General features: G+C 39.6%; 1 long non-coding RNA gene across 1 annotated transcript in view; it reads right to left on the bottom strand.

Annotated features, from left to right (window-relative positions):
* Positions 1-2,777, bottom strand: part of LOC131578953 (uncharacterized) — a 21,894-nt gene extending 19,117 nt beyond the window's left edge. The window contains exon 1 of the long non-coding RNA XR_009277611.1: positions 2,649-2,777. This is a non-coding gene — a long non-coding RNA (uncharacterized LOC131578953). The remainder of the gene's footprint in view (positions 1-2,648) is intronic.
* Between the last annotated feature and the right edge of the window lie 141,402 nt (positions 2,778-144,179).

Here is a 144,179-nt window from a genome sequence, read left to right on the forward strand (position 1 = left end):
ACAGTTGTTCTGATATTTATTGGTACCAGCTTGCTTTACACACCTCTTTGGCAGAATTAAATGGTGCTCAGTGGAATGACAGTATGTCACCCCAGATCTGCAAAAGGCAGTGTAAGGTCAGCAAAGAGAAGACTTCACCTTCCAATAGTCAGTTTCTATGCATAAATTGGCACTTGATGCTCATCAAAGAACAAGAAATATTGGATATGCTCTAAATGTCCATTGTATTCTTGAGCCAGCTACCTGATGGAAGCCATCACTTATATGTAAATGAACTGTCAATGACTTGTCTCTGTTGGCAGTCGCTGGACTGTGAAGGGTATGTCTTAATAAGAACCAAAGCTCTTCACAGACTTTGATTTACTGGAAATAAAATAGAAAAGTCCTCTGAGACTACAAAGGACACTTGTTTCAGATAAAATGTCTAGACAGTAGCAATATATTTGGGGCTTTTATTGTAGTGAAACTGCAAATTAGAATGGAGTGCTGAGAAAGTTCCTGTGACCCAGCTGAGTTCAAAAACATTGTTTCAGACTGATCTTTGAAACATTTACACTCAAATTAAGTTCATGAGCATTCAAAAAGTGAAAGAAAAGATGTCCAAGGTCAACGTTCAGGTTTGCTAGAACTCTAGGGCTGCCCAGACTTTACATTTTCTCTGACAAGGAGGAATTTGCAATGCAGCTCTGATCTAAATCAGCTAAAGAAAACACAAATCATGCATTGTGTTTGATTGCATTAGATAACAGCCTGCTTTACAGTCCATTCCTGTGTGATGGCTTTTTTTCTTTGCTTAGTAAAAATAAAAAAAAAACAAAAGAGAGGTTAATTATGTGAAATGTCACATTTTGGGAAGGAAAAAAGGAAAATGAAGCAGGATTAGGCTCAGACAAGTCTATCTCTTGCTTTAAGGAAAGCAAATCATACAGCATTTCTGGTATAGATTTTTAAATTTCAGAACACCCAGCCTATCCAAAAAATATTATTTTTCCTCAAACTAATATTTTAATGTTATCTTCACTGTCAGTTTTTGTAACATCCAGAATGTTTTTGAAGCTTTACAGATTTAAAAACAAAAATGATTGCAGTAAACCTTATGCTTTTTATTGAGGTCTGTGTAACCTGCCTGTAATTCGTATTTCTGCCCAAGAGAATTTGCATGCCCAATATAAATATTATACATGAGAGCTTGGGCACTTAAATTAGAGCCTTGGTTGCCTGCATAGCTAACGGAGAACCCAGAAGGCAACTCAGTGAAGCATCAATTTCAAGCACCAGAGTGTTCTGAATCATTTTGCGTGTGATTTATCACAGCTTTCCAGGAATCATCCTGTGCTCCTTGTGATCACTTCCTTATCCATCTGGACAGAGATCAAATGGAGACACATGGTGGTGCACCCTACCAGCATTTCTTCCCAAATGCCTTCTTTGGTATTGGAAACTCTGGCTTTGGAAGAACATTAGTCATTCATTTTCAGAGAATTCATGTATCCATGGTCATGTTTTCACATATCTGAGACAACAGCTCTGGGAGGTGGGAACTGATGTGACACCTTGCATCACGTAATTAAAAAGAAAAATGTTGTTAGCATTTTTTTTCACAGCAGGGGTTTATGGTGCTTGGTGGAGAGCAACCTGCCTGTGACAAGGGTCTCAGAACAGAGATTTTTGTGGTGGTCTCAGACTCTGGGTGCCAGTTCTGAAGTGGAAAGTCAAGGTGGGAAGTGGACAGAAGACTTATTAATTCTGGCTGACTTCAATCAGGTAATCCATTTGCCATTGTCATCCAAATATAAAAGCAGAAACAGTTTAAGAGGATCACACTGAATGTGCAAGCAATCTGAAATTTTATCTCTGAGATGTATGAAAAGCCCCTTCCCATTGAATAGGCTACTAACCCTGGAAGCTGAACAGTAGCAATTCAGGGTCCTTTTGAGTGCATGGAAATCTAGATTCAGCTCAAGGCTTGTGTACCTAGGCAGTCTATTAAATGATCGTGGTCTCTGGTTTTAGTTCCACTGTAAAATTAATGTAAAGCCCTAAGGTTAAATGATACACATTGTCAACATGATGACTGCATTAGCTGTAGCTGTTCCAAAAATAAAATTTATTTGATAGTAACTGAATTTCTACATAGTCCAACAGATGAGTCATTAGATAATGTCCACAGAGATCAACTGTATTTATACTTTCAGAAGATTAATATTCACTGTTTTCTAAATCTAAGGGTATGCATAACACCAGACTGAATTAAATCTAAGAAATGTAAATGGATAATCAGAATGTCTTTTGGGGCTTCCTGCTGATTTAATATTTGATACTCTGATCGTAACCACAGTGTACCATGTTTTTTTTTATCCTGTCATATGGCTGGTAAATACCATTACAAATACAAAATTAACAGACTCAATCTCATACAAGTATAATTTGATGCAGGTCATAATATAATGTTTACAGACTCCTCAAGAAGGCTTTGTACCCCATCTATCCCTTCATGCAGTCCTTCAAATATTTGACAAGTCACTGCTGTCAGAGAGTACAAAGGAGAAAAAAACCCCACATGTGGTATAAGAAAATCATGGTTAAAAAGCACAAAGATATCAGATTTAGATCATCAGGTTTAACCAAGGAAAGGACAATATTCCTACCTGTATCCTTGTTATTTTGAAGTATGGGAATCAAACATTACCTGTCGTCATGGAAATAATGAAAAAGGCTGTTTTCTCCATTTCCCTGACATTATAAGCAGTACAGTGTCATAGTAGTTTCACTGCCTGAGGTATTATCCAGAACATCTATTTTGCATTCAAGTTAGTGCTATATTTAGAACCTATTTTTATTCTGCCTAAAGTAAACAGTACACTAGACCTTAATGTACCCTCTAACTCCAGACATGGGCACAGAGGATGTAGGCTAAAAATAGTTATTACTCTAGAAGCAATAATTTGTTTGAAAGCCGTCACCTGAATTCCCAAACAGTAGTGAATGATTAGGGCTCTCTTGTCTTCTCTGCTGGAGAGAAACCTCCTCAGCAGAACCTCTTCTGCAGTCAGCAAATTTAAAATTTGTGCAAAAATAGTAGTAGAGAAACTTAGAAGAATTTCAGCATGCCATTTACTCCTGCAGGAGGACAAGGCACTCTTTGTGAATCCCTCCCAGCAATAGTCACTTCTCAACACTTTATATTCTCCATTGGGAAAAAGGTAATTATCAGAAGGAGTAGCAGTGAGGAAGAAAAATAAAATTGTTTATTATTGGACCAATTGGACCCAGAGAAAAGAAGGAAAAATTGTTTTTTGCTTGTCTGAAATTGATTTTTAGTCAGTCTGGATGTGTTTTTTGTTTAGCAGAGAACTTCAGTGAAGAGTATGTTGTTTTATGACTGAGGCCAATAGAAAGTCATTGGCATAATAAAACTGCAGATTTTACAATTTCAACGCAGCTGCTCTGTGACTTTTAAGCAACTGTGAAATCACATTGTTTAAACTGTGTTTGTAGGGACTGATGCCTGGATCCATCTTTTTTCCTCCTATTTTTTTCTGGAGAAGTCAACAGAATCAACAACTGGTGTCGCAGTCAGTCTAACCATTTTTGTGAGTGCTCGCAGAACTCCGTCCAGAAACAACCACCTGGTCACTCCGTGCTCCACTCACGTATAAAAAAGAGCATGATATTACCAGTATCATCAATTAACATACTAATATTCTTTCACTCATGAAAATATGGTCATTTAATGACAAACACACTTGTTTGGAGACACACCAATTATATGCAGACCGGCATTTCAATTATTTTTACAACTGCTTTCTGACTTCCTAGGCTACAGCAATTGGTAATACTTTTACACTGCATTGTATCAAGAGTATATAAGAAGCATTTATAAGAAGCAAATTTTGCTTCTAATGGACCAAGTTCATTGCAGTGAGAGGTGAATTCAGGACCTATGCCTTCCCACCCTGAGCCTGTGATCCCATAAGCATCCACAAATGTGAGAATTTATGCAAGTAATATCAAAGCAGTTTTGTGGGCTTGCCAGAATGGTGACAAGGAATAGCTTGTCTACAGTCAGGGTCACTATTGAGTTACAGGGTAGGAGCTAATTATTGTGGTGATTGACCCTTAAGATTGAGGCAGCCAGTAGGTCAAGAGCCCTGAAGAAAAAATGATAATCCAATTCAGACATTTCTGTGTATTTTGTTTGGCTTTTGAGCTTAGCTGAGAGCCTCAGAAAAGGAGTCCAGTAGCGACTGCCCTGAAAGAAAGATGGGATATAGAAGAAGAACTGGAGAGACAAGAAAAATTGGTCAGAGCATTTGAATTGGACAACTGTGGAGGCCCAGGGGCCCATTGCCAAAATGCCTCAACCCTGGAGGGGCAGAGGCAAAAGGGAAGAAATGCCCCTCTAGAATAGAGTAGGAAAAGGCCTCCCTCCCACTGGCCTTTTGCAGCCATGTGTTGGTGCCTTTTGGGTTCTAGTGTTCTGACAGTGTGAGGGGACTGTCACCCTTGTTCAGCCCCAGTTTACCATTCATGTCCCCTTCCTAGAATGTTCCTCCTCCTCTTAAACCCCATTTGCTCTGTTTGCTGCATTGCTCCACCCCTGTTATCCCATTCTCCCAGTCTTTAGCCACTCCCCTGCAGCATTTTCCCCTGTCCCTGTTGGACCTCAACCCTCAGACCCACCCCTTTTCCCCCTCATTTAATCCTGCGGCCCGAGTCTGATTCTTGGTTCTTGTCCTTGAATCTATTTGAGGCTGGGTTCCATAAAGCAGTTGTTGGATTGCCAAACGAGAACCCATCCCTTTGTCTTAAATCATCAGCATTTTCTACTGTGTGTGCTTCAGGCTGAGAGAATGCTGGTCGCCCTCTGGGGTCTTGTTGCGGTGCATGCCATAACCAACAGCCAGTTTTTTAGATATTAGAAAGATATATTGTGATATATTTTACTTCAGAGGAACCCAAGAAAAAAAGCTACATACACATTTACTGGTACTTTCTGGGATAAAAACCATGTGGGAATAACTGTGCATCAAAGGACCAGTAATCCAGATTACACCCACCCTAAAGCTGACACAGCCAGAAGGTTATTACACAACTCATCAGCCTCTTGTGCAGGGGCTGTACATGGTAGCCTGATTTCTAATTCTCAGAAAGGAGATGTAACTCCCAAGGCATTATTCCTTTGCCACACAGGGTATTCCAGGGTGTGCCTGGGAAAACTGATAAAAAAAAGGCATGGTTTTGGACTGAGTCATGTACCCACAGACATTCCTGTGGATGTGGGACAGCTTTTGGAGCTGCAGAACCATCCTTGTATTTTATTAATAATAACTCTGTCTCTGGTGGTCATCGGTAGCAGTTAGTTATTCCTGTATTTGAACTTGAATGATGACTCCTGTACAGAGAAGAGGGAGGCTGGGGAGCTGGAACTAATAATCAAGTTCCCTTTCAGCCCAAGTCATTCTCTGATTCCATGAAGCTGTAACCATTTTCTCTGCATACAGTGCTCCTGCATGACTGAAGAGAGACATCATTTACCCTGCAGTGCATAAAGAGTGGGCTAGTGCATGAAACGTACTGGTTAGATAAAACTTTCACTCAAGTCTGATATCTTTTCTTCATATGCAAACAAAAATAACAACTCAGGGATTCAGTTTCTATTTTGTTTATCCACAGCACAAAGAAAACAAAAATGCATCTGTTGCTCGTCTTTCTCACTCATTTCTTGCCATCTCAATCTTGAGACGAACGGCTTATGCTTGTCCCTTGAACAATAACACTGCTCAAATACATAGACTGGGATCTCCTTCTGACAAGTTTTAATTATGGGATGAGTCAAGCTGGCATTTACCTAGAGAGTTCACACATACAAAGACTCTAGTGTCAGACTCTGTCTATGCTGCATTCTAAAACCAGTAGGCTGAATTTCACAAATGTACTGAAGAAAAGGTGTGGCATTTGCTGAGAGCCTGGAAATTCAAGCACCATAAAACCTTCCCAGCAAGGCATGTAACAAGAGGTTATCAGGTTCCCTTGCAAGGAAGGGAAGAGAAGGCTTCATCCAACTGGCACGTCAGGAGCAATCCCTTGGGTTCATGCATAACAGTTGGAGAGAAGAGAGGAGGTGGAAGGGAATGAAGAACCGAGTACATTTCACAAACTGGAAGGAGTAGAGAGCCATGCTGTTTCTCAAAAAGAGAGTCTGAAGTGGACAGAGATCTCCCTGGAGATCTCAACAGAATTCAGGTACCAGATTATGAGCATGGCTCTAAAACCGGGTCGATGGCTAAGCTTGAGCACATTTTAGGTATGTGGGTGTCAATTCTATCATAGCCATAGGATGAGCAAAGGACTGGCTGAATGAATATGGTATTGAATGCCTACTCTTGAGGGCAGAATTCATCTCTGTTTGTTAATGGAAGAGTTTGCATGCTACAAAAATATGAAAACCAAAATTATTCCTTAAATCCTGTATCTCTATTCTTTAGAGGCTGCCACCATGCTACAATATAGACATCAAACAGCAAAACCCCTGGTCAGCCCCAGAGCTGGGGTCAAAATAAACCTACAGAAGGGTACAGGTCTACCTACAGTATATCTGAAACTTGAGAAGAGGGGACAAGGGACATGTTGGCTTTGTGGTCTTGATGAAAAGAACCATATATCTGACTTTGCAGCCTCAAATGTCTTACATCCACAATAAGGTGCTTGACCTTATGATTATTTGTAAGCCTAAAATTTTGGTTCAGTGGGATAAATAATCCTCCAATGTAGAATTCACCCATTTACTGCTGATCTAGGGCACAAGCAATTGAGTTTATACCTTCTGCTCACATCTAACATACTGGCTGCAAATATAACCCAAATTAACCACACTTAAATTGTACTTGCAAAGGCAACAAAATTTATTCTGGGCTTGACTTGACGTCATGAAATGTAATAGATTTTTTGCAATGCCTTGATATTATGTAACTGACACACAGTAAAGCACACGCAAAAAAAGCAAATATCAAGCTCATGGTGCTCTGCAATATGACATTCATACCCAGCCTGACTTCAGCATGGTGTGCTAGGATGGGGCTGCAGAGCAGGAATTATTCCTGGGAGGGTAAGAAGCACCTTTAAAACCCCTCACTGAAATGAGAATGGATTCGTATTTCTTTCCTCCTGTTCAGCAGAAACAGAAAGAAATCAGTAAGTAAGAAGTTCTGAGACTGCAAGGTTATAAAAAGTAAGAGCTGTAACTTTCCAGTAGAAGTGAGGATCTGGTAACATTTATGTACTTTGAGTTTGCAGGACATGACATAACACGATATGCATATTGCTTGCTGCAAAGCAAAGAGAAGGTGGTGATTTATTATTGGGAATTAGGCTACTTTTGTTTCCTCCTGACTTCTCCATTTGCTTTATTCTTTTTGAAAAACTTGGTGCAAGAATTCAGAAATCAGGAGAAGAGCACTGGTGTAATCATGAAATATACATTTCAGAAAACAATAAAAGAAAATGTATTTTAAAAATCAGGGGAATACTTGATAACTTACATATTTATAATTGAAAGCTGTTCAGGAAAGAATTACATTTTGTTCAGTCAAAATTGTTCTAATCCCAAGACAAAAATCTTCCTGGATTTCAGGAACTAATAAATCCATCAACCAAAGGATAAAAACACCTGGAATTGCCAATAGGATATAAATTATATACTGAAAATAAATATTTGTTAAGTGGAGAAAGGTAAAACTGGTATTGCAATCCGAAGTATCTTTTTTTTTTCTGTTTCTTTTTTGTTTCTTATTTTAAACTAAAGCCTCTTTAAGAGGCCCAGTGGCCTCCTTTACCATGGATTTCTGAGCTTTAATTGGTTTGTGTAATATCTTAACAATCCTTTAATGAAATTTTGATGGATCCAAAAAAAAAAAATTATCCCCACAGCTTGGCTGAACTTTAATCCATGAACTAAAACCAATCTGATTTTGCAGCAGAAGTATCTGAAAGTGGATACAGTGCAGTTTTTTCATTGACATCACATTTGCTGCTGGAGCTTATCCAGCCTCACTGGAGGTTTACATGCAAACCTGACTCACTGTGGGTCTCCCATTCACATCTGATCTGCTTCCAGATCTGATGTCAATGGAAGCACTGTATACTCCATGCTGATGCTATTCAGCTTGGCCTCCCTCCAGAAACTTAATATCTTTCTTCAGTTGCATCAGTGCCTCTGAGCAAAAAGAGAATGACATCCGTATGTTTTAAGATTAAAGCCGAGTCAACATTTCCAGTGAAAAAATGTAGGCTCTTGTAGACCTACAGTAATACAGTGATGGGGTAAATTTCTTGAAATAAGAGTTTCAGTCTCAAAGGTGCTGAGGGCATTGTGTGTGTTATATTTTCTTGAAAGCAGAAAGATACATCAAGACTGCCATGGTTTTCTCTTGGCAGCTAAATTTTGAACCATATAATTTACTGTATATTTTTAAATCAAAGAGGATGATTTGACAAGAAATATGCCAATAAATTCTCATTTAAAGAAGGTGAAAGAGGAGCTAACTCAGAAAGCTGAGGAAGAGAACTCAGCCTATTTCTACATGTGAGGAGGGCTCAAAGATGCTTTCTGAGGAGAAATCCATATTATTGCAGCTGCATTATGCAAGAATGCAAACAGATCCCAAACAATTCGAGTCACTTGCATGCACAGTGAGACCAGCCTGGCATTTTAAAGTAATTTTTTTAAGGATTCTTCAAACTAGCTTTATTTTTCCAAAAGCATAATGTCCTCCAAATATATTTTGTAATACATTGTGATGGAGATGAAAGGCTAAAAAGAATTCAGTACAGTAACTCTAAGGATGTATTTTTAAAGAAAACAAAACTATTTAGCATTTTTTCAGTACCAGTGAACTAGGAAATTGTCCTTGCCAGCTACCTTTATTTGTTAAAAGGCAATCTCTGAATCTGTTTTCTCTGTATTAGCAGGTAAAGTGAACTAAATTCTTAGATTTCTATGAGGTTGATGACACCAGCTCTTGTTTGCTATGGAAACTCAGCAGACAGGTCTAAGCACCACCAAGCTAGATAAGCATGACCCTGACTTTAGCTCATCCATGTCTCCTGACCAAAAATCTGATCATGGTTGTTTGACCTGCTTGTTAGTTTCCCCGAGTCTTTACTCACAAAACCACCTCCAAAGGGCATTTGAGGGCATTTGTATCATACCAAACTGCTTTGGAATGAATAATACAGAACAAAACACGCAGCATTCTGTGAGGGTGATCACTTTAGAAATAGCTAGGGCAATTCAGGGCAGGTACCCATATGTTTATTCACCTATGTTCCTGGTGAAAAAAATGGGTTGAGGAACTGAGGGAGATGAAGAGTGTGCTGGTAATTTCTTCTTTTTGGTGGGCAGGGGAAGAGCCATGGTGTGCTGAGCTGAGAAAACAGCAATGCCATGATGTGCCCCTGCCTTCTGGTCTGTCTTCAGGCATGTTCAAGTGCATTTAGCAGATATTTTTCATAGCTTTCTGAAGCATTTTTTTTTCACTGCTGTGTAGAACTAAAGCCACACATGAGAGATTTTTTTTTTTTTAATGAAATCTAAACATAAAACGAAAATTTCACAAATCTGTTGGTCTGGCTGGTTCCCAGTCATGTGTATCTGAATTACATTACCACAATATTCCAGACATTAAATTAAAGACAGTAGGAACAAGTATAGTTGACATCTGTGCAAAATTTAAAACTAAGGAACTTCCAGTGGTTTCTTTAATCCCAGTCAAATTATGGCTTTTACCACATTCTATCTTCCATGATGCCAATTTTTTTTTTTCTTCTCTCTCTCTCAAATAGACTCACAAGATCACAACCATGCAGCTGCAAGGCGTCCTATGCTGTTCCTGTGTGGGCTGGCCATGCCAGCAGTCGCACCAGGGAGAGGAAGCTGGCACATCCCTGAGGGGCTGCTGCCCTGGCTTCCTTGCATTTTGGTGCCAACAGGAACATGCAGCACCTGGAAGAGGTGATCTCTGCTGAGCTGGAAATAGCTTTCATACCTTGTTTATTCTTATATTGGAAAGAAATTAGTAAGAGTTAAACTCCTTGTTGGGAGGAGTGTCCAGCACTGCAGCATGGCATCCAGGGAGACTGTGAAGTCCTTGGGGATTTTCAAGTCTTGCCTTGGCATAGGTTTGGCTGACCTGAGCTAGAGTCACAGGAGCTTGGATACAGGTGAGCACAGGAGCTCACCTTCAAGATTCCCCTCCAGTAAATGTTTTTAATACCCACTGGTCCATCCCTGGGGAAATGAGCAAAGACCATTGATAGCAGGACAGCACTAATTGCTTAACTGTAGCTATGACTTCTGACAATCCCCCCACGGTGAGGTGGGGAGGAGGGGGGGTTATGTTTCCACCTCTTTTTAGCCTCAAAGATGGTAGTGGCTTATAATAAACATGTCTAGGAGCAGTCAAAAATGTGGTTAAAGTGAATGAGTAACCTTTTGTTCAGGGTAACTAAACTCCCCAATGAGTGGTGGTAGTGGAGAAAGCCACAACTGAAGGCAAAGGCTGCTGTGGTCTGATCATCCAGGAGCTAAATCACATGAAGGCACATGAGGGGAGAGAGAGAGAGAGAGAAACATTTCTTTTTTTTTGGCTGGGGCTGGCAACTTCTGCCCTAAATCAGTGGTGCAGGCAGAGGCTGCCTGCTCTGGTGCTGCAGGCTCCCCTCTGCTGCTGCCCTCAGTGCCACCACTGTCCCTAGGGCTCCTCTCTGCAGCGTGTCCATGACACACTGGTACACATGGGAGCCAAGCAGGATGTCTGGCGATCCCCTGTATCCCCTTGTTTTCCTCCGTGTTTGTTCAGCTGTGAGTATATTTGGAAACTCATTGGTGGCGAATGGGCTGCTTTGATTTTGCAGAAGGAAGAATGTGGTGAAGACACTGTGTTTTCCACATTATCTGATTGATACCAGTCTTCTTTCCTCTTAATTGAAACAATCCGCTATGGCTTTGAGATTGCCCTAACCACACAGGCCAGAAAAAAAAAAAAGGAATAATTTTCTATTTTGTCATTGTATGTCTAAACATGAACAATATTTTCTATGAAGCTGGTCAGGCAAAAGTAAATAAAATATTGCGTATTGCCTTAAAAGAAACAATTCCCCTACCTTTGATACTTCCATCAAGAATTATTTTGGTGTGGAAAAACTGTAATTTTGCATGGTCTTTTTCCAAGAGGGAGAGGAATAAAATAACTTGAGCAAACATTGATGTTTTCTACCAGAATGAAAGGAATATTTTTCATAGAAACACAGGATCTTCTCATGCTTCTGGGTAGTTTTGTTTCTTCTGCATTTATTATCCCTCAGAGGTGAAAATTGCAATTTGAACTCAGCTTCTCAGGTTGCGATGTAGGGTGTTTGGATATGGTTCATGGACAGGGAGGTGACACTCATGGAGGCCAAGCAGACAATGAGGACACTGGCATGTTGAAGTGCCAGCCTTGATTCTTCCCCACCTTCCCAAACCACACATTTGTAAGTGAAACTGGGATTCAGAGCAATACTGGTGCTCTGGCAACAATCACATGTGCTTTGCATCTTGTTTATTGGGAAGAATGTGTCCACCAATCTTCCTGCTCTCAGCTTAGGAAGGAAACCACAAGACATCCCCACTCCTGGACTGCCAGCAAAAGTTGGGAATTAAAGATAAAATAAAGGCTCCACCATGTCTATTATTTGCTTGTTAGGGGCTGACAGCCCACCCTTGACACCACAAGGTAGAAATGTAAATTAGGACCATCCCCTGAAACATTTTCACATTGTGATCCAGACCTTAACTTCTGTGTCCACACAGACCAAGTGAGTTTTAACAGAGTGTGTAGGAAATGTCCTGTGAGTAAATCTGTGCATATTGCTCTTTCCAAGGGATCACAGTGGATTTAACGATATATGATGGCTTATTTCCTTGTTCTTTTCCATTTGTTTGATATTCAGTTATGATTTTTAAACAGCTACAAGAAACAAGATTCAAATAAATAGTCCAACTGTTCTTTAACATCAACCAGATATCTGATATCTTCTTGGCAATCTGGGATCCAGAAATCAATGAATAAATTGTCGTCATTCAGTGAATAAAATAGTCATCTGAATAAGCACAACACAGATGTGCCCTTTCACTTCAGTAACATGTACTGTAGGCAGAATACCTTAAACATGATGCAATTTTTACGTTTCATAATTCATGCTTTTTTTGTGAAACAGCATGTGTTTCCAGTTGTAATTGTTTGAAGGTACTGCTACAAATGATGGCTATTATTGTCTGTTGATGTTGGCTAGTCTTCCTAGAAACCTTTTTTCTCCCTGCTAGTAGAAGAGATCACTTTAACACAAATTAGCTCAATAAAAATATTTATTAAAACAACAGTCAACAATCTGCTCCTCCTAGCATGCATCCTGTACGGTATTAGAGTGAAAGCACATATTATCATGTTGCTAAAAAGAAAAGTACTGAAATAAAAAGATTTAAAAAAGAATAACAGTAGACAATCTGCTCAATCAGGCAGCCTAATTACTTAGGTGTGTAATTATAGAAATGACACAATGTTTATGCAAGTGTCTTCAGAATAACAATAAAGTGCAATGTGTTTTCTACCAAGGAAGCTTTACTTGAATAAATATGTGATTAGCCCAGCAGGGCTACTCACATGACAACAGAAGGGTAAACAGGGAGAGGCATTCCCTCATGCACAGTCAAAAGGGCATAAAGGCAAGGCTATGGAATATGGGGTTTTATCCATGTCTGAAAGGTTAGGGCTTGGCCTCATTATTCTTTAGCTGTGTTTCAGGCATTTGTGCAGAAGAGGTGGGCAGAGTAAACAGCTTAAAACTGTGACACTCAAGGCCCTCCACTGTGTCAGATAATGAGAAGCTGAAAAGGTGGGAGGATGCCTGTTTGCATTTGCATTGAACATTGCATTGAACATGTGTGTCTTGATTTGTCACTGTCTCTGTTCCACTTTTTTTATCTCATTTGCTCCTGGTCCAAGAAAGAATCCTAACCTCTGTGTCTTACTTCTAGATACCTCTGCTAATCACTCAAGCTACAGAGCAAATTCATCCTCTTTGCATTGAATTCTGACTCTTTACAGCCCTCTTTCATCTCTAATCTTCCCACTGCGACAGGAAAATGTGCCCTGCAGCAGTGCCTTATGATGTCAGAATGAGAGGCTTCTGGCTGGTTGAGCAAAAGAGTATTTAAAAGGCAAATTTAAATGTACAGGTTCTTACCACATAGTCATCACTGACCTCAAAAATGAAGGGAAAGGCCTCTCTGTAACTTGACCTGCAGTTTGCCCTCTGCAGCCTCTAAAATACTACAGAGTAGAAAATACTGCTGATTTGAGGGATGGCCTTCTGCATCACTTCTGTGCAAGGGTTCATGGTGGCAGGGTGGCTGTCCCTGGGGTGTTGGGTCCTCACTGTTTGCAACCAGTCTGTTTTCTGTGGCATTTCAGCAGATATGAAGCTGGCAAACTGCTTTAATCTGATAGTCAGTTTGTCATGGTATTTGGGACACGTTAGTAGCTGGATCTCAGTCCAGTTATTTCCCTAAAGTGCAATGGCCATGACTCTACTCACTGGCAGACATTACCTCACACCCTTATCTAGAGGTGGCCCAGGGTGACCTCCTGGCAGTGATGGTAAAAATGAATCAGGTTGCCTCAAGAGCGTAAAAAGATTTTGGCCACTTTTTCCACAGGTGGAAGTGGAAGATGGGATCTAGGGTCAGCAATCTGGGGTGAAATCTCTGAAGACTTGGGTTCAATGCTTCTTCTGTAATGGTATGATAAGACAAAAATGCAGCAACTGCTGCTGTAGCTTATGTGGCCTGTGAGTCCCTTCCAGGTACTTCTCAGGCCTGTCCCACACTGTTCTGCAAATCACAACTCTTCTGACATTTTCCAGGCAGGATTTTGGTTTTCCTTTTTCAAAACATTATTTATATTATTATATGGTAGGAGATATGCAGGAAAAATTTTGGCTCTGGCTTAAAGAATTTCCTGGTTGTGATAGGGTCCTTAACCCTTAAGGAGACTGAAATTACTCCCACTTTTTGCAGCATTCCTCATGATTCCCTAAACTTTCCAAAGGGGATCCTGGAAACATCAGCTCTGCATTTGCTTTAAGTTATGCAAGGAATTTAACACACAAGTAATCCAGACTTGAACACAGATGCCAAAAATTACTAGAAATATTTAGGAAATCCATGTGGATTTGGGTCACTAGGCCCCTTGGTATGAACAGCCAAATGCTCTGTGCCCCCTGCTCACTGAGCCTAGGAGGGAAAGGGGGCCAGAAACAGCTACAGACCAGAGAAGAGCTAAAATACAACACCTGTAAGCGCAAATCCATGTTCTGAAGGATGACCTCAGAGGTAAGGCTGAGCACTTCAATAGCTAGTAATGAATCAAAGCACTCCTGCACAAGGACAGGACTAGATGTGCAAAAGTTAACAGGATCCAGCAGATCAGCTGCTCATTTGGCACTCAAAGACATTCCCTCTACCAGAAAAGGTGTCCCAAAACACCAGAATATACACCACACTTTTGGATCCTTGGGGTCATGATGGTGCATGTCACATCTTGATTGTTCAATCCCTGGGGCACTTGCAGTGGAGCTGTGCTTTTTTTCCTAAATCAGGTTTGACACAGGGTGCCAGTCCCCAAGCTTTGACCAAAGTCTGAAGTTTTTCAAACTCAGCTGTGTTTGCATTCAGGAGTTGGAGAAGAGCATTAGACAGTCTGCATGAGAGTGTTAATCACATGGGGGTAACCCTTGCAGTGTTGGAACATCCAGCCACTGCCAGTGCTTAGGTCATCTCTGAGCCTCTGAATCCTTGACCTGCATCCAACAAAGCCGTGAGTCCTCCCACAATGGGAAAGTTAAATCACTTTTGGGGCACTTAAGGAGACTGTGTAAAAATATTGGAGGTCTGTCAGCACTTGCATGACTTAGCCTAAATCCTCTCAGCAGAGCAAATGTTCACAGTCTGAGGGGAAATCTTGCCTGTAGCTGTGCGCAAACCAACTAACTCAGTCTGAAAGGACCAAATTAACCTTGGATAAGAGCTTTTTGTGCATGGATGGTTAGTGGATTAAAAGAGATGTCTAAGCCTAAGCTAAGCAAGGGGAAGGAGAAGCCCTGGCCATGCACTTGTTCAGCCCGGCTCTGCTTCTCTCACGGGGAATTTCTTGTCTGCAAGAAGGACACCAAGGTGCTGGAGTGTGTCCAGGAGCTGTTGAAGGGTCTGGAGCACAAGTCTGATGAGAGGTAGCTGAGGGAGCTGGGGGTGTTCAGTTTGGAGAAAAGGAGGCTCAGGGAAGACCTTATCACTCTCTACAACTCCCTGAAAGGAGGCTGTAGCCATGTCAGGGTCAGTCTCTTCTCCCAGGTACCAAATGATTGGATGAGAAGACATGACCCCAAGTTGCGGTGAGGAAGATATAGATTGGATATCAGGAAAGATGTTTCTGTTGGAAGGGTTGTCAAACACTGGAACAGACTGCTCAGTAATGTACTAGAGTCATAAAGCCTGGAAGTGTTTAAAAGACATGTAGATGTGGCACCTGGGGACATGATTCTGTTGTGGATTTGGCAGTGCTGGGTTAACAGCTTGACTTGATGATCTGAGGAGTCATCTCTAACCCAAGTGATTCTATGATTCTTCTATTCCTTAGTGCTGTGTGACTGCAACCAGCCTGTGTTTCTCAGCCTCCACTTCTTGCACTCCTTCCAGGGCTACCAGCAAAGCTCAACAGGAAAACTGGGCCCACAGTTTAAAATTAATTTACTGAGAGCTGGTAACTTCTTCTGGGTTTTTTTTTCAGACCCACCCACTCACACTTGACTGGAGAAGAAGGGATCTGCCACTCCCCAGCACATGACCACCTTAGCTGCAGCCCACCAGGCAATCACCAGCAGGGGTCAAGTTAAGGGTCCATTTTGGACATCAGCATCTTCTTTCCGTGAGCAGAGATATGTTCCAACTATACCCCATTCACTGTGGGGAGAATAAAAGATGACTTACGGCAGCTGGTGGCATTTGCAGGACATAGAGGGACTGCTGCATATTGGCTCCATGCTGACACAGGATTAGTGATTGTCTGGCAGATTGGGATAAGGCTATTCCTTGTCAAGATGCTTCCAGGTTACTGAGAATATAAAATCAAAGGCTGTCTGGAAGTCCTGCTCAGCACTGCTGGGGTCTTGGAAAAAGACATGCACAGAAAAAAAAAGAACAGCCAGCATGAATATTCAGAGCAGGAATTACAGTCAGGACAGCTAAACCAGTAGGTCTTTAAGATTCAAAATAAGCTTGAAGCTGCCTTAAACCTTAAACCTTCAGAACTCCTTTTGTGTACCTATAGAAAAGAGTGGCTGACTTGCTGTTGTACCGTGCACTCTCCTGTGGTGCCAGAATGGTCTTCTAGCAGTCAAAGTCATACAGGAACAGTCTCAGATGTCTTTCAAGCTGAAATTTGGGTCCAGCCTGCTGTGTAATGAGCAAAGATCAGGGAATCACAAAGGTGCCTGTGACCATTTTTTGATTCTCTGAATTTGACTGGAGACTAAATGGATTAGACCAGAATCTCCAGTCTGCCCTCATTATTACACTATAAATATTTTGCTGTGACTTGGCAGATGCCAAGTTTGACATAATATTCACTCTTGCATATTTAGGCTTTAAGTTAGCCTTATAAGCAAATCTGTTATTTGTCCTACTAAGGAGGTGAAGTAATGTAAAGACATTTACAGAAATTACATTTTGATATATATCAAGCAGCAAAATGGAATTAATATAAAAATACATATATTTATGTTCTTTAACCAGCAGCAGGAGTTAATAATAACTGAAGTTTGGAGTTAATTATAACTGAAGCTTGGCCTATTCATTTTTATGTTTAGGACAAACCCTCTGAGGTTTCTGTGACCAGGGTTTTATAGCCAGAGACAAGAAATTTCATCACTCCTGGAAACATACATATTCCTGTCATTTAGAGACAGAAAATAGTCATTTTGGTGGAACATGCACAGATATACCTAAAAGGAAGGTTTAGTTTAGTCATGGAAGATCTCTCTCCTAACTCCTATATGTTACAGACAGTAGCTATCACTGGGAAAACTTAAATATTCAGGAAGAGAGAGAAAATATTAAATAAAAGGTTATAATGCTTCCATTCTCAAACCTGTCCAGATGCACAACTACCACCAAGCAGAACCACCAAATGGGAGGCCTAATTCCTAAGAGATGCAATTTCATTAGCTTGTCTTGAAGCTGACTTGGAAACAGTTTCCCCCCACTACAGAATTTAAGATTCTCCTTCCCATTCCTTTCACTGGAATGGAACCCAAAATTTACAAAGACTTTTTGTGGAGCATGAAGGTCATTCCTGGCAAGTAGGTCTGTGGAAGATCTCAGTGAAGTGGCTGTGCTGTCCTTTTCTGCTTCTCAGGTGGGAGAGGCTTCTGTGTTTGCGCTCCATTTTCCCTTTGGCAAACAGTAAACACTGGACAAGAGGGATTTTACAGGTTAAAGTTCAGTGGAAAATAACTCTTGCAAAGCATTTTGATTCTGATGGAAAAGCATTTTCTTTTGCTACAGAAAAGGAAAACACGACCCCCACCCTGTAATAGCTCTGTTTTGTATGCAAGCAAACACAATTCCCCCAACAATAGCTCTCTTTTGCATGCAAGCATAGACACATTTCCCTTTGTTTTTTTGTTGGTTTTTTTTTGGCTTTTTTTGTGGAGTACTTTGAATAGAAAAGTGGTGTTTAATGCTAAGTATTAGTGCAGATCCCTCACAAATGTTTGTCACTGGAAAGCTTGCACAGGAGGGAGGGACATAGGTGGGTGGGCAAGTAGGTGGGTAGACAAACAGCTACCTAAAGGCAAGGACAGAAGAGGTCACTGTGAAAAACTTTTGTTTGAACTGCCCTGACCATTATTTCCTGGGGATGTAGCCAGAAGACCTTGTGTCCAGGTAGCTGTAGTCTAACAAGGTTTGATGACAGAGAAGCAAACAAAACATCATTCATAAAACATGTCCACAGTACCTGCACTACATCAAGTGGGTCAGCTGGCAGTGTAGAGAGAGCCGGCTGACAAGACCCAGAAAGTCAGAGCAGCTGCGCACTAACCCCTGTTGCTATTTATTATTTATTCAATTCATTCATTTTGAGATGGGACATGCAGAACAACACAAATTTGCCTTGCCTTCTAGAGTCTCCTTGAGCAGACCAAGTGGATGCCTGTCAGTGGGCTTGCCTCACAGGAGAGCAGTTACCATCATCAAAAAGGGGGGTGTCAGGATGGATTTACAGCATTTTCTAAACTGAGAGCTGTCTGAAACGTGGGCTCACATGAGAGAACACAAAGCCCTGGGTCCTACAGAGCAGGAAGCCTGTTGGAATGGTCCTGATCTCGCTTGCCTACAGCCATCCCTGAGGGCATGTACCCTGAAGCCAGCCTTGTTATCTGGAATGCTGCCAGGAGGCAAACTTAAACACCCATCAGGAAAACCTGCATCTGCAGCATGGCTTTCTCTGCTTATTCATTGGCTGTGGTGAGATTGCTCACTCAATAAAGGCAGTTTCTGGTCATGCTGGAGAGAAATAACAAGGGAAGGGGAAGGGGAAGGGGAAGGGGAAGGGGAAGGAGAAGGGGAAGGGGAAGGGGAAGGGAAGGAAATAGGAAAGGAAATAGGAAAGGAGATAGGATAAGATAGGTAAGGCAAGGCAAGGCAAGGCAAGGAAACTGACACTAATCTTTGTAGGAAATCCTGATTTTATTTTTTTTCTGTTTGTCCTGCAAGTGGCATCATAATAGCCTTCTCTGGAGAAGAAGGACATAGCTGCAGTTAGCTTGGGAATAAATGTGCTCCAGAGATACAACAGCCTAGGCTCTGCACTAACCACAGCAACATGACTCCTGTTTTGGAGCTGTTTCACATCTGTCCAAAGAGAGGCACAGGCATCTGGAGTTCACATCTGAGTGGAAAACAGCATGTACACATACCCATATGTATGCTGGAGAACCTTTGAAGCAGAGACAAAGCCTCTGAGAAATAAAAGGGAACACATCTCATGCTAGCATCAGCTAGAAGAGTTTGATGCAATCTTTACCTAGCAATGAGGCTGAGGATTTAGGTCTGTCACATTGCTCAGGAATGGGAGATTGATGCTGGAAGATGAATATAAGTGGTTCATGCAGCGTAATTTTTTTATTTTTTTTTTTAATTGTGTTGGTCAAACGGCTTGTGTAAAGGAGGGAATAAGTGTTCTTTCCCTGAATTGGCCCTCACTGTGCATGGCTATTTCTCAAGATAGTCTTGAGCTAGATTCACAGGTCTTAGATGGAGTAAATTTTAATCTGTTCAACACTTTTTTCCAAATTATCTTAGATATCAATGCTAGACTAGCCCCTGCATGGCTGAGGGACAGTGACACATGGAGCCAGAGAAAGCTTCCTGAGAGTTTGTATCCTAACCAGCCGTGCAAGTTATGTCTTTACAACTGCAAATTGTGACAAAATCCAACACAGCTGGGTATTGATGACACAGTGGCAATTTCTCTACAAGCTGAGTGACCTAACAGTCACACTTCAGCCTCAGCCAGAAGTTCTTTGAAGTTTGTTGCCTGAGATTTAGTTTCTTCTCTTTGTGCTTAAGTCTACATGTCTCTGTTTTTGTAGATGAACATTGAAGCAGAACCCATACACTTTGAAGGAGATCCTGCAAGTATTTCAGCCATGGATTACTACCACACTGTCACTGGGCTTCATTTTTTGTGTAGCTTCAGCTCTGTTGTTATCCCTTATGAAATAAGTGGTGTTACAGAGCAATGTCTTTTCATTTTTGACTGCTCCTAAGTAAAGTCTGGTTTTACTTCTCAGCATAATGCAGACCCTACACCTAGTTTGCTTATGATTTATATTCTGTTGAAAGTTATGAGCCTTCATGAAGTCTACTGGCTAATAATTAATTAAGCTCATATTAAGTCATTAATCTATTGTTCTGCATGATCTTTTCAGAAGACATTTAAGATTTCTGATGCAATGTTTATTCTCAGCCCTTTTGATGCAAGTCTTGTCTATAAATGCATGTCTTTATTTTCCATTTGCATTGCTTACAAATGGTTATCTGTACAAGCCTAATGGTTTACAGTAACGCTTCAAAAATAGGTACTTGAGGTGAACCCATTTATGATAATTTTTTATAAAAGTCTAGCATTTCACCCAAGCACCTTATGAACAGAAAGCCAAGTGCTCTAAATGCATCAGCGTTATGATAGCCTAAACCCATTTGCTGTGGTATTGAGGACTGACACACAAATGACCCTGGGCCTCAGTATACGGAAATTACTTGTAATTACTCTATATTTTCCAACCCTCAACATGTTCATCTCACAACTCTTTGGTAGACACTCCTTTGAGCTGGCTCTAACATTGTCAGGGGAAATTCTGAGATCTCTGCTGGAGCTCTCCAATTTGCAGCTGCGTAAGTGACCCATTTTTGTTTAGGGCAATGTGTCTTTGGTTATTAAACCATCATTCTTTATAAGCCTCTTGCAGGGGTATAAATGGATGTATTTTTTTACTCTATGTGACATTTTTAAATGGACAGGGACTCTTTGCCCACTGTTTTTTTAATGTCCATTTCATGAACAATGAAGGTATTTGGCCTGGAATTTCAATTTGATTTGAAATCAGAATTTCTCTCAAGCTTTAGATTTCCAAGTTCAAGTTTTGTTTAAGTCTAGCTGATATAAAAACAGAAACATCTTTAATCATTACCAAAGTGTTGGATGTAATTTAATAGTGAGAAAGGTTGTTTGGTTTCCTCATAATTTCATTATTACATACAAACTGCATACCAAATTCACTACCTTTCATCTAAAGTAAATTACATTGAAAACCTGTAGGAAAGAAGATCTTGAAACAATATCCTACCACAATTTCTGTGGCTCCATCCAATCTTGGTGCTGTCTCTCATTGCTATACCTTTAAAGTAACAACGTTGTGAAGTAAAATAACACCAAACTTCTAGGTCTCTCTGATAGGCAGGAGTCCTCTGAATTTATGCTGCATATTCCATTAAAGTTCATTTTTTTGTGTGTCTGTTTATTAACACTAGTGAGTCAATATAGCTGTGGAAATGGGAATATTTCTCTATTTCATTCATCAGGAAATAACGCTTTTACTCTTTGAGTGCCAAGACCTTTAAGAATGGAGAGAATGCAAATCAGAAGTGAAAAGGATTTGATTCTTACTTGCCAAGGGGAGGTTCCCATCTTTTCTCACTGAAGTGTATTAGGATTTTTGCTATTGACTGGCCTGAGAAAAGGGCCAGACCTAAATTCGAGGGAGGGGAGAACATTCAGCTCTTTTGTGCTATTAGCTAAAATAAAAATGCTTCAGCTAACTAAGCTTGTGACCATTTGAAGAAGCAGCTTAGCAAGAAATATTCTCAGTTTTGCACAGGTGTAAACCCCTAGAAATTAGGGTGCCTTGTCCACCACAGTGGCAAATCTACATAGGTTAAGGAGGGGCTTCTTGTGCCCCATGGAAGCCAAATCTAAACTCATCGAGGCAACTTGACAATTTACATCTTGCTAAGAGAAGAATATTCAAACCTTTCAGGTTATCAAGATTGTGCCTGTTGCTGCCAACCTGGGGAGTGTCCTGGCAAAGAACCAAACAAACATAACCCCACCTTCCTCTTTTGCCACCAATCAATGTGAACAACCTGCTCTTGGGTACAAAGATTACATTCTGGTCTGACCACTTCAATAATGTGTTTTCCAGCAGTTTCTCTAATCAATCAGTCTGAATAGTCACATATTTATGCTGAAGCATTTCTTTTGTTACCTTCAAGACAGAACTGGGGACTTGAATGCCAGCTCAGGATGAGGTGGGCTGTGTGATAGAACAATATTCCAGATTTTTACAAGTGCTGAATATGAATGGCTACGTTCCAGCTCAGGCAAGGTAATTGCAATATTTATTTTCAATGTGCAGTTTGTAACTTTCCCCTTCAAGTCAATCTAGCCCCTCAGTCCCTTTGCTTTTTGCCTTTTCAGTGGGTAGCAGATGTAATGTGAAGGTTGTGTTTAACACGAGAATTTTGCTGTACAGGAGCACTGGGCTGAGTGTATGAAACAAAAACATGAAGTATCACTAATGAATTAGGTTATGAACAATGGAAATTAAGACATATTTCAAGGAGATTTAAAAAAAAAAATAGAAACCCTTTAAGGAAATTGCAAAGCTTATACCATACCTATACCATCCAACTCAGTGTGATATAAGGGCTCACAGAGGAAGCTACTAGCTAAACAAGCATGCACAGAGTTCCTTATTCTGACTAGTCCCAAAAAACCTCCTCAGGACTGTCTGTAGTTGTCTTCTTGAAGTTAAGAGTCCTGCCTAGCAATGTCCTAGTGTGGTGATTCACAAGTTGGGGTTAGAGCAGTCATGTTCTTCACTGATAACCAGACATCCAGTGGACATCTCCTGTGATTCTCATACTTTACATTTCAGAGCATCTGCTGGTCAGGAGGCACTGAAATGTTTGCCTCTGTACAAGCATAGCCCAAATGTACATTTATATCAGCCTGCCACTTTTAAAAGACTGTGTCTCTTCAAATTGCATATAAGTTTTTAAGACCTTAAAGTTCTAGTTGACACAGTAAGTAAACACATCAGGTGTGTCATGCAATGTAACCTGCAACTCAGCTGCTGGAAGGGGATATAAAGCTGCATGAAATCTGTATTTATCACTGCAGGAAGATTTGTGGAGTCACTGCTTTCATCTCATGGTAGTTGTTGCATTGACTTTTTAAAGAGCAGATAGTTTTCTCTGGCTTTGGTCAGAGTTTGGTCTAGTTTCTGAGAAAAAATATTAAAATTCAATGTAGTTCTGCCAGTTGGACCAGCTAAGGATGCTTCCTTCTATTTGCTCTTTCAGCTCCTGAAGGATGTTGATTCAAATTCCATTGGGATTTCGCCTTTATCTTTGCAGTCAAAAATATGTCCCTGTATTTTCTTCCACTTTTCCTGGAGCAACATAAGAGCTGTGTGCTAATGTGTGCTGCAAAAATGTGTTTCCAAAAAAGTAGATTGCAGCTATCTATTTGAATAACCTGGATTTATTTCAGTTACAGCTCCAACATCTTTAATTGTATTTTCCAGTAACGTTCTTAGGATCTTGTTTGCAAAGACATAAGCTGGTATGGCAAACTGCCTTGTAAAATCTGAAGTTTCTTGCGTATTCTTGCAAACAGCAATCCCAAGAGCTAAAAAGGTTTGAAGTGACAGCTGTGGGGCAAGAGCAGTATTGTCTCAAATCACACAGCAAGAGCAGGGAATTGTCACAGTGATCTATTAAACATGTAAGGAATCATATCTGTTTAAATCTGCTGTAAACCAGAGGCAGCTGGAACAGAGAGACACTGAATGCAATAGAGGTGTGTGAAACACCTTGTCTCCCAGTGGTTGCTGAGCACCACATGGTACCAAAACCAAAACCAGCCTAAGTAGAATGGGGATCCTCAGGATCTCTCTCAGAGGCAGAACCCTCCAGAAACATGGAAGGCAACAGAAGGAAATTCAGGAGGCACTTTTCCCTGCATTTGTGAGGAGGCAGTGCCAGTAGGAATGAAGAAATTCTGAAGGTAGCCTTGTTCCTGACAGCAGCTGGTTCTCCATAGCTTGTTGCAGTCAATAATTTCCTGTTGAGCAGAGCAGAGGCTGACTGTGAAGTTTTCGCGTAGAAATGTGAGGAACCCTGAATTCCATGTAAAAATGAAAACATATGTGTAGGATTGGCTCAGAGTAAGCAGTCATGCAATTTTGAGGACTGTTTTACAGCAGAATGGGCCCTAATGAGCCCTAGTGAGCTGGGAAGAAAATTAAGAGAAACTACTGGAAAACCCAGAGTGAAGCTGAATAAAACTCTTATAAAGTGCTGGTTATTGCACATTAGTGAGGAAGGAGGACACTTGGCACAGTCTCCAGAGTGAACTCCAAAATTTTTTGATACAGAGTTGGTTTGGTATATGAAGATGTCACCAGAACCTAAACTCCTCCAGATAAAAAGGTGTGCGGAGCTCTGCCTTGGATCAAAACGAGAGCATGTAAGCATGTGTGCATACACTGCACAGCCAATACTTAAAAAGATGGTGTCCAAAAAAACCCCAAAATCAAAAAAGGCAGTGGGTTGCAACATGTCTTTAATTGATTGTGGGCATTCTCAGAGTGTGGCCAGCACAGGAAAGAATGACAATTATGCTTCTAGCTCAGCTGAACTCCACATAGCAGCAATGAATATGAAGACTGTCAACCTGAAAATAAATATGACAGCTATTATTTCAATTTCAACACTGACATAAAAACCACTGTTCCCAGAAACTATAATAAAAGAGCTTCAAGAAAAACCTCAAAATAGAAGATAAATTGATGAAGAGAGCTATTTACACATCAGCCAGAGAAGCATTTTTCTGTAGCAGTGCTGTGTGCACAATCCTGCTGCACTTGGAGACTGCCACACCAGAAGGATGTTTGTGGTACAATACGACGCTGTCACAACAAATGACTTACTGCTTCTTGATGTTAGCTTTCATGTACCAGAGGAGACAAACAAGTTCAGGTGTCAGCAGCATCACAGACTAACTGGACATTGTTGTTAAGGTAGGGTTGCAGACAGGCTTGGATGCTCCTGGAATCCCATGTTATGTGAATCCTTCTCACTTGTCATTCACAGGGAGCTCTAGGGAGTACCTCCATGGCATCAGTCTGTTCAGAGATCTGTGTTCTGCACTGCCTGGGCAGTGTTTAGTGCACAGGGGAGAGTGGAAACTAAGCAGTCTTTGCCAAGGTCCTTGCTGCCGAGTGGTGATTGAACAGCACAAGGATTAACAGTTTCTATTCTTCTACAGTTCTCCAATCAGTGTTCTGCTGTAGCCAGGGTTTTAGAAACCAGATCTCTCATGCAATTGAAGCAGAGCAGTGACTAAAGTTCCTCTTGCTGAGCTGGACTATAAAGCTAACTGGAAGAAGTCTGTTTTTCACATTAGTTTTTTTTCCAAAATTAAATGCTCCAGTGAAAATACATTGGAAATTGCATGTCTTTATCAACACCTGGTAGAAGACCAGCTTTCTTTTTTCAGTTATAAGTTTTTGTTTTCCACTATTTTGAGAAAGATAAAAGTTCTTTTTGGCTATGAAAGAAATTGCAAGAGAAATCATTAGCAGATATTTTCACCCAGCTCAAATGCCATTCTTCAAGAAACTCTACCTCTTTTCAGCTTTCATCTGATGGCACTGTTAAACTAGTTAATTTTTAAAAGTTTGTAGCTGTGGTCATTTGTGATAGGAATTGTTCAGAGGCATTGTATCTGTTGAGCACATCCATTTCTTCTATTAATTAGGATCAACGTACAAGTTGCATCCAGGTTTTGAATTGGTCTCCAGCAGGCTCTGAACTTTTTGAAATTGTTTACAACAACAGAAGTTCTTTGGCTTGTTCTTCCTACCTTACTTCCTTACTGGCAGTGGTGGGTTTGAAGGAAGCAGGCAGCTGAGTGGATGTTTAGTAAAAATTATGTTGAATGTAATGGAACTGATAAATTCGCTTTCGTTCTACAGAAATTTTAACTCTTCAGCAAAGCCCAGTTGATATAATGCTCTGGATGGCATAAAGGGATTTAAGAAATTGCTGGAGAGAACACGTGTGCACAGTGTAGCTTACTGTTACATCCAGTACAACCTCTCTGTTCAGAGCCACTAAACAAACAGACAAATAAATAAGAAATACCATCAATAACTTCCAGGCCTTAATTTAACATCACTATCACATCCATAAGGCATGCTGAGGTCATTGGGCTATATGCTACCTGAAGTTTATAAAACATGTATTTTGTCAGCCACTGGCTCCTGCATGGTTTGCAGATCAGCGTGAAGATGTTTTGATGAGTAAAACACAAATGACCTGTGTTGCACCTGTCTGACACAGCTTCCCTCAGGTAGCAATAAACTGATTGCAACTACACAATGAAGGGGCTGAAGTCCCATCATTGTAACAGGGCAGAGGTAGCTGTCAAATTGCTCACACTTGAAAAACCAGGTTTTTTTAAAGTCTTTTCTTCCCTTGTTTGATAATAGCCTCATTTCTTTAGTTTTCCTTGTGAAGTCCCACCTGATTTTTCTACTGAGACAAAAAGAGTGGAAGAAGTGTGAATAATATCAGTTCTTGTATATTGCTGCCAATTTTCTCTGCATAAAACATAGGTCATACATGACTCTAAAAGGCATAGATTTGGGCATAATAATTAAGTGACACAACTGAATACTAGGATAGGGTATTTAATCACATAGGAATAGTTGCATACCTCATTGACTATGAAAATGCTCCCTGTGTGCTTTTTTGGGGTGTGCCACACATTGCCAAGCATATATTATCCTGCAAATATTGATGGTGAATAATTTCAGATCAGAAGTTGCCTTCTTTTCAGAACATGATGGTTACCTTTCTGCCTTATTGGATTTGCACTTTTCTCAGTCTTTGCTTGCTAGATTGGGAACTTCTTGAACAAATACAGTTCACTTTGTTCATCTTGGTGTACCCTCAAAGAATACATTAATTGCCCAATGAGCCCAATGGACAATTAATGGTTTCTGTGGGTTTTACATCAAACTGGTTACATATGAAGCTTCTAAATGGAGCATAGCACGAAGTTTAAAGAATACAGGGAGAGGAGGGGTGTTCTGATTCATATATCCAGCTTTTTTCACTGACTGGAGTCAGGACCCTGAAGCCCAGGCCTAGCAGAGGGCTAAAGAGTGTGACCCCCCAACACTGACAGCCTGAGGGCCTGTCTACAGTGTGCCAATAGAATGAATGAAAGAGTGAAACCTCGGGACTTGGATTTGAGGGAGGTATGATGGCAAGAGCAGGATGCTCAGAGGAGCTGCCTGAGGTACCTTGGGCACATTTAAGTGAAAACTCCAGTATGGACATTCACAGCATTGGGGAACAGCTGAGTAAGAGTGTTTAGGACCCTGATTTTCAGTCATTCTTGAAATGAATGGAGTCATACCTTAGTCTTGGTTACTCACTTTTGCCATCTGTTGAAGTAGAATAATAACTCCTTTATATATAGAATTATATATATATATATATATATATATATATATATATGTATGTATGAATTGTATGAAGTGACCTATGGAGCTTCAACTTGTATTAATTAATTCAAAGAAGGCAAAATATATACAAAACAGATGTTATTTCTGATGTAAAATTAATAGTGGTTGTTTAATTACAAACCAAGTAATTACAAATATGCTGCCTTTCTCTTTATCAGCCCAGTAATTCAATTGGCATGTACCTAATTCTTCTTTCTCCTTTATCAAGAACTTCTTGGTCATCACAAACAGAAAGTTTGACTATTTTTTTCTCCATTAGGTTCCATTAACATATACCATATGTATGTTTCTACATGAATTTCCATACATAAGTTATATATGTAGAGGTACATCATGCTAAGAGCAAAGAATGCAGTAAAGAATAAACAGAATAGAAAACAACAACAACAATAACAAAACCAACACCCAGCAAACTCCATTCATTCAAAGATGAATAAGTAATTTATTGTTTTTGAGTACTGAATGTCACAAAATTCTGGAATCATAGAACATCTCCATTGTTTATGGTCGAATAACTTTTCTTTTTTATCTTATTAACTGGAATAATGCAGATTGATGCTACAGAAATTTGCATATGGAAATACCTTCAGTCAAAAGTAATAGTTTAGTACAAACAGCACTAGTGAATTCATAACATTATCCTGGTGCATATTTAGACCCAGTATCTTTTCAGTTGTATAGAGAACATTACTTTTCCTTTGGTGAAAGAAGAAAATATGTGCAAATACATATATGAAAAAAAGATAAGAAAAGGAAAAATATGCAAGCTAAATGCAAAAATCCCTGCTTGGCCTTTAGTCTACTAAAATAATGTTATTTTAATATATGTTAAACAAAAAAATCCCAAACCACATTATCTTATATTTTCCTATTTCCCTAATGAGACTTGGCTTGTCCTCATCTGCTTTTCATTCTGAGCTTGAAAGCCAGAAAAACTTATCTTCAAAATCAGAATTATTTATTTTATGAGATAAATGTTGTCTTTGTGTACCGATGGAAAAACGGGCTTCCAATACACAAGGTGTGATAAATGGAACTACTGCTAAATTCTTTTCTTGGCTGCCGTCCCACCAAGTGAGTCATATTTAGTCAAGATTTTGCCTTTATTACACACTTGGGGTCAGTGTCCCAGAGATTTAGTGGTTACTAATGGTTACTCGGACAGAGAAGTGAAGGAAAAGATAAGTCAGAAAAAAGCATACGCATAAAGTATATTATTCCATGTCCTGCTGCAAGACTGCAAAGTGAAAGCTGAAGAATCTTCTTCTCATTCCCTCCCTGCCCCCCAATATCTTTTGGGGGCTGAAAAATGCCCTTTTAATGGTCTCAAAAAAGGAGAGTGATGGTAACTCCCTTTTTGAGTAATCCTAAAAAGCCCTGTGACAGTAACCCAGGAAAAAAGGCAAAGAGCTAATTTAGATCCAGCATCTGTGAAATAACAGGTTGGGGACAATATACTCTAAGTGCTCCCCTCCTCAGTGCCCCAACTGTATAATCCATGCTGTAAACAAAAGCAATGAAGGATGCAGCCAAAGAAAAGATAGATTCTAGATACAGCTAAATTCAATAATTAGTCTAATCATATAATATTAATTTTTCTGTATTTCATGTAATTGTCTCTTCCAAATGTCTGCTCATGTATCTGTCTGGGATTCAGATCATGTTGTCGTTTCATGCCACTACCATTTGATCTAATAGCCCAAAAGTTTTATTAATGCTTAAAGGACGAAGTGAATTGGCCGCTTAAACACATGCCTCCATTTCAGCAGCTCCACCAGATGACCATTTCACCCAAATGACTGTGACAGGAATTAGAGCTACTGCAGCTCCCTCATTCATCATTGCTCATTGACCTTTAAACTGCAGCCAAACTGTATTGAGCTGTGGTTAAGGTGTCCAGGGGGATTGTGAGTTGCAAGAGGAGAGAATGGAGTAGAGAGCAAGAAGGGAGAAGAGAGGGTTATTCTCTTTTTGGGTGACATTGACCCCCTTTGAAATCAATCACAAAAATACCACGACACCAAAGGTGTGTGGACCAGATTGTCACTGCGCAATTAAATGCTGCGTCTTGCCATTTGAAAAGAGTATATATTTCTCTATTTAGAACACTAAAATGAATGATCTCTGTTAATGAAAGAAAGTTATGTGGGCGTAAAATAGACTTTGGGACTGGAATCCTGTTGCCAGTTTAGCTCTCTGCTACACAGTTTTGTGGCTAATCTGGGCACACAGAAAGGGTTTCCAGCTGCTCTGTGCTTTCCCTGTGGAGGGATTTTATTGAGTGCTTGTGTATATATGTGTGGCAGCACCTCTTTCCAGCACTGCATGCTACAGTCAGGGAGGCTTATTGGTGGGTCTGGTTTGTTTTTTGATGGGTTTTTGTTTGGTTTATTTGAGGGTTTTGTTTGTGTATTTGGTTTTTTTTCTTCGTATCCCAGAGGAAACAGCTGGGGAAAAGATTTTGGTGTAGACCTGCAGGCTTCTAATGCCAGTTTTTTGGAGCTGTTTGTTATGTTTGAGTTAATTTGTCCCATGCTTAGAAAATGTGGACTCCTAAAGAATGTAGATGTGCATGAGAAACATTAAAAATAAACAAATATTTCAGCAATACCACCCAAACTGTCTTCATGTTGTTGGATAAAATAAATCAGTGTGGGTATTTTCAGTGTGATGAACCAACACTTGGGAACATATTCCTATAAGGAATCCCTTCAGCATAATCTAAGACCCACTTTGTTACTTGAAGTCAATGAAAATACATTTGCAAGTAAGAATTTCTCACACACATATGGTCTTCAGTGAGGGAACTCATACCAGCAGCCCACAGATGAGATAAAACCTCAGACAATTGTTTTAAAGGTTAAGTTTGTATCTACAAGGAAAAAGATGGAAACTTATTTATGTCTAACAATGTTAGCCTAAAAGTCCAGTTTTTAATAAGTAAAAGTTCCTGAAAGCAATTATGTAAAATCTCCATCTGTAGTATGGTTTTAATTTACTAAATACTTCTTCCCAGTTGCTCTGTTTGAGCTCAGGGCTTCAAAATTTTGCAAGAAGCAGTCATTTTTCACATGATTAACACACAAAAGGAGCAGACAGGCAAAATGGCATCCTCTGTTCCTTCAGTATTTTTAAATAATTAGTCCATTTGATTTTAATGTAAAATACATTTTTCAATTTCATTGTAAGAACATGATACATTTATGGAAAAAGCACTTAAGTACAGCTTTTTCTCAAAATCAAGCCACCTATTTCTTCCCCTTTTTCCCATTCCTTATTAGTGTATTTCTGTACCCTACACCAAAGGACAAGAATCAATCACCTGTTTCATGCTGAAAGCTACATTTTACTATATTAACCCATTTTTTTGCATCACTTACAGGGGCAAACCCTGGGTTGGAGTGAGATGATCTCCAGAGAGGTTAATAATCTGGCCTCTAAGTAGAGAGCTGCAGATCCAGTCTTGCTTTTTCAAGGCCATATAACTGAAGTTGTTTATGATAGAAATATAATTCATAGATTGCCTTTCAATTTGCTGATAATTCTACCACTACAACTGTTGCTGTCATTGTCACTGCTTTGTGTACACTGATTTTCTAAATTGTCATTTTACTTTTTTCTTTCCTTCTGTTTTTTTTTCATTCCCCCCAATTTGATTTCACTTCTTGCTATATCCCAATGGCGGGCTTCAGTTAATCATGGATAAATTTTAAACTTCTCAAATAGTTCCTGTGAATTTTGTGGCCAAAAATCCATATTTCTTAGCAGCAGAGTCTGGTTTATTTCCATGAAGTATAGGTTTTTTTTGTACACACATTGGTTCATTTGCAAACATTGGTACCATCTAACTAAAGATATTCCTAAGAGACCAAAGCTGTGTTTTTTCGTACATCATTATCATGGTTTCACTCACAGGGAGGAGCAGGATTTCATCACCCCAGATCCAGTGTCACTCTAAAATCCATGCCTGCAGTTTCAGTGAAGAGACAGAAGTATGCTGCCTGCACTGATTCTCAGTGTTTACACTGAGCATAATTGTGATTTTGAATATTGACATGAGATTCAGTGTGCAGCCTGTGGAAGAAGCTGGGAGACCAAGTCACCCAAAATCCAAGCCAGCACGTGGTGCCTAGAGAGAACGAACTCCAGGGCTGCAGCACAAGACATAGGTATGCAAGAGGATGTATTTCCTTAGCAAATGGGCTAGGTAAACATCTGTAGCCTGTCAGCTGGATAGGAGGGAGTAAAGAGCAATCTTTAAAGTTTATCCTTAGTGCAAACAGATTAAGTGCAGCTTGCTTTTATTTCTGTCATCTATATCTATGTAATCCGTACCATTGCAATTGGGCTTCTGGTTTGGATTTTGTAAATCTAAGTAATCTGCTTTGAACTTTCACCTAACTTCAGTGAAGAATTATTTCAAGGTCATCATCTAGCACCAAAATATTCTGTGGTTGTCCTTGTAGCCAGAGGTCTGAACCACCCCAACACACACCTGGCAGTTTCCTCCTTTTCTCTAAAAAATTTAGAAAATACTAAAAGGCAAGAGGAGACACACCTGCATAGGATGAAGTAGTCTGTGTTGAGAGTTAACAATATGAATATAAGAAGAAAAAAGATCTTTCTGCAACCAGAAAAACTCTGGCCTGTGGCAGTTAATGTGGCAGTTAATCTGCCTCGTTCTGCAGAGTCCTGGCAGAGTTGGGAGGCACCATCCAGAGCACATCAATAACACCTCAACACTTACTATTGATCAGAGATCAAATCACCAGCTGAGGAAGGAAAGTTTGCATACCTGCTGTTATCAGCTCAGACTGGAAATGAGTAAATATGGAGAAACAGTAAAATTATTTTTCCTTGTCTTGATTGCATTTTATAAACAAAAAGCCTTAGAAACAAAACCAGCTTAGAAAATCCTTTGTCATTATTTCCTTCCTGTTTCCCTTCCAGCCCAGCTAGTGCATTTGCAGGCAGGTGAGCTCTTTGGAATAATTCTCCCATGAAGGAAAGTATGGGTGCTATGAAATATTACTGCAGTCCAGTTATCCCTGAAATGCTGGTCTGCCTGACTAACATGGAGCTGAAATTCAGTTATTCCCTTTGACATGGAATCAGTTGGGAATTTACCAGATGAACTTCCTTGAAAAATAGCTACCACCCACTCAATCCATCACTTCAGGGAAGCTGGACTGCCTCACACTTTTTCTTTCCTATGCTTTTATCTTTTGTTCTGACTCTCAGAAAGATCAAGGGGTAAAACCCAAACCAATATTCAAAGGTATGTGATTTAGAGAACCAAACAAGTAACAGAGATGTTTTAAAATTGAATATTATACAGTAATCATGTACTCCAGAGTTTCCTCCTTTTTAATATAGAAAAATCAGATAGAACTGTTCATTAATATTTTAATTGGCATAAATGTTGAGTTCCCAACTATCCACATGGTAATTTACACTTCTACTGTAGCTGGTGGGAGGTGGTTTGTTTTTCTTTGTGCAAATACAAGGATCTCACTTCCTGAGACAGGAAAGCTGCAGACAACAGTTGCACTGCATGGGTGAAAGGCACAAAAGGAAAAAGAAAATATATATGGAATATTTTTTCTAAAATCTAGATGAAAAAGATATGTTAGTCTAATATCTCTCATGTCAGGCAGATTAAATTAGCTAATAAGCATTTTCACTGAACCACAGAATGGCTGACTTTAGAAGACATCTTTGGGATCATCTGGTCTCAACCCCCTGCACAAATGAATTAATAACTCTTAGCCTTGGCTAAGCAGACATTGGTGGAAATTTTAAAATAATTAATATATAAAAAGGAATTTTTCTGTTCAGAACCTAGCCTGAGAAGAGGGAGGGGATTCTCAGCAGATATGCAACATCTTGGTAAATTAGATAACCTATAGATTTCTCAATCTATACATGTTGTACTTTCCCACAAACTCTGGGGATATCCATGAGAGCCACCATCCCAGTGTCTTCTGCCACAAGGCACTGGAACTGCTGTGGATGAAGCATGGCTGGAAGAGAGAGGATGAAGGAAAGTCTGGTCCAGCATAAGACTTTTCCTTTTGGCCCTTGGCACAGGGGGGAGTGGGACACCCTTGGTAAAGTTCAGTGAGTGGGCAGGGCCCTGGGTCTGGAGACAGGGAAAGCCCAGACTTACAGCTAGTGTGAGCCTGGAGAGGAGATACTGGAGAAGAGGGAAGGCTGATGAAATTGTTCACCTTCCAAAGCCCAGGGCTGACCAGTCCCATGGAGTTGTTCTCATACACTTCCCAAACCAGGTGCCATCCCGTGCAATTCCCAGACCAGGTTCCCTGGTCCCTTGTGCCTGGTGTTTCAGCACCAACAGTCTTTCCCTGTGCTCTCCTCAAGAATTGTGAGGATTGCTTTTCAAAGCATGTGAGTTTTGTCACTGCATGGTTTTGCTGTTGTTTTTTGGGGTTTTTTTTCTTAAGGGAATAAAGGACATAGTAGCATGGGGTTTGCCTGGATGTCTGTCTCTTGTCTCATTCTTTTTTTTTTCTTTCTTTTGAGCCCAGTGGCAGATTTCAACCAAATGTGACAGAGGGTTAAAACTCTCCCAGATAATTAACAAATGCCATGAAAATAGAAAAATGGGTAGAGGATACAGATGCTGTAAATGCCCTTACTGTGGGAAAAGCTGCTGAGTGGTATCCCACATCATCAGGCACTAGAACAGCCATATGGGAAAAGGGCCCCTGTAAATGCCCCAAACACAGAGTTTGTTTCAGCTGGGTTTGTGTTTCATGCATGCCAGAGCCAACCACTTGTAAGACAAAGTTCCAAAGAAAGCAGGATTAATTCCTTCTGTGCACAGCTAGCTATTGGTTTTCAGATTGGAGCCCCCTCAAAATGTTCCTTGGACTCAAATGTTGACATTTTAAAGAGTGCTGTTATCTACCTGTAAGCAGGTATGATGAGGTGATTTAAGCAGGAAAAATTCCAGTGGCATTATTCTTCTCACAACCACTACCTACAGCAAGATCTGTACTTCAAACACAGAAAAATGGGCACAGCTACAACAGTACCAACCAAACTGTACCTGAAAGGAGAACTGGATGCAAAGCTGCATATGTTCAGCGTGCAGGACTCAAGAACTGAGAGTGGAGTCCAGCTGAGGAATTAGGAGAATCAGCTCATACCACGGCACACTGATGCCCTATCCATTATGGAGTGCAACAGTTCCCTCAGATGAAGGCAGGGGGAAATGGCTGAAGGTAGCACAATCAAGAGCTCTGAATATTTTAATTCCACCCCTTGGTTAAATATTCAGCTCTCATGGCATCCTGGAATGTAAATGAAAATTACACAGGGAAAAATAAGGCAGGAGAGTCCTTCTGTGACCAAACATTCCAGCTGTTCATGGATGCCTCTGAGGCACAGCTGGGGCCCAGTGTTAAATGGTTCTGGTCAGTTTTAGGAATACAGTAACTTCCAGCATCAGACAGATAATCTGATAATTTAGAAGATGCCAGGAAGATAATTTGAAAACCCCTTCCTGGGGTTCTAAAGTTTATCACCCTTGCTCCTAGATTTCTGCTATGCTGAAAACTTAGTATGGGTTTTGTGGGATTTTAGCCAGAGTCCAGAGGAGTGGAGGTTAGAAAATAGACTCCTCTTGGCTCTGTAGCCCATAATCTGGGCTAGTGGTTTAGATCTGTGGCTCAGCCCAAAGTTCAAGGGAGTGAGTAGAGTCAAACTTCCTTCTCTAGCCCAGGTGTCTTTGAAGAAACATTTTAAAATAAAAGCCTTTTCTGGATGGCCTGTGCAGAATTTATTACTAAGCAGAGACTCGGTTGTTTTCTTAGTATCAACCATGTCTTCAATATTCTGGGCTATTTCCAATACTTCTGTTAAAGGAAGAAAGAGAAAGCCTTCTCCTTTAAGTGTTTGTTTTAGCTCAGCTGGTTGTGCACTCTGAGTGGGTGATTTCAGGTTACCTGCTCTCTGTGCCATGACACGACTACATGCAAATCACTGTAGTATTTTAGCACATGTTCAGTACCAACAAGCCAGCATAAGCAAGTGGAGAAAACAGAAGCTTAATCATTACTCCATGTTCCTGGTGTATAAAGAGAGATACTGTCCACCCACACAGTCTGTGATCGATGCCAAATCTTTTGCAAACTTAGGGCTTTCGTTCAGTTTCTCTGATTTATGCTTGTGCATCCTTCCTGGCTCCTGCTGTTTTGGTGATGTAATGAACTCACTGACCAGGAGCTATTCTGACACAATGCACAAAAAGGAGGGGCTGGGGATGAAAGGCTGAGTTATAACTGATGAGGAGGAAGGTCCTGTCATCAGGAGAGACTGAGAACAAAATTTCTTTGTACCTTTCTGGGCTTCCTAAGGAACCATGGTGGCTTAGGCTTGGCAGGATGTCACCAGGCTGTACACAGCCACACAGAAATGTCCACCTAGGACTTATTTACCTCTCTTCCCCTGACCTGCTCATTATTGCCAATGTTTTAAGAGCTTCTGCATCTCTTTCCTCTCTCTGTGAGTGCTTCATAATCCCCTGAGCAGAAAATGGTTCTCTTTTGAATGAGACCTGAAATATGGCCATGGTGACATCACTTCACTAAAAAGGTGCCAGGATGAGATGCTCAGGAGATTCAAGAACACTTCTCTACTGTCCTTGTTAAAAATAGATCACTTAAAATATTGTGTTGGGTTGTAATCACGAACAGACATGCCTCAGCCATGTGCAGACAGTGGAGAAGTCACAGATTAAAATAATTCACCCACTTCAGACACATTGATTAAGAAAATGCTTTTCACTTTACAAAAAAAAGGAAAAAATAAAGAAACACAAAACACTGGGTCAGGGGGATGGACCTCAACACCAAAATCAGGAACCTTGCATCAAAGTTAACTCATGTCATAGAACATAGGCAGGCACTATTCATTTCAAAGGAAAAATCACCTAGTAATATGAATAAAGGAGTGTTGGAAAGGAAGTCTATTTAAAAGAGTGGTAATGAGTGAGTGCATCCAAAGTAGCTGAAATGCTATGCTTGCCCCTCTCTTTGGAAATTCTTATAGTCCTGGTTACATTGTAAATTAGAACATCATCGATTCCCCAAAAAAACTCAAAAAAAGTTAAGAGCTTGTGTTTCCACAAGAAATTTTTATACAAGTCATAAGCTCATTCACTCATTTTTAGCTGCTACAGCCATAGAATCTGTATTATTTACAGTAGATAGTATTGAAAAAAAGCAGTTATTAGTAAGACTTTGTCTCATTTTCTCTATGAAAAAAAGTGATGACAGGCTTTTTACACTGGAAATTATGATTAGGAGAGAAAATGATGAATTAAACCAGCCTTTCTGAAGTTTGATATCTAATGTGTTAGAGGACTAAGGATCCTCATCTACTTGCTTGTGACTATACAATGGATATAAAGATTACGAGCAAGGGCAAAAGAGGGGCATTCTTAATCTGAAATAGATATCATTTGCAGCTTGTCTGCCTTCTGTGGGCTTGAGTGTTCATGCAGACATCTACAGGTTTGCTTGAACTTAGAAATCTCACTGAGCTTTTATATGAGAGTAACAGAGCTGACTCATAAGTAAATGGGGTCAGCCATGCAGGACTTTTTATTTCATTTTCTTTCTCCTTTCTTGCTCTCTAATTTCTTATTGGTGAGTATATTTTGTTCCTCTGTGGCTCCTGCTAATCAGGGTAATTTTTCTCCTTGCACACTGTGGCCCCTTACCAATATTAGAGTAAATTCTGCCACTGTCACTGAAGACAGGTTTAGACATTTATATGTAAGTATATTATTGATCTAGAAAGATAAAACAAGCAAAGAAACATAAAATCTCACAATAGTAATACATATAGTTACAATAATAATAAACATAGTTTAAAATCCTAAATTGAGAAAAAAAAAATCTGCTAAAATGCTGGTTAGGAAATATGCATCATTAATTCATATATGCTGAGAGAGATTATGAGGTCACATATGAATCAAAAGGCTTTGAGATTACAAGGTTGGGCTGATGATAAAGCAACAACCCCATTTACTATTAATTGGTTTTAATGAGTACCCAGAGAGCCTGCTTTACTGCAGAATCTGATCCTCCTATGCAGTGCAACATCTTTTATATGGAAACTAAGGGAGATATACATTGCAACAGGATCAGGAAAGCTGTAACTCTACCTATTTCTTAGTATTTTATGGAAGAAGACACGAAGGACTGTACATTACACAAGATTGTAAGAATTGTTTTGATTAAATAAATATTAAAATGTAAATTTCTTGTCAATATTGTTGTTAAATGTTAACGTTGTTAAAAGCATCCTTTTAAATATTCCAGCATTGTTGTAGTAAATCAACTCCAGTTTGCAGGATCCTTGACACAGATTTTCTTTAACATGTATTAATACTATGTATTTTGCCTTTCATGGTCTGTTATGAATAAAGTAGTTTTGTCTCTCCCCCCAGCTACATACACAAGTCCCATCCTTGATCATTTTACAACAACCCTAAACAATGCCAAAACCTCTTCTGGCCCATGGTCAGGCAAGAGCTGGAAAAATAAAAGTAGGAAAATATCTCAGAGTGACATTTCCTTCAGCTGCACTGGGCAAGACCACGCAGAGAGAGGGCTGGGGAGGTGGTGGCCACTGCAAAAAAACTCTGGGTTGCTTTGGGACTGTGACTTCAGGATTAAATAAAAAAAAAAAAGGGATGGCAAATATTTTACTCAGAAATGTTCAGCTGGGATTGGCCATGAAGGTTTAGTTGTTCCTTTTACCCACTGGTTTATTTCCATGAGTGGAAAAATTTTTTTAACCTTGTGTGGTCGTTGTTGTGCTGATGATTGGGTGCAAAACATAAGCGCTTCCATCAGCCTGATCTGGGAGGGCTTTGTGCCAAGCTGTGCTCAGGGTGGGCAGCCATGCAGGGGGCAACCAAGAAGAAAATCAAGCCCCTGATGATTCTCTTTTTTAAAAAAGGGAAAAACCAGATTCTGTCAATTGAGCAGTGCCCCAATCTGGGGAAGTGCTTTTTCCTGACAGCAGAAGTCAACAGGGCAATCAAAAGGTTATTTAGATGCTGTCCTCTGAAGTCTGAGATGCAATTGCCTTTTATAACTAAAAAAGTGTTGGAATTTATAACTAGAAAATACTTTGTTACTGTGGGTTCTTCTGGACTGGGCTTGGTTGAATTTTGCAGTTTCTTTGTTTAGAAGAAGGATTGATAATGTCTGGGTAACAGTTTGGATGGTGGGTGCCTCACACAGTGTTTAGGATTGGGGGCCATGCTGTTTAGGATAGACTTTAAGGCCAGAAACAGGCCAAGGTTTAGCCCAGTTATGTAATATAGAAGAGCTACTAAGGGAAGTTTGTCTTGCACTGCCCAGGCTACTAAACCTTGGTTTTTCAGCAGGCAAGTGATCTCCAGGGATGATTTAGAAGCACTAGAGAAAAGAGAGTACTTCAACATTACTGCCTGCTTCACATTTTGTTTGTCTGTGAAGGCGCCCATCAGTGCTCAGAAGACAGACTATAAATAGGGGGAGGAAAAACCGGGAAATGCTCAAAACAGACTACAAGCAAAAAGAGGAAGAAAGTATTATGAAGATAACATTTACTTCAGCTTTCCTGCATCAAGGAAAGGGATCTAATAAAGACTGCAAATGTGTGCTGCAGTCTGAACCCAAGCAATCATTATGGGCTGATACATGAATTGGCTGCTCACGAAAGATGAACTTGTTAAGTATCCAACATGCTCCCAGAAATAGACTCCGAAATACATCTTTTGCTGATACAATTTTTCCCCTAGCTTGAAAAGACAGAGCAGACTTAAACGTAGAGGACTAGTTAATAAAATATACTTGAAATATTGAAATGAAACAGGAGGGTCTTGGGCTGAACTGTTTAACACTTGAAGTACAAAACATAAGTTTATTCACGATGAAGATTCTTTTCTCTTCCTGCTCCATGGAGAGGGAGTGCTGATTGTTCAGTCTTGTTCTTGGTCTTGTTCTTTTACCAGGATGAGACTGATGGTGAATTTATGCTAATCTTTAAGTACCATTAAGGTGAAATTTGCAATATATAAGAGCAGAGAGGTCAGTTCAGAGCCTACTTAAACCTCTAAGTTGTGTGACCAAGGAGCCAATGAAACAACTGTAGGTGACAGTCCTGCCACGTGAAATTTCTGGAGAGGGAGGCAGGCAAGGAGGACACTGATCTGCTCACCCAAAGTGTTGAGTGGATGTGAAAGATGAAAGCCCTAGCCAGAGAAATGCCTTTCTGCTTTTTTTGGCTGAGCTTCTAACAGTGAGCCGTGAAGTTGTCATTCAGCCCCTGTCAGCTGTAATATGTGAGCCACGTGCAAGGCAGCTCCACACAGCCGAAAGGAGGGCTGCTCGATTGAGGAGTCAGATTTGTAGCCTGCCATCAGGGTGGCCAAACACATGCATTGCTGAGGTGTGAATTATGAAAGATAGTTTCCAAATGTCCAACGGGCAATAAACATTAATATAAACTAGACATGGGCCCGTGCCAAATAGCCCCAACTCACAGGGTGTTTGGATTGCAAACATTTGATCAGGATCCAAACTTTGCAGCTGGCCTTATCTCTGCAGTGGCCAAGCCAAACCCTCAGGGTTTGTGGCCACCTGGCACATTCTGTGGTCCAAGGATGCAGTATCTGATTACCTGCTCCTTTGCCACCTCCAGCTAACAGTCCTTTTTGTCAGCCCTCCCCTGTGCCTCCAGCCTTGCTCTGGTATTCTTTCTCTGCCTTCATGGTTTGTCTTTCTCCTTCTCAGACTGGAATTTCTCCAAATTAGAGGTACACTTTACATCTGTTGTGAGCGACTCTAGGTAGAATTATGCAATATTGTGGAAAATCAGCAAGGAAGCATGGGGTCTGAGCATGAACGTTGCACCTTCCATGCAAGGGTGACAGAGGGGACTGGACAGCTGTACGGGTGGAAGAGAGGTAGGCAAGAAATACATTCAATAAACATCCACAGTTCCACTCACAAGAACTTCTGATGCTCTAAAAGACATAGCAGGGCTGGTTAGCAGTCGGTGCCTGTAGAACACAAGCCAGAACCTCCAGCCATCCCTGGGCTCAAACACCAGACTCTGTAACCATTTGTGTTTTTTCCTTTCCACCTCAAATCGCACTAAGATTCATATAGGGATTGCCAGTCATATTGCATGTGCTTATATTCCCTGGGATGTAATCCATAGGCAATCAACTGGACTGGCTGAGACACACACTTGATCCTCTTGTTTCACCTCCAGCAGCAATAAACATGAAAGCAGTTGTGTGATCACCCTGCTCTCTGTGAGCTGTCCTTTCCCCCAGGGCCTTGGTGAGGGACAAAATAATACACCAAACCTTGCCCAAAACCTTTAAGCCTGCCCAGCATTGTGATACTACAGTTTCAGGGTGTTTCCTGTCTTCTGTAAAAGAAATACTCAGGAATTATGTAAATTTCCAAGAATGCTGACTATCACTGAATTCTAAGAGGTTAATTGGCATATTAATTGCCTGTAATTAATAGATGCATATACAGACAAGAGAAGTGGAGATTTTATAGCTATGAAATTTGTCCATTAGCTACACTTCATACTCATCAAATCCAGTGTTACTGAAGCAGTAAGACTATTGATCTACATATGGATTCTGCTTGGGTACTTATGATGTCTATTTAATACCTGCCTCTTAAAACGGAACAAGGGGATGCTGAGCTTGCACCTGGAGCTTTCTCAATTTTCTCACTTAGTGGCTGAAAAAACACACAAAATTTTATTTTTATTTCATCCCCTGTTATAATTGTCTCTGGTTTCAGCAGAACAGGTTTCCTGAGTCTAAATTTCTGGCTATAGTAATTACATTGTTGACTCATGGTTGCATGAGGAAAAACTTTGTACATTTCACACTGATAAAATATCTCCAGGGATATTATCTGAATTTCTAGAAAATAAAAGGTTAATAATGCTGCCTGAAAGAGTCAAGTGTTATTTTCAATTTCCAGCTTTTTGAGAAATAGCTCTGTTTACTGATATTTAAACCTAGTGCTGTATCAAGTCTTCCAGGCTTTGTATCTCGTCAGTGTAGATATTTTCCCTCTTTTTTTCTGTTCTCATTGAGATGAGAACATACCAGGCCAGATTTTCTATACAGACCTACTGGATCAGATGTCTTTCTTTAGAAATCATTTCTTTTCAAAAATAATCTGGATCTAAGACATCCCTGCCAGGGATAGTCATGAAAGTAGACCCAGCTCTGCTCTGTCAAAGCCCTGCAAGCATCAAGGGCCTGCCAAGATCATCAAAACACAGTTCCTTAAAGTGTGGGTGTAGGTATGAAAATTGCTCCGTTAATACCACCCAGTTTTATGCCTCTACTCACGTGGGAGTGCAGAATATGTCTGACAATGTCTTCAGCTGTTCAGGAATGAGCACTAACCCGCTTGTGTTTTCTGCTTGGTTATGGGATTGGAGTGGGTGGGAAGGATTCTGTTTCTTTTTCAGCTCACATCTCACAAATCTGCCAATATGTTGTCATCATCTTCTCCACTCAGACTGCTGCAGGAACCCCAGTTTCATTGCCTGTTCTCATTGCTGTTTTTTGGGGGCTTGGGGGCTTTTTTTAGTGTGTGGTGAGTTGTTTGTTTGTTTGTTTATTTGTTTTTTGGTTTCGGTTGGGTTGGGTTTTTTTGATTGTTAAATTAATTTTTTTTTTTTTTTTTTTTTTTTTCATTTTGTGCAAGATCCAGAGGTGATGGGCTTCACAAGGTCTGTCCTGGCACAAATGATCCTTGATGGACTCGCTGAGACTATGGGCAACCCAGAATTTGTATGAGGGGCAGCAATAAGGCAAATTACACCGCAAATCTATGACAATGCAGCTTCAGCCAGAGACAGCTCCAGGTTTTGCAGAACAACCTACTGAGACTCCAGGAAAGGTTGGAAGGTCAAACTGTGAGCTATCTCACTTTCATGCACTTGTGAAGGCTGTGAAATTCTTTGTAGACATTTTAACAAATAATGCTTCAGAAATATATTTTCCCCTAACATCCTACTCCTTTTTAATTCACGAGTGTAAAAGCCAACAACTCAGCATGCATGTTTTAAGTTAACTAAAAGAAGATAGTAAGAATGCATGTTTCACCCTTCCAAAGTGGTCATTATTAAAAAGTGAGGTTAAAAATAATGTTAACATGATCATCTAAAAAAATTAACTCTTCATTTTTCTGCATCTTTTAGGACATTCTGGAATATGCTAAATGAGGGATCTCTGTGAGCCCTTCTGTCATGCTCCTTCCTTTCACTTTTAACCCACACCCAGCCTCTACATCACAGAAAAGGAAAGTTTTTTCTACCTCTGGCTATAACTGAAGGAGAGGACCCTCAATGCTCTATCAGCTCCATTTTAGGATGAAGTCAAGGTGCATATTTTCCCCTCATTTTTCATTTTTGCCTCTGAGAAAATCAGGCACCCAGATGTAATGGCTGCAGAGATCTTGCAGGATCCACTTCTCTGCTGCTCTAGTTTCCCTCTTTAGTGAATCCCAGAGAATCAGCAGGAAATTTGAATTTCTATGCTGGTGCTCTATCTTTAAAAAGCAAATGTTACTGAATATTTAAGACTATTTTTTTCTATCAAATTGGTAATGGATTCAGAACTATCTTTGTAAAAAAATGCAGGAGATTACATCCTGAAATGCATAATTGCAATTGTGTCTATCTTCACCTCCTCCTGTTAGTGTCCTGCATGGACTGTGGAATTCATGTCATGGTGCTGCCACAGGGAGCCTCCTGCTGAACAGCCTTCCTCTAGGAGAATGCTCAGCATCACCTTAGACAACCTTCAGTTGTCTAAGATAGGCATCAAGACCCACAATTCTGCCCATTTAGGCACTTCTACAAGCATTTTGCAAGCCTAAATATCTCTCAGTATCTTATTTTCAAAAGCTGGATCTTAAATATCTGGAGAGTTTGAAGTAATGAGTTCCCCAGCCTGAACTATCAATGTATGATACAGATCAGTTTAACAGCAGAATTGTGTTTTCTGGGTTCACCACACAGAGTTATCCTCTGTGATGGACTGATACTTGCTGGCCCTGAAGGCAAGTAGAGATGCAGCAGTAGTTTAATGGTGATTTCCTGGACTTTGATTTGGAAGGGACCCCCAAGGATGAACAGTATGGACACAGGTCTGACATAGGTCAGGACAATAGAGCATCTGCATTAGTAATGGACTTACTAGCATAGTTATTAGCACCATGTCAGCAATAATCTTACCATCAAAATCATTATGATATTTTTTATTAATATAGCAATGAACAAAAGTAGCAATGATAATTCTTAATGTTAACACAGTTATGAGATCTTTGTATATACTGTGAGGAGATGTGCTCTGGTTTGCATAGATACATTCTTAGACTTTCTCAGTCCTCTCCTGCCTTTCCCCTGGTCCCCACACCTTGTAGCTGCTGTCTTTCCCATGTTTAATCTTTCCTATCTCTTGTCCCAAACATCACTCTTCTCCTTGAATATTCTCCTGTTCAGGGATATGTGAGTCTCCAATCCCATAGGATTTTTTCCCAGCACGCCATGGCTGTTGGAGTTGTGTAAACATAGCTGGGTTCACAGCACATATGGAACCTGACCTGCGCCCCCAGAACTGGGGTAGGAATCACAGAGTCACAGAATCACAGAATATGCTCAGCTGGAAGGGTCCCACAAGGATCATTCTTTTTCTAAGCCCACCTAAGGTGCTGAAAAGCCACAATGAGGCCTCCCTGAGGGAGCCTTCTCTTCTGCAGCTGAACAACCCCAGCTCTCTCAGCCTGTCTTTGTAGAAAAGGTGCTTCAGCCCTCTGATCATCTTTGTGGCCATGATCAGCCTTTGGACCTCCACTAACAAGTCCATGATCTACCAAGATCAAACAATCCTCTTCATCTCTTTCTCTACAAACCTCATGTGCAGAGTAAGATTAAAATAGAACAGAATAATGCAGAATAGTACTACTGGACATAATTAAAAGATGAATATACAAACCAGAACTTCATAGCAATTAATATTAAGAGCATAATTCTTCCTATGGAATAATTTTTCTTATGAAATCTATTCATTCTCATAAAGTGAAAAATAAAGTTCAATGTGGTGACTGCCTTGGCTGTAACAATTTTTTTTCATGCTGTACTGTGCACAAGCTGGACTTTGAAACCACTAATAGGATTTGCATTGGCTTCAAAGTATAATACTGCAGCTCATGTGGGAGGGACAAGGTTCCTTCTGTTTTAGTATTTGCTTTTCCTGTTCTGGGATAGACTGCTGCATATCAGTTGTGAGAGAGAAGTATGGCACCTACAGGCTGAGGCACATCCCTTCTCTTTTAACTCTTAGATCAACGGTGAGAAGTCTGTACCTGCAGAAGGACTGGGTACTGAGCCTGGAGCTTCTGAGACAGATGCAGGGAAAACTAAGCCTTTTTCCCATTTGTTGAAATGCAGTTCAAAACTGTAAGCACAAACTGCATCTTCAAAACAAAATAAGCCATCCCTTGAAAATCTGACTTCCTGCTTTACAAGGGTCACACTGCTGTGGCTATTTTGTTTTTGACCACTTCCTCATCACATTCAGGCCAGATCTAACAGAGAGCCATGGTCAGAAGAGAAAAAGAATAATGAATTCTAAAACTGATTGATAACCCTGTCATTCATTAGCAGCATCTTTCCATTTCCCAGGTGTTTAAAGATTAAGGGAGCCTGTCAAGCCTGGCTATTGTGTGGGTAATCCCCAAAAAGGAAAAGTGGAAAACTTCACCTTTCCCTGTGAAAATTCTGCAGAGGATGCTGCCACAACTGTGACTGAGTCCTACCATCGATGAAAAGGACAGGGAGGAAATGAGATATGCAACAGCAGTGCCTGGCTCCAGCAACTGTGGAAACTTGCCATGTGTTCTGTGTGTCGTTTTTATAGGTCTGATCATGACATATGATAGATGCCAGAAAATAGGCTCTTATCATCATTCCACAGACAGTCGCTCTTTTAGTATGTGCCCTGGGCGTGATCCTGACAGTTTCACTGGCACAGATACAGAAGAAAGTATTTGCTCTTCTCTGTAACCTATTTACAGGGATTTCTTCTGAACTCCCAGAATTTCCCCTGGAGTAGGACAACCCCATGCTGTTCTCAGTTAGCGTTATGAATAACATTTTCCAATAAAAAAATGTGTCTGTGTTCAGCCTGAAAGATTTCTGTCACAAAACATTTGCCAACTGCAGACCAGAATTTAGTTTGAAAATTTTAATTTTGGGGCAGCCTGCTCCTAAACTAGTGACTTTAGGAGCCCAAGGTCATCAGCTCAGCATGTGCTAGCTCTCTCCTGCTTGACACGGGGAGCAGAAATGCCCAGGAAGCCCTGGCTAGAAAGTAGGCCACAAACCTTGGAGTTTCAGGCAGCTGTTCAACAGAACTGACTTTCTTTGCATCAACGAAAATGAGGAAAATGGCTTTTTATTTTTGAGTTAATGTAGGCTCCGGAGAAGATATTTAATCTTGGAAGTGTCGTATGTCTTAGGCTTGGGGGAAAAAAAATCTCAGAATTTCTACTTCATAGGAAATTGTGAAATCTTTTAGATTCTGGTTCAATTTTGATTAAAGTGAAATTTTGAGAAGATTTTTTTTCGCACACACTGAAAAAGCTACTTTACCACAAGTTCTATTTCTGCTTCAAGCTAGGGATAATTAGGCAAAAAGGTGGCCAAATAAAAAGAATAGCCTTCCTACTAATCACACAATGGTGAAACTTGAGGAAAGCTCTCAGCACCATTGATGTTATTGTAACTAGGATTTCAAAGCAGGAGAGGAAATAAAGTCATTGCCTTGTCAAAGAGATGTAAGACTTACATGAGCTGTATATTTGCCCTCTGGACAGTAGGAAAGCAGTGGAAAAAAGAATGGAAAAAAATAGGAGCTCCTGAAAACACATAATGGAAAAGTAAGGCAAATAGGTAGAACTTCAAAATAGTTTCGGTTAAGAATTTAAATTTCTATTTTCCCTATCCAGTCTTGAAATAGCAGAATAAATTTTGCAGAAGTGCTTGGGAACATATTGCAGGAATCTTCACTGAAGATTGGGAGCTAAAGGGCTTTTGGCACATTAGAAATCGTAGCACCTGGTCCAGGAGTTCCTTTCTGGGCAGTCTTAGATAATCAGGATCTTCATCTACTCCCTGTGCAAAAAAACAGACTTATCTAGCCAAGAAAAAGGAAATAAGTTCCCCACTTCCAGTGGACTGGCAGAACCTAAATATATGTATGCCTTTGGGCTCACACACTACAGTTAGCTAAAATCTATTTGGCTGCACAAAGTGGTCAATGACATCATTGCAAGCCAAAAGAAAACAAAGAATTTGTTTTAAGGTTTTCGTTCTAAATAAAATGAACCTGATCATCAGGGGCTTTTAAAGATATGGAAATAGAACCCAATGGAAGGGATGAAGACCCAATACTCTATGCAAAGCTAATTAAAATAAAAGTTTTCATGGGAATATGAGACCTTGAATATTTTTTTGTGCGTTCTATTTTAACAGAACAGTGGCTTTCTTTTTTCCACTTTGTGGAATATGGACCAACGGATCGGTTGCACAAGATGTTTGTTGCTCCCATTTTTCCATTTCCTTCGGCTTGCAAAAAATTCCTCTGAAAACCAGATTTGCAGAGCACTGAGTCGGGCTCGGTGTGGCCTGGCTGGTCAACGGGCTGCAGCAGCTGGCCCGTGGTCACGAACGCCTCCCCTTGAAACTGGTGTCTTGAATTACTGAATAAATTCATCACTTTCTAAAGATAGAGGTGACAGAGCGACAACCCTCGGGCTGGGCAGACAAATTACTCTGTTATATAAGAAACTTGGCCTTCTGGGCAATGTCAAAATTTGCCTGCAAAATATTTGGCCAAAGATCAACACTAAACTGGAGCTGTGATAGCTTCACTTTGTCTGACTTCCCCATGTCTTTCCCAAGTATGTGGCAGTATAATCTGGTCAAGAGCCACATTTTATTTGCATTTCAGATTTTATAATTGTTTACATTTTACCTTTACTTTCCCTGTGAGAAGTAGGCTGAGATAATTTTTAAAAGAGGAAGGAGAAAGGTACAAAAAGGTGTAGCCTGAGGTGATTGCTCTAAATCAGGCTCCTTGTGTGAATGTTGATCTTTCCTGGTGCAAAACAGAGAAGCATTTTGTTCGCCTGTCTTGCTCAGACCTGCAGCAGGTGGGATGAGCATTAGCTGTGGCTGCACACTTTCCCTGGAGGTGTGACCAGGCCACCAGGCCTTGGAGATGCAAGTACAAATAGCTGAACTTCAACCAAAGAGGGAGATTTTTATAAAGAGATCAACGTGGACCTCGCTGCTGAGAGCTCTCTACTGCTTCACACTTGTACATGAGACGCAGAACAATAATCCATTTAGCACTTAGCCCAAAGTCTTCATCAGTTTAAAAAAATGGTGATTTGCTCCAAACACTTTATGCATCACATTACTACAGATGACAAATTCCAGTGGAAAATAGAGGAGAAGAATTAGTAAAATGGCTAAGAAAATTACTCATTTTTTATTTCCCTTTGTAAATCTGATGGCATTTTGCAAGTAGACCCATCTTTGCTTGTAGATTTTTTTAGCTCTAGTCTCAGATCTACCTATTTTGACATATGACCAGAGAAAAACATTTTGTAAAATAAAATTATTTTTTTTTTGTCCTCCAAGATGGCCTGGGGCACTTATGACATAATCAACTGTTATTTAAAGCTCACTTTTTGGAAGTGTGTTAGAGTAGTGATCCTGTATCTTTATAACATAGAACAGAAAAATATTTATTAACAACAACCCTCTTATGCTTCATTACAGGATCATGAAAAATTATCTTCCTCCATTATGCTCTTAATAATGAACAACAGGTACATTCATTTTCAAACTGCAGCATAAAACCACAGAGAAATCCAACTGCCTCAAGCATAGAAGGCACAAAGCTCTTCAAAATCATAAAGTAAAATCCACCTTCAAACAAAACCCCAGCGCAATGACCTTGGTCTGACTCCAGCTTTCATTCTGAATATGATGGGAACCAAATCCTGGTCTAACAAAGAATGAACTTGTTACCTTGCAAATGGCCAGCAGAAGGCTTTTCCCTCTCTGCTGTCTTACTGAAACTTCGAGTGTGAAAGGAGGGCAGCCTTTGTGAATCAGCCCTATGCCTGATGTACAGAGGTGAATGCTATCCTGAAGGAAGGGACAGAAAAAAATAGGTGTTTCAGGCTGAGCCTTGCTAGACCTAAATAGTCATTTTAAATTTTCAGAAGTCAGAGTGCAACTGATTAAATCTGCAGCTGTCTAGGTGAAAGCAAGTGATTGGTGGATCTCAGAAGATTTGGGACTGGATTCACCCATATGGTTTCAGTCACTCTGACAATAGAAAACAGCTGTAAAACTGTTTTCCTGGCCAGAAAATTTGGGTTTATGGTTGCTTTGCGTCTCCAAGCATCTGATGAATACAGTTCTTTGTCTCAAAAAGCATCTGAAAACCCAGATGCTTATCTGCATTTCTCAGCTAAATAAATTGTAATAATAATTTTGTGGTGATAGCCCTTTGTGAGCTTTTTCGGTAATTTTTGATATTGAGTAATTGGTCAGAGAATATTTGAATACAAATTCTGTCTGTGCCAAGAGGAGGTATTATCTCTTACAGACTCCATCTATTAAAAGGAAGGCTCTGCTCTGGGAAACTCACAGCCTAGGTATAAAACTGCAGAAGGACAATTAACAATCAGTCTAGACAGACAGAACAAGTCAATCAGGGAGGGAATAAAGCTTAAAAAGGAAGAGTGACTGAGCACTCACACTCAGCTCATTTTCCTGCCTTAGTAGGTCTGCAGGAGGTTGTTTTTTATCTGTTTCTTTGGTGCACTCAATGGAAGCACTGGGGCTCATAGATTTTATGAGACAAGTATTTTGAGAAGAGACTGAAGAACGGTGGAGGCAGACTAGATTAGGTTGGGAAGGAAATTTCAGACAGGCGGGGCTCTGTTGAAGAAGGCATCAGAGGCTGGTGGAACAGATGTGTGCAGCTGGAGCCAAATAAATGAGGCAAAGGTGAAAAGATAGGAATAGAGCTCATTCAGGAGACTTTCCACACTTCTACTTCCACTCCCACTTCAAGCCTGAAATGAATGGAAATAGAGCGTGGAGGTGCTGATGCAGGAAGGATCGCAATGGCAAAAACTAACTCAAAATTCTCAAGCTTCAGAAAAGACATATTTACTGTTCTGAGTTGAGAGCTTAGACTAGAAATATCCATTTCCTTGTGCTGGGGGTTAGCAACATTTTCAAATTTTTTCTATAGATTGCTTTGTAAGAAGTCTGCTGTGTTTTCATGAGACCACTTGCACACTTGTATCCTTTGAATGCAGACTCTGGAGACCAAGACTGAGAGAGGTGCTTTATTGTTTGCTGTCTTTCTCAGTCCCTCTTTTTCTTCTCTTCACACATATATATTTTCTTTTTCCACACCCCCCTCCCCTATCTCTGAAGGCAATATTTCCAAATGTGCACTTTCTCAGTCTTGTCTGAATGCTCTTTAGAGTAAAGGTCAAAAATACAATTCTTGTCATTGTGTAGATACCAAAGAAAATGATAAAAATGGAACAGTATCTGTTCTGCGGACTACATTAAAAATAACCAAAAGCAACAGCTTTAGGACTGATTTAAGAAGTCATGCAAATGTGTAAAATCTAACAGCCTTAGGACACAGTTTAACACTTAGAGACATGCTGCATGCTTTTAAAAAGTTCCTTTAAAAGTTGGCAGGAGATAAATCACCTTTTCCAATTATTTTGAAATTATGCAAGCTCGGCACACTACAAGTTTTGATCAGAAGTACTTATTGAATTGCATATTCTCCAAAATCACCTCTCAAGGTCACACTCCCATCTAGATCATAACAGTGATCAGTCCACTGTGGTCTGAGGGCTCTCTGCACTTCCACTGGCAGCACTGGGAGTTAGACAAGACAAAAAACTCCAATCACTTTGGGGCTAGTAAGACTTTGCACCCGTTTTAATAACTTTACATCATTGAAACGGCAATGAAATGACAAAAGAGGCAAGATCAGTGTTTGAAGGCATTCAGGTATGGCTATTTCTCTATTCCTCATAACCATAGGAACATGTTAAAATTTTATCAAGTTAATTAAAGCACTACCTATTAAACAGAATTCAAAAGGTTAAAATAAAATAAAATCACACAGTCACAAGAAAATCCCCTGTGATAAATATCAATCACAGATTATTCTTCAGCTTTTCCTATTGATGCTATAAGCAGTGCTGTGCTCTTTGCCAGTATGGGATACACATCTATTGACCACGGGAGTGAAAAATCTCCACCCAGCCATTAAGTTTAAGCAATTCAAGAGACAATGACATGCTAACAGTGAAGGAAAAACTTTGGTGTTCTCTCAGAAATAAGCATATGCCTACATATAAAGTAATGTATTCTCTACTGCTGTGTGAAAATCAACATTCTCTGACTGATAGGGGCACTTCTGAAAGGGTTATTCAGTGCTTAAGAGAGTACTTGTCACTTGCATAATTTTAATAGAGTTAGCAGACAGTCTGATAGGATTACTTCTTATGATAATCCATCTTCTCTGTAGTACTGGGAATTTTTGGTGAAAAATGCAGCTACTGGCTGAAAAATATTTTTCTTTAGCTTCATTTTTAAAAGTCATTGTGTCATTGAACATTATTATTATTAGATATGGACACTTGCAAAAACCCCAGAGCCAAATTGGGAGAAATTTGAGACCACAGAGCTTTCCATTTTGAAACTACCTCTCATAATTTATATTTATTATTTACTTTTTATTGTTGAATCTGGATACATGCAAGGAGAAGTATAAAGAATAAAAATGCCCTGAATAGTTTATAAAATAGAGATGACATTGGAAGTACATATTAGAGGACAGACAAGGAGAAAGCCAGTTAACTTTACACTAAAGAAAGGTTAGGGTGAAAGGCTAGAGGATAATGGGAACAATTCTACCTGGCAGCACAAGTAAAACATTTGACCAAGCTGAGTACCCTGGAAGACTCCTGCCTTCCCAGGAGTCTTAGAAGCAAGGTCTAAAGAAGGCAATTGGCAGGGAAAAGGGAGAAACAGCCTTGATAGTTTTCTAGGGTCTGTCTGAAGCCTAATTTCTAAGACTCTGTAAAACCAGATGGTGGGAAATGCCTTTTTGACTAACCATGGAAAAAGACCACCACAGTACAAAATTAGAACCAGTCCAACTTCTTCTACAGCACATCTTCTGCTACTGATTTACTATCTGGACCTAAAGTAGAAAGGGGAGAGCAAGGACCCATCTCTGCCTGCTCTTTTTCATCTGCTCTTTTGGCACGTGGGAGTTTCTGTGAGCAGTAGAGTAGCCTTCAGTGCCATGTGATGCACAACTGAGGCAGGGCAGGGAAGGACAAAAGTGACCCTCATGCTGGCCAGCAATGGCTGGCACTCTGCTCAGTCATTCAGTGGAATGGAATGTAACAACTGGTACAGAAGAAGGCATCTTAGATGACCATGGATATGTAAGAAAAGGAATTAACTGAACTCCTGTGGTATCAAAGAGAAGGTAACAGAGTTTGCTGGTACCTAGAAGTAAAGTTTCCATGGTTACCTTCCTATGGAATAGGGAATACAGAATACTCTTCCTCCAGGTCTAGAACCACTGCCAAGCTGGGCGGTATAAATGAGTAGTTTCTTTTAGGATTTCTCCATTGCTGGTTTATTGGGCAGTCCTTGTCCAGATGTCCTTTGAGGTTTAGATCCAGTCTTCCCTCCCAGATCAGATCATTGAGATCTTTAAGAGAATTCATTTAGTTTGGACTGAAGAATTAATATCAGCCTGGAGTCTCAGAGATTATCTGAGTTGGAGACAGTGCATACTACCAAAGAAAGGGATCTTTTAAAGCCATCTCAGCATATGAACATATTTCTGAAGTATCTTATTGGATTTACTAGAAATATTTTCACACATATCTGAAATTTGTGATTTAGAAATTCTGGCCTAGTTGAACGTTATTACAAAAAGCTACATTAATTTGTAACTGATTTCTACATTACCTTGCTCTATGTATGCACAAAAATGAGACCTTTTCCTAGCCCTGGGGAATAACATTTGTGTAAGAAATTGTAAGAAAACAGGTTTGAAAATGTATAAGCAGTATACGAACTCCAGGGAATAGAAACAATCTCAATTTTTGTAGTACTGTTTTTTAAATTTGTAGCCAGAAAAAAGTAGAAAATGTCCCTCATTATACAGACAGGATATGCCTTACACTTATTAGGTATTCTTTAGTATGATCTTTTCTGTAGAGGCATTCAAAATGTGCCAAGAGAAAACAAACGTAAACTGGATGTTGAAGACATAGACAGGTGAGGTTTGTTGAAAGTGTACTGAAAAATGAAGAGAGCAAGGACACTGAAGGACTGCAGTTTTTATTATCTTGCTTGGACTAATGCACACTTCAGTTGTATGTGGTGCATAGCATATAAATGAGATTTATTTGCAACACAGAACAAAATATAAGCAAAGCAAGATGACTCTCCCAAGAGAGGAAACATTGGGCTGGATTATCTGTACAGCATCCTCACTGCAGGGCACCTAAAGGAAGGAATCTCTACAATTAGAAATCAACTTTGGTGAACCAAAACACCTTCAGTGTTGAAAATCCCCAAGAGATCTGCTGGAAATCTGGGTAGTTTTAAGATCTATATAGCACTTGGGAATTTTTACACAGGGCTTTTCTCTGGATGCTGAGGAGTGTAGCACCCTGGATTCCTAGGAGATTCCAAGGAGAAATCATGCTGGCAGATCCAGGAAGGTAAAGCATACTCAGCAGCGAGCGCATCCCAGGGACCATCATAATCAGGGAAAGCTCCCTCCAGTCTTATTCTCAACGTGGCTTTACTCATAAGCCCCTGGACAAGGTGTTGTGAAACTTTTCCAAAGTTTTGCAGCACCTTGTCCAGGTGGGAAAAATTTTGCAGTGGGGAAAATTTTGAAAAGAACCAAAACAGGGAATAGGACATGGCTGGTTTGGAAAGTTCATGCAAATATCACAGAAAATGCGAACAATGCTTATGGTTTGTGTCTCTTTATAGCTCTCTTGTGTCTGAATGCTTATGGACCTCCAGCATGCAGTTCTATGGACTGTGCAAAGGGAAATGGGAGCCTGCAATGAGAGTGAAGTGGTTGCAGAAACTCACACCGACACTCTCCCTAAGAGCATCAGCTATGTGGCACCATGGCCCTGTAGAAAGGAGGAGAGCTTCTGAGTGACACATTTGTGGAAGGAAGGGCAGTTGTTTCTGATAAGTTGGTGCTTCAAATTGGGAAGAAGTTATGCGGTTTAAATGCGGCAATACTGATTTTCTGTTTTATCCATATGTGTCTCAGTCACAGAAAGGGCCTGTGGGTGAGGGTCAGCATGTTCATCCCCTCTGTTTACCAGTTAACAGAACTTCATTTATTTGCAATTCTGTTTTCAATTAATTTCGGAAAGAATGCCAAACATATGCGGTTTTTGGTAGGTTCGAGTTCTTGATGAGTTTGGTTCACGATGCAGTATTTGTGTCACCTTGTTAGAGCACAACCTTCTCCAGGGCTTGACTCTTCATTCTGTAGCCCATGGTGTGAAAGAAGAGTCTGCAAGGTTAACTCACAGATCCTTAGACATGCTATTTTTTTTCTTCAGCTACTTTTGAAACTTCATTTTACATCTCGGTGACTTGGTTTTTAAATGCATTCTTTCTCCAGTAGTTGTGTGTTATTGAAAATGTAACAACAAACATCATTGAACAAAATCAACAGGTTATTAAACCTTTGAAGAAGAACTTTATCTTTGATCCCATAAATTTTAAAATGCTATATTACTTGAATTTGATTTTCTTTTAACTTAATCTGATATTGCAAAGATCCATATTTAATCATAATTAAATATTTATTTAAGATATCTAGCTGTTTCTTATTTTACTAGCTATTAGGTTGTAGATAGCAGCAACTGAACATTTATTTTCTAGTTTACAGTATTTAGAACATGAGTAATTATTCCAACATACATGCATAAAACAATAAAGTAATATATGAACAGCCTTTCCTGTGGCTAAGTTTTTGTCTGGTAAATATATCCTCATGCTAAGGATTTGATGGAATACATAAGGCACAGAACATGGTATGTGTTACTTGCTCTTGGGTGGCCTGCAGCTCAAAGACCCTTGCCATTTAGTGAAGATACAATACAGTATTCTTCCATGACTATTTACATTCCCTATTTTTCACAGCAACTTCAAATACATACATTAGGCATTTCTTCCCTCTTGTCTTTTTTGATCTCCTTGGAGACAAATTTTACTATGGTGTCAAAATATAATACAGTTCACTCATTCATTAGGCACAGATCTTATTGATGGAAGTGTTATTTATTGTAGAGTGAAAGACAGCATGTTCCTGAAGAATGGTCATGGAAGAAAAGAAAAAAAAACAAACATGAAAAGCAAGCTTCAAAATAACAAATCATTGGCTCTTTTATCTCACCAGTGCTTTTGTACAGCTGGGGAAATTATTAAGATACTGTAGAAGAGAAAATCTGAGAAATCCTGCAAAATTCAATGTCATTGTTTTAGGGCTTTCTGAGGAAACAAGTTCTGCAGTCCCTTTGAAGCTCAATTATAATTCTGCAGGAAGAGGAATGGAAAAAGAGTTTCAATCCTCACTGGAAATGAAAGTTACAGGAGGACTGGATGTAGAGTGAAAATAATGAGGCCTTTTTGTCCCTGATCTAGCCTGGGAAGATGCTGTATACAATTTTAAATGAGTACTTATTTTAACCATATTTAAGATAAAGTCCTTCCCACATTTTCATTTGTGAAACCCATCTAGAATTTCATGGAGGGAAAAATCCCTAGATGTTCAAAACCAAAATATAATAATCAAAGGAACTGTAACACTTCTTGCACTGGTACCTACGTGCTTTTCCTTTAAAGAGGCTTTAAAGGTCTCAGAGCACTGCAGACATAAACCAGGCTTCATGATGATGATGCAAAGATTTGTCTTGATAAGGTTGACTGTGTTGGGTTGGTGAGGATGAAGAGCATGTTTTGACTTTTGTGCTGTCAGAAGGTACTCTGTCCCCATACAGGAATGATGGAAATCCAACTGGGGGCCATAAAACTGTTTTGACCCTAACACAAGCAGACACTCCATTTTTAAAAAAAGTTTATTTTCAGGTTTTATTAGTGAGGATCCTCAGAAGTTTGGTTTTGCAGGAGCTTTGCTGAGATATTTACCTTTTTTTAAATTTCAAAACAAAAAGAAAGCATTTTTTAAAAAAATCTTTCAGGTACTGGAAAATCTGAGATTTTAGAAGAGGTAATTATTGAACCAGGTTTTCTGAACTTCTTCTGTAAATGCCATTGCATATGTTAAAATTTGAATACACAAGTACCCAATATGTGATTGGCAAACTCATGACCTTGATTATATATTTGTTTGCAGATATTTAAAAATTAGTTACAGAAATTTAAAAAACCTGTTCATCTGAAATTAAACCGATATTTTCTGGCACTATTTTACAATTGTAAATAAACCAAACATTCAACCATTTCAACCTTCACCCACAAGCTTAGGCACACAGAAACTTGAACAGAAACACTGACAATAAAACAGATAAAGCAGCTTTCTGCTCATTATTCTTCAGTGAGACCAGCTATTTTAGACAGGTTAAACAGATTTAGTTATTCAGGGAAATAATTAATATTTATTTATATACTTAAGATGCGATTACTGAAAATTGGCCAATATGGATACTAGTGTATTTAATACCACCCAGTGATGAACTGCAAATTTTCATAGTAAAAATTGAAGAGATCTGGTAAAAATACTTATAAACAGTATACACAATTCCCAAACTATCCTGGGAATAGCAACACTAATAATATTCTTCTTTTTGTATACGTATCCAAAATAGTTACCTTATGGTGTTTTACTTCAAAGAGGGCTCCTGCATATCTAAAATTGGACAAAAATTTGTGTCAGAGCTGGGTCAAGGTTTAGGGACAGAGTGGTCAGTAAAAAATCGGGATTCAACAGAGCTCAAAGATGGTTCCATATCAAGCAGAAAATTACTCTGATTGCACATTGAGACTGCATTAAAAAGGTGTGTAGTGGAGCAGGTAAGGATAGAGGAGGAAAAAAAGGAGGATAAAGTCTAAAAGAGAGGAAACCATCAGCACAATTTACATGAAGGCAGCTCGTGTACAACACAAAGTGGACAAAAACGCTAATCTCCAAGGTCAGGAAGTAGAGTGAAAAGGACGAGGTATTAGCACAGACACAAAAATAGGCTTAAACATCAAATACAGGGTAATTTTGAACTTCAAAAAGAGGAATGCAACTAATGGACCTCTACAAAGGTAATCATTAAAGATGAGTCTGCTCAGTTTTTATACCTACAAGAGGTAATGCAACTTGGAGACAGAGTAGAGCCAGAGTGAGAGACCAGAGTTATCAAGTGAAAATTAACTTAGGCTGGAAATTGTGGTTTAGAGCAGAGCTGAGACTATTAGTGACAGAAATGAAATACATGCATCCAGCAGATGTGCAATAGAAAACACTAATAAAGAGAAGGATCTCAATGAAGTAATCTAGAATAGAAATTTTGTTTATTAGATTCTAAAGTGAAATAACTGAGAAAATTACCATAAATATAAGTTAGAATAATATTTGCTAGAAGACAAATATTACTGAATATTCAAGCAAATCTTTGAATGCATGTTAGAAATATATTTATGTAAATATATCTGCACAAGTAAAGCACTCCAACTATAAAGGTAATATCAGCCAGCCCAAAATTTAAGAGAGTTAAGCAGCTTTCATTTCCTTGTTAACATGACAGTTTGTATGTGGTACTGAATACATTCAAGAGAGATGTAAGGGGAAAAAAAGAAAATGTTGTAACTTTTTCTTGTACAAACACATTAGGCTACCATTAGAATATATGAACTAGTCAAATAGATAACCTCATAGGATTTTTTTTTGTTGTTTTTTTAGTTATTCCTCATCAATAGTTTCTTGTTCTATATTTTATGAAACAGTTATACACCCAAAATCTTTCACAAATTTTCAAAAACTGAAAATGAAATTATACTATCCATGCTTTTACCTTTTAGATAACTTACAAAACCAGCTTATTCTTATGCTGAAATTAAAACATCTTAAGCAATTAATCCAATGTGTGTTATTAATCTGAATTTATACACACAAACTTAACATATATAATTCACATTACATAATTCCTGCATGAGATAATATAAATTTTCTTATCCTGGAAGCTTCTAAATCATGATGAAATTTTCTGTGCTGGAAACTGCTCTTGGCTAAAATTTTTTCTTTTCAAATTCATAAGCTGAAAATTGTTTCACTCTTTGACCTGTGAGCCAAGTTCCCCAAAGCTTGATGAAAATTCAAATAGCTGAGTTATAAATATCTCTGAAACTAGGTTTATAATGGAAACACAACCAGATCCTTCACTAGAGCAGTGCTCATGGGGGCTGTTAGGGCAGTTTACAGAGCAATGAGTGCCAAGCTATAAGTTAATGAGGAGAAGCAATTGACTAATAAAGCACCCCTAAACAAGAAGAGAACACTTGAAAATGCAGGAGCTGAAAATTCCTATTGGGCTTTCCATTGGCTGTGTCTCTGTGTGCAGCTTCTTCATTTCTCATTCTGCTTCAGGAAACCATTGCCTTGGCTTCCTATATTTTCTTGTGCTGAATTCACTAACCACACTTTCGAAAGGCTGAGGAAGGGGCGTGTGTGAAACCTAAAGATAGAAGCCAGTTGTCAAAAAACAATTTACTATTCTCATCAGTCTCATCCTTCCCTCTTTTCTCCCTGTTACATGACTGGGAATGCACCATAGGATGACAGCAAGATAAAATTAGAAATGGCTCCATTTGACTTTGGTGCCTTTTCACATCAATTTACTCCTGTGAGCTTTATAGTTACGTTTAAACCCAGCAGAGAGTACTGGTGTCTATGGCAGACAATCAGGGCTTGAGAAAAGAGTGCATAAAGACATGGTTTCATTAATATTAGGATATAGGGGCAAAGTGGACAAGGAAGACAAGTGCCATTATTCCAGTCATACAAATGTACCGCTAAGTAAATTTAATGCATGCTATGACTGTCATTATACAGTCAGCACTCACTGTGGGAGAGATAACAGAAATACTCTTCTCAGTTGAGAGATGATTGGTGACAGCTCAGAGTGATCAGGTTTTTCTCTTCCAGCCAGAAGTGATTGCACTCCATTTTGGAAAAGATATTTAAAAGACTGAGCGAAACTCACTAGTAAATAGTGGTGCTGAAGGTGGATGTGTGCACCTTTGAACTCACCTTGATTATTTTACCCTGGGACATACATGATGCAGGAAGTGCTAAATGCTTTCCATGTCTTGAGACATATGCATGAAGAGCAGATTATCCTCCTAAATGATTTTTTTTTCCATTCTTGCTGGCTATGTGCATGCTCTTCACTGAGATGCATACATATACTTCTTAGAGAGAGTAATAAAGAGATAATTTGGACAAGATGCATGCTTCATAAAAAGATACATAAAGCTTTCATGTGTCTGGCTTAAATTAGTGAGTGGTTTCAGAATGTGACATAATTCATTGTGTACAACTTCAATCCCTCCCAAATACTCTTATTTGAGATGTAACAGGATAATGAAGCTTCTTAAAAGTAGACCTCCTTTTGGGATCCTCTGTCCCACGCTTTCTGCCTGTCACCATTGCTTGTGGGACTGCTGCCAATTTGGTACTGTCTCCACATTACCTTCTCTGGCAGTGGACTGTGATAGAGGACAGGTGAAGGTAAATGGAGGATGTCTATATTGTTCCACAGTTTTGCTCTACAAGAAAGGCACGAGTCTTCAGAGTGCAGGAACTGAAATCCTCTTTGACAAAATGGGATTGTGCTGGAATTTCTTTCTCCAGTCTAAGCCAAAACATTGTTTTTTATGGCCTCCTTTCCTGTAAGCAGGGAACAAAAAGTGAAAATAGAGAAACGAAGCAACATATATTTCTCAGTTGATTGATGAGATCCCACATTGCCCTGGAGGACTTTTGCAGATGGAAGTTATCCCATGACTGCAAGATCTCCTTGTCTCAGCACTGTTAGCTGGGATGCTCATGCAGCAGCAGACAGGATACCTTGCACGCCTGCTGCCAGCTGGGAGCTGGGTTTGTCACGTCTCCAGTGGCAAAGATGGTGACACGCTACTGATACCTAAAGTGCTGTGTTGGATCCAGCAGGCAGAACTCCTTGAGATAAGGAGTTTGACTGAATTCCAGCATCGCTTTTACACTGCTGTGTCTGTCTGAAGTCTGAAAGACCAAGATGCAAGAGCCTTAGATGTTATTACAGATTCTTTTGATTTTTAATCCTACAATTACTTGTATAATGGTGAGGAGAGAGAAGAATGATCCTTCAGCACGTGTGCTAAGCTGTTCAGACTGTGTGTTCATAGGCTTGCTCTCTGTATTTCATATGCGGCATAATTGCAGTGGAGGAAAAAAAAAAAGAAAATTGCACATTCAAACTAAATTAAATTCAGAACCTCTAATATGGTCACAGAAGGCATGTACACATTTAAATAGGGCTGCTGCTCTGGAAACCAAGTAGTTCTGAACTACATCTACATGGTGGCTCTTGACTCCATGCAGCTCCATTAGGCAACATTTTAAAAATAAAGCCATTTAATGATGAATGTTCATAAATGAAAAATGCATATTCCCCATAAAATGCTTATCAAACAGCAGTGCCCATCTATTTTTAGCACACACACACACAAAAAATCACATTAATCCATATTGTTATGAAAGTCCTGATCTGCCCTTGAGAGTCCTTCCTAGGATTTTAAATAATGAGTCTTATAAGGCAGCCTTCTTTTTAAAATAAGTTTCTAATTTTTTAATAGGTAGAGGGACAACAAATGAGAATATTTTAGGTTTGTGTTGCTTTTATAACAGCAAAGAATTTCTTCACCTGGAGCTGTGTGACTTACTGTTAGGAGTTCTTAATTCCCTTAAGGAAATTTAAATGTTGGATTGACATAGATGTGCCTATTATAGAGCCAAAATTTCTACAGTGACAGACCAGGCAGAAGGATTCTCAGTAAGGGACCACTGTTATTAAATACACTGTCACAGAAAATTAGGCCAAAAGCAGATCACACTTAAAGAGACTGCACAGTAAGGCACACCCTTTTAAATTAGACTGTCCTCCTGCACTCCACAGAGTTTGTTCTGTGCTGGAGTTTAATTTAATTCAACACCACTCTTGCTGTAGTCAACCTTTTGGCTTCCACCATCTTTTCTCCCATGTTTTGCATCTTATGGAGACTATTTTTAAAGTTAATTAGCTCATCCAAAATAAAGTAGAAAAAGATGCAAATCCAAAACCATCATTTTAAAGCACTATCATGTGAAATAAACTGCACATTGTTAGTCAGTTTTCTTCTTTAGTTACTCCTTTTCTAAGGAAAAATAAATTATTCACTCGAAAATTATTTGGATTCTTTATGTACATAAGTCCCTTGAAATTTTTCCCCCCCTCTTAATATGAAGTAGCAAATATGGAAATGAAATATTAGATAACGAGAAAGTAGGCAACTGGAGGGTTGTGAAAACACAAATCCTAAGGGAAATGATTTTACAAAGAACAAATCTTGACTAACAAACAAGTACCTACTGTCAGAATTTCACCTGGCCACAACCCTGTAAGCTGCTTGCTCCACAGGAATATCCTTTGTGCTCATTAAATATAAAGGAAATACTCCAGACAAGGAAGTCTGATTACTTAAGGAACACCTTAAGAAAAGCTGTGAATACCATGATACATGATTTGTTTAATAGTACCTAGCAAAACATTAGGACAATATAGAATATGGTGGATTATTATCCATTCAGCACTCCAGTAGCACTTACACACCTCAGCCAACGTTGCTGATCTCTGTGCCAGGAACTGCACAGACAACCCAAACCACCTGTCTTTTGTACCCAGAGATTTATAATACCAACTAACAAAATAGGGCTATATAAAGAGAGAAAAATTTCAATGAGGTCCTAACTAACAGCAGCTCAAAAGGAAAGCAGAGTATCCCAAACCTCAGCAAAAGGATAATTTGCTAATTATTCCATCATTAGAATTCTGATTTTATATATCTGCCTTTCCAATGGATATAATGCAAAGAAAACCTTGCTGTAAAGCAGACTTCCTGCCACTTTCATGGCAAACACAAAAGCAGCAGACTTAGGCCAGGCCTCCCACATCTAAGCAGAAGAAAAATTTTCTAGGAAAGTTTTCATGGTCAAGAGGAACAACAAAGAAAACTCTTTCAGAATACCAAAATGAGCCCTTATTTTCAGTTTCAGAATCATGAAGTTTCCTCCTGTAACCAGCCTAAGTTGACAGCATCTGACAACATTCTTAGGAAAGCTGGACAAGAGTGATCTAGTTGGAACTACTGTGAAATGAAAGCAACTTTTTGAAAAGTTTAGACAATAAGGAGTTTACTGTGGTTTTTCAGGTATCAAGTCAAGCTCTATGCAGACCTGTCCAACATCTGATACTGAAAATGTTCTCATTTATATCTTGTGTAGTAAAACACATTATTAAACTTTCAGACAGCACAAAGGGAGTAAATACTCCAGTGCATAGGATTAGAAATTAAATTATTTATCAAATTATTTAAATTATCTGAAATAGGTAAGAAATATTTTAATGGAGATGAATTGTAAGTATTACACTTAAATAAGCATAATTAACTGCATTCAAATATGGTGTTGAAGCACTGGGGCATCTCTCTATCTGTGCAACTTTTGTGCCCAAGACTTACTACAATTTTTCTGTATTTTGAATACCTCAAGTGCTGCTGGGCTGCTTTAGATCAACTTTTCTTTCTTAACTTGGGTTTATTTTTGGAAGGCTGAAAAATATCCAGGGAATATGGTTCACTTGCATTCCCAGGCAGGCTGTTCATATACATTTATTGATCAGTTTAAAAAACCACAAATACAAGAAGAACAAAACACTTCTGTATCTTGTCAACTGCACCTGGCACTCACAGAGAAAAGTCCAGATGTGCTTGGAAATATCTAGCCAAGTGACAACCTTTTGCATTTTATTAAGCAGCAAAAATACAAGTTTCTCCAAATGCTTAAGACTTTTCATTGATTTTTCCGGCAAATACCTGTTCTACTATTCTTGTTTCAAAGCATCAAATGTTTCACCCATTCTGCCCCACCAGCTTAGTTAGTTATGGAATTAAAGGATGGTGACTGCATCCCAACAATGTCAGCTGAATTATATTTACTCCCACGAGTTGCAAAGTTAAAATAGCCTACTAGAAAAGGAAATGAGCACTGGACTCTGACTGCAAGCTGCAACACGAGCACTTAGCATAAGACAGCACTTGACGAGTCCCCTATGCAAGAAGACCACTCAGGACAAGCAGTTTCAGAATTTTAAAGCTCACTGGGTAAATATTCTTCTTATTCAGTGCCTGCTAACACAGAGATAATTGCCAGTAGCTGGAATGAGCTGAGGAGTTACAGTAGATAATTCAATGTGCTATACAAATATATGTGTTCTTCTATTATTCATACCATGACATTTGTTGGTTGTCTCAAGAGTACCAAGTGAGGCTCCTATGGTTCATGAATTACTTGAATTATGCATGGTTATGGGTAAGCATTCACCATGTACAAACTGGTTTTGAATCATGCATTTCCAGGGGGCAATATTTCTCATGGTAACTAGCAAACTTTTTAGGTCTTTCAGAGCCTGCTGTGTGTTAGTAATTCCTGCTTGTGGCAGCGATCCTGGCATGCGTGATCTGGTAAAGGTGGAAGATAATGAATGTCTACATGCTGATAGATGGGAATCAGCATTTGTATTTATTCACATTCAAAAGGCTATCTCCCTCACTTGGAATTTAAATGATGACATCAAACTGCTAAACAGCGATCTGCTTTCCAATCGTCACTATAAATAGCGGTCCACAAGAGGGAGGTGGCAGTAGATCATATTTTTTACATTTGGAACTGTACAGTTGTTTCCCAGCTAACAATTCCGCCTTGGGAAGGTAACTTATATTCTTAGCTTTAGGCTTTTGTTTCTAGGTACCTCTTTACTATGTTTTCAGTTCATTTTTCTCAACAATACTGCCCGTCTTTCAGGAAAATGTATGTGAAAACCCATCAATATACTACTGGCTGCATAAATACATGAGAATGGCTCTACCAAAGGATATGCTTTTTCTAAAAACACTAAGACAGGCCTTTTCTTTCCCTTAGTAAGAACCCCATTTTTGTCCCCGAATCCATCTTTATAAAAGTAAAAGCTGAAAGGAAACTCAATTGTTCCACAGTCTGTTCCTGTGCAGGGAATATTTCACGTCACTGAACTACCCAATATTAAGTTTTTAATAAGAGTGTTCATAAAATCATGACACAGACAGACTGTTCAAACCTTGGTGCATTAAACAGAGATCCTTTTTCTTCCTGGCTTGGGCAGCAGAACAGCCCCACCAGGAGCCTCTACAAGTCTGAGAATGGAACAGGCTGCTCCTGGGGCTGCCAGGCTTCCATAGAGGAGCCAGCCATTGGCAGGGATCCCCTCTGGCCCCTCTGCTAAGGCTTTATATGCCCTGTGGTAAGACTAAATATTCATGTCCAGTAGAAACAAATAGAGCCAGAAATCTTCTTTGTCCTGGAGAAGTAGAGGTCTGTATAATCACATAATTTCATATGTAAAAATTTACACACAGGATATTTACTCTGTGTTTTCTGTGCTGGATAATACAAACACCCTAACACTGTGAACTGATTAACCACCCATGTCCCCAGTATTCAAAAGCTTTATCTAAAACTCACTGACTTGAAGACATTTTGTGAACTAAGTACATGGCATTCTCTGCCCTCCTCCCAAAACTTACTTGAAGTAAACATGCTATCAGAGAAGCTGGCAATGAGTAAAATACATCATGTCTTCCTCCCTTTTACCCTGTGAAGAGAGAATTGCTTATTACATTTTGTTTTGTAGTTTTTTTGTCCAAGTGCACCCTAAAATTTCGAAACATTTCTGCCTTCAGCTTTGGAAAACTTGCTGAATAAATCATCTTTGCTAAAGTTCCACTTTAATTTGTCCTGTTCTCAGTTTCTCTTGTTATCACCACACCAAACAGCATCTCCTGTGTTCATGTGCCCACTTAAGTCCTTGCTTACCCAACTCTTGATGTGTGCAATGAGAGGACAGGAGGGAAGAAGACACTGTTAGTTTTTTATCATGTTGGCTCTTAGAACACACAAGTGCTTCAAAAATACTTTGTTAATTTTTCTCTGGCAAGACATGTAAAGCACATAATGATAAAGGAACATACCATGACTTGTTGGCAATAGGTGCATAGAATTCCTCTATTTGATAGTCACTGTGATAAGAGGAAAACTGGTCTCTCTTGTAAGACTCTAGTCTGAGTAAAAGCACATAACTATTAAGGCCACCTCAGGAAAAAAAGTAGAAACTCAGCTTTCTGCATGTTAGATTTGCAGGTTCTCAATTTTATGACCATCATTAACTTTGGAAGCATTTTGAACAGCCTGCATTTGTATTTCTAATTCTTAGTTTCAATAATTGCACAGTCTTCACTCTACCCTTTGCATTTTTTTCATTGGTTATATATATCTGGAAAGAACACCAAGTATCTCAGAGCCAATATATTTGTACACTGAAGCTGTGTATCCTAATTTTATTTAAATTCTTAAAATTTCACTAGTTTAATGACATTAGAAGAAGCTGTTTGTCCATTACAAGGCATTTCAAGGAGCTATTTTATTAAAAATTTCTTTTCATTTATATTCCTTCCTCCTAAATTTTTATGGGTCTCATGTATTTAGTTTGAAAAAGTATCTCTGGAACAGAAATGTTCAGCAATAAATAATACAAGTAATAATAATACAAGTAATTGTGTATTACAAGTTGCTTCTGCTGGTTGGTTACTAAGAAATTTTTCTCATTGTTATTTTTTATTTATGACTTCAGGACTGTATCTCATTTTATCTTTTTTTTCTAGTTTTTATGACTTTTTAATAACAGGGAAAGAAGTCAGTATCTGCACTACTTCCAAGTGTATCAGAGGCTATTTTCAAATTCAAAAGCTGAGCAAACTTAGTTCTAAAATGTATTTCAAATTATAGAAAAAATTGTAGATATTAGACATGGATATATTCATAGCAAGACTTAAAAAAAACCCAAGGCTTTAGAAGAAGTGAAAATCCAACATCTCTACTTCTTGAAGGACTTAGCTTTCACTTCTACCTGCAAGTTGGAAAGACTTTGCGTATGAAAATATGGAAGATGCCTTCCAAAGGTAAAATTTAAATGCTTCTCTATTACTGTTAGCAGCAAATCACATTAATTCTTTTATTATTCATTGTGATAATGATATTAGTCAAGGTGCTCCCTGGATACTCCTGTAGTTGTAATACGTAATTCTGTGGAAACTCCATTCCAATTTAGCAAGAATTAATGTCCACTTATTGCAAAGTGTTACAGGAAGAATATATTTGTGGACTTTACATAGGATCATATTCTTGCCCTGTGGAAGAGGCAGAGCAGATAAAGTAGGAGCTGGAATAGAATTCAGGTGCAATGAGTAAATGCTGTTGTTTGTAGAGAGCTCTTAATCTCACTGTGTAAGAGCTCAAGGCACTCAGAGCTGTTATATTTTCAATGGCTTAATCAAGAAAATGTTGGGAGACTGGCACTGCAGTTGGGATTAATGGAATCCCTCAATGTCCTCATTAATAAATCAGTGTAACAAGAGTAATAATAACACTTCACATATGTATTGCATTGTCCCTTTTTTGAAGGATCTCCAAGCCTGTTGTGAGCATTCATGAGCTGAGCATCGCTGTCCATCTGTGTGGAGTGTCTCCCTTCCTGCTGCAGAAAATGCCTTCTCCTGGGAGACCCTGGGGAGGGGCTCCTACAGGTGCACACCTGGCTACAGGCAGATGTGTGTGTGTGTTCCTGTTGCCTGTAGCTCCACTGGCCACGTGGTGGGCTTTACTTTTTTTTGTTCAGAACCCTTGAGACATTTTATTCAGTCATTTCCTAAGGTCTTTGTGCTGTGAATCAGGCCTCTTCTCTACCCTTCCATTTATATTTTCAAAAATTGACAACAGCATTTGTCTACACCTTGTAAGTTAATGCTCCTCCAAGTTTTCAGTGGCACCTTTATCCTGATACTTATTTTATTTTTTTAACTGTATTATGGACACATTTATGCTGATTAAACCTTGCTTTGCTTCACAGTTTGCTGGAGAAATCATACAAATAGGGTCCTGGAACTCCCATTTTAGAAAAAGGCTACTTACTTTTGTTTGACTTTCAGTGACCTGAACAGTTCCCTGACCTCTGAACTGTCTCATCAGAGCAGCCAGTTAGACAGTTTTCCACAGTTTCTTCAGCTGTTCTGAGGCAATAGCAATTTCTTCTCCTGCATAAAACCTAAATCATACATAGGTCTAGGATCTTACTTTATCCGGTGGATACTGGCCACTCAGTTTTTCAAATACACTTCAGTTTCTCAACTACTACTGTTACTTTTAAATTCCCTCTTCATTTGTTAGGAGTCCAGCTTACTTCTGCTTTATTAATTTTTGTCTAAAATCTGGAAGGTGTTGAGCTGTTCCCGTTTCCACTCGCTTGGGCAAAGAGAATGACTGGGCACTTCTTTTCAGCAGAAGGCTTTGCATGGCCAGGGAACTGCAGATCTGGTGGGAGCTAATTAATCTTTTTCTCTCTGCACACTGTGCATGGTCCTTTGCTTGTTGCTGAAAAGGTTGCTGGAAATGAATAGTAAGAAGAGGATTTAAAGAGTTTCCTTTTTCTCCCCGAAGCTGTAGAATTTTGCCTTGCATTGGGTGGTGAGGACTAGAGTTATGCCTAAGCGCTTATTTAGAAGGAAGAAAGTCCAACTAAGCTTACTATTGAAGGGTGTGGGTTTTCTTCTCAGCTGCTGTGGACAAAGAATGTTATGAAAACCACCCTGATGTGCTACAATCATCCCAGCAATGTCACAACTATCCTTACTTCCTTTGCTAATATGAACCCATTCTGATACTTTTCTACCCCCAACTTACCTTTTGGGCTGTTTTGATTCTTTATTCTTGCTTGATACCTTCTATCTTTCAGACTAGCACTCAAATGCATGTTCCTGCCCCCTAAACTCACACAAACACGTGTTTTACTATGAATTATCTTTGCCTCTGAGTTCTACTCTTCACAATTCAGTAAACACAGATGTACCTCACAAAGAAGATGGGAAAGGGTGGGAAGCTGGAAGGAGCATCTCCAAGCTTTGCTCCCAGGTGAAATACATGTCCTCACTTAATCATGCTCTGGATAGTTCTTTGAGATCATTGCTTAAAGGAGCTGTGCAAGTACAGGACGCAGTTAATTATATTGCATTTGTAATCAGGCCATAAAAGAGAAACCCTTGAACCACAGCTATATCATTCCAAGCACTGCAGTCTGTGGATGTCTTCCTTTGAATTTTGCTCCATGCCAACAAGCAGTAATAAGTTCTTATTGTATCCAAAACTCCTGCAGTCTTTTTCAGCCTGCACTGGCCATCAGCCCATCAACCACTTCATAAACCAACATGTATTTCTCTCTGGATTTATTTCTTCCTTCTTTTTCATCCCAATGTGCAAGCAATTAGGTATTAAATCCTTAATAAGCCAATCTAGACCAGCCCACATGACTATTTTTCTCCTAATCAATTTATTCAGCTCACATTGAGGGTTTTATCATATTTACAATATCACAGCAATTTCTGTAGGAGTAATACAAGGTAAGGAGTAATTTTAGAGAAAGAAAATACAGTTGTAGGTTTTTGCTGGTTTTGTTGAGCTGAAGTGTGTGGGGGTTCATTTCACCATTTGGGAGGAGGAATTTTAAGTTTCAGTCAGCAGAGTTCAGTTCCAGCATGGGGAGAACAGAAATGCATAATTAAACAAGCTGCAAAAAAATTTGGAAAATGTAATCAGACTCCTGCAAGCTGTCTTTTTCCAGAAGCCTTTTCTTCTGTTTTCTCATCTCCTCTAAGCCTTGGAGATGGACTTCACCTTGCACTGTTATCACATCAAAGTTAATTTATTATCACAAGGGGAAAAAAACACAAGTCTCAGGGGTTCAGGTCAGAAAGGTACCTGTGCAGCGTGGATATTTATGCAAAGTGACTCTTAAATAACTTCAATACTACTTCTTGAAGTCTCCACAGGGTATGCACACTATTGGGTCTCCACATTTCCTGGGCCCTGTGTCCCTTGTTGTACGTGATGGTGAATACCTTTGGACCCAGGTAATCATCCAGCTCTACTTGAGATTTGACTTTAAAGCAAACTGATAACTTCCTTGGCCTGCAGAGAAAAACAATGGCAGTGCTTTCTCTAATTAACAATTAGTTAATTTTTGCTGTTTTTAGGATTTATTGATATAACTGTAGTTTTAAAAGGGCCAGCTAAATTTTCTGATTTAATCTCTCCCCTAATTCCCAACCCCACCCTCGTCCCTCATATTTCTATTTCTGCTCCATAAGTAATATGACTCAGATTTGAGCACATTGTACATAATATTACCCCAAAAAACAACTCTCATATTCTAATCCTGCCACAAAAGTAATTTCTGTACAGAGAAACTGTACACGCATCTTGTACAGAAACAACAAGGGGATGGTAGAGTCAAATAGCACACAGTACACTTTAAACCACGTTTTGTTTTTAAATTGCAGGGTATGAAAGCATTAATTTGAGATTGGCTCAAGAGGAAAACACAAGTTCCTAAGACTTCTACATTAAGAAGCTTGATTTCTGCTCTAGCTGCCACATGCAACCTGCAACACATGCTTTGTTTCATTCCCAAAGGGAAAATTCTCCTCTTAAAGATTCAAGAGCAAAATGCTTTCCTTCCAGGCACTTTCCCTCCAATTCAAGCCTCCTTTCTCCAGTTGTACACACTACTAATTCAGGTTCCAGAAAGACAGGCTGCACTAATGGCAGTGTTAATGCATTCACACACCTGGAAGTTTTCAGTTCTTTTACCAATTTCAGATTTTTTTAACTTTTCATCTGATTATTGAACTTTTTGGGAAGGTAGAATGAGTAAATTCCAGCAAACAGCACAGAGTAAAGCTCCTTTTTCAGTTTGGAAGGGTTGAAATCATGTACAAATACAGTCATTACAGACTAAGCCCAATCTTGCAAATGCAAAAATGTCTGAATTTGCTTTTTTCAGGGTGAAACCTATAAAACTGCATGACCTGTCATTACAAAGTTCATTATAATGTTGGTTCCCCTTTTAGGAACACAGCTCCCTCAAACTGAGGAGTTTGTCCAGAATCCTCCTGAGGTGGATGTTGCCCTTGCTCTTCTTCTGAGGGACAAAGGCAGAAGTCCCAGAAGAGCATGCCATGAGAAATGCCATCTCATTTTGCATTTTAGCAGCTATTTGAGTTGAATCAACAGAGCTTGTCAATGTTGTCACTCATAAGACACGTTCTCCTCTTAATGAGTGCTGTAGCATCTTAGCAGATTTCTAAGCTCTATTTTTGATGATGTCAGGTTCAAAGGGAGGTCTAAGCTGCATGAAGACAGAGATGTCTATAAATGGCATCTATTTCTCTGTGGCTGCATATACCTTCCCATATAAATGTCAAATAAATCTTCTTACGATAAAGTTTTTGCAACTTTTTTCCACATTCTATACATCTTGAAATTGCATGTTTATCTAACACTGAGAGCCATAGAATGGTAGAAAAAAAAATAAAGGAAAAAAAAAAAAGGGAGCATGAAACTAAGGAGTAGAAGTTTCTGAATGGCTGGAAACAAATTGGTCAAAAGAGGGAAGCAAGCTCTCAGTAGGGTTAAAGTGAGGGAGAAAGAAAGGAGGGTTGGAGAGGACACCAATTCTGGTAAACCAAGGTTTGGTTTTTTTTGCTGAGGAGGTTCTGTTCTTCACTTTAAGCTAAGTCCAGCTTGTCTTTAATGACCGAATTATTCTTAGCAGTTGCAGCACTCCAGCCCAGCCCTGAGTCTGTGTTGACTGCAGTTTGCTGCTCACTCTCTGGGCTTGTTTTCTCCAGCCCCAGGCTTTACATTTTGTTGCTGTGCTGATGAGCCCTTTGACCTTTCTGCACTCATCACAGATGCTCAGGCAGCAGATGATCTGCACTAAAGAGCGCTGAGAGGTGTAGGGAGCAGCAATAGAATGTGCTGGGGACTCCCCACAAGGTGCTGGGTGAATGGAGCCCTGCAGGGTGCAGGTATTCACCAGAGTGGGGCTGAGTCACCAACAGGGGCTTCTGAAATCCATAGTTTTAACCTGAAAAGCAGAGTATACAGAAAGGAAATTATAAATCTTAATGAATGGCTGCTTTGTGTATGGATTACACATTGGTAGCAATATGCCACTGTTTATAGCACATCATTAGCCTGCAAGAGCTGTAGTGTTTGAACTTTTTGTGTTTGTTTCAAAGGTGTCACAGCACAACATTTTAGTCTTTCTGCTGCAGTAACCACTGGTTGTTACAAATCCCTTCATGAATGCATTATGGAAAACTGGGGCAGAGTTCTTCACTAGCTAGCCAAGTGCATGCCTGCTGGGGCTTTGTACTAGAAAACAGTGAATAATGTTTTTAAAGCCAAAGTACAGTAGAAACCCATTTTACACACATAAGCATGTTGCACAAGACTAATATTCATTGAAGTTCCCTGCTGCGATGCGAAATTCATGTCAGCTTGCAGTGCTGAACTTATTTTTCAGGTGTTCCTTTAATGGGTTCATCATATCATTTTACCTGTTAGTGTCCTCATAATAACTTACCTCTGTAAATCTATTATTTAATTGAGTATTCATGTAAAAAGGTCTCACTGTACTTTTCTCTATGATCTGGTGCACAGAAAGTGCCTCTAAGGAGAGCCAGCACATATTTAATTCTGCTCTGCTTTACTTATTGGGATTACTGCAGGCAGAAAATCTCCCTCTTTGACATCCTCTGACACCCTACATGGATGTTAGTTGCACCATCTTTAGCAGCACACCACTCACGTGGGGACCACTCTGAAGGGATTAAGATATTTGTTTTTTTAGCACAGCAAAACCAGGGAGACCTGATGAATTTGAAGGGGTATCCCTGGAGCTGAGAGCCAATGCATCTATCAAGTCCTGACACTTCCATGGAGACACAATGGATAAGCTTGTGCCTATACCTTTTGCTTCATTAAGGAGACAGGAGGTATTAATGACAGCAGTTATGTATTCTCAGTTAATTTAGTGCATGACAATCTAAGAGACCATAAGTAATTATATTTTCTGAGGAGTTTGTTAATTTTACTCGGTACTTAAGGATGTAAGGTACCCTGTAGAAAACTGATCAAGTGATAAGCAATAAAACGCCTTGTTGTTAAATAGCAGTTCAGTGAAAACCCTTCAAAAAAACAGTTGACATAGTTATTTGTTTGGGTATTTGGGAACAAGGAGGAAAAAAACATGTAGGCAGCTGAAAGACAGAAAAAAGCAAGGAATTTGGTGTTTTGTGGTTTTTAGATTCTTGGGCCAATCTAAAATTTAGTTGAGTGAGGATGCCTTGCTAACAACACTTAACAGAGGATGTTGTTGCTCTTCCTTTTCACCACTCATGTGGTTTTTCTCCTGCTGTCCAGCTAAGAAAAGAAAGTGAATGGCAACATATTTGGTTTTAAGAGAAAGGAACTTATAAATGAGAGCTCAGGCATTGTCTTGTGGAAAAGTAAAGGCAGCAAAGCAAAGGGAATTTAAAAGTAGGAGGAAGAAAGAAGAGTAAGGGAAAAAGATTCATATTTAACAAAGGAAAGGGGAGCAAAATTAAGAAGTTTGGAAACAAGTAACCTCAGAACAGCCTAGCTATCAATATTTAAACAACTAACAAAATTATTTTCACATTTCATGTGTGAATCTTACAAACAGTTACCCATTTTTATTACATATAACTGTTCTCTCCCTTTCATAGGAGACAATGACTGAAAACCCTGAGGACCGATGCAGATTTCACATTTTAAGCGAATTCTTGGCACTAAATAAACAAGCTAAATGTCTTAGGTTGCAATGTAAGATGTAACCAAAAGTATGTATTCTACTACTCCACAGCTGGGGTAGTGTTCTTTATCTCTTCCACAACCCTTCCTCCCTCCAAGGGGATATCTTCTGTTAGAGGGCCATTGAGTCTCACTGCATGACTGATAAAATTACATCATCCCATTGTGAGATGCTCCACCCAGGGGGAGGAGCCAAGCATTCCTACCTGGATATAATCTGAGGCTTGGAACACCACAAACAGCCTTTCTCCAATGGATTTCCAGATGGAGACTGGGCCTATCTACACCACTGGACCTTCAGAGGAAAACTACACCCTTCTACAGGATCTTTGCTTCAACAGAACCACATCTGTCACTCTAGAAGGACTTCAGCCATCATTTAATCAGACTGCTACCAACACCCTGATCAACAGGGTGTCAGGATGTATTCTGACTCTGTCAGTAGTTTTTTTATAGCATTTTTATTTCAATTTTCCTAGTTAAGAACTGTTATTCCTATTCCCATATGGACAGAGATCCCCTTGACTTCAAGATTATAATAATTCGGTGTGTGTGGGGGGGGAATTGTTTACATTTTCCCATTTCAAGGGGGGCTCCTGCCTTCCTTAGCAGACACCTGTCTTTCAAATCAAGACACTAGGTGATTAAAAGAATGAGTGTAGACAAGTAACTACAGTTGGGGCTACAGACAAAAAAAAAGAGGATTTAAGAATCATCCCATTATCTTTGAAATTATAACACGGAATTTAGCTCTCTCTCCCCCCCCCCCTTTTTTTTTAACCACATCTCCATACCTACAGTGATAAGAAAAATGAACAGCAAGAAACGCAAAAATAAATCTGTGCTCCCCAGCTAGAATGGGCAGCTAGCATCAGTAACATATAGTAGAAATTATTTTCTTTGTTGTAAGTTTTATAACCAGTGAAGCATTCCTGTGTCAGATTCTAGAGCTCCATTCCACTCCATTAGCTGCAGAAAGGACAAGAAGCCACTCCAATTTTGAGATTGGAGCAGGTATTTTAAAGAGGATGATAGCCTAAGTCAGCTGGACTTGCTTATCCAGGAGATCTCTCTGGAACCTATCCATCCTTTTGGGTGTCCTAAACATTTATCTGTGTTTTGAATCAAACTGAAACCGTCCCACCTCACTGAAGTCACCATCATATTAAAATAATACAGCAAAAAATGTTATGCTTTTATTTCTTTAGAGAAAATTGCCTGAATATAAAAAGTTATATTGTTATTGGTAATTAGGTCTGGAGCTACAAATTGCATTTCAACAACAATATATACCTAGTTAGTGAATAATACCCAGTAAGCAATTTAGCATAATCAAACCTCCAGACAAAACACCACCACATCTTCCCAAGAATAACGTGGAAAATCATTATCTATCATCTAGACAACACTTTGCTACTTTGGAATTTCTATTTCGGCTGCTGGAGCTTCCTCCTGGTGGCCAGAATTTACTGTTGGCTGGTCTACTGGGGGTTATTTTTTTAAAGAAGGAAGTTATAAACAAGAAGATGAAATGTATGTACACTACTCAGAAACAGTACTTTAAATTTGCTGTGAACAGGTTTAGTTGTGCTTGTTAATTTGGTTTCTATAAAAAAATATTTTAATATTTTGTTTTGTTTCTGTTTTTTTTCCCCCTTAGGAAAATACAACTTTTCATATTTCCCTAATGAAGTCTGAATCAGTTAGAATCATCTTTTAAGCCAAACCACTGAGTTTGCAAAAATCTCATTACCTTCTCCATGCAGGTCTCATGGATATATGAATGTCATATTTTACATTTAAAGACGTGGAACTTTGCTTCTGCCACTACAATAACTGCTTTACAGTTTTGATGATTGCAGGAAATGAGGAGGAACTGCAAACAAAGAACAACCAACAAACAATTTGGGAAAGGGGGAAGAGGAGAGATTTAGAAATAGAGACGTTGTTTGGCTGACAGGCTAGGGCTACATAGAAAATTTGGGGTTTAGATGAAAAATCTGGACCCCAGAAGAAGGTGCAACACAGCCCTTGAGACATTTCAGTTTTGAATGAATTGGAAAGCTGCATAAGTTCATTCAGGGGCACACAGTACAATTCTCCACTGTTTAAAATCAATGTTATCAAAGTGCAGTAAGATACTTTAGTAGAAAAGCAGAGGCAAATGTCAATAACTTTTGCAAACCCCCACATTTTTGCTACTGACCATAAGTAGATATGCAGCACTCTCTTCCATCCCTCTAGCTATAGGCTGATTTGGGTCAGGATTGCAGGGAAAACTGGTTGCTGATTAACCCATTTGACCCATCACCTAAGAGGCTTGTGATATAAAATATGACTTGAGCTTTTCAAACAAATAACTGTAATTTCCACTTAATTTATTTCTGACCTTGCACTGCAATTGTTCAATGTTAATTTATCTCGGGACAGAAGAACAGCAGTTGCATGTAAACTGAAGGATGCTGTAAAAAGTTATGTGCATAGGAGAAGGACTGCAGTTATTAAGTTAGCTTGCATTTGCACAGTAGACAGATGAATAATGTTGCCTTTTTCTACAGTATAATTATCAAAATCAACTAAATTCACAAGGAATACTTGGAGAAATACAGGGAAGTTGTTGCTGCACAAAGTATAAAAATTCTTATTTGAAAACAATTCTATTTCTCTGGGTTTAGGACTGTTTTTTAGTATTTATTACAAGACCTGGGAACGTGCTTGGAATTTTACAGAGCAATGAGCAGTAACAGGTCTTGGCCCCGAGCAGAATAGAACCCAGGAGAATGAAGAAAACAATAATGCATGGGAGGCCAAATTTTCTTCTTTGCCCAAATTCACAAGAACAAGGTAGTTTAAATTCTATCCTTGATATCCAGCCCCTGATTTTGGGGAAAAAGCTTTATGTCGACTATTCATCATCATCAGAATTATCTTCCTGATCTGAATATGTCCCTATAATGCTGATTTTGAGGTATATTAATTTCAACTTCTATCACTGTTTTTGCTTCGCAGGTCATAACAGTCTATATTGCAGTGTTACATAGGAAAGATTTGTTTTTTGCTGTTGAACCCAAACTATTGTAAATTGCAGAGAACTACCATTTTCTTAATTAAGGTATAGATGAATTTTGGCTTCTGCAGAATAAATAGGAGAAGAAAGAGGAGAAGATGGACTGTGACTGTCTTGAGTTTCTGTTCCTCCAAGTGCAGAAGAGTAATCAGTGCTATTTAAGAAGAATGTTATTTACCTATTGAACAAGGTGTTAGTCACTCCTCTACACTGGGAGCCATCCTGACCTATGTCACATCTTAGGTCACACTACAGGAGCATCTTTTTTTAAAAACATTTCTTTAATGTCAGAACTTCGGAAAAAATAGGAAGCTTCACTGCAAAAAAGGTGAAAAAATGCTGAATTCAACTACATCAATCATGGTCCCGACTTGAACAAAACATTTTAAATTAACTGATAAAGGATTCGGTGATGTCCTTGAAATCAGCTGTCGGTCACAAGCCCATAATCTCTTTGCAGTAGGATTGAATTTGGGGAATGGAAATTACAGGTGTAGTTCAGAACTGACCTTGATGCTCAGGCACTGCCAATATCCCAGTTTTAGATTTACTGCCACGATGCCAGCCCTCGTAGTGTGTGTACTGGTGAGGAGAAGGGCTGTGTGCAAGGCCCCTCATTTGGCCTTTCCCTTCCAGCTCCTCTCAGAGAATTAGCTGCACAAAAGCTTCCCACACCTTTTATTACCACTGCAAGTGGTGGCAGAATATAACAAGAGCTCTTCCAATTTGCTTCCTATGCATAACGAGGAGGCCAGGGTCAATTTTACCCACACTGGCCAATAACATAGAGTTTAACTGCAGCCTCTCTGCCTGCATATTGGATCTGATTCTCTGATCCTGAGCTCATAACTTCACAGTTAAAGTACCTTGGTTTGGGGTTAGAAGGTTCCTGACACTGTATTAAGTATGAATTGTCCCAGTAATGACAGCAAGGGAAGGCAGGAACATCCAAGTGAGTTGAAGAGGAAACATGAGCTTGTGAAAGCTATTAATTCCACCTGCATTGGCAGCAGTCTGCCTGAAAGAAGCTTTCCATAAGTAGTCCATAAACATGACAGTGGTTGAACACTTGGCATTTGCAGCTCCCTCTACATTTATATTCAAGGAGATAAGTATAGGAGGTTTGTGTTTGTTGTAAGGGAACTGCTTCAAGGAAATTAAAGTCTGAGGGTGAAGCAAACTTGGAGAATGTAGATAGCATCTCATTGGAAATGTTGTTTTCTGTAGAATAAGAAATTCCAACAAAACCCAGCATAAATACAGTTCAGATGTTCAGAGCACAAATCCTGAGAAAAAAAAAGGGATTGGAGAGCAAAGCTGGGTTGCAGTGTCTCATAACTTCTGCAACTTTCTGAAGAATCAGCTCATCTGTCTCCTCAAGTATTTAAAAAATGCATCCTGCTTACAATGATGTATAGAGCAGAAATAAAAGGTCTCCACAGATTTTTTTTTTTTTTTAGCACGGAGAAATATATAAGGTGCTAAATATTTCAGAGCAAGTCAGGAAGATCAATGAATGGATTTATAACAAACATCCATCTAGGAAATCATTCATCAGTGATACATGGGGATGTAATTGCCACTAAGTAGGACAGCTAGCTCAAAACCAGGACATGCAGTGGACAAAATTAAGTCACAGAATACCAGTCGTGGATGTAGAAGAGAAATGAAAGTTGCCAAGAGATGGCAAATGGATGTGATCACAGCATTTACCTGGACAAGATATATGAGCAAAGTACAAGGCAGAGAAAAATGGCAGTGGCTCTCCTACTCCATCAGTTGCCTTGTATCAGCAGCTGCTCTCATTAATATGTTGCTATCTATGTTATCCATAATCAAAGTTTTATATTTCCAGTTGATTTGCAATATTAGTCAGAGCTTCTGTGTAAAAAAGAAATGTGCTCTCATTAGCACCATTGAGAATATGTTGTGGCAGAGCTTTGCAAAGAGAATTGCTGCTGGGCTTCTAGTGTAGCTGCTATTGCTGCAGCATAGCAGTGAACTAATGAATTAATTCCTGTTTTGAAATATTCTCCGTGGGATCACTCATAAAACACAGGCCTTGTTTGCACAAGGAACAGAAATAGGTAACAGTCATCTGCTCTGCCTCTCTACATACTTCACAAAACTACACATACACCGTTCTCTCTGTGCTGTTTTCTCTAGGTGAATAATCATACTCAACTGGTCTAAGCCCATGTATGATTATTTAGAAATTTACAGAGAAAAAGAGAGAAAGAAGTGGCAACCTGATCGAATGACAACTGGGCTTCAGTGGCTCAGAAAGTGTCTGTTTTTTACAGTTATGTCAGCTGATCAAATCAGGTGTGTTACCTCTGTGGACAAAGCTTGGCTGCCTTGTCTAGCTGTGAGGGGTAAAGAAAGAAATCAAGAGCTCTCATTTGGACACTATTAATTACATGTGTACATGCATATATTATGTGTTGTATCCCATCCTCAGAGCTGCAATCTGTCTGGTCCCAGTTGTGCTGGCTGGGAAAGTAGTCCAGATCTAGATGCAGCCACCAAAGCACAAATCCCATGGTCCCTTTAACATGCTCAAGTTACAAGTGCAGGAGGCATCCACATAACTGGAATCCTTTGTTTGTTCCCTTCAAAGAGATAAAAATAATGCAACCTGTAGTTAAGGAATGCCTGAGTGAATGCAAGTGTAAAAGAGAGTTTGATGAAGCAATTCTATGAATGTGTTCTCCTGAGCCAATGCTGCTGTTCAGGGCTTAGAGGTAATGACTGAGTACAAGTGAACAGGTAGGAAACATGACTGTGAGTAGAGTCTGGAGGTAAACATGCTTGACTTCCCACCTGAACGAGATGTGAGATGACTGAGTGACTGATTCAGTATGGTTGAGCATGAATAAAAGAGCATACTGATTTAATATGACTGCAAGGATAAAAGATCATGTGTGTGAATGATTATCTCACTGACTGTACAAGCAGAAGATGAGGTGAAACGACAGGAGCAAATGAAGGAAAATGGGAACATCTGAAATTCAGAAAACACTGACAAAATGAGTAGCAGATGGTCCATTGCTGATAATCAATGGAAAATCCATTTTGACAACTGAATTATATGTAGGATGGAAGTGTAGAGCTGAGTGCACGAATTTTAAAAGCTCTGTTTATCCCCAAGATCCAATAAGTTAAATTGGAACATGAGGAGTAATTGTAAAGAGTTTTCTTACTATTAACTTATATTTGAGAGGACTTTCTTGAATAGATACTCTCCTGACTTCTCTAAAATGGCTTTATAAACACTCATACTGGACATAGGCAAAGGGCCAGGTCTTCCAGACGCCTTTGCAGAATGTCTGGTTAGTATAACAGGAACACTTTTTGTAAGGGAGTGGGGGTAGGACACTTCTTTCTGCTAGGGATCTACTGGATTTATAAGCTTATTGACTCATTAATATATATTTTGTTTCAATTTATCTAGGTAATGTGGCCTTATAATTTTTGCTCTTTTTTGGACAGTCTCTTGTATGTGGGTGAAGGATATTAAATACAGTTACAAAATACCACTTCATGCACTTTCATCAACAATATTTTTGTACTCTGTTGCATGAAAAGAATTCCAGCACAAGACACAACAGTGGCAAATAAAATCCTCTAACAGAGCTGCTTACCTGAGTAAAGTGCAAAGTATTGTTCACAAGATGAGTTGTCTACCCAACAGATTTAACAAGACCAGAATAGCTGAAGTACCACAACTCTCAGCATGCACTTTCTCTGAATAAAAGTGCATTTGTACTCTGTGTGTGAATGTAATGACATAATTACATTAAGACTGATCTATCCTCCCTCCATAGGTTTTACAGCATTATAATTTCAACAAAATAAGTGCACAAACATGTGTGCATGTGTGTGTCTGTCTTTCCACCTCACCACAAAAACAGAATTATTAAGAAGAAAACTGAGATATTCCTACTCTTTGCATTTGTAGGACTCTTAAACAGACTTGTCTGCAAATTCTTTAACCTGCAAGGTGGTAGGAATTAGGTACTTTTCTTCCAAACCTTCTAATAGTTATTTTAATCTAGTTTTGTCCTGCAGCAGCAGATTTCAACATTGTGCAAAATATAAACTGCTTCAGGGTATTAAAATATGCTATGCAACCTTCTCATGTCTGAAAAACCAAAGACCAAAAATCCACTTTTCTTATTGGGATTATATTTAAATACCATTAGCATGTTCAGAAGTCAAAGAAATATAGATATTCATATGTATACAGGAAACCATCTACTTCTTTTCCAATGCCAGCTGAAAGGGGGATGGGAGTAAGCTACAAACATAGTTTTCTTTGCATTTCAGACAGTTGCTTTGCTGAAGACCTAAATGGATAGAAGAAAATCCTGCCTGACATAAGACAATGGCATGTTCTCAAAATGAAAAATAGCAAGAGCAGTGGAAGTTACGTACACAAAACCTTCTGATCCTGTCATAAATTGATAATAATGCCATTTTGGGTGGGAAGGTTATCCTTATCTCTGGGGTATAAACACTGTCTTTCTACTGATGAAGTGATTATGAAATTTGAAAAGATAAGCAATCATAAATTTAAAATTATAATACTGTTTGTGATATTAGACAAGAGGCAGCTACTCTCTGAGTAGCTTTGTGGACCTGTTACAAATGTTAGAAGGAGCAACAAGGAAAAAGGCACAGGAATACATTCACTTTATATTGCTTTTTCCCCTTTTGCTAACTTTCACATAATGCAGCAGCATAAACTAATAATACAAAAAGATCTAATCCTCTCATCTTCAGACTGTAGGAAAAATGGAAATACATATTTCCAGTGTATTTTTGCAACATCATAAATGTTCCTGTGGTGTGGCCCCTCCCTTTGTCAGAGAAGGCATCTATAGACAGTGATGCCAGGCCAAGGATTTAAATCTGCACACTTTGTTACAGGTCTGTTTGCTCCTGCGAGCTGCAGATCTTCATTAAAGCAACATTTAGGTTGCACAAGTTTCCCCTGTATTTGAGTCTAGAAGAAGACACAACTTTTGGGGGTCATACAGCAGCATAATGCATATTCTTGGCTCTGTCCCTTTTTCTTTTCAAGTCAAGAGCACTTTATTTGTATTTTAATTACTGTCCCTTTTCACAAAATTACAGAAAGAGCATTTTCTCACCTCCGTGCAAGGAGCATTTTCCAAAAAAATGTGAACCAGGCTTTTGTTTCTGACCAAGCCTCTGAGAAACCTGGGCACAGTCCTGAACCACTGCATATGTAATTTCATGAGGAGCTTGAAAGGAGCTGGACTGCAAAGCTCTGAGTTAAACTTATGTTGTGTCCATCCTAAAGGCTGAGCAACCTGCAAGTAAAGCTCTCACTGGTTGCTGCAAACAGAGTTTCCTGGTCCCAGTGAGACCCATGGAATTGCCCTCCAGTCCAGGAGGAACAATCATTCACCACCGCAGCAGCTTCTGGCTTACCTCGGTGTCCTCAGGCCAGCCTGATTTTGTGCTCAGCGTCCTGGGCTTTCCTTGCCACCTCTTCCTGAGCCCAGACACTGGGGGGCAGCCTCCAAAGTTTCCTTTCTGAAGTTGTATAAAGCATTGTGTTTTAGCCATAGTGCTTTACCTCCCTTCTGAGAAACCCATCTCTGCTCTACTACAACCCCAAAAAGTCTAATGGTACCTTAACTGTCATCTACTTTAAAAAGTTTGCAGAGGCCCCTAAGAGCTACTCATAAAAAGAATCTAGGAAGTCACTTAGACACATACTTTAAAGTAAAGCATATCAGTTGATTTATCTTCACTAAAAGATGAATTTATGTGTATTTAAAGTGATTTATCTTCATGTCACTAAAAGTAATTTTTAAATTTATTCTGCAGTAGGGGGCAGGTAGAGGTATTCCTTCTCCACTCTTACCACTTCTATCCCTTCAGTGAGCACATTGCATTTGCAGCAATTCCAGACTAATCTCATGCTGGTGGGGACACAGAGATGAATTGCAGTGGGGTGAGAGGTGAGAGGGGTAAAAAAGAATAAAAATGTTTTCATTCATAATTATGTCATTGGTCCAAGTTTGAAAACTTACATCAACTCCATTATCAACAAGGACTGCTTTAGGAATAGAAATTATTTCGTTGTCATATTTGTGGGTCAGTAAAGGAGACAGAAATACAGTAGCAATAAAATGCAAGGGGCCTTGTGATTTCATGATTAGGTTTCATATTATTGCAGCAAGTTGCCGTTTAATGGCCAGATTTTCCTTCTATTTAAGTCAATGGGTCTTTTCTGCTTATTTCAGTGTTATAGATTCTCAACTTGCTCTTCACTTATTTGATGATTTTAGATTTTATATAATGTCTGTCAATTGATGTTTCAGCAAGTCCTTCATGATCCATCAAAAATACCAATAGGCTTTTACCATCTTGCCAGCTATTTTATTAGCTCACTTATTTTAAAATATCCAAGTTCACAAACAATAATTTTCTCTCTCCTTCTCTGTTGACAGTGGAGACACATAACAAATTTTAAATAAAACCTGTGACTGTGCAGCTCTGTTAAAATTTAGTCTGCTGAGAAAGTAATTATGTCACCTTATCCAGGACATTTCCCTTTGTCTCTTGTTCTCCTTCATGATCTTACAGGGAAAATAATTTATGGAACATTAAGAGTCAAAACAAGCCCTCAGAGATGCAAAGGAGGACAGGGACTAGCAATTAGACAGCCCATTATGTGAGTGTAACTAATCACAGAGGTAGTTTTCCTTCACCAGCAACAGGACAGGACCAGAATTTTTGAGGCTGTGAGTCCAACACCTTAAATCCTGACAACATCTGTTCTGACTAACAGTACCAGCATTGTGGATAGTCTGTGGCCTGTCTGATGCTGTTACTTTAAGAGAAAGCAGATTTTTAATCCTACCACTACAGTGTGTGCTGTCTTCTCTTTGGATGTTAGCAATAGCTGCAAAGAGGCCATGGAATCAGCTTTGGAATGTCCTTGTATTTGAGAACTGCAAATTCAGAAAGGAATTCAGGATTTCAGATGAAGTTTTGTAAAAGTAGGTAATTACAAATGGTGTTGAAAGAGCATTCAGTTTCCTCTCTGAGATGACTTAATGATGCTTTGTAAAAAATGAGACTTTTTGAAGGTTTCTTGTTGTCTGTGAAAGACCTGTGACAGAGATGGCTCTTAGTGTTATTTTCCTAAAAAAGCTTATTTGTTTGTTTGTTAATAGCTGTTTCTGGACTGGGAAGTTAGGAGGAGACATAGATTGAGGACCATATCCAGGCTGAAACCCACCTGAGCCTAGTGATGATGAGGTTTAGAAGAAAAAGTGCAGAACTGAAGAACTCAGCTTGGTATATTTTTTCTGCTATTTTAGTAAATGACACAAAACAACTCACTGAAACTTCTTGTTCTTTTCCATACTGGGATAGTACAAGTTTTAGTTCAGGCTAATTAACTCACATGAATAATGTAATATAAAAAAAAAAAAAAAAAAAACCTTTAGCCAATAGATTGTCTTGAAAACAGGTTTCCCAGAAAAGCTGTGGATGCCCTATTCCTAGCAGTGTTCAAGGCCAGGCTTGATGGGTCTTTGAGCAGCTTGGTCTAGTGGAAGGTGTGGAGGGAGCCTTTCCATGGCTGGGAGGTTGGCAAAAGATGATTTTTAAGGTCTTTTGCAACTCAAACCATTCTGTGGTTCTCTAATTCCCCTATTCAGTGGTTAAGCAAAACACAGTAGGTTGCAGAACAAGAACATATAAAATCACACACTAGGTAGCCTAGGCTTTCAGCTGAGAGAAGCTGAAACAAAGGAATATGCTGTCCTAATGACCTTCTGGGGCTTTTGCTGGAAGTTATCATGGGACAGACTCCTCATAGGTAAAACCAGTCTGAAGTAAAACCAGTCTGAAGTGAGAATAGTAGCAGTCCAGAAAAATTGTGGACATCACATCTAGGAGGTCTGACATGTAGGTGACTGAGGATTTTCCCAAATTTTTTGAAGCTTAAAACCATCATTTGAGCTGAACTGTGTGCTTTGAGTATTAATAAACACTTTTTAGTGCCATTTTTGAAGTAGGTTATTGAAACTTTTCTCCACGCCTTCAGGGTCTGGTAGAGCAGTCACTTAGATAAGATGGATGGTATCTGTTGCTGCACTTCACTTGGGGAATAATTAGTAACATTCAGCTTCAAAAAACTGAAGTCACCACTTCCATCCCTGCCAAGAACCAGGGGCTAGGCAGGGAGTCTGGAGAAACTGCCTCCCAGGGAAAACACTGCTGGTGAGCAGGAAACTTCATCAGAGGGAAGCATCTCCCTCGGGAACATCTGCAGACTGCAGCTCTCTGGGCTTCTCAGGGTGACCTTCAACCATTTGTGTGGTGCAGGGACATCCCACTAGTGATGCAAGATTTCTTCAGTAATTTTTCTAGTTACTATAAATGGTATAAATGTTACTAAAATACTTCCTCAGCAAAGTGGGAGAGCCCTGTGTCCACTCCCCTCACACTCCTGTAATACCCAGGTTGAGGTTTGATGTACATCCAAGCATTACCTCTAGTGAAAGGTGCCCCTGCCCCTGGCAGGGGGTTGGAACTAGATGATCTTTCATGTCCCTTCCAACCCAACCCACTCTATGATTCTGTCACCCTCAGCCTGGCCATCACATTGCCCCCAGTGTCACCTGGGCTGGGACCTGTCACTCTTCACTGGGGAAAAAATCCCAAAGTGCTCTGGAGGGCAGACAGCCTCTTACATAACAGGGACTGCGGGGACAGGTGAGGTGACTTCCTCCATGCTGTGTTATCACTGTGATAAAGCCTAATGCCAGCTGACACTGCTCTGCCAAGGTTAAAGTGATTCATGGGGCTCCATTAAGATGTGGCTCCAATGTCTTTTCAATCCACATTTCTAAAATAAAACAAAACCACGTAACTTTTCATCTACTGCCAGTGAGGAGTGTTTCATCTCAAAGCTACTTTACTTGGTAGGCACATGTATCTTCTGTGCTCATCTCAACCACAGTATCTTAGCTTAAATAGAAGAGTCATAAAAATGTTTTCTGAAGATAACAATACTGTGAAACTGGGGTACATTTTGGGAAGGGCACACTCTGTTTATCTCAGGTCTGTGAAATATACTGCAGACCATGCAGTTAGAGGCAGTGATGAGCCAGCACAGGATGGGGTCCTGCTCTGAAGCAACTCTCCTCTGGTCAGCTGCTCTGTGGCTCTGAGGGCTGGAAGCAGCTTCACAGTCTGCATTGGGCAAGTCTAGCTGTAAAACTAGAAGTAAATAATACATAGCATCTCTCCCTGGGGATGTGTGCTGCTACATACACATAATATTTCCAGCTGAGAAAGCCATTCCCAGTGTGCTTCTTTAATGGAAAGAAGCTAGCATTTAATACAAATACTTTAGCAGCATGCACCCCCCATCCTGCTTAATCTTAGTGGGGCTTCTTTTTCCTGTTTTAAATTCAGAGCTTCAGTTCCCTTGATCCAAGAGGTTAAATACTTCAAATCACATCAGTGCCTTAAGATTGTGAAGGGCCAGCTCAATGATGGTGACTGCAAGTCGAAACATTAAGAATGCAAATTATCAGCCAAGTGACAACTGTTAAGCTGTATTAAAAAGTATGTTGCTTCTGCTTAACAGACACACAGATAGAAATGATGCTACTGTGAAATTTGCAGGGGTAACACAGTTCAAAGTACAGAGAAAGCATTTGTTCTCTTGTCTGTTTAATTGCTGTTTTGCAAACAAGCAACAGTATCACCTCAAGAAATCTGCAGCTGAGATCTGTCACCAGGAAACGTCCTTACTAATAAATACAGGATGTTGAATAATAATAAAAACTAATAAAAGAGCCCCTTGTATCACAACAAATTCACCATATTAGACCAGATTAATACTTTCTGAGTTATAGGTGTCACTAGATGTCACTTGAAGTCAAAAGCCTCTGGCTGATGACTGCTTGCTAATACCACATAAATTCCAAAAGCTGATAGAGCCTGTCCAAATAATTCTGTATATCACATTGATTTAATCTTTCCCTTCTATGAGAATACAATACTAAACTGTGTAGAAATTAATTTGCTTTAAATGTGCATAAGAGATTTCTTTACAATATCAACAGACAGCATGCAAGGCAGAGAATTTTGCACATTCCTTTGCTTGTTTCTCAGTGATGCATATTCTGCTTTTAAACCTCCAGCCACAAATGTGGAAAACTGAGAGTGGCCTCAAATTCAAGGAAAATGTATCAACAAAAATATGTGCATTTCCTCCTCCTGTCTCTGAAATTTATTGCTGGTGGAAGTCAGAGAGTTAAATACTATCTCTAGGGTTTGGGTTTTTTTAAATAGCTGGATGATTTTATGACAGCGCTCAGATCCCCCTATGGCATGGCACAGTTTGCAGTGTGAGTTATGTTTTGGCTCTCTCATGGCATTTCACCTTTGACTCCACTAAAAGCAGGATCAAACCTCATCTTCTTCTAAGTAATGAGGGTAATATTGTGGCTCCACCAGAGTGTCCATCCTGGATGCGAAGCATCTCTTAACCAGTGTGCCATGGTAAATCCCACATCCTTACTCCACCAGGGTGCTTTTGTAGCAGTGCAAAAGCTGATGAGGGCACTAGTGCCAGCCAGAAACTGAAACCAGCAGTATTAGTCTCATCATATTTCTGACACTTTCATGGCCTGAGGGTATCTTATTTGTCGATAGACATCATAACTGTGGGCAGTTTGCAATCAGAAACCCAACCAAATATAAATACAGTAACAGTAGCTAAGTTCATAGAAAAATTGATTTGTAGTTCACAGATCTGGGTACTCACCTTGCAGCAAGGAAATCAGACACAGCACCACCGAGCCAACCAGAAAGGTTTTGCTAATGCCCAGGACTTTAAAAGTTGTTTCTGAAAATCATCAGAGAATGCTTTGCACTCTGGTATTGAAATTAGTCATACACAGCTACTCTGCATAGTGCAATGCTATATATATGGCAACATATATTCAAGCCTGCATTCCTAATAAGATGATTCTTCTGTGAATTATTCTCAAATGCACAAACCAACTTGAACATTTTCTCTCTGGCTACCATCACTGCTGCTTGTAAGTGGTCTTCCAGACAGAAATGGCTCAGAGATTGGGTGCAGGCCATTAATTTTTGAGACACTTCCTTTGGAATTGGTCCATGCAGAACTGCCATAATCCAAAAAATATCCTTACTTTCTTGACCCTTAGTATTTTGTAGACATTTTTCCTTTAGCATTTTGAACTCCAAGTTCTGTGTGATAAAGCACAATATAGCTCTTTTGGACAAGCATCTGGAATTCACCTTTTTAAAGAGAGAGCATAGACTTGTAGAAGATAGTGTTTGTAAAATGATTACCCTCCTTCTTGATTTAATAATTTTTTATAGAACTCTAAATTCAAGTTAATGCAGCTCTGAAATAATCAGTTGTATTTATCACATAAACCGTTAATCACAATCTATTTTGTTTGCTGCTTTTCATTTGCTGCACCTCAAAATACTTCACAAAGGAGGTAAATATCGTCATCACTAATTTATGAAAAGCACAACTGGCAGATAGAGAAGACCAACCCCTTCCAAGTTTTTCATGAAGCTTTTATAAACTTTCCAAAACAGATCACACACAAATAGCAGCTAAGCACTGACATCCAACAAAGCTCAGTCAGAAGATGGTGGATAACTGTGTCATGCATCCATCTCAAATATCTAAATTTGTTATTGAAGTATGATATATGACACAGATTTGCTGTACTGAATTACCCACAGAGGAAGCCACCAGAAATAGAGAGCCCTACGCTATTATAGAAAAGTATTTCCCTGTTCTTATCCAGAGCAGGACACTGAGGCAGGCAGGCTGTTGTGCTGTGAGAAATGCATCTGCAGCCGACTGTGCTTGCTGAATGCTGTGAGACTGCAGAAGAACAGCTCTAGCCTACAGAGGCTGCAGTGACCCTTTTGGAATTCTAAGTAGCTTGTTTGGGTAATAACAAACATGTAATTAGAAGTTCCTCTAAGGATTCATCATCTTCCTTCGTCGTGAACTGAAGCTCTACCCAACAGCTCAAGTGTTTATAGGGATGCACTGTTGCACACTTCCTGAATTTCAGATGGTTGTGACTTTGACTGTATTTTACACAGCCATAATTTGGAGGAAGGCTGAGAGGATTAAGGAAAAGTCTTTGTTATCTCTAGCCAATAATTCAGCATGAAAACAATGTAATAGCTGCCTTTCCTGAAACAAAATAATATCTATTGGAATGATACCACCACTGTTCCCTGCAGCAAAGACATTATGATGAGCTTTTCTTACATTTGGTATACAGAAATCCTAATTTAAATACTTGTGTTAAATTTCAGTTGGTTAATACAGAAGTCTTTCACATTACTATGTAACAAATCTAAATTCTGAGCCTGAACAACTGTATTTATAACATCCTCCAGGTATACAGTGTGTGATAAACTGTTTACATTGCTCCAAACAGTTTTGCCAGAGTACATTCACCCTGATCAGGAATTTACTTATTATTCCAGCCCTAGGCTTTTCCTGATGAGAAACAGTAAACTGTGCCAAATTTGCGTAGCAGTCTCTTCATCACTAAGAGCACTGTAAGAATTAAGGCTCTGTCATTTTTCAGTTGCAGCAAATAATATAATTTCCAAAGAAAATCAAAGCTGGGTTTCATTCCCAGGTTGGGTTTCAGCATGGTCACAGGCCAGCACCACGGCAGGAGAAAGCTGCCAGGTTGACTTTTGAACCTAAATTCCTTCAACATGGTTATGAATAGAAGTGCAGCCCTAGAGTGGAAAAGAAGGCCCTGAAAAACACACATATGAAAGAGTAATTGTTGCTTTTGCTGTGAGGAACATTGGCTTGGAAAAGGCATCCTGCGTCATTGTGTCCAATCTCCTGCTGTTTTAGGCAACCACAACATATAATCCTTTTCATAAATTTATCAAGTTCCATCTTAATCCCAGTTAGGCTTCTTGCCCCCAACGAGAAGGCTGTTCCCAAGCCTCAGTGTGCCGAGGGTTAGAAATATTCTTCTAATTTCCAGCTTACATTTATTCATGGCCAATTCAGACCCATTTGTTCTTGTGCCAACATTGTTCTGGAGCTTAAATAGCTTCTCTCCCTCTCTTGTGTTTACCACCCCCAATGAACTTATAGAGAGCAGTCTGTCCCCTTGGCCTCTCACTGTCATGCCACCCTGCTTGTACATGAGCTGCAGTCCCCCCAAACAATGGATGAGCTATTGTTTTAAGAAGGTTAGCTGAAAATAACAGCAGCACACTGCCTTGCTGTCCGGGGTAGGCAAAATCCGTCACGGGGATGTCGGGCGATCAACAGAGCCCTCTGGAGCTAAGAGTATCCCAGAGTAAACAGAAGCATAAAGCCATAATAGACCAGCCATAATAGGGCCAGTTTAACACATTTGCCCAATTATCCCTTTCTACTTATGAGTCTCAAAGAGCAACAACTGTTAACTGCAAAACAGACCTACTGGTCCAGAGCAACTAGGAAGGGAAAAATTAGCATCAGCAACTGGGCTGAACTCATATTTTTAGCAATGTCAGTGTGCCTGTGGGAGGAGGAAACGCATCCACGCTTTTAGGCGTAATGGGACTAACTGGCCTGAGAGCCTGTGGTGTGTCCGAGCCAAACATTTCCCTCACAAAGGCTCCTCTGTGCATGTCTGACTTAGCTCTCTTGCAGCTGTTAACTTGCAGGAGGCAGGTTCTGAGATTTTCTTGACAGCCTCCAATTTCAACATTGAAAGACTAACCATATTTCCTAACATATGCCAGAGCAATTTGAAAAAAGTTCTGGCCCCCTCGTGTTTCTAGCTTGTGTGGTTTTTCCAGTGCTTTCATGATTAGGGTAGGAATTTCCAGACTATCACAACAGAAATGGCATTTTCTCAATGAGAAAGATTCAAATGGTGGCCATGTTGCTGTTTAATTCATCTATCTCCATCCATGTGTTTTTATGCAATCTCTATGTCATATCATACCATAAATTTCTATTCTATTATGTAGTGGCTTTGATAAGAGAGCTAGGAATGGTAGAGTGTTCTGTGCAGGCCTCATAGCTTGAAGACTGATGACCTTATAATGTAATTCTTGCCAGCATGACTACACTTGCTGTTACACTTATAAGTGCAGCTCTCTTTCAGTTTCACTAAAGTATCAGTCTTTTAGGCAACCACATTGTTCAGGGGACTTTCTGCTTTCCAATACAATCATAAAGGTCAGAAAATTCATTCATGTTTTATTTTTCAAAATTATCCATGAGTTAGGTACTGATTCTTACATGCTGCTCTGGGGGAAAAAAAGAGGAAAAAAGAAAAGCAAAAAGAAAGCCTTAGACTTTAAAAATTTCTAAAGAAGCAAAGACAAACTTGAAAAGAAAAAGGAAGGGTCAAACACAGATTCACAAAAAGTGGCACGAATCTATAAAAATGAAGTAAGTTACACTGCAGCACGTTCCTGCTTTAACACTTTTTAAAAAGGATTTTATCCTGTTACAGAAAGCTTGTTCTTGATTTCGTATGCAAAGATGAAGGGCTTCTAGTATGTCATTTCCTGGAAATCCCTAGCTGGCACATCACACATAACAGTACTGGGGTGAAAAAGAGAAGTGGGCTCCTGGGGATAACATGGATCTGTTGTCTCCCTGAGCATTAGCCCTGCTGAAGAGCATTTCAAGAGCCTGGGTGGGATGCACTGTTCTGCAGCACCGTGTCAGCAGTGCCATGGAAAGCCTCCTCCACAGCAGCCACCCTTACCCATGTCCAGGGCATCCAGCAGCAGCTCAGCCCCCGTGGGTGGATCTGGAAAAACAGAGGAAATGTTTTCTCAAGTTGCAACTATCCCCTGCTCATGTTTTGGAGGAAAATTGGTCTGTGTGGCTCCTCTTTATCAAGATAACTTTTTGGCATAGACATCATGTATGCCACAGAGGCTAACACCAAAAGTAAGGGCCCGGCTCCTGGTATGAGTGCATCAAGAAGAGAAGGATGGACCTAACTCCATTCCCAGACAGCTCCTGATATTTCACCATTTTGGTTGAAACAGATTTGCTGTTGTCTTTGACACACAATCAGACTCAACTTCTGCTCATGTATATCTCAGCAAGACATATTTGGCAGTGGGAGCTGGTGTTGGGCTTCTCAAAATTAAGCAGTTTGGGTGCAGTGGATGAGACTATTCCCTTGAATCATCTCACTGTGATTCTGCCTTCCCTTCACAGTGGGTTGGAAGAAGGTCAGTGGTTTGTCAGGGTGCCTTGGGCCAGGAAGAACATTAGGAGAGATAGCAGGGATTTATCCACTCTGCTGGAAATTAGTCCCTCAGTGATCAATGCTGATTTGCTGCTTCTCTGGACAGTCTTTCCTGGCTTCATGGATTAGATGCTGGTAGTGTGGGGAATAACAATAAAACCATTCGCTCGCTGCATCTGGTGCAGGGAAAGCTTTCCAAAGATTATTAGTTTAAGCATCCTAGAGAGACATAATAAAAGGGGAATCATTATTACAGTGTGTGTGTTTTAGGATATCCATTACTGCAGTGTCTTGGCATCATTACATAATTTAAAATAATAAAAACTATTATCCTTCAGGATAAAGGGGACTTTGAAGGCGTTGAGTTACAGGTCACTGCCTATGTATTTGTTAGGATAGAAGCACCGTAACATTTGGAGCTGAATAAAATGAAAGCTCCAGAGGTGAATTCTGGGCAGGAATAGGAAAGCAGCAAGAATTGGTTTCATCCTTAACCACAGCAGAAGGGACATCCACATCTCAGAGTCTGCCACTGCTGTCCCCATGCTGCTGAAGAACTCAGACTCAGCCTGTTTGTCTGCAGCTTTGCATTATTCTGTAGTGAAGTACAGAAGAGCAGAGCTGGGTTTTATCCACATTGGATGCAATTTTTCTGCATAGCCACCATCAAGCCTGAGTCTGCAGATGCAATTGGACATGAAGCTCCAATGAAGAATCCCAAAGTTGTTACTACACCTAAAAATCTCAAACTGGAAAATTTCTTCTGCAAACTACTTGAATGCTTTAGGACTCAGCGTTTGTGACCCTTGTAGCAGGTCAGAGATAGCAGCAGTGAAGTCCAGAAGGAAGCCATTGGGATCTGTAAGGCAACCAATCTGAAGTTACAATTATTTTAATCCATGGTAATTGCTTCATGGATATGCATGTGGATGACTTGGGTCTGAACCCAGGGGCTTTTCCCCTCATACCTTTTCCTTCTGTGCCACTGACTTGCTGTGTGACTTGCATAATCCTGTAGGTATTGGAAAAGGTAGGAACTCAGAAGTAAAGAAATGCTCTTTCTGAGCCTTAGGTACAGATTTAGTTGTCTAACTTTGTAAATGTCAGCTTTCACTTACTTGCCTCACAAAAGGCTTGGAAAACCCAGTCAATTCAAGTCAGTAGTATGCCTAACAGACACTGCATAAAAAGTGTTACTTACATGCAAAGTATTAGTGATTATGTATTATTTTGTCTATATTAAAACATATCAACACTGAACATATTGTCGTAGCTACTGGAGGACGTGAGAGGGCTACACAGGCGACTTGTCTTTATAAAATACCATGTGTTTGGCATGAAAGTTAACTGAGGCAAACATTCTGTTTCAGTAGATGTCACACAACCACCAGTGTGTGGAGATGACCCTCTCCCACACTAACACAGCCTTGAAGGACTGGCATTATGGAAAGGATCCCAGTTTCAAGATGCTGGACCACTTTCATCTCCCTTGCACACTGCAAGCTCCTCTTGAAGTCAGTGGGTGGCTGGTCCTGAAAGAAAAGCTGTGTTGGGAGCTGTGTTTTTCTTAGATAAAAGTTGCATAGAGAACTCACTCTCTCTGTGCCTTCCTCTGCTTCTCCCAAGTATCAACAGCAGCAACTATTTGTATTGGCCACACCATTATTTTAAACAGAAGGGACTGACTTGCGCACAGCCCACACACAATCAGAATCACCATGCAGCATAAAGCTGATGTCACCGCTTGCTGCTACTCACATAATGGATTTTGTTCTCAGTCTGTGCACCAGTACAATTTTTTTTATTTTATTTTTTTGCTAGGCAAAATAATTCCAAAAGGAAGAAATTACTGAATCAAAACAGTCTGAAGGACTAGCAAAATTAAAATTGAAATGAAAAATACTAAGATATTCACATGAATGATCTTCTTAAAAAACTCTATCAGTTTGATTTTAACAATTCATTTTTCTTTTCAACATCCCTCTCCAAGAGTTAAATGTTCATAATTCCAGGCTCTTTTTCTTTTTCCCAAAAACAATCACTTTGTCACCAAGACACATATGAGAAATTTATGCTTGTCTCTGCTTGGCATCACTGCCACCTCATGGATTAATGAATTCTGTGTCCTCTAATTCCCCCACATTATGCACCTCTGTTTTGTATGAGTAGCCAAATGTATCAAGATTCATTTTAATGAATGTGAGTCATTCCCCTTATTCAGAGAGCAGCGCTGCTATGTTGTAAGCAAGCACACCATTAGCTGTGCTAAAAATAAACAGGCATTACCTGCAGGAAAACCTGTATAGTAAAAGTACACATCACTAAGTACATTAAAAAAAACTAAAAAAAAACAACAAAAAGACAGCGACATAGCCTGGAATGGTGTTTGCTGTAGACAAAGGAAACAGGACGGACTGCATTGGGAATCTGCTGTAGATTTCCTCCAACAGGTCTGAAAGAAGAGTAGGACCTGAAGATTGCTTTACCGTGATATTTAATTCAAAACAATGTCAACATACATTTTGTTGATGCTTTACTATACTTAAGGTAATTTAATTTCTAGTGCTGAAAGAAAACTAAATGGATGGCTTCTTTTAACACCAGTTTTCTTCTGTGTCTTGGTTGGTGTAGGGCAAGTATTTCCTGTGTGGTTTGACAGAGATTTCAAGGTTTGGAGAATCAAATATTTCAAGGTCAGCCCAATGTTGTTTAAACAGAAAGCGTGCATGACTTTGCCATGTGGTATTTCTGTTCCATTATTTTCATGACTTTTAGTGTGGTTCAATGGGAAAGGCTCTGGTTGAGTCTCAGAAACCAAGCTCATAAATCAGTAAGTCAATCAACAAGTCTGGGGAACAATATGTTCTTCTATTTTAATTTCTTTGTGGGAAATGTGTAAATAGATACTGGCAATGAAGCTGGAATATAATGGGTACTTACAAATTAAGGCATCCAATGATTTATCCTCTCTACGTGCCATGTAAAAAGAGGTTATGCTTTCTGATGTGTTACAATACTATTTTTAAAATAATGAAACATCTTTAGATTTTAAGAATGAGAATTACTGTCTCCTGACCGGTTTCCAGAAGTGTGGGAAGTTAACGCGCTGAGATGAAAATTTAGAGACTCTCAGCAGAACGTTTCTCCATGACTGTACATTATCAGAGACCTCCCAGCATCACCTGCTGCACCACACAACAACACAGCAGCCTGACCTGGGCAGCTGTGGCATTATTTACTGCAGGTTCAGCCTGTCCCTGCAGCTCCCTCCACCTGGGACCTCTGTGTGTCTTTGCCCAGCTGTTTCCCACTGTAAAACCAAAGGATGAGCAACAGGCTTGCTGGTTTCTCAGCAGTCTCTGGACATTAATTAGTTAATGTTTATACAGAACTGATAAAGGCAGTCATAAACAAGAAAACGCAAAGCATTTAGCAAAAAGAAAGGAGGAAAAGCTTTAAAATCACTTTGTGCCTGTGCCTTTGCTAACGAGGTTTTAGTAGTGTTTGAACAACTAAAGTGCTTGCTGTACAATTGATCCCAAACAGCTAATTTAAGCCCCCTCACTGAAGTCCTTTTAAACAAACCAAACAATATGTATTATATGCTGAAAACTTATTATGGAAAGAAACAGAAGTCATTTATAAAGTTACATCATCTATTCTGGGAAAATAATGCAGAACTTGTGATTTAGGAAGCCAAACACAAACCCTACATCAAAGAGTCAACTAAATGTTTACTGCAAACAGCTGACAAATGGCTCGGAAATGTCCACAAAACAGCTCGCCAACCTACTTTAAATAATTTTATTACTTTCTTGCTGTTGTTAGAAAGGGCCATATTTCTGGATGACTTACAAATGGAAGGAAAAAATTAGCATTTGAGAAACCAATTGTTTGCAAACAGTAGTCTGTTCTGCTTTAAAGATCTGACTTTTGAGGTGCATTTGGGCAGAGAAACCATAAAGTGGCCTTTTCAAAAGCTTCTAAATATCTAAATGAGGTACCTATGAATTTTTAAAATCTAATTTCTGCCTGTTCATATCTTGGCAGGTTTAAATGTCTTTAAAAGCTGACCCCATGTTTTTGTAGCATGAAAGGCACTATCTGAGGGCTCCTCTTCATCACAAGAGGCAGCTGCAATTACTGTACCACAGTCACGTTCCTCAGATGAGGCCGACAAGAGCAAGCCAAGAAGACCAAGCAGAGAGCAGCACAGAGTGGGCTGTGCTGTTTCATGCTGCTCCTTTATCACAAGAAAAGCATTAGCTTGAGCCTTACCTCCCATCTTCAACCTGTTCTCTGAAGCTGTAAACTAGCCTAAACTTAAACATGCCCTAAACAGAGGAGGAAGAGGCATCTGGAGAGCAGCGACAAGATAGCATCTCCAGTCGGAGTCAGGATGGTTCAAGGGGAAAATACTGATCAGAGACACCTTCAGGCATGATTTAGTGTTTGAGTTCCAACCTAAAACATGGAGCCCATCCTTCTACTTCCATAAATATATATAGTACTTCTAAAAACATAGTTCCTAATGAAGCAAATGAAGAATAGGCTCTGAGTGCAGTCACAGATCTAAAGACTGAACATTGGATTTCTGAACATGAAAGATGTCTTCTCCTTTAGAAAAATATGGAGGCCAAATGTGTTCATATTTTTTGAATATCACTCAGTCTTATTCTAAAATGCAACAAATAAAATTTTATATGAAAATTAAGTTGCAGAACAAAAAATATAAGAGCAGTTTAAAAACTGACCACTTGTACCTGTAAAATAGACAGCAGCAAACTTTTTTGGAGTGGGATCTTATGTTTTCATCCATTTGTGAAAGAGATGTTCTCCAGAGAGAGAGAACCAAAATGGTTGTCAGCCTCCCTTTGTAATGAAGTGATAATTTCAAACTCAAAAGGAAGGTACAGGAAAAAAAAAATGTAAGAAAATAAAAACAAATTAAATATCATAGATATCACACTGCAGAAAAATCTGGCTGGCTCTGGACCTTACTGATGATAATACAAAAACCAAAAATAATTAAAACCATCATCTTGATTGAGTTTATCAGTTTTTATTAACTTGTGAGTTTTCCAGGTGTTTTCTGTAATATACCTACTATGTGAAATGCCATTAGTTTTGGAAGAAACTTTATATACAAATATATATCTTTGTATATGAAGAGTTTTATAGATATAAGCTTCACAAAAATACAGAGCACCCAGCATATTGTGACCGTTAATGTCATCTAAATAAGTGGTTTTCCTGAACAAAATGGTCCATTCTCTGTCTCTATTGCAATGACTTAAAACTAAATTCCCAGGAAAAATTAGAGCTCCTGAATTAAAGGTTGAACTTTCCAACCTGTATTTGCAGTATTCTGAGAAACACTGCTTCCATTTAATTAATTTGCTGGGATATTCCTGTATTACAAACCCAGCATCAGATACAAAACCAGCTGATGTAGATTGTGTTAAAAAACATCTGAATTATCATCATCACAACACTCGGTCAGCTACTCAGTCACACTTTCCAGAGCCATAAAGGCTGGACTCAGACTTGCAAAAACAGGCAGCTGCACAAGGTGTCTCCTTGCACTGAAATTACTTTCTGGCTGCTTTGTCAACAACGTGGCTTCCCCTAGGCAAGTCTTGCTTGCCCTTGAAAGAGTTGCAAAACTCGTTCTGCACCATAAATATGATCAACAGATAGTGGGACAGATTTACTGCACCTCAGCCCTGCTCTAATCTCTTCCTACAATATCATCAATACCCTCCATTGCAGGAATTTCCTAGCACAAAAGCATGAGGCTGGGAATGCTTCCATTTGCGCTCCTGCAACTGAGTTGGTGGTTCCTGGCTCTTCCTTGAGGATGGAAACTGAGGAATAGATACAGCAGGTGTGAGGGGTGTGAGTGTCTCCACATGAGCTAATCAGGAAGGATTCCCTGAGCATCCCCAGCTGCCACTGTGACTTTGTCAAGGCCTTGGGACAACACAGTGACATTGTAGAGGTCTCAGCTTTATGAGAGGAAGAACCATTCCACATAGAAATCAAAGGACAATTGTGCAACTGCGTGATACATGACTGGGTTATTTGGAAGGTTAAAAAAAAAGTCACAGAATTCTGATTGCCTTGTGCTTCCTGGATTAACTTAGCTACTGTCATTTCCTGCTCTAAACCTCCTCTTTGCCAGTGCACTCCTTTCTCCTCATTTGCAGTAGGAGCTCTTGTGCTGTCTGGAATCAATTAGCATAAGAGTGCTATTTTTATTAATATAGTTTCCTTGTTTCAGCTTCTGCTGTGATTGAAGGCTTTCAAAGGTCAGCCTGAGGATATCAACAGGAGGGTGTATCAGGCAACGTAGAAATGCACTGACAAGCCCTTTAACTGCTCTTTAAGCTGGGCAGACAGTGAAAGAAATCCAGTATGAAATGGCATGAAATAGAATATGATCAGGATGATGAAGCCTGTAATATCCAACCAAACTCCAAGCAAATTCCAGCTGCCTAAACAGAAATCAAACCTCAACGATTTCCACATCATGAAAGACATTTAAAGCCAGTGTGTTGGATTAAATTACAAACTTTTACAGATGAACCCTTTTTCTACTTTTTTTTTTAACTTCTCAGACTTTGTGAGAGGGTCTTTGGATTATACATTAAACTAATTATTATTATGGCTATTTACTAACAAAATTAAACAAGTTTTGGTGACATTTTTCATAGATTTGTTTCCTCATATCCATGGAGCCCTAATCCTTTTGCAAACTTTCCCTGATGAGGGGGACAACTGAACAGTTTGGTCAGAAATCAAACCATGGCCTCTGATGCTGAAAGATATTCCTTTGGATAGTCTCTGTGACATAAGCTCCTCTGCAAGCAAACTAAACAATATTCAAAGGTATTTCCTAAGGACTTCTTATACTAAGAAGCCCTGCCTCATATGTAGTACAAAAAGTTCATCCTAATGTCTGTACTGAAGTGAGACAAGAGTACCCAAAGGAAAACAGCAAAGAAAATAAAGGTTGGTTTCTTTTGTGAAAATACAAAGTATTTTTTTATTTTTCTTTAAGTATTTTTTTTTTCTTTAAGTATTCATAGACTTGAAATATTCATGTGGACTATTCATTAATGGTCTGACTTGATGATCTTAAAGGTCATTTCTCACCTGTACAATTCTATGATCTTTCTGCAGTAAATCAAAACAGAGGTAGAAATTTTCCTAGAAAAATGTAAAAGACTAATGAAGTCTAGCAGGGTGAGTCGTAACCACAGCTCTGTGTTTGGCAGCCCTGTGTTTGAGTTTACCTGGTCAGCAGGTGGGATGGGAGCAGTTCTGAAATAGGGATAACCAGAAACACAAACATATAAAACCTTGACAAACCTAAAATAATCTAAATCCTTCAGCAGACTATGTTTTATCTATACTGAAGTGCAGTGTAAATTCACTTCTGTTTCTTATTATCTTATATATGTAATGCCATTTACTCTATGGGACAATTCTAATACACAGAAGAATTCCACTGATAATACACAGAAGAAATTCTTCCAAAAAAACTCTGAAGACCAATATTTAGCTGTCAGCTGCTGTTCCTGTTTTTCAGTGTTTAGACCTTCTTGGAAGTGAAGCCTCTTTAATTTACTTCAGATTAGATCCTGAAAACAATGATCAAGTCTCAAAAAGTGCCAAGCTCCTGACTGGCCACCTTATACTGTTTTCAAGTCTGACTCTGACCAACACACATATAAAACCAGTTCAGTAAGGAAAAACTATTTTTTTCATATGTTTTTGTTTATTTTATATAAAATTTTGTGGGTGCATTTAACACCAACTTCAGGATGTAGGCTGTGATCCCAATTTTTTGGTATTATTAACAATGAATTGACCAATTTAATCACAAACAATTTCCTTGCTACATCCTATATCTTAGTAGAACTATTAATAATTATTATTTATAATAATAATTATTGCAAAAAATCATAGTACCAAGATTTTCAGATTAATGTCTAATTTTTGAATTATTATTTTGTTAAAACCCGCTCTTCTGATTGTCCATTAGTTGACAACTAATGGCCTTGAAGCGGTAGCTGTACGTTTGATCTTAATTAACATCTGATCTCACTAGTAATGATTTTATTGACAATATATGAATCTCAAAATCAATTTCTTTTGCTTAGATAAAGAGTTTATTTAAGTAAAGTCAGCATTTAACAAAGGGGAAGTATGAGCATGTTATGTAGAAGATTTTTTTTCTCATAACTACTTTGAACAGCACATCTCCATCTGTACAATTCCATGTGGTTAAAAAAACTCAAACAACCAGCATTGAATTAAAAGGGTCATATTTGTGATTGCTTCACTTCATCATTTGAAAAGTTATATATATCAAGAGAAATTAGCATGAAGAACAAGCACAGATATAAATCACCAACGAAGGCATCTCTGTGAATATAACAGTGATGAGGGGCCAGGATACCATGGTTGTCTATTTGCTTCATTTATGCGGGCATCATTGTTCACAAAAAAATGACTGGTTTTGTGCTGGAAACATCACTGTGAGTACAGGTGAAATTACATGGAAGTGGCTGAATGTGTATTCTGGAAGCTGTTGTCAAATCAAGCCATGACAGTAAGAGGTTTTCAAATTTATTCAAGCACCCAAAAGAAAGAGTAGCCTGGACAAAGTAAGGAAAAGAAAGGACAGAACCCAAATGAACCACACCCTGCAAGACTTTGATAAAATACAGCTGCAGATCATTGCAACTGTATTTTAGTTTCAGTACAGGAGCAATTGCAGTTCTTCATAAAGCAGCCAGCAATGCCTGTCTGGGATAAGCAACTGATTTCCCAACACATTCCAACAGACTTCCTCTCACGGTGCTCCCTGGGCTCACAGTGCTCCAGCTCACCAGCCTCTCACCCCAGACATTTCTTCCTCTGAAGACTGTCATGTGGTCAAAGGTACTGCTGGAAGTGAGGAACTATGTGTCCCTCCATGGAAAACCTACAAGGAGAAAAGGCGATTTACATTCATAATTTTTGCTTTCAAGGCAAAAAGTGGAATCTAATAATCACATGAGTTGTATCTGCTGTTTATCTTTAAAGCAGTTCCAATGGCATGTTGATTCCATTGGCATCCATAAAATTTGGTAATCACCTGGGATGTCACTGGAAGAAAATGGTATTTCAGAACATGCAAAGCATTTCCAGGTTGGGATCTAGATACTACAGCCAATATCCCTGATAAGCAATGAGAAACGTGACTAGAGAAATGATAGCCTAGGAATCTGAGATCCTGCAATATAATTGACTAGACCATCCTGAGCTGCTTTAGAGAGCACTACCTAAATTTGTTCTGGCTCTGGCTTGCATCCTATTGATCTGTCCCGACAATTTGTGGATGCTTTAGTTCAGCTTCAGGTGCAGATACCACCATGCCTTGAAGTCCTTCAAAACAGAAAGTCCCTGCCTCCAGGTGTGCAAATACAGCTTCTTCATTCTTCCACTGGCAGCTCCTGGGGGTCTGCAGCTGGCAGGCAGTACTCTAGGTCTTATTTTTTTTTAGCAGAGCTGCTACATGCAAGTGCTCCCCCCAGGTGCTGGGAGTTCAGCAGCTGCAGTCTGGCATCCATGGGCAGCACTGCCAGGCACCCCATGCCCCTCCATGGAAAAAGAAGTCCCAGAGGCAGTGCAGCTGAGGTAAGAGCATGTAGGCACTGGATATGGCTACATTATTTTCATACCTTCTGTGATCTTGTGATCCTAAGCAAGGCCCCTGGACTTTCTTATCTGCCTTTAGACCAGACTGTAGTGTGAGAGCAAAACAAAACTCTGTTAAGCATGTGATGTCATTTAAATGTTGATTTTCCAGTTCTCGGAATTTCCACCAGGGAAAAAACCCTAACATTAAATAAAGCAAACAAGAAAGCATGAGGCAGAGGATCAGTATATGAAGACATATTATATGAAGTAATACACGGGGAGATGTCGCATAATGACAGAATAAAGTTACATAGTGGCTACCCGTGAGTAAGAGCACGTAGAAGAAATACCTTTTTCATTCAGGAATTCTGGAAGTGCAGTTTGTTACTTGCATGTTCTGCCATGAATGGAATACACACATAATTATTTTTAGTAGCACTTGGCTTAATACTAGTGGTATGCAGCGATTTGGTGCATAACATTTTACGATAAGTTGCCATATAATTTGAAAATAATGTGATGCCTTCTGCTTCTTGTGCAATGAGCCTGCTCAGGCTTTGAGAACAGTTGGGAAAATTGTTTCTGCACACAATATTTTGCTATCTGTCTCCTACAGCTTCTGAAATCAACATGCAGATTTGCATGCAACATCAACTTAGTTGCAGGGCTGACGTTAGTAAAATATATCTTATTTTTGTTATAATCTTTTAGGCATCCCAGACCTCAGTGGACCACAACAGAGCCTTTATACAGAGTTTTAGGCACTGGCTCCAGAACTGCAATTAACTCAGAAAGACTGCAAAGAAAGGGAGGAAGATGAAGACATGCCAAGGAAATACGATGTGGATTTGAATCCTACATCTCAATGGCGAAGTGAGTCCGGATTCCATCACGTCCCAGCACAAGTCTATTGGAAGCATTTTTGTTCACCCTAAAATCTCCAGTGAGATTCTCTCTAAATATTAGATGATCTTTGCCAACTGAGAACTGTTGCCACAGTTCCCTCCAAATATGTTATTCCACATACAAGTGATTAAGGGAAACACAAGGTACTTTATTGCCTCAAAGACACGGTTCCATTTAAAGTAAAGGCTTCCCATGCCTTCGTCCACATCCAGTTGGATCCCAGGGGAGGTCTCTCTCCTTCTGCTGCTGCTTCTACTCACTCTTGCTTCTTACTGCTACTGAGCCTTGAATAGGGGAGAATAAGTGAACATTTCCCTTCCCTTTATCAGTCACAAAATGAAAGGCAGAAGCAGAACCTGTGAAATGCACTCTCGGGAGAACATAGGGAAAATGTGACCATTGAAATTGCATTTAATGCCCTGTGTCATAATGTCACGTGCTTGTACTACAAGCAGCAAAGGAAGGGATGCCTGAATGATTTCAGGAAGAAATCTCCCCATAAATCATTGCCAGAAAAATGGGAGGCAGTTTGAATTCAGTTCCTATTATTTAAACTTAGCACTGTAAGATCAGGAAGCAAAAAGCAAAAGCTGATCTACTGCACTGCTTAAATATAATTTGCCACATAGCATTTATGTCCAAACTGCTTGATATGTGCACCAGCCCAAATTACCTGGGTCCCGTCCTTGGCCAGCCAACCTAATTTCTCCACATCTCCTGGGGCTGATTTTCCTCCCCTAATAAACAAGGAACTAAGGAAGGGAGTAGAGTGTATATCCAAACCTGATCCTGCAAAACGAGGGTGGCATGGGGATACACGACTTGATCTGTGATCTCGGAAGTACTTCCAGGTGCTGCATACTAAACATGCCCAAAGAGTGCTCTGGCAGAAAGCCTAGATCTTGTGGTATGGAAGAACTGTAATAAGCTGTTGACGATGCATATATGGAGATTGCATATACAAAATTTTCTAAAACTTCTTTATCTCAGCTTCTTCCAGAGCATTGGACACCCCATATGTTTTTTCTTAATTGTTCCCTCAAAACAAATCATTGTTAAATCCATACATATTTTGCATGCATCTTCACAGGGGAGGAGTAGAACAAGCCCATACACAGCATTTTCAGGTTGAAAGCATCTAACAAGCATCAACTAATTATGCTATTTAGAGTAAAAAGAAGAGGGACTCATCTGCATAGCTATAGACAAGCTAGTTACCCTTGTCTCCCTCTCAGTCAAATGGCATCTAGGCAATATAGACAAGAGTCTGGGGCACTGTTCATCTCATCTTAAAGCAGCTACCTAAAGCAGATCAGATGTGTGACCTAAAAATCACCTTTTTTTCTCTACTGACTCTAAGGTGAGTCTGCTCTGGCTACCTTAACTGTGGGACAATTTAGATATCCAAGCTTGACTGGGGAATAACTTCATGTCCTGTATCAACTATATTCAGCTCAATTATATCCAACTAAGAAAGCAACCATTTCAATAATTTAAATTGCCTGAAGAAGGAATAAGAAATTTCACATGTACAGTGGAATACATCTAAGTAAGTATTTGTAAAAAATATACTTCTCCTGTTAAATTCAGTAAATGTATTGGATATCTGTTGTTCTTACTGTGATTTTTACTTTCTAAAAGACTTGTTTACTCAACTCTGCAGTGATTTTGTTTCATGTTACAAATTTTAATTCTAGTTTCTTCAGTCCAAAATGCTGATAACATTAGCTATTTTTACTGCCCATGAAAGGCAATTTGCTTGACAGCAATCTGGTGGTCAAAACTGATCATCCCTATATACTTTAAAATTATATCATCATCATTAGCATTTTTCTGTGCCATTTAAATATCCTGCCTATCCGCTTCTTCTGCAAGAAATTGTGTTCATTTGTTAAGGAAAAAAAAAAAGCCTTACAAAGAGAAGAAGCAGCTGACATGTAGGTTAGTCATACTTCCTTGTGGCTTGCCTCCTGAAGACATACACGGCCAATCTGCTCATAAAATCCCCAGGCACTGTTAATACTGTTAATAGTAAGGGACACAGAGGCTATTAAACTCTTGGCCAAACTTCTCAAAGTTTTCAGGTAACAAATATAATAAGCTAAATATTAAAGGTTCAGCAATAATGAAGAAGCAACGACCAAGAAGGGAAAGCAGTGCCACATAACAGTTTGGTTGCAGATGATCCAAGGAAGCCTCTTCGAGCTAGGGCTGTAGCCAATGCCACAGTGAGCAGCACCATTGCCCATATGGAAGTCTAAGATTTGGAAGGATGGTTCCAAGTACAATCCCACCCCCTCAACTCCTGGCTCCTAAGGGAAAAGGGCACCAAAGCATCTCAATTTCAAATCTTACCCTGTTTTAAAGATTAATTTTTTTTTCAGTCTTTGTGTATGAGTACAGCATTCCCACTGTGAGCCCTCTGCTCCCCAGGAGCATGGAAGAAAGAGTGACTATGACTCAGGATGGTGATGCTGCCTTGGCACTGGTGAAGGCTCCACAGCAAAGCTCAGAGGTGATCCATGGCCCTATAACACAATTTAGGGCAACCACCAGATATCTTGAACTGCAAGGAGAAGGAGTCATATGAAGTAGTAATGAGCCACTTTGTTGAGCAAGAGCAGTGATCTCTCTATACTGAAAGCATGGAGAGCCCTACGTCTTCCAGTTCCAGGCTATCACAAAATCCCTCCAGGAGGAGTCCATTAGCTTAGCTCAGTGTGTTGTTATTGTTTACACACAGCTATAGATAGACACACACACAAACAGTGCAGCAAACATTTTCACTTACACAATGTATTTGTCCCTACACGGCAGCTTACTTCCATGCCTTTTTCTAATAGGGTTGCAAATGAGGGGTAAAAAAAAAATAAATAGAGTGGTCTTCAAGGAGAAACAAGTTTGGCAGCAAGAAAAAAGGAGATGAGTAATACTTCTGTTTCTGCTTTTCAGAAGGCTTTATTTGAAAGCTGTGTTGTGCCCAAAGTGTTGACTCACCCATGACACTTTTCAGCATCTACATTTACCCTGAAGCAGGGCAAGCTTCTAAATGGAGGAGTAAAACAAGGTTGCACTGGGGCACAGTGAGGGGCTCATACAGTTTGTACATGGGAGTGCAGTTTGTGGAGCCATATAAAAATCTGATTGTTTTACAAGTTAAATGAAAAGAGGAAAAGAGAAAATTTGCTTTCAACTCTCAGCTTGGCAAACTGAATTTAAAATACGAAAGCCAAAATAGCTTTACTCTTTCCTATACGTGATTGCTGGTACCAAGGTGCCTGAGAGACAGATTGTCCTAGGAGGAATTGGCCTCCTATGCTCAGCCTCTTGGTCTCTATTACTCATCAGGGTTAGTAAGATTGAAGATCAGTAAAACTCTTTTTGTAGCCAAGGTCTTCAGATGTAGCTGTGAATGCAGCAAAACTGGGGGAGAACTTGCCATCCTGGCTATTGCCTTTTCAAAGCAGAGCTACACCTTTCAGAGTGCCCTGTTTCCTACTCATGTGAAAAGACTTCTGCCTCCTCCCACTCCTGTTCTGCATAATGAAACTGGGTCCTCTCTGTGGACTAAAAGTAAAATCCCATCTTCCACTGGGACAAAGTGCTTAGAAGAGTTCAAAAAACAGACAGCCATTTCTAGGAACTGCTCTGAAAGTTTACTTTCAATATTTTTAGTATAGCACGCATAATTTTTCTTTCACTATTTTTTGTGCTTAGTAATAGTTTGTTGCTTGCTGCAATTAATATTGTTTGCATTCAATTCACTGAAGTGAGTTGAATGCTGAAATGTTTTCAAGTGTTTCAAGTAAAATAAAAACTGACAACTGAGATTAGGAGTCATCCTCAACAAGAAAAACTCAGAGCCTAATCTTGTGACTACAAGAGCATATGAGTATGACAGAGTATTTGGAAATATTTTGAAAGCTCTGAGTATTCTGGAAGTTTTCTTGCACATAAAACAAGATACTGAAAATGTATTTAAATAAGGTAAAATCAGAAATATTAAACTTAAGTATTTGTTTTACTTGTCCTATATCAAGAGAAACCATTATGGCGTTGGTGATCAATAACAAAGCACAAGTAATGAATAATCAAAGCAACCCTATCATGACTAGCAAGTGGTCAGAGACCAAATAAAAAATTACAATTATCTGCAGAAAACAAAAATAGTTCTGATAACAATTTGCCAGCCAAAAAGGGACGCAAAATAGAAAATTATGAAATGATAAATGAATACCTAGATGAGATCAAATGTCAAACAGCATACAGGAAAATGAAAGAATGGGAGATTAAAAGCTCCAGGTCCAGGCTTCCAGGATCATGTATGCACAGCTAGGTCTTAGAGCACTTCAAATGATCTAGACTGAGTTTACAATGTTCTAGACTGAGCACAAATATTAATTTGTTATCCAAATTATCTGAAAGAAAATATCTAACCTCCTAGACAGAAATATTACCACATTTTATAATTCATTCTGACAACAGAATTATAATGAATTCACAAAATGCAGATTTAAAGGCGGTGAAATACACATATATAGATCTATAGATATATGAAAGGCACTCAGAAAAAAAAAATTATTTATGGAATACAACTAACCACTAGCAATAAAAGTCTCCCAGGAGGTGTCTGTAAATCTCCTCTTTACTGGAAGTGTAAAAGAAGAGGAAAGAGAGGAGGATTGAATTACCTTTTCTTCATGCCCTTTCCCAGAACACCTGCCATGTTCACATGGACTCAGGGATGAGCAGGCCACAAGGTAAAACATCCACTCAAGGTTCAGCCTCAACTCTGAAAGGCTTCACATGGCACTATGCAAAATGCCTGCTCTTCATCTCAGCATGGCAAGGTTCTCAGCATCAAATATCTTCAAGCTGTTTCTAGAGAAGTACCCAAAATCCTGTGGGGTTAATTTTTGAGTATGTAGCTACACTATTGATCACATCCCTGAACTCACAATACAGCTTTGCTAACCTGCATGAGATCAACTGTGTTTTTTGGGAACAGCTTATGCTGTGCAGCAAGCTGGTTTGTATTTAGAGGTGAAATTAGTGCTAGGAAAAACACAAGTTTTCTTCCTGTTTCATTTCCCAGGACTGCACTGGTCCTCCAGTGAAGATGTTGGTGAATAGAAGACAGACAGACTGATACCCAGGCAAACGAGTCCAGCAAGACATTTGAAGACAGATTAAATAATAGAATTATATATATTTAAATCAGCCTCTTCCTACCAAATTAAACAAGATTTGACCAAATTTGATTAAACCAAATTTAACAGGAAGAATGAATGTCACTCATGCACAAGAGATGATACCATGTATTACAGTACCCTCTAGTGACTCCTACCACAGCTGGGTTTCAGCTAGCATTCAGCACATCCCGGGATGGATCCCACCATGGCAAAAGTGCAAGCTCCGGGGTGCTCCAAGGTCACCCTTTAGTGTAGGGAAATCAGTCTCCAGCTTTCTTTCTTAGCAAGAGTAACACTGAGTGTTGAGCGTTCATTCATTTCTTGCTTGCCTCAGGGTTTGACTTTCTTAATTCCAAATACCCAGCTTTTAAAATCTACGTGAGCTTGCAGCTAGACACTCACTATTCTTTGATCTCACAGTATGAGCTTCCTACACAGCAGGAAGCCGATATTTTTTCATGTCAAAATCCAGTCATATCTCAGAAGGAAACAAAAATAAGCTTTTTCTTCTCTGCCCCAGTTTTCATCACAAAACCTTTGGCCCCTGTTGCTTTCATAAGATCTTTCCTCCCTGTCTGACACATGAACTGTGGGAAATCTTTCCCAAGTGCGTTTATGCCCTTCCCATCAACCCATTCCAAAAGCTGCTTTGGATTCAGTGTCCCTCTATTCAAACACTCCCTTCCCCTCCCGTGGGCTTTAACTCAGGAGCTGGCAAAAATTATTAATATCACCTGAATGGCCTGGCCTTGAAAGGTCATCTTCAAAGGTATTGTAACTCCCTTCTTGACTGGTGTTCTATACAGCAGACTGGAAAGAAAAGGAAACTTCAGCTTTGTGCCTGATTTCCTTACTTTTTAACCACATTTCTTTGTTATTCCAGTTTCTTGAAAATAGTCAAAGAAACTGTCTGACTTAGATCACAGGTAACACAAAGGGATTGGTATTAGCAAAGTGAAAGGGTCTAATATCTGTAGGGTTCCATGTGTGCTACATTTTTTCAATAGTTGCAAACTCCATCTGTAATGAGATCTAACTGCTTTTGTCTTCAAAGTTACAGACCTAAGGCTTTGAAACAGTTGCCTTTTAGCTAATGGACCATAAAGCCAGTCACAGTTTAGGCAAGAATGTTTTGAGAGTGAAGAAGAGCTTTTGGGAGAGAGTTTAAGGCTTTCTTCAGAACTTTGCATCTCATGGCTGAACAGTTGCTCGTGCAGGCATAGCTGGAAAAATTTGCAGAGCAGGCTGTCGGAGAGGCATAAATGCTTCTTGAATGGATTTATGGCTGGATACCTGAGCAGTCAGCACTACATGATGTGGTATTGAGTTATTTTAATCCTTTAGTCTGTCCATTTATGCCTTTGGTCCCATTCCCAGAATGGCTGAGTCACCTTTATGAACTTACGGCAGAGAAAGGCAGTGGCTGGGAAGGGAGCAGGACGCCAGGGTTTGTACCCTTGAGCTCGGTCTGCCCATGTTACGTCCCCAGAATTCCCAGAACTGCCAGGGAAAACTGTGCCTGGTATATTTTATTCAACACAGGAAGCCACTCCACAAATAGCTTCACACACCATCATCCAGGGCTTGGATTCAGCACCTCCAAATTCTCCAAGTCCCCCAAGATATCAGCTGGGATATCAGAAACTTTTCTGAATTTGGTGTTGAGGACGAGCAGACAGCAACATGATAGGCAGCTCTCGTAACTCAAGTTTGATTCTAGGCAAATTGAGTAGTCAAATAATTCACTGTAATTCACCCTAGCATTTCAAAATACCACACACTCCTGATTCCCTGGCAAGCTACATCATGTAGGATACGATATATTTTTTCAGCAGTTTCAAACTGCCAAAAATTTGGTATTATTTCTCAAACAGGAAATAAATTAATGAAGGATATGAGAGGTAAATGAAAACATGTCACAGAATGAAAACATAGTTCAAAAGCTCTTAATAAATTAAAAGTTACAAAAAGCAATTTACGGAGTGTTTTATGTATGTCACTACGATGAGGTTTTATTGGTGTGATATCATAATTTGGCTGTCTCTGATCCCTTTCTTGGCAGAAATAGCTCCAAAGACATTATGTGCTGATCATGCCAGCTCAGAAAGCTGAATGCCAGAGGTCTGCTTTATTTGGGCAGTAATCAAGAGGACTTGTAGGTTTACCTAAGAACTTCCACATCAATTCTCATAGTACCAGATCTTGGAGACTTTCTTGTTTGACTTTAGCCATTGATTTTGTGCAGAGAAACTTAGTAAAGTTGTCAGGATTTGCTGCCTGAATTGCATGGTTTACTGTTGTTTTCCAAATTTCCCATGAAATTATCTGTGTTTACAAATATGTCCATATTTTACTTTGAACATTTTCCACTCCTCCTGCCCCTAAAGATAAATGAATTCCCAAACATATTTGTACTTGCAAATTCATAGATTTATACACTTCATGCCACTTTAATCCCTATTAAACTAATTTGAAGTCATGTCAGGCCAGCTATCCACAGTAAAATGGATTAGATAAGCCAGTTGATCAGATATAGAAAGGACTTCAGGCACTTTTTCTGTCTAGCCGCCATGAATTTAGAATACTAGTTTCATACAAATAATTCTGTTCTTTTTAATTCCTTTGTGATTAAGCTAATTCACAAATAACACTGGTTCTTAGAGAATCATTAGTGTAAAGCAGAGCAGACAAGGCTTTTAATTAGGGCTTTTCATACCTCCTCTATCCATTTGGTAATAAAATTACTTATGCATTAATTGGTTAGTTATTTTAATTTACACAGCAATAAGTGCTGATATACACTGGCCATAAACATCTTTGCTAAATAATTTTTGAAGTACGACTGATATTCATTTCCTGGAGAAGTGGAAGCTGTTTTGTTTAAAAGCTTTCTGAACGTCTGTGCTGTAGTTCGACAGTCATTCTCACCGTAACAAAATAGACTTCCAAATGAATTTTAAGGAACCTAACACATATTTATTTTTTTTTTTTTAATTTTTACTACAGATTTTCTTGTTTCTAAAGGAATACATGGGTTCTTTGGATGTCTTAAAGTCATGTAAAAGACTTTGCTGTTAAAAGAGTGTCTTCAATTGCAAAAGATAGGTTATCTACCTACCAAACACTAAATTCTGCATTCTCAATTTTATTTACAGTTCTGTTAGTTTTTGACACAAAGAAATAAATTAAAATACTTCATCTTACTAAAGTGACTAATCATTTTAAATGTTTGTTGGAAAATCAAATTCTCATGCATTTTTAAAATATAACAAATACACATTCATCAGGCTGTGCTTTGGATCAAGAGGAGAAGAATTCACTTAAAGTGAAAACAACAATGAAATATCCCAATACAAGTTGAGAACAAAGTGTTTGATACTCAAAAAAGACCAATTTTGAGCTTAGGCTTGTAGTGCGGTTTAATAAAGTTTATCACATTTGATCATAGCTGTTAATATTAGCAGTCATTTCTGAATGCTTGTCCTGCAACATGGAAGCACAAGTAACTAAGAAAAGACAAGGATTAGTGAAATAATCTACAGTGGTATCTCCCATCCCACAGAAAAGCCATAGTGGTTGACATCTGGGGGAGAAGAATGGTAATTACTACTGAACAATTCTATTTTCTCAGCATCAATCATTTAGAAATTTCCGAAGCCAGATATGTGTTTCCAGTTGAATTTACTTAGTTTATTTGTTGCTCAAAAAGAGGCCAGAAAACAAAAAATGCATTTCTCCCCCCCACTTTCCCCAACTAAAAACAACCTCATTGAGGCATTTATTTTTACAAGTTACAGCACTCTGACACAGAAAAATCATTAAGTGAATGTCACCCATTCTGCTCATTGAATGAGGCCAACATCCTCTGGGAAGAAAAAGCGAAAATAACATGCAATCATGTGGTCACAGGCTGCATATTTGGGACATTTTGCAACTCTGGGATATTTGATTTTTTGAAGATTTACCAATCCGTTAAGACCCAGCTTTGCATGCTGTATTTGCAACTCTGCTTTGTCCACCCTTTCATTTTCCCACACCTTTTGCCTGTCATAGCTGCTGCTTTAAGTCTGCCACGAGGCTGAAATCCTTTGGGGCAGGAAACATGCCTGTGGAAAAGTCTGGAAGACAACCAGCATTCAAATAGTATCACAGCAGGTGAAACAAGGCCAGCCTAAGTCACCCTTTAAAGCCATAAATCAGCATTTTAACAGAGAGGAATCCATTGCATTTGGGAAGACTATATTGGACATATACCAAGTGTAAAATATGCCGGGAATCTGCTGCTGTCAAGGTGAGTTTTGCACTGAGCCTTCAGGAAAGTTTTAACCCAAACAATGATAATCAACAGAGATAGTGACAAATGGAGAGGAAGTGGGGAAGAATAGTGACATTTGGTGCTGAACCATATGTGCGTGGTTTGAAAGACATGACTGAATTGTTTTTGGTGCTCTATTATTCTGACATTTAGAATGAGGCAAGTTTCCATTTCCATTAATGTACTGCCAACTCAAAGGGGAACTGTCGCAAATTTGAGACTAAAGAAAGCTGTTCCTCAAACTTCTCTTGAGCATAATCAATGCCCTCACTAAGCAACAGAGTAGTGTCACAGTGTAGACTCCAAATAATTATTATGCTTTCTGCCTCTTACACCTTGTGATTTTATGGAATAAGCTGCCTTTGATAAAAGACCATGAATTTATACATAAATAGAGAACAACCAATGCAAAGGGAGGCAGTTGACCAAAATTTTCTGATTGTTAACCTGGCACTGAGAAAGTGATCCAGCCTTAGGTGGAGGATGTTCAGGCAAAAGAATCCAAAAGCCTAAAATCCTACAAGTACAATGATCATCAGTTTCCTTTGCAGCTTTTTAAAGTAGCTGCCTATCTTTACCAAAGAAATTAAAAATAAAGGGGGAGAGGGAGCAGAAAGAGAGAGGGCTCAATGTAAATCTAGGTGATCCAGGATATGGTGAGGAAGTTCTGGACTCATAGATTTGTCCCTCTTTGAAACAGCTCCTGGAAGCAGCTGTTCAGCAGCTTTACAGATAGCTTGAATTCAAAGGACTCTCCTGACCTTGTGTGATGACACATGAGCACAATGCCAGTGACATCACTTAGAGATCAAAACTGAAGGGATGATTTTTCTCAAAATCATCCATGCACGTTTTATTTCCTAATGAACATTTCTCTCTTGTGACTACTTAATCTCTGAAACTTTGGTGGTAGTGGCTCAATTTCATCCTCCCTAGGAGGCAATGACTGTTCTTAAGTACAGGAAAAAATCAGACTGCCTGTCAGTTCACTGTCTTACTGATTGCATGTAAAATTATTATCATTATTTGTTTGATAGGGAGTTGGTTTTTGGGTTTGTTTTTTTTTTTTGTTTAATATAGCAGGAGTCTGAGAAAGTGTCCAGGTAATGAGCTCTAGCATTACATATTAGACTTCAAGCTCAGAATTTGCCATTTCACCTAGGAATAACAGAAGAGAAAATGCACCAAGCTCTGTGTCCTGTTATCACCAATAAGGAGTACCAAATCACAACCTCAGGCTGATTCTGATCAGAGGATCTTTCCAGATCCTCTTGCCACTCATTCCTGAAACTCTCCCTCAGCCCTTCAGAAATTCATTTCCTTCTTTACTTCACAAATTCACTTAGGATTATATGTGACTTTCATGCTATCCTGTGCATTTTTCTTTTTAGTTTGTACCAAATTCCTCATTTTTTATCAACTCAAATCTTTCAGTCCTTGTTGTGGTATTTCTCCTTTCTGCTGGGATAAAATAAGATAAGGAAATACACAAGAGTGAGCACACTATGCATATACCTTGATTTTATATAAAGTATTTTATTGCCAGAAAAGGTGCAGGACTGGCATCTGAAATTCTTCATTCACCCACAGAACAAGTGATACAAAGATTAAATTCCCTGTAATAATGAAGTGCAAAATCCCTCTAAACACCTCTCCATTTGGCCTCAATATTGGACCAAATGGAGGAAACAGATCATATCATGAATGAGAGCTAAGAATAACCAGTAGAAATGTCAAGAGGCACAGTCTGAGTATAAATCACATCATTTACCTTACAAGGAATCATAGAGCCATAGAATGGCTTGGGTTGGAAGAGACCTTAAAAATTATCTCATTCCAACCCCCCTGTCATGGACAGGCACACTTTTCACTAGACCAGGCTGCTCAAAGACCCATCCAGCCTGATCTTGAATACCTCCAGGGATGGGGGTATTCACAGCCCATCCCTGCCACTCATTCACAGCCTCCCTGAGCAAACTATTCCAATATCTCACCACCCTCACAGCAAAGAATTTCTTCATAATATCTGATCTAAACTTGTCCTCCTTCAGTGTGAAACCGTTCCCCCTCTCCCTATCACTCCACACCCTTGCTAAAGGGCCCTGTCCAGCTCTCTTGCAGCCCCCTTTTGGTGCTGGAAGGTGTTCTCAGGTCTCCCCAGAGCCTTCTCTTCTCCAGTCTGAACAACCCCAACTTTCTCAGCCTGTTAGAAGAACATTAGCCCAATTCCTAGAAGTGCTGGAAGTTTGTAAACTGAGCATCAAATTTAGGTACTAGTTAAAACACAAATTAGGACCAAAAAAACCTCATGTGAGATGGGGGATTTAACAAAAGCAGGAAAAATAATTAACAGAGAAATGAACAAAGAAAAACAATCCCCCCTCATCCTGTCACTGTCTGCAACGACCACTGTCAAAAATAATACCTCACATAGTGATGCCTTCTGTGGAAATAAGCTGCAGCTTCTATGCCATTTGACATAAGAAGTCACAAAAGCATCCTCTGGAGCAGTTTCCCATAGTTATCATTCTGCTCTGCATTTCACTTGCAACCATTTGGTCCACAGAAACCACCCACTGAACATTTGCCTTTGAAGTGCACCACCTTCTCCTAAGTAGCATGAGTGACTTCTTGGGTCTCTCTCAATTTGCCACAGACAGCTTCTGAAATCTCTGAGTTGTGAGTTACTTTTTTTTTTTTTTTTTTTTCTGTGGAATTGCTGCAACATCTTAAGTTCAAACCAGCACCTTGGGGGGGAAAGAACTGCTGGCTCGGGTTTGCCTGGCAAGACCAGAGCAAGAGTGAACATGAAGATCACAGCCAAATGTTCAGAATATTGATAACCTCTATTCAATCCATTGCATAGCTGTAGACACTGACTACCCCAGATTTTCTTTAAAATGGATGGGTTTTTTTCATGTGTTTAATTCATTATGTACAAAACACTGGGAAATTACCCGGGTATACTACTTACTGCATCTCACAGTCCAATCTTTGAGTCTCTGGAAAGTTTTCTCAGTCCTCTAAGACCAGTCACTTCTTTGTATGAACATTACTGTATCTTATATTCAATATTTTCACTAGCCTCCCAATCAAACAGTTTTCTCCCATCTGGCTGGCAGTTCTTATTGCATTATTTGATAAACCTCCCATAAATCCATTACATTTTGTTTATGTTCCCTTTCATGAAACAATTCCTGCATGAAAATATTTGTTGCTGAATTTAGAGCTATAAAGATCAGAAATTTCACATGAAAAAAATTACAGGCATGTATTTCTGCCATTCTCAGGAACATAGATTCTAAATATTTCTTGACTGGATTATAGTGGTAGCTGATTCTTGTTTATTCCAAGGAAAGCCCTTTCTGCCCATTCTTACTGTCTGGGTTATCATTTGAGAGAGACTTTGTGGACACACTAACTTCAATATAGTTTGGATGAATTCATGGCACTGAATATTCATACAGCGTATGATACAGACACTGAACCCAATTTAGTAAATGAATACTTGTAATTTCAGCAAAGCCCCTCTGAGAGATTATTATGCAGATTTATGAAGGAATATTGCTGAAGCAATTCTTGGCTGTGTTTTCAGTCACTGAGGACTTAAAGTATGTAAACCTAAAATAATTTCAGACTTATTTACTGTCATTGCTTTCATCTTCTGAACCCTTCTGACATTATTTCTCTCTCTGGTTTGTATCCAGAATCCCCTCTGCCATCCTTGCCCTTGAGCAAAGAACCAGTGTCAGAACACCTATGAGCATTGCCAAGTTGCTCCTAACAATATCCCTGCTGCCATAATGCCAGCAATCTGCTCTAATCCTGCTGCTGCAAAATTTCATTGCAGGCAGAGGGATGTATGGACACAGTCATGTGGGCAGTAGCACCCACCTGGAAACACAGACACCAACACACAACCACACTGTGAACAGACTTTCACATCTCTTCTGTGGGATGAAGATTACCTCACTCTTTTGGGACCGCTAGTCCCATAAAAGGAGGAATAATCAGGCTGAGGAATGATGGGGATATTTTACCAAACAGCATACTACAGTTCCTTAAAATTCAACAAGTGTACCATAGGTTGTTCCCTATGTTACTGATTCTATGGGCAGTATCTTTTATAGTGCCACAGACCCAGCCTTCCATACCTACCATAATAGCTTCAGCTCCATCCCTCTGTCTTGGAAAGAAAACTCATTGCCTCTTGCTGCATGTCTCTTAAAAAATTTAGATCAGCGTCCCTCACTCTAGTCAATGCTGCCTCTCCTGCCCCACTCACTGAGGGGATCAGTCACCGCTGGACTGATGGGCACGGAGCCAGATCCAGAATCCTTATTCATATTGGTCATTTGTCCCTCATCAATTGAAGTCCTACCTCACACGAGATGAGGTCACACATGGGCAAAGCCTTTGGAATGTGGCCCACAGGCTTCAGAAGGCTACAGCAACAGTTAAATTTTAGCATACTGTAAATACCACAGCTCTTCTCTGTTACATTTCTTGGTATACAGTATAGTAACATATGCTACATGGAAGTGAATCGTAAAGGCCAACTTCTGCTCTTGGATTCAGATCTCCCTGACTTCAGTGAGACTGAAAAGCAAGGGAGCCTGGTGACACCTGCAAGCAGCAAGTAACCATGGCAAAGTCTCCATGGGGGAGTGGAGGGAAAGATCAGCAGAGAATTCCTGAAGGGTTCTTGTGCTTCGTAGGAATTGTCACCCTGCAGCTCATTTCAGCCACATTTTGTGTACTGAATGTGCACATTGAACTCCTTCCACAAATTAATATGCATTGTGGTAAAGGCAAGTGAAGCCTTCATGTTTTTGGCCTACGGGCCGAAACCCAGGAAAATCTGCATGTTAGAGAGGCAGCAATGAACAAAGAGAACTGGAGATAGATGATGATGGGCAAAACACCTGTATTTCTTATTTTTCTTTTAACTAAATGATAGTTTATGAATTAATCTCAAAAAGTTTTCCTATTCCATCCTTCCAAACATTTTTCTTTGCATTTCTTTATTTTTTCTTGGATTCTCTCTCTGTCTTCACATCTTCATTCCCTGATCCTCTTTTCCTCCTTGCTCTTCTGTGCTTGATTGACTGTCAAGATAGATATGGGAAGAGGGAACTATCTTTGAAAATGTCAAAGAATAGCTGCAAAAAGACACATATTTGCACACTTTACATGAAACATGTTCAACTCTACACGGATAGAACCCAAGACAGTGAGGTACAGAAAAGCAATTAAAGAGATCCTCCTCCTTTCTATTCTGCAGTCACTAAACTACCACTGGCACAAGTAAAACAAGAGATGACTGAAACTTAAGGATGGGTCCAACCACTCAGCACTGTGTGAGGGAAAGTAAACAAATTCAAGCAATTTTTAGAGAGTGAGTCATGGCTGTACTTGAGTCAATTACACCAATAAATTGCATGTGGCTTAAGGAAGATTTTCTCATTGTCAGAATATTCCCCTTCTTGCTGCACCCCCTCAACGTTCCCAATAAGCATCACGAGGGCTGGAAGGCATGAGAGGAGCTTTCCTTCATAGCCTTTTAAACAGAATCAGTCAAACTCTGAATGGCACATAAGTGGTACACATTTAACAACTAAATGCCAGGAAGTGACCATGTTGTTCCACAAAGCATCAACCCAACCTTCTCTTGGGAGATCTTTCCAACACACAACTCAGATAAAAACGCGTGGCTTGTGACATCTGAAGGCAGAACTGGCTGTGCCTGATTCACAATCGGCTTGGCTTGAAAATTATTTTTTAAGTGTGTTAATAAGAAGGAGTTTTAGGTGGTTCTCTCAGATAGTCCAGACACCATTTCTCAGCATTTGGAAAACTGGGCATGGTGGGCAGAGCTTATTCAAAAACATTTGAAGTATTCCAGTAGAGTGTGAATGTATTTTATCTTATATTTCTCTTATATTATATTTTATCTTCTATTTTATATGTAGTACATTTTAGTGGTGCAGTATTTTCACAAGGGGTTATGAAACTTTTGAAATATAGAAGTCCCAAGTAGTAATGGAAAGATTGTATGTTATTCTTTTATTTATAAAGGGGTTTATAAAGGGATTCTAACCTCCTGGTACAACCTGTTTTCTTGATGCTCTTCCAATGGACCATGGACATTTTTGAAAATTTCTTCAGCTCATCTAGAAAATTTAATTTGATAAAGGTATTTCTGTAATGAACTCTGTTGAATAAAACACAGCAGTTTTGGGTCTAACAAGTAGTTCTTTAAAAAAAACCAATGATTCTTTGATATTTAAAAACCAAGTCTCCAAATCCGAGGCATCCTAAGCAAAATTTGTTACTATGGATTTCTTGGCGGTGTTTGTAATATAAATGCAATTTTCCTTTTGTTCAAGTGACCAAAAAATTGTGCGTAAGTACTGGACACAAAAGGTGTAGAGTCTTTTCTAGGTGGTTTAATAACCCCTGAGATCTGCTTTAACTTCTAGCTGAGGGTTTTGAAAACCTTTTCCTTCTGTTTGTAAAAATTTTCTCGCCTAAATAGCATGCTTCTGAGTAGAAATGCACAAGGCTCTAGAACATGCAAGCCTGACGCTTGCGCCTCTTCATGAAAACTTCAGAGTGCAGAAAAACAAATCAGTTACGAAAGGATTTCTGAAAAGTGGAAAAAGTGATGTGAGTACAGCTGCAGGAAATTCATTTTATAATCTGAATAGCTGCTTAAGAGTTTTTAATAATAACCACCTAGTTTTAATGGGGACATTTTCATATTGCTCATTCTGTATTCCTGAATACCCATCTGATACTTTGTTAGAAACACTTGCAGTATCATTTAGATGAAGCAGAACTATTCATTTTCCTTCTTTTTTCACCTCAACAAGATTTGCCTTTTTTGACTCTGAAAAGCCCATCCCTTTCTGCTTGTAAGTGCTCTCAAAACACTGTGGGAAGATATTCAGTAAATCCCAAACACCTTACTGCCCTGCTAACGACATCCATCATCGTTCCCTCTCCAATATCAATCTTCCCCTGTCTCTGCTTGCACTTGGTACCAGAAGGAGCTTGGAGAAGGTGACCTGCATGACTCCTATCTTAAGTTATCTGCTGTGGTCTCCCCGAAGTGATTCATGATCATATCAAATCCATCTCCCCAGTGCTGTTTTGTCCTTAAGGCTTCGGCAATCGCAGAGACTGACTAGAGACTCCAATCAACCATCTGGTGTCTGCCAACTGGAGTGTCTAGTCAGGTTACACAGAATGCAGGGAGAAATGTGCTTTGTATCTGGATCCTTAATACGCTCCTCTCTCCCCATGGGCCAAGCAGAATATTAAGCTGTTGGAACTCTGAAAGGCTGAGATGGCAGCAGAGGAAAACCTTAGATTTAGGAAGGAAATTTAAAGTCAGCTTTAAACCTTGACTGTGTGGAAGCACTTGTAGAATGTACATCATTTGTACTGGCAAATGATGGATTTATTAGGTGATGGGATGTTTTTCATCAGTTCCTTCCACAATTCTGTTTTCTTAATAATAATTTTCATATTTATAGGTGATTACAATGCTGTTAAGGGAGCTCATTTTTTACTTGAAACTCTGATTGTGCTCTAAATAAAAAATTTTAAAAAGGAAACATTAGAAATCTGAAAAACCCATTATATGCTTTTTTGCCAAATATTTTTCAGAGTAGTCTGCCTCGACCTGCGCTTTTGCATAGACTATTTCACTCTGTATATTTGGAAATGAGCCCTTCCCCTTAGATATCTCCCTTTCATTTCTCCCCTCCCAAGGATACCACACAGCTGGGAATACAAATGTTTTGGCCAGACCTGGTCTTACCACATTACTGAATCACGTGAAAAGTCTTATTAATTATAAGCCCTTAATAATAAGCTTCTTTCTCAATTGGTTTCCTTCTACCATGACAAGTTTTATCACAGCCTTGCACAATCACAGGAGCCTAAAGTGGTCATTTGTGGAATTACTTTCCAAAGGTGGCAATACTGTGTGCCTTGGCACTATGTTCTTCTAGGCTGAGGGCACTGAGGGCATGGCCTCTGTAGCACCTTGGTGCCTCAGTGTCACATCCTTGAGCACCAGAAGCAGTCACTGTGTCCTTGAACAGCAATTTTCATAACACCACTCAGTCCTGAGTAATGTGCATCAGCTATTCATGGCCTGATTTGACAGGTAATATCACCCCTGGTCTTGAAACTGGGCAGGATTTCTATAATTTTCACTGATTTCAATAGGAACCATAAACTGGCATTAAATTCATTGTTTTGTTTCCACAAACTAAGAGAGCAGACACAGGGCAGTTCTGAAATTTTATCCAACACCTGACAACTCTTCCTGGTCAGAGAATTGTTGAATGTGTGAGTGTGTGGCCTGAGGTTTGATCTAAAAAATGTGCTTTCCCTCAGAAGCTGGATTTTTATACAATTACCTGACCAGTCTTATTCATGTTTAAGACCACAGATAAAGTGCAGGTTCCTTTTTATATCTGTTCTTCAACAAAGTTTTGCCCTTTGCATTCCTCAAATAAGGAATATCTCTGCCTGTCAAAGGAAATTAGTCCAGTGGAGGCACAAGTGGAACAAGAATAAACAATTTCTCATAAAAATATGAAGGGAAAACAGAACACTTTGCTGCTCCATGTGATTCCATATAAATTCTGCTTTAGGACATCCAGAGGCTTGGGTTTTGGATTGATCTTTATTTTGCTTTCTCATTTTGCCTGCTCCTTTTAAGGAAAAATGCCTGCAGAGAAGTCTAGCTAGGAAAAAAGAAATGAACTATGAATTTTAGCCGAGCACAGAAAATCATAAGAAATCGAGTCCTTAACTTCTGGGAGCCAGCTCCTCAAAACCAGCATGTCGACATCAGTTGATCAGACCTCTTCATTTGCTCAGTTTTAGCCAGGGCTGCCCATGTGTTGTTACACACTTCCAGAGCACAGCTTTGTCTAAAAGCACAGCCCCAAAACAACTACAACGGAACAATAATAAATCCTGGGGAGGCAGTTCAGACTATATTTACTATATACCATCTGCACCGAGCCCAGAGAGACATTATGTTCCACATTCCCTGTCTGTGCTACGGAGAGCTTTTCTGATGTGTAAACCATCATTTATCTTGTCTTTGATTCCCTTCATGTGACCTTTTTCAGAGCATGGCAGTATAACATCCTCGCTATGGCAGGCTCTGAGACCATTTGAGGACAGGCCTCATAAAGCCTGCCTTTAACATTAATCGATCACTTTATTATGGAAGTAAATCAAAGCAGTTAAACTCAGGTCTTCGGAGAGTTGAAGGTCAAACAGGGAAAAACAAACTTTATCCTGGGAAGAACACAGAAAAATTCTGTCCACCCCATCCCTTTGTTCTTTGCCTTAGAGGCATGACAAAAGCACGTACTACACGCACCAGTTAGGCAAGAATGAAAACAAATATATATTAATATACACAAAGTGTTTGACTGCTTCTCACTGCCTCTTCATCTCTTCATGCCAAGCAGTTGTGGAAAGCCCTTCTTTCATGTCCTGGAAAGCAGAGGCTGGAGAGAGGGGTGGTCAAGAGGTGAATACAGATGGACTTGCCTTCCTGACAGCTCAGCTGGAGAGGGGGTGGAAAGGAGGAGAGGGGTAGTGCAAAGGAAGGCTCCAACAGATCTGGTCTTTATTCATCCAGATCTGGTCTTTATTCTTCCTTGCCCCATGCTGTACCTTCACAGATACATTCTGAGAGGTGCAGAAGGACCTCCACACCTGTGAGCACAGGGGCTGGAGGAGCACGGGTACAGCTCTAGATAAGGATGAACACATTGATACTTCCAGGGAGCGAATTCAGACTGAAGAAGTTTTGCTAATTGTAAAATCTGCAACTTCAGTCCTCCTTCACTCTGCAAAGCTGGATAAACTGAAAGCCAGCATCACTTCTTTCCAACTTCAGGCTAACTTGGAGGGATATTACTCTCTGCCACAGACATGAGTGGCCACTCTGTGCCTTGAACTAAAATTGTAAGGCCTGAAAAAGCACTTCAAGACTGAGTGATAGAGCTGTGTGAGGAGGAGAAGAGCCAAGCAAGATTTGCTGCTTTGCTGCATGCCCAGCTCAGGGCAATGCTGATGCCCAGGACTTGCTCCTTACCCAGCAGCTGCAGTGCCTGAAGGGCTGCCCATGTTCTCCAGCCCACAGGGAACACCAGCTCTTCTTGGCAAGCACATCTGGAACTCTGGAGAGCTGTCCCTTCCCAGGCTGGCAGCGGGACAGGGGTGCAAGGGCAGCTTCAGAGGTTACGATTTCCCCTGACTGTACAGAGAACTTCTGCCAGCCAAGCAGACCCCAACAGCACCTTGGACCTACCTCTAATTTCTGTGCCTCAGTTTTCCCTCACTGAGACAAGACATATCAAATGTTATTGCTTTTTTTCCTGTTTAACCTGTTTCATTTATGTTGTTTGTTTTAAAGAAAAAAGCCAGCACTTACTTTGCCTTTACCCTTGCATTCTTCAAGCCCTGTGATCTGCTGTTGAAGTGTTCCCTTGATCTGTTTTGCTTTTTGAGTTACCTTGGATTTTTCAGGGCTTTACACACACATGGGCACACCCAAATGACACAGGAGGGTGTTGGTCAGTAATGAGTTTTCTAGTCAGGGGAACCTGCCAGTTGAATTTATTTCTTTGTAAGACACAGCCATTTTTTAAACACAGAAATTTGCTGACAGAGTCAGTAATTAAGGGTGCAAGCACTGATCAACTCTTACTTGTTGTTTTTGTTCCAGTGAAAAGTGAGCTGATCATTTTAAAGAACAAATGTGAAGACATTGTCACAGTGTCACAGGAGGGCAAAGCATCGTTGGAAGAAGGCAGGGTTAGGAGAGGGAATGGTTACAAAAGACAGTGATGCCACTGATAAGGTATGGAATGCTCTTACATTGGCATCTCCATTAGAAACATAATAAATAAGCTTATTTAAATGAGATTAAGGCAGTGGTTGACTCACAGGCAAGGTAGCCACTCAAGAAAAATATGCATGTGAAGGAAATAATTCCCAGCCCCTGGAAGCAAGGCACAAGTGTTTATGGGTGAAGTGACAAATAGACCACTGTTAGCAAAGCTGTGAGTGGAGTAGGAACCATGGTTGAATTTATGATAGATCACAAACAGAAAAGCAGGCGAAGAAAAGTTCTACAGAATATATGTATCTATTGTATCTATTAATGGAAGGCTGAGGAAGGAAGAGTACTGTCAGTTTGAAATATAGTACTTTTCCAGGAGTTACGTTTTCCTACTTTTAAGTGATTTCATCTCTTTTATGTAGTGAATCATCTGAAACAAACAGGGAAAGCTGACTGCACTATTAATTAGAGGAAAATTGAAATGTAAAGTGCTATCAAGTACGCAGCACTAAAAACCTAGAATAAGCATACATATTTCCACATTTCTGTCAATTACAGTAGTATTAAGAGTACTACCACTGGAAAAGGAAATCACAAAAAATATGATGCAGTATCACAGTGACCCTTTTAGGCCTGAAGTTCTGGGAAAAGAAGTTGACTCAAAGACAGCATAATGCTGCCAGTTGCAGCTGAAATTTAGCCAGGTTGATTGAAGAGCACAGTGTGGGTCACCAGGTTCAAGGGAAAGACTACGTGAGCAGTTCCAGAATGAGCAGCAGCTATTACTCTAACCACAGACAAAATGGAAAGCTGAGGCTGCCCTAGAAATTACCAACTCTTAGTTATGGTTATTTCTGGTGGGAAACATCCACAGCAAGAGAGATGGGACCCTATCCTAAAATGAGCATGGGAAATACAGTGTCCCTTTAAAATAAATCTGGGGTTCAGCTCCAAATATTCCAGCTGATCCCTCTGTTGACACAAGCCCAACAGGACACTTGGGGTCCAAATCCTCCCTCACTTCTAGCAGGAACATCAACCTGAATTTGAATGCTATGGTTGGGGCCCATATCTCTTAAAAGGTTTTCTGGTTTGGTTTGGACAAGTATCCAAATCTCAAATGATCTGAACTTCCAATTAAGTTAGAAATATTTATAGCAGGACTTCCTGAAAAATTCTGGTGCTTTCTGATTCTTAGTAGGTCAAGGAAATGGAGGACTGAGTATTCTTATATTTCCATCCCACTGAAAACTGCAAATCCATGAGTCCAGGTAAAAGACAAAAATATGGAAGATTTTGTCTGAACAGTCTCAAATCTCAGCAAAAGTTTCTGCTGGCTTTTTCTTTGAGTATTTGAGTATAAACTTAACTTATTTCCTCCCAACAGACTCGTACACTATGGTAACAGTCAGTCAGTGTTGGAGTGCTTCCTTCTGTATTCACATGTGCATGTAAATAATTCCAATAATTTCCCTGGACACAAATTCCAGTTAATGGTTTGTTTCTAACTATAATGTTTGTGCACACTGCCTCCCAAACCTGCCATTTCAGTGATATAAGATTTTTTTTTAATTTAATCTTGCAAACTGACAATGAAAATAGATTCCCAGGTTAAAAAAAAAAAAAAAAAAAAAGCCCAACTTTTTACATCAGGATTCCCATCTGAAACACTCCTCTATACCTGAAAAGGTATAAATATGCATGTATCTGGCTAAGCTAAAACCAACTCAGCATTCATTGTGTAGTTTGATCCTGATGGGCCTGTTCTACAAAGACAGAGTTATTTTGTCTAAGCACTCACAGTCCTGACTCCTCAGATTTCAGTGTCCTCCAGACTGCTGCAGCACAAAGCCTGAACTTACTGGTGGAACTCTTAAAAGATAATTTACCCTGGATTTACATTTAGGGGTTCAGCCTAACTGCTGGCCACTACTCCTAAGAGTATTTGCAATCTTTTTATAACTGGTGAGTGACAAAACATCCTCTTTTACATTTGCTAAAATGTCTCCGAGTTACTGGATGAAGCTTAATGAGAAGAATTCATTCACTTCAGGTTATAGCTTCTTATAAAAACAGACAGATTTACGGAAGTGCTACCATTCTAGGCAGGAAAACCAAGCTTAAATGTAGGCTTTGAGACTGGAAGTCCAGAATGGCAATGCTAGCAAATGGACTGCTTGTAGACCTATGCACTGTAGCTCCACTGGAATAAAATATGGTCAGGAGGGCTATTTTCATGATATACTGCATTCATAATCAATTTTTATATAATCAGTACTTTTGCTCAAAAAAAATTAGAACCTTTCAGAAAAGGTAAAACACCATTGTTTAATGAAAAATATATAATAACTAGCTTGGCAAATGTTGTATGTGAAATTTCAACAGAAACCATAAATTATATTAAATGCCCAATAAAAATGTTCAATCAAAAGCTCATTTTAAGATACATTGTTAATGAACTGTATGAAATGATGCTTAATCAAAACCCGACACCTTGCAGGGGAGAGAGATTCCACAGGACCTCAGGAGCACAATTGTTCTGAACAAAAGATAACAATAGAACAGGGTAATTAATAGTCTCCACTCCTGTGGTGTTCTCCAGGGAATTCCAATTTCTAAATGAGCTCCATTGTTTTTCAAGAAAGCAGAAATTATGCTGTATGATACCATTAATGCCTTGAACTTGATCAAACATTAAGACATCATTTGTCAGGCAGGATTTGGTTGCTCCAGAGTATTGATCATTCCCCTGTTTAAAGTAATTGAGTGAAAAGGAGAAAATACTTTTCTTGTAAAAGCTCATTTTGCAAAAGCATTGTCCTTATCTTTTCTGTCTGCAATTTTACAATTCTCAAATTGCATAAAACTAGTTAAAAGAAACCTCTGGGAAGAGTTCTTCATCACAGTGGCATTAATAAGAAATTTGGTGTGGTTATACTGATATGCACAACAGATTTTCATATTTGGTTCCTTTTCAATTGGCACCCTATAATGAGTATGTCACAGTCATCATATATAAATTCCTAAATTTTCCTAGCCAAAGATAGAAAACTCTACTCTTCCTAGCAGAGCAGAAGAAAGGGGTAAAGTACTACAAGGACAGGATACTGAAATACTCAAGTCATTCTAATAATTGGCAGCATTACACCTGTAAATAATTTCAAATTCAGTTCTGCATATTTTTCCTCCTCTTAAATCTTCATTCCTTGGAGCAACTTGGAGACATTAATTTTCTACAAATACAATTTTTCAAAACACTCATAAGCTGTTGTTATTATTAATCACGATATTCATGTTAGTACAAAAATGGATTTATTTAAGAGCAGAGGAAGATATAGCCCTCTCCCCTTCTCTTCATGACAGCCTCCCACTCGGAGCTGTGTTCCTGCTTGCTCAGCCTGCAACGCTTGGGACTAGAAAGCGCACAAACATACTGTCACCAACAACGCCAGAGACATGTTAATGGCTTCAAAATTATGTTTCTTAACAGGAAAGGCAAGTTTTCACCTGGACTTGTTCTCCCTGAGACCACCAGCAGGTCCCAAGGGGAAGCTGGGGTGGGATTTTGTAGCCCACTGGCAGTGCCATGGCTGCTCCTCACACTGGCCCTTGTTTCCCCTCCTGGGGACAGTCACTGACAAGAGACCAACCAACATGCCACAGATTCCTGTTTCTTTATCCCTGGCAAGGTTTTTGCATCCTTAAGCACTTTTGAGAAGTTGTCCTGCTCTTGTCTAAGTGGAGCAGCTCCATTTTGCAGGGTCAGAGGTGAGAAGGTCCGTGTGGAACATTCCTTCTTCTGGTGATTTCCAAGTCTGCTACAGTGTTAAGAAAACACACTTTAAAAAATGGATTTATATTAAAGACAGCTAGACGTGAGACGTTCCCACTGAGAAAAGCCCCTTTTTAATGCATTTTCTGCTGGACTGGAGACAGCTGTACTGAGATGAGCAAACCAGGCTGAGCCTGAGGCTGGAAAAGGAAGGTATTGTGCGGCTGCACAGGACAGCCTTCTCTGTGCCTTAGTACACGTGCCTCAGTGCAGAGAAATAGCTCGGATTATTAAGCTTGGAAAAGCACATTTGGGTGTTGATTTCATTGACAGAGGCATTACTGTGTCACTGGCACTTAACAGCTTCAGGAGCCCTGGCCTTATCGTGGTGTCTCTAGTGCTGGGAGTGGCATCTTGGGCCCCTTTCTGCTGTGGGCCTGGCACAGACAGAGGAGCTGCTTCTTCCACACCTGCAGCCGCGACCCAAAGCTCAGCCCCTGCAGGGAGAGGGGCTGGCTGGCTCCTCAGCTGCTGTGCTGTGCATGTCAGCAGCTCTGCACTGCCTGAAGGGCTGCTCCTGCTGGCCTTCGGCGTCTCTATCACGGCCAAGGGCACGCAAACCAAGTAAAACTATGTGGAAATTCAGGAAAGACAGATTAAGTCAAGGAATTACTGTGCTCATCAATCTTTGTGTGTTTTCTGAGAAGGGAAAGATACTTCTTTTGCTTTGCTTTTGCTCCTTATAAATGAATGTATGTACACAGTGAACTGTGAAGAGATTAGATATGCAGCCAAGATAAGGTGCAAAAAAGCCCCTTGGAATGTGGCAAGGGATATCGCTCGTATCTCAGAGCTGTCCTTTAACAAGATCACTTTTTGCTCTATCCAGCTATCTGTTCCAACTTTTCCCCACGAATTTCTGCATAGTAAATATGATACCACTGCTGTTTTTATCCCTTAAATATCTAATATAATTGCTGTTTGTATTTTTCCAACTAATAATTTAAATGGATTTTTGAGTTTTTCTCTTTCCAGTAATGAATGGCGCTACGTTTTTTCTTATTTTTAATTTGAGGTATGATGCATCTTCCTCTCCCATTTTTAAACCTTTACTTATGATTTCTTTTTCATACCTTGCAGCATCTTATAAAATATAAACTAAAAAAATGTAATGAAACATTCAGAGGTTTCTTCTCCTTGTGGGTTTTAGGAGATGCAACATTGTGCTGAATTTCCAGCCTGCATTTTATTACTTCCAAGAAGGTGAAAAGAATAACAATAAACACCTTCCTGCACTTGGATGCTGACAGAGAGAACATGCTCAGAGGCTCTCTCACCTCAATTTCAAATCACAACTGGATGCCTCCAAGGCAGGGATGAGGACATTATGATACGTTGTCATTCTTTTTTTGCGTATGGAGGTTCCACAATCATTAATTTAAATATTTAGCCCTCATACAGTCTTGATTTATTATTGAAGTACACCAAAAGCTGTTGTATTCTAACCAGAACGATTTGCTGCTGCCACCACAAACCCCACTAGCCATGCTTGCTTTTTCGTTTTCTTCTAAGAAAAAACGTGGTTTACTGTCTGCAGTTGTCTGGGCCTCTGTGGCTATTTCACAGCATATTTTCCCACCTGTCTTGTTCCACTCCCTGTTTTTCCTGCCCATCAAGATCTTCATTACAACATTCCTTCTCTTAGTTGTATGCATTTCTTCTAGGTTACATGAGCTGCTCATGTTCACCAGGAAAATAAATGAGACAGCATCAGAAAACTCTGCTTCTGGGCAGTTCTACCCCTCTTCCTCAACTGCTCGGGGTGGGTGTCTAGGACAAGTACCCCTGTGCAGACAAAACAGACCCTGCCAGGCTGCACACCTGTGTATGATGCTGGAAGTCCCACCAGGGCACCACCCTCCACAGGAGAGATGTCTCTGGAAATGAAGGACTCCAGAAATTTAGCACTTCCCTCTGAAAAGGAGAGGTTCTGGGTGTTTGAAGAGTGATGCTCTAGGAGACCTCTGGATTCAGAAGTGAAAAGTGCAAATGGTACTGGTGAATGTTTTTTGAGGTATGGAAAGACATTTACATGTGTATATTAGCTGAAGAGGAAAAGGTAGCTGGTGACTTACCATATCAGGCCTTTTAACAATGGTGTGTTATTAGTGGCCTTAATACAGGCCATGGCATTGGGTTTGGGATGAAACGATGGCTGAGGTTCCTTCCAACCCAAACCATTCTATGGTTGTATCTTCTTGTCATCCCAAAGGTAATCCCAGTGCTCAAAACCAAAGGAGTCTGTACGACTGTAACATTTGAGTGCCCCTACAAAATACTTTGGGACATAATTAAAATTTCAAGGTCAGGTGTGTGCTTTTATTGATGTATAGGAAATACAGTTCACAGAAGACAAGTCCCTTAGAAGTTTATAAGTCAATCATGAACTACATTGCATGCAAAATAAATCCAGGTTCAAATGCAATGGATTTCAATATGTTAAAACAGTGTTAAAACACACAGAATTCCACTGAAAATCCAAGTCTAAACAGAAGACAATGCTTTTTGGAGTGTTTATGTAGATTAAGAAAAAAAAATCTATTCCAAAAGCAAGCAGAAAATTAATCTGAAAACAAAGAGGAGGGGGAAGTATGTGGAAATACAAAACACAGATGAATGTCTAAAAAAGGACTGGCATGTTGAAAATGCACAGATCTGAGAGTCAATGCGGAGGACTTGGGGTCACAGAACAGAAGGAATGGTGCAGTGGACACACAGTGCTGCATGAAATAGAAATAACAGAAATATGCAGCAGCACATCATAGTTGCAAAGGTTAGCAGCATAGAAAAATGGCACCATAAATGGCACCAAATATCCATAAAGATATTTGAACAGGTAAAACTGTTAAAGCTTATCACAGTCATTGCCTAAAAAACCAGCCCCATTTTGCAGATTAGTCATGAATGTACAAGACGTGTGTATGCATTAAAGCAGATAAAATATTTACAATTCTAAATTGAAGAAACAATGTCTCACTTTCAATGCCTGCTTTCAAACCATGCCCGAATCTTAAATTGATCATGTAGAAATTAGGACTGGGAACTATCTGACTTCCAGTGCTACCAGCATTAAGCCAGAAGATGTAATGGAAGGATACAGAGATTCACTTTGTAAAGCCCAGCAGTTTCCTGGGGAATACAAGATTAAAGTGAATCGTCCACTATGAGCACCAATGAAATGTCCTTCTTGTACTAAGGCAGATAGGCCAGCAAGACTCTTTGAGACTAAAAAACATGCAAAAGATCCATGCCAAAACCAGGAAAGGGCATTCGTGTGAGAGCTGTAACTGTATCTAAGCCCTCAATCAAGAATATGTCTAAATGACTACACCGGATTGTATATACATTCATATATGCAATTTAGGCTGTGCTAAATATTTCAGATGATGGATGTAAATACAGCTCTAGTTTACTGTTCTGTGTATTACACACTCTTAAATCTTATTGCTTGTCTGCACTGAGTCTATAAATTTCCTTTGTCTGCAGTGCACTTTACAGAGGACACCGTGTCTCAGACTCTGAGTTGTGGCAAAGCCAATTCTTTCTTTCCCAAGGATCTTGGTAGCACACTCCTCATCAGAGGAAAGCACCCTCAGCATCCCCATCTGCCCCCAAGATCATACAGCCTTCTTTTCCTTTAGGATAATTTAACCAGTCCAAGCTCTTTAAAGCCCTTGGATTATTCACAAGCCCAGGCTAAGCCATACACTACAACCCTTTTTGGCATCACTAAACAAAAATCCAGCTGTAAGATTGTGCCCTGATGTAAGTGAAACCATAAACCATGAATATAAGTTTATTTTGTGATAAAAGCAAGGATAAAAAGTGAACTAATTTACATAAAGTCTTGGAAATAAATGGGTCCAAGAGGACAGTCTATTTATTGATACAAATAAATCCCAAATTTTCAGGAAAACATGATGTGCAGAAAGAGGACATTTTGGTTCCACTTCCATCAGCAAAGTTATGCCTGAGCTTGACTAAAACCTAATTCAATTTGGTAAGGCAATGTCCAGTCTCCAGATAATAATCTTATGACTTTTGAAATAGAAAAATGGACGTACAGCAATGAAGAGAAATTCAGATTCAGGGATGGATATGCCAACTGCTGGCCCCTGAAACAGACTGTGGCCAGGCATAATCATACAAAGAAACCCCTTGAGGCAGGTGATGAATGCAGTATAACTAAGGGTTTCATTTAAACCATATCATCAGTTATGCTCTTTTCTAAATATTTTATTGGAGTGTTAATTAAAACAAATTCTCTGAACATTGTATTTCCAGACAGGAATTCTTCCTCAAATCTGTGCTAGTTCCAAACAAGGCAGTGATGGATAATGAATTGAATTATATATATGAAAGATGGGTTAGTCCATGATCACTGAAAGTTCACGTAGTTGTTTTTATTGTGTGTAAAATATGAAAGTAGTCCCAAAATGTACTCTTCTTAATTGTATACAAATGAATTCATATATTTGCCAATCTTTATATATTACCTGAAAATACTGACATTAAACTGCCTACTGGGAATTTTCTTTGGACTGGGAATAGAAGAATATTTTACAAATTTAAATTAGTACCTTATTGTAATCTATGTACTTCAGATTACTTTTCATGAATCTTTATCTTCAGATTAGATAAGATTTGCTTCTGTCTGAATTTTTCTGGTGCAGTCCATAGAGGAATGGAAAGATTCAGGAAATATCTGTTACCATTTAGTGTTGCTTGTACTCTGAAACCACCTTAAGGCTTGAATATATGAATATTTGCTCTGAAGTCAACATTAAATGTTCCTATTGAAAGTCAAAATGTAGTGCACTGAAATATTAGCAGAGAACTGTCTAAAACCCACCTCATTTCTAATTTCAAAGGGATTTGCTCTCTCAGGCAGGCGCTGAGCTCCTGAAGCGATGATAATTTGGCCCCACCACAGCAGTGGGGAGAGCAGAGGTTGGAGGCAGGTGGGGGTGCAGTATTTTGGGGAGTCACTAGATGGTGGTAATGCTGACACCCAGATACCACTGTCAGCTCTGCTTAGTCAAACACCAGGTGAAAATCTTCATCCCCTGCTGTGAAACCTCTCCTTTCAGAAGCAGTGTATATTATTAGTAAAACCTTCCTATCATAACTTCTGACTATAAATTATTTCTTAGCTGTAGTTATTACCTCAGGCTAGATCTAAATTTTGAAATCTTAGTCTAGACTCCCCAAAAGCCTTTCTTTTGGAGTTCCAGCAGACAGGGAGATGGCAACTGCTCTCCTTCCAGTCTTTGTATCCTTGGAGATACCAAATTCCCCTATGACTCTGCCATGGTTTAACCCCAGCTGGCAAATAAGCCAAGCACAGGAGCTCCCTTACTCCCCTTGGTGGCACAGGGGAGAGTATAGGAAAAGTGAGAAAACTCGTGGATTGAGATAAAGACAGTTTAACAGGGAAAGCAAAAGCCACACACAGAAGCAAAGCAAAACAAGGAATTTTCTCACCACTTCCCAAGGACAGGCAGGTGTTCAGCCATCCCCAGGAAAAGCTGGGCTCCATCACATGTAACAGCGACTCAGAAGACTCACTCCCAACATCCCCCTCCCCCTTCTCCTCCCAGCTTTATACGCTGAGCATGACTGCACATGGTCAGGAATGTCCCTTTGATCAGCTGGGGTCAGCTGTCCTGGATGTGTCAGGGTGGTGCAAGAGGCAGAAAAGGCCTTGACTTTTTGTTGTTGCAAGCCCTGCTCAGCAGTACCAAAATCACCTCTGTATAGTCACTACTGTTCCCAGCACAAGTCTGAAACACAGCCCCATACTGGCTGTAAAGAATTAACTCTCTCCCAGCCAAAACCTGTACAGACTCTAATCTGAAAGGTCTCATTTGTGAGTCGAGACAGATGCGGGTCCAGAAAACAGTGACGGATGTAGCTGTGCACATGGGAACTGCATGGTCTGCTCCAGACAAGGCACCACAGCTTGCCAAAGGCCACCAGTTTGACCCTTGAGCAGTGACAGAGGAGAAGGAGGAGGTGACATCTTTGACCAGCGAGGTGTTGGAGAGCTGCAGCAATATGGGAAACTCCAGCAGGAGCTCTGGAGATGGTTCCTGGCTGCTGCCTCAGCAGCATGGGGGCTTGGGGAGATCCTCTCCGTGGTATCTGCATGGCCGTGGTGCAAGTCCCTTGGCTTAGAGAAGCTTCACCTTATGCACAGATCCCATTACTGCAACAAGAAGGTACAAATGTCTGCCCCTGCCCTGCATTTTCCTGTGCGGATTCATTATTTTATTGTTCAGCTGCACCAAAAACTGTTGCATTTGAAGCTGATTGTGTCTTTGTCGTTTCTGCTGGTCAGGACTGTCCTTCTGGACTGGTACAGAGAATGAAAAGAAAGGAATATAATATAAATTGATTTTTAAAAACTTATTTATGGTCTCTTTCAGCATGCTTTAATACAAGTTCTGCATCAGAAGACTATGCTTTGCTTTTTGTTCCTTTCACAACTCTAAGAACTTGCTGCACCCTTTGCAATGAAGGCAGTGATCAGTCTTCCTGCTTCTGCTACAGCAGTTCCAAAGTAGTTGGTTGGTTTAATCCTCCATCAACAGGTGGAGTATGAAATATGCTATGAGGAAACAATGTGTCTGGAAATATATTTATAAATATGCTAAGTGCATCCTCAGATTTTTTTTTCCCGATTCTTTAGCATTGTTTTCTAAAGCACTCTCCTTCATTGTTTCTTCAGAAATGCACATACTTACCTTGAATAACTCATTATGGACTTCTGCACAAAGACCTTCAGGAGTTTTAAAGAAAAAAAAAAATGTTATTCAAAATAACCTCATCTCAGTAGACAGTTTTCCTGTAGCCAGTCTGGGTGGAGTGTGAGTGTTTTGCAGGTGCATTCTTGCTGACCTTGGATATAGCAAATAGGTGTAAATGACATTCAGGCCCCACTGCTGCTGTCATTATGGGTTCTTTGTTATACTGCAGGAGTCACATTAACATTACACTGAGAGTACAGTATTGCAGGTGAAAGAGAAAACTGAACCTCATGGATATTACACTATAACAGCTTTGGCTCAGACTTCTGAGGCTGTGAGCCAAGCAATAACAAAATGTAAGTCAAATTAAATACAAAAAACCCTCCTACATTAGCATTAAGGATTTGACTTGCACTCTTTAAGAAAAAGTGTTCTAAGTTAAGTCTGCTTCTGTCTGAATTTGGAATTAAAGCAATACAGGCAACTTAAACTTTCAAAAAATAGACAATGGCTTGCTTGGTTTTGTGTTGTGTTTTGTTTTAATTCTGTTTTAGACAGTTTGTAAACAACATATACTAGATTTTGGGTTTAAACATTTATTTGTTTAATCATAATATTTTTTCAGCCAGGAAAAAATAAGGGTCTGACCTATGATTTTTGTAATCAAATTTAGTAAACTTTGAAGTAGGAGCTGACAACTCAGGAATACACATGAAAAAAAAAAAAATAAATTGCCAAATACATGAGAAGAATATATACTGGAACATGGTTTCCTAAATAACCTTTTCACAGTGTTGTTAAACTTGCATTAATTTCCAGAATTGCATGAATCCACTGTAGGTTCACATTCTTGCAGTAAGAAATATAATTTTCTAGTTGATAGAGTCTTGCTTAACCATATAATTAATTGGTAAACTTTAAAAAAATGAGCTTATGTTTTAAAAGCCAGGGACTGCAAATTGTTAAGTGTATACAAATCCCCCTAAAAAGAATGGAAGGACTGAGATGGGCAATGAATACAGCATCAGGCTTGTTGCAAACCTGAACTGTATATCTGATCTGCCATTCCTTTTCAACCACAGTTGCATGCTTACCGCACAAGTAAGCTAGACAGCAAGCTTTGACTTGGAATATTATAAAAAAAGGGGCTGACAAAAAGTCCCTCCTCTTCTTCAAAAGACATAATGAAGAAAATGAGGGAGAAATAATGAAGAAAAAATGGGGGAAAATTAGGAGGAAAAAAAAGAGGGAGGAGCAGGACAAAAAGTCATTCTTTATTCACAGGCATGGCAGAACTAAAATAGGATGCTATCAAATTATAATTCTAAATGTGTTTTTTCTAAGAAATATCCTTAGTTCCTTTTTTTATTAATTACCAGATCTTGTGAACTGTTGTATTTCAGAGAAACAAGTCAGACAAGATGCTTACTTATAGCTAAAGTGATGAAGAAATATCAAAATAATGTCCCAATTCAATAAAACTTAATAGAAATGAAAAAAGAATACATGTGCTGACAACAAATAATGTGAACATGCTTGAAATACATTAGGGAGGAGTCAAAAAGGACACTGAAAAACCTGCAGCCTACTGATAGCCTGAATGGCCCTGCAGAGAGTGAAATGTTTACCTATCAACCTCTCCTAGGGAAATTTATGTATATGAAGCCTGTGGGAAATGATCTTAGCTTAAATTGAAATTGTTACATCCATGGGGAGACAAAAGTACCCATGGGGCTTCCTTTGTTTATTTCTCATTAATTGAATTCTAAGAAGAAATTTAAAAGATTAGCATTTATTAAAAGAAAAAAAAAACAACCAAACAAAAAAACCCCAAAACTTATTGAGATGAAGAGAGTGATATTAAAAACCAAAATCAATTTCTTATTGATATTGAATGACATCATTCCTCAAAACACTGTGTGTATCTTCAAACTAGTGAAATGCGAAAAGGAAGATTTCTGTTTCATTATTTTTACTGTTTAAAAATTTGCTTTTGCTGACTGTCACAAACTCTCAAAGATGACAGAAAAAAATAGTTCTTTCTACCCAACACTGTTTCTCCAATTGATCATTGATTTCTTTTTTTTTTAAATTGGGACCAAGCAGCCGACAATAAAATGAAAGTCAATAAACAGGTCAGCTTCTCTCCAGCCCTGTGGGCATTCCTGCTTTTGTCTAAAGGAACCCTAAGCTTTCAGTCATATGGCAAATGTCCCAGTAAAAAATAATGATGACAAGTTATAAAAAAAAGATTAAAGTGCTAAGAGAGTTTGAAAAACAGTCTTAGTCCTTGCAATAAAAAAAAATCAGATTGGTGACTGTAAAATGAAAAGGCAGGAGGACTTTTTCATGTACCATGCACAATGAGAGGCAGAACCAGGTGCCCGAGCTTGAAGCCATCATGGGGCTACCTTGGGCTCATTGCCCACGGCCACATTCTCACACAAGGGAGAATCCATGGCAATCTGTGGGGTTTTGTCCATTTTTATAAATGCTAGCCATTTACCCTCCAAGTGAATCAGAGCACCCCTGCAGAATGCTGTCCAAATACTGCACTGAAGTTGTGCTGACGTTTCACAATAATTGACAAAAGCTGCCATCTCCAGGGAAGTGGTGGAGTTCTTAGGTGAGCTCATGTTTCCAGCTGGCTCAGGGGCTGACATGTCCTAGGGCATGTCTTAGATGCTTGCCTGTGTTTGGTGTCCCTGTGCCACAGTGGCGGCTGTCCTTGCTCATGCTGATTAGTGTGTGGGACAAGTCCATCCGCTGCATGCTGAGTCACCACATTAATCAGTGGTTTGCTGCCTCTTGCCTCCTCCCTGCAGGGAGGCAGGAAACACACTCGATATCCTTGAAACTGGGATCCAAGATGTGAACAGGATGTTGAACAACTCATTGAGCACCCCGATGCATAAGTCTCCTTAGAGCATCAGCAGCCTATGAAAATCCCTTTCTACCCGCGTGTTTACAGTGGGTGAGCACTGGTGTCTCACTGATGTCATTGCTCTGCAGCCAGCTGAGATGTACTCCTTGGCTGAAGGAAGAGTCCTGGTTGCCACCTGATTTGCAGGTAGCACTGAGCTACAGAGCCCCAAACAAGCCTTCCCTGTGTTCACATCCTCTTCTCCCTCTATGAGTCAAGGACAATGAAATAGCTTAGGTGCACAGCTAAGGAAAGCTTCTGGTATTGAGCAGGCTTTTGTACTCTTTTACACAGGGATACTTTGATCATTTATCCAAAACAAGGAAGGCACAGACATTTCCAGAGCTGAAATAGAGTACAGTATACACAGATTATTGGTCTGAATAGGTCAAGCAGGATGGAAGCTCACTCCAAAAAGCAGATATTTCAAGGAGCTGTTGGGAAGTTGGGTTCAAGGTCCCTCTCAAGCACCAAGTGGGAGCTGCACAGGGGAGGTTGGGGAGAAATATGTATTTTTGTACCATAGAGTGACAGAGTGACATCAATGTGGAATCTCTCATTCTTCTCCTGGCCTGCACAGAGGGTTCCCCAACCAATCCTTAATTAAAGGAGAACCTTTGAGTAGCTTCATCTACAAGCTTTGGGCTGGCCCAGGTGGCCATTCAGCTGTGTCACATCTCCAGGCTTTCTCCCCATGCAGCAGCTGGTCTTGTAGGTACAACATGCCAAGCATAATCAGTTAAGCTAACCATGAGGTCTTCTGAGTGACAGTCAGGCTCTTTCCACACTCTCTTTCAGCAGCAGCAGCAGTGTGAACCATCCTGCCAAGAGAAGGTGGGTGAGCAGCACGACTTCAAGTTGCTGCTGATAAATTATTGATTCTCCAAGAGGCTTCTGAGAGTTGAAAGTTGGACAGGAGATGTAACCTCCAAGCATCTAGGGATTATTTAAGAAGGACTTGCTCCTGATAGGGACAGTGGGAGAGACAAGATTATATGCAAAGTGCTGACCTGGGGGCAAGTTAAGCACGTCTTGCTTTCCTGGAAGGTTCTGAATTTGTCAGAGTTGTGTGCAACCATACTAAAAAAAAAAAAAAAAAAAAAAAAAAAGGGCTTTACAGATTTTGGCCAGAAAATATGCTAAACCAACCCTGATATAATTCCAGTAACAGACTACTGCGTAATTGTTTGTTTCCCCCTTAACAGTAACCAAGAAATATCCTGGGTGAACACCACCAGAAGCTGCTCCTGTGCAAGCTGTCCATCAAGGCAGACTGGCCCTCCTGGCTCAGGTTCAACAGCCTCCAGTGGTGTATTCATTGGCACTATGAGACAATGAGGTTTAGCAAAATAGGCTGATGGCAGCACTCTGGTAATCCTGCCCTAACCTGTGCTGAAATGACACCATGTGAAAATGCCAACCCTTGCAGGCACAAGCTAGAGTGTTAGAGGCTTAATGCTTGGTGAACACTGGACTGTAGGAACTCATAAATAGCTGTAAAATCTCCATTATCATCGTAACTGAGAAGTAGGAGGGTCTTGACTTCCCACCTCAGCACCCCCAGCCTCAGGTTGTCTAAAGCCCTCATTAAGACTTGTTTTGATGGGTCTGATGAATTAGAGAATTCATATTTCCCAATGAAGGTTTCAGGGTAACTAGGTACACTAGGAAATTAATTTGGTACATTGTTTGTGCCAGATCCTGGATATTCCCACAAGTTCATCAGAAATTCAGTTCAAGCCCTCTGCAGGAGGAAGGGTTTTCCGACACATGGGAATTCACCTTCATGTGTAGAAGCACCATTTAAAGTTCACTCAGAAGAGTACAGTAGAACCTGTGTAACTCCAAGAGAAACAATAGAGTTAAGGCAGAAAATCCAGATTTGCCACTAATGTAAATGATGAACCCTTCACTGGAGCACTCTAAAACAAAGACGGCTTTAAAATTCCAGATCACAAAGCCACACCCAGCTTTAGTTTTCATTCTCTAAACAATGAGCCACTGTCATCCTCTCATCATATCCAAAGGAGAGGAGAGGGAAGGAGTTGCAAAGCCATGCTTGCATTTGTTTGTATTTCCCTAATCTGGAGACAGATGGCATGTTGCTATACATCACCATATTCAATTCTTTACCTTTCAAGGGCCCCTGAAAATATAAATGTCTGCTTACTGGTTTGTACAGATGCTGAACTAAACAGCAAGTATAAGACTTTGTGAACTTAATCTAGACGAGGCAGCTAGTAAAGGAAATATTCAAAATGCATTTGGAGCATTGTTATATGAACTAGTAGTACAGGCTAAGGTTGTTATGCATAAATAGCATTTATCTTAGAGTATTCATGGCTTATAGCTGAATCAACATTCCAATCATAACGACTGGTTTGACCAGGCCAAGTCCAGTGGTACATTGACCTCTGGCTCAAGAACTGAGCATCACTAAAAGCAAGTGCAGCAGCAACTGGGTGAGGGAGTTCATTGTCTTGGTCTGTTCTGTAGCTCACCCTGATGATGGAATCACTCCTGTAGAGGGTGTCTCCTGCCTATCAGGACAAATTTAAAATCCTGTACACCTGCAGACCTGCTGAAAGTTTGTTTGCAGCAGAGGTAAGAGAAAGGCAGTGGTTTTAACCCAGCTGAAAAATAACAGCAGATCTTCCCTGCAGCCTCTGGTAGGCACCGTGGGCTGCTGGTAGGGTGGAACATACCAGCTCAGTCTCTCTTGCCATGTTCTTGCATGGTTGTCAGCCACATTAATAAAGCACACTGGAGCACAGAGGCACATCCTGCCTTCAGGCATGCCCTTACACCAGTGTGCAGCTACATGCCAACACCTGGCCAGCAGAACATGGCAGCTAGCAAATCAGCAGCTCCTTTAATGTACCTGTTGGCTGTGCACTCTGAGCTCTCTGAGCCTCACAGCCACACGGGGTAGGACTGGTCAGCAGGAGAGCTTCCTGCACTGCACCAACACGTGCCCAGCAGAGCCTGGGAAATGTCAGCTCTGCAGAGCGACTTGGTAGGACAAAATCATTCAATTCTGGCACAAGAAGAGTTTGGGATGAAGGCCTGACTGATGCTCTTTGTGCAAAGCTGAGCAGAGTCTAATGTCTTTATAAATCCTCTGCATGATTTTAGATCTGATGAAAGCTAGACTGTCAGTTCAGCACAGGGGAAATTCATCCATGTGCAGGAGTACTCTATGAGGTTGTGTGCCTTCCATGCCAGAGTATGGCTTCAGTGAGACTCAGAGTCTCACTGGCCTTTTCCAAGCACTCTACCCAGGGAGGAATTTCTCTCTAAATTAAAAACAGCTCTCCAGCAAGTAAAACCTCCTAGAAATAGGATAAATTGCATGACTGTTGTGTCACACGGTACATCACACTGTATTTTGCCCCCAGGTAATCTGCCTGAACAAAGACTTGCTTTTGTCCTCAAGTTCTTTTGCCTCCTTGTATATCTCATTCTTCAGCAATGCCCTCCATGCTGGAGAGATGCTGTGAAACTTTGCTATATTGTGCAATGTTGTCAAAGAAATTTATGGTCCTATATTTTGATTTTTTGGAAGGCTGCTCCTCCCCTTTCTGCTTTAGCAAAGAATTTACTCTGGTCAAGGTCATGTGAATTTCAGCGGTGGGGATACCTGAGTGACAGGATACCACAGTGTGCCCCAGAAATGTATTGCCTTTCAAAATACATGACAACATGGTATTCAACCCATACTCAGCCTGCAGCTTTTTAATTCCAGGTTTGGCTACATTTGCACGCTATACAGACAGAAATTTGTTAGTTGCTTCAGAAAGAAAAAAAAAATAAAAATTGATGAGTTAGAATAAAAGCATGAATCCATATCAATCACTCACAAAGGTTTATACACAGATAGGTGTGTGGGAAAACTGGAAGAACTCAATCAAAACTGATGTGGAGAAGGAATGACTGGCTATATTGACAATGAGGGATAATAACTATAGAGATGCATGGCAGGAAGACTTACAAAAGGGAGCCTCAGAACTAGTGACATAATTTGAATGAGAAATGTCTCAGGAAAACTTAAATGTCATTGCTGTTCAGGTTGTCAACAGTAATGCTGTCATTTAGGTAAATGCTACATTATTTTATTACAAGCCTTTAATTACTGTTCTTGCATTCTAAATATGTTTTGTTAAGCTCAACGTTAAGGTGACCCATTATTATTTATTAAAGGCAAAATGGCAGCATAATAGTAGGGCTAATCCAGAAAATCTTCAGTATTGTGATGCATTCATGGAGCCCACCCTGGACAGCCACACTCAGTGCTTCAGTAACAAGTCAGGTCTGTTGTTTGGTTTGTCTTTTGTTTGTCACATCTTCCCACAATTATGAAGTTCAGGTTCCCTCCATACACCAAGAGCAAGATGATGTATTTCTAAAGACTGTGAAAAACTGACTAAGGAGCAGTGGCCATTAGATCCAGGATGGACTCATGGCAGGGTCCTAGCCCTCCAGAACTTAGATTTGATGGAAGGATTGCAATCAGTGTACTTTTCAGAAGGGGGCTTCACATGTCAGCAAGTACTCCTTAAGGAGAGGCTGCATCCCATAGCTTTCCAGCCCAGGCTTCCTTAAGGACATTAATTCATCAGTCTACTTCATAACTGACAGCTGAACTATGAACTTTGAGGCTTTTTGCGCTGTCTGTGAGATTGTGCTTCCAAACCCTCAGACAATGCAGTGGAAAAAAACTGGAAAATGCAGTTATACCTTAGTCCCATCACATGACTCGTCTGTTCTTGACCCCAAGTTCACATCCAACTTAACTAAGAAAATGAAACAGATATATAACAAGGGAAATGGGGCTGGGGGAGGGGAGTGATAATGGCCACATGCTGCAATACAGAGAAGAACTGGAGCAAAGTATTAACACGTGAAAATCACAATTCAAGGCAGGAATAAATCAAATGGGCTGCAAAGACTGCAGTGCATCCAAGATACTTTCTGTGAGGTAGAGAAAAGAGGCCATCCAGGGATTTGTAGAAGGGACAGGTTTCAGCTGTGGAAAAAACAAAAAAACCCCAACATTCTATTGAACAAGTAACAAATATCACCCTCTGATCTAGTTTTCTTACTTCACGATTTTTTTACTTGACCTGCTGTAATTTTACAATGAGCTCTACAAGTTTGTGGCAGTTTGTTGCTTGAAACAAACTGACTCATCAAATGATGCACTTTTACTGCTGTTTGCACTACTGTAACAGCCTTATCTACAGTACAATAGTTCACTGCACTACCTGAATAAATAAAAAAAAGCTACCAAGTCAAAGCTATAAGCTATAAGTCAAAGCTACCAAAGAGAGAAGGATATTTTCACTGTAGATATTTTTCATAAGAAAACTTGCATAGTGTACTTAGTCCTTAATAGACTTGCTGTGTGTTTTCCATCCAAAGTACAAAGGATTCAATCCTTGATGGATTTACATATGTGGAAGATTGTAGATTAGACTGTTTCTGCCCTCCAGAAGGCTCAGTGTGAAGCACAGAATTCAGACTGGAAAGAGGAAGGATATCAGGGAGAAAATAACCTGAATTTGATCATAAAACTACTTTTGCACAGACCATACAGAAATGACATGGCAAAGTGGTGAGAACTGCAAAGAAAGCATGCAAAGAATTGGCACGAGCTTATTTAAAGAACATACTTAAGTCCCTCCAAAATTTGTCTCTGTATGGAGACTGTTTTTCACCAATATCCCAGATACTGTATAAGACTGAGCATAATTCCTGCATGTAGCTCTGCCCTGCATATTTCAGTGCTCAGCACCAGGCAGGCATTTCAAGTATACATGAGCAGAAATAGGAACAGGACTAGTTAATGGGAAGCATTTGTTATTGCCTAATTTCATCAAATATATCAGTATTTAAGAAAGCAAATTATGAATATAACTGACAGTCATGGATTTGTTCAAGGTTGAACACAGCCCTGGAGTCAAAGATTAAATAGCCTTTGGCTGACATGATTCATCATCATGAACCTGTGGATATAATGGCAACCAAGGAGTTTTTGGCCAAGGAGAGAATTCATAACATACGACAACTCAGCAGAGTTTCAGTTACTTTAAATGTCTTTTTTCTTTAAATATAGACCATCCATACAAATATATACTCATTGTTCCATAAGGGTCAATTATCAGCCCTTTGCAATTATTCTTCCAGCCTGTGGGGCTCTGTGATGCCTTTTTTCCTCCCACATTTGGAGCACAGTTCTCAAGTGCTCATTTACAGAGAAACTCTCCATAGTGAACAACCACATGATTTAATCTCACTTCCAGGGCTGAACTAGACACACAAAAAAAGCAGGTTAACAAATGCAGGTTTTACACATAATTATGATCATGATCATGTCAATGGGACATGTAACAATCAATTACTTTGATCTGTAAGTTTTTCAGGAAATCAAAATCACTATTGATATAAAAAATAAACTAGAATCTCTTCGCTTTCAAGAGAAGTGACTGCTAAGGTCTCTGGCTCCTGAAAGCAACAGTACTGTTCCTTGCTTGGAAAAATTTTGCTCCATGAAATGTAGCTACTCTCCATGGCATGAGTAGCTATGTTTCTTTCTTTTGCTTTTGCATGATGGACCTCTCTTAAAACCACAAAATATGCAAAGAAGAGTAACAAAAATCACACTGGATATGAAAAACAAACAAACAAAAAAACAAACAAAAAAGACACTTAAATTTCTAAAATACCTTGAAATTAAAACTGAGCAGAGGTCACACAAAGTAATTTTCATTAACAGGAATGAAACCCAACCTGTTGAGTTGATACCACTTAAAAAACAACAATAGAGAGGTTTTCATACAAGGAACACTAGCATATGATGTATTAGGACATGTATGGGGAAAAAGGCAGTTCTGAATGTATAATATAATATAGAAATATTACTGCAGTCTTCTCAGATGTTCATGCTGACTTTTGAAGGGGGTGTTTTCCCCCTCCCAGGGCAGCCTGAAAATATTGCTCTATCCAGTACAAATAGGCCATTATATATTGTATTAAACAAATCCAGCAGTGTTTGGTAGACTTGATGATTGCCTACTTTTGTGTCCTTTGGAGGAGTTATGCCATAAGCTTTCATTTTCCCATCACTCCAGGAAATGTCTCCTCCATTTATGCACTGAATTACTTCAGAGGAAACTTCTGTGTGAAAGCCTAACAAAAGCAGAAAAACTAATTTTGATGCGCTCTTGATGTGCAATGGGCTCTGACATAAGTTCTCACAGCCATTTCAGCATAAAGAAAAAAATCATTCCCATGTCTGCTTTTTTTATTACATATTAAACCTCAGCTCCCACAACTGTGATCAGAAATAGATGCAATGACCAATTCTGCTACATGGCTCTGATAGTAATGGAAAAACAGAAGCCACACATAGATGTATTTGGAAGGAAGGAAAAATAAAGAAAAGTTCTTCTGAGTCATTTGGGTAAAATCATGTTTTGCAATATTAAAAAAAAAAAGGTATTTATTTAGATTCCATTGTACAGACTGGAAAAATATTCACCAGGTGCTCACATTGAAATTCATGCTGACATGGCTGTTTAATTACTTACAGTGAATTAAAGGATCAAAGTCCTGAGGAACAGAAAATAAGTTCTCTTGTGCTTTAAAATTATGGATTTTACTAAAACATGCTGAAACATTCAACTTCATTCCCTTGCAAGTCAACAAATAAGGCTGGGGCAAAAACTCCCTCTCACAGGCATTTGTTCTTTAGTACAAAATTAGTTTTCATTTACCTTAATTTGTTCTGTTTGCTGAGAATTACTGGAGTTATTAAAGCACAAACTTGAATTTTAAGATCAAATGACTTTCTCATTAATTTAGCAGTATAATAATCTCACACACCAGTGGCCTCTTCCTTTACCAACATCTACATATCTCCTGTTCATATGGGGAGTGGGAAGCTGCCTATATTGTCTGTGAATTATTACATTTGTCTGTAGTCTGGGGACTGCACATTACATTCCTCATGGCTGGGCCGTCCCAATCCTTGGTCTCAGCTTTCATGTTAAGAAAGTAGCTGGAGAAGTAAATTATATGTATAATATCTGCTTCCCAGACTTATTAATGATAATATTAGGAGGATTTTTCAAAAGCTATAGAATGCAGGGCATAGTCTTCCCCTGAAAATGGACATCCTGAAGTGAGAGGCATTTGAAAGTTTTGCTAACAAGAAGTTTCTGCTAATGACCTTAGCTATTTTGTTTGCTTTAAATAATTTTTAATAAACCTTTTACTATCCCAAACAAGACATTTCCTGTCGAGAATGCTGACAGAGTCAGCAGTCAAGGACTCCTTATGAATCAAGAAATATCACTTCTGACATCAGAACAGGACACAGGAGCTGCTGGTGAGGTCCCACTTTGGCATAATGGGAGTAGAGAAGCCCTGGTCAGGTTTTGATTACAAAAGAGACTTCTAGATAACAACTGGGATGGAAGTCCCACAAATATACTCAGTTAATTAATTTTTAGGGTCTTTGAATACTGTGACCTAAAGCAAGTGCTGTTACCATGTACACATCAGCATCAAACCACTCTCACACAGGGAGATGACAAAAATGTTAAGATAAACTCCTGAACTCCCAGAAAAGCAAAGCATGAGAGCATGATAGAAACATCACAGACAAGAAAGCACAAATCTGATCTCAAAATGAACATGAACAAAACCAGCAT

Source organism: Poecile atricapillus, chromosome 4 (genome assembly GCF_030490865.1).
Source record: "Poecile atricapillus isolate bPoeAtr1 chromosome 4, bPoeAtr1.hap1, whole genome shotgun sequence".
In the NCBI taxonomy this organism is placed as follows: domain Eukaryota; kingdom Metazoa; phylum Chordata; class Aves; order Passeriformes; family Paridae; genus Poecile; species Poecile atricapillus.